At 39.9% G+C, this 106,124-nt stretch overlaps 1 protein-coding gene and 1 long non-coding RNA gene across 2 annotated transcripts; both read right to left on the reverse strand.

Moving 5' to 3' along the window:
• Window positions 1-999: 999 nt before the first annotated feature.
• HOMER1 (homer scaffold protein 1) lies at window positions 1,000-101,208 on the reverse strand. Its single transcript, XM_020783716.3, has 9 exons — window positions 100,928-101,208; window positions 69,783-69,939; window positions 62,975-63,106; window positions 60,416-60,508; window positions 55,081-55,220; window positions 24,561-24,717; window positions 13,949-14,059; window positions 7,849-7,929; window positions 1,000-4,097 (listed from the first exon to the last, which is right to left on the reverse strand). Exons 1-9 carry the CDS (start codon window positions 100,930-100,932, stop codon window positions 3,909-3,911), a joined length of 1,065 nt encoding a protein of 354 aa, XP_020639375.1. The 5' UTR covers window positions 100,933-101,208; the 3' UTR covers window positions 1,000-3,908.
• Window positions 84,502-89,392, reverse strand: LOC144586381 (uncharacterized). The gene is made up of 2 exons (XR_013541174.1): window positions 85,514-89,392; window positions 84,502-85,034 (listed from the first exon to the last, which is right to left on the reverse strand). It is a non-coding gene; the product is annotated as an uncharacterized LOC144586381 (long non-coding RNA).
• Window positions 101,209-106,124: the final 4,916 nt, after the last annotated feature.

A 106,124-nucleotide genomic window follows, 5' to 3' on the forward strand; every position in this document is an offset into this window, starting at 1 on the left:
CTATGTAATGCATGCTTACTTGGAAATAATTTCCCCAAAGTTCTGGAGCTATATAATAGTAAGCCTCAACAAAGAATAGTTTTCTTGTATTTCTTGTATTTTTGTATTTTCTTTGTATAAGAAGCTTTAAAACATGATTGGCTGGGATCCAGAGTTTCCGTTAAGTCAAACTCCACTCATGGATGTTCCCAATGGAAGTTAGGGAGCTATTTTCACTGATTCATCTTTCCTCCTGCAACTCCTCTTAGAATGTGCTATTCTGGATCCTCTGGAATAGTGTGGGAAATACAGAAGCCACAGAAGAAAGGCCAAGTAGCAAATTCAACTCCCTCTTTCTCCTTCAGTCGGCGCACCCACTGGACTGCAGTTATTTCTGCAAAACAAAGGAACTTTTCTCTTGATAGAAGGGCAACTGTGAACACTTGTGAAATGGCCAAGTGACAGAGATACAGGCAGAAAAATGGAACTACTATACAGATTTTAAATTATTTTTGTGGGGGAGTCCAGCCCAACTATTTTTAAATTCTTCCTTGCTAATGAACACTGCAGTTCTAAACCTACCTGTTAGGGAGCAATCTTCAGCTGGCACAGTGTGTTGGGCTAGGGCTTCAGCACCAACCGGGCACAACTTCCTTCTTTGCACTCTACAACCCTTGGAATTGCTTAGCAGCAGGGCGAAAGAGTGTCTCTGTCTGACAAGGCAGGTTTTTCAAAAGAACAGAGAGCTGCAGTGGGAAGGATAAATCACCCCCTACCATTTCTTTTGGATTCCACTAACTTGCCAGCAGGAGAGTAGCATAAGGTCATGCCCATTGTGGCTTCATTGAACATAAACATGGATGGGGTTGAGCTACAGTTGAAGATTTACTGCCTAGTCATTTAAACTTGTTGAATTTTGTGTTTTGGGAGCAAGTAATTTATCTGCTAGATCTTCAGGGAATAAAGTTGTTGGAACATTCTGGAGCAGAGAAGCTTCAATAAGCAGCTTCCAGACAGGGATATACTTAGAAAACCTTTTTATGTCAAAGTCAGAATTTCACAACATGACATTGATTGAAAATCCAGTAGCACCGGAAGGATTAAGGTAAATGCTGAAATCTATTGAACAGTTTGTAATATTTAAAAAGAGTTCAAGAAAAAAAGGAGTAAAATACATTATCCAGAACAGCAATTGTATTTCAAAATAAAAATTATATTTTGTTGGGTTTTAAAAGGTGTTTTTTTTTAAACAAGTCTCCATTATCATCATATAACAAGTTATACATAATGTGATTGTTTTCCTATGTAAGTTCTTGCTTACTTTTTGTTTTGCTTTATGTTTATGATACCCAACATTCTTTTCTGGCATATATAACCCACAGTTTCTCTTTAAGATAGATACAACATGTAATACCTGCCTCTGGAAACCCCTTCCCCCCCATATGCCAATTTTTATGAATACAGAGGTTTTCAAGGTTACAGTAGGTATGTCCACCTAATCAGAAATTTCAGCGTACAGTTTCCAACATAACAGTTTCTAAAAACCCACCTTCTGCAAATGAACATTAAAATATTCTTAACGATAGGATTTTATTTATATGTGCACTTAAATCTACCTTATCCCATAAACACATCAGATGACTTTTGGGGAATTCAATGGTACAGCCCTCATAGATTTTATTTTTACAAACAAAAGAACCCAAAAGTCAAGCTTCTTAATATACATGAGAAAAAAAATTCTCAAATATTGATTTCCAATTTTAAATTTAATTTCAATAGGAAAATATTAAAAATGTGCACATTTAAATTTTTCCACATACTGTATATATACATATGTGTGTGTACTTATACAAAGAAATTTTTGTACCACACATATACACTGCATTTAAGTGGAAATATTTTGTAAACTATTTTCCCACATGTAAATGTCATTGTATTAAAAATTTGATCTCATTAAAAATAATATTACATTTTTTGCCAACAGATTTCTTTTCTAACTTGTTATTATTTAAGAACACCCAGCATGAACATACTTCATTCTCTCACAATTACACCAATTTTATACTTTGCTGAAGATGTTTCCAGTTGACACTCATAAAGCAAGAGAATCAGGTACAAACGTCTCCAGGTAAATTAAAACCAGGTAATCACTACTCTCCTGGACCTGATAAAGTTACACATCATCAACATCTAGCTATTAAGTTAAAAGAAAAACTCACCATAGAAAGATTTTATCTATGAATCCAATGAGTGAATATTTTCCCAAATAATAAATAAGTGACAAAATACTGTAAAATATGGATTAAACTTAAACAATGTGTACAGTACATACAGTATAATACATGATAATTTAGTGTTGTGTTAAACAGTAATCCTGACATTTCAGGAGACACCTGTTAAATTACAGATAAAGAAAATGGTTTTTTTTATAAATTAAATCATGTATTTTCTCTCACTTCAAATACAAATTAGAATGTGTGTATTATACAGTATATACATACAGTACACACATAAAAAACCCGACTTATATTACCTAGTTTTGAATAGCAGTCCTTAAATGGAAAAAAAGTCTACTGAGTTTAGGGTTGGATTTTGCGTTAGATATTTAAATTAATTTGGGTATAAATAGAAGGTCAGTGCATCTTTGTGGCTGATTCTTTTTCGTTCATATTTTAAAATCCTCTTCAATATTAGACAATTTACAGACTGTCCCACAATGCAGTTTCCACTCAGTAAGCAGACATGTAACACTTGGCTTACTTTTCATTTTTTTTCTTTAAAATAAAAAAATATTATATAAAGAAATACATGTTTGGCAAAAGTCTTTTGTAAATTACATCAAAACAATTTTAAAACATGTTCACTGAGGACAACTGAATTCAATTCCTGTTTTGAAGTTCAGAATATTGCCTGGTGTGGTTTTTGATCAGATGTGATGTGAAAATTCAACATACATAAATTTTAAAAAAAACCCTAAATTTCAATTTTCTATCTTTAAACTATGTCTTAGGGGGGAAAACTGAAAGGAGAAGGTTAACATAATGAGAATGCCCTGGCTATTATTTTCAGAATATGAGGTTTCTTGCTAAATAAACTATTGGAACATATTTAGTAACAGCAAACTGATATTTAATAAGACTAGATTGCCCCCCCCCATATTTTTCTGTATAAAGCAAATTTCAATATATTTTGAGGGACTCATCTGTCTTAATATAAGGGCTTCAAAATGTGTAACAAAATGGAATACAGAATTTCTACATACATGGACAAATAGGGAAAAGTAAACCATACACTGGACAATATTATAGAACACCAGAGTGAACTTAATAAATAAATACAGTATCTTCCAGTATAAAAAAGGGAAGAACTCTATACAAGCAGTTATTCACTAGGTTTTAATTAAAGATGCAACTCTCTCTCACTCCTGGCAAGAATTAATTGGTAATGCATTGCTACTCAGCAGTGCAAAATATCCTGAGAAATTATTAAGATTATAACAAAAGACAGGGCTGTCATCATAAAGTTCTTGCACAAAACACAGCAGTTAGGTTCCTTAACCAATAAAGTAAAATAAAACAGGTAATCTATATTGTGTCTGACACTAGAATGGATGTCATCTGGGGCATTTTGCATTATTTAACTGGCTAATATTTAGAAAAGGATTGCATTCAATTACTGTTAATATCTTTCGAGTTATCTATGGCCAATTATATACAAGGAGGTAATTTGTAGTTCAAGTTATTTTTCCCCAACTACCTACAAGCTGAATTCTAACATTTTACACTCAAATATACTGTTGAAAATTTAAAACAGGCCCTCCTGGAGGAGCACTTTCCTAATTTTGTGCAACTTTGATGCAGAGCCCAACAAAGTCCTGTGAAGAGAGACAGTGCATCTTTAAGAAGGTTGGCACTGAGATCCCATTTCCTTTAGCTGCACTCTATGAGCTTGGCCAGGTTATCTCGTAGTTCTGTTAGTTCAAAGATTTTGCCATCAAGAATTTCTAAAAGTGTTTTCAAGTTATTGCGAAAAGCTTCTTGTTCACTCTGACTTTTCTCCAGACGCTGCTCTAGATCAGACAGTTGTCCTTCTAGGTCTTTGTTTCGAATTTCCACTTCCTTTAAGGAAAAAAAAATTACAGTATGTTGTTAATGTGGTGTTCAAGTAATCATTATGCAAAGTATGCTGCAGGGTGGTACCAAAACAGAGGTTTCTTGACACGGCCCTCTAACTACTATTGGGCTGTATCTCTCATTATCTATCACAATGGGCTGTGCCAGCCAGGGCTATTGGTAGTTGTGCCTCAACAGTATCTGGAGGGCTGTGTGCTCTACCCCTCTAGCTGAGGATGGTCTAGTCTCAAAATTAGGAGCAAAATCTAACATTTGAAGAAAGCCACATTTTGAATGAAGTTTTTCTACCAAAAAAAAAAAAGTTCAAGGCATCTTACAGAAAATATGTATATATGAACGTTTCAAACAATAAACACAAATTGAAGAGAAAACCCATTAAATACCAGGCAGTAGAGAAATATTTCACTTTTCACCTAGCCCCCAAAAGGCAATAATGTTGGGGCCACACAGGTCTCCTGGGCATGTCACTCCACAGGCCTTGGACCAAAACCGAAAAGGCCTTCTTGTCACCACCTGTTGAGCTGCTGTTGTATGGAGGCCTTAAATTGTAGTAGGGAAGGGTTCAGGCGGGAGACACATTCTATAAAGTACTGGAGTCTTGGACTTGATTACATTAAAATTTGCACTTTGCACTGGGCACCCACTCGAGGACCTATCCCAGAAAAGAGGACATTTGCCAGTGGCCTGAAGTTATTAAGATTACTCTGGGAGGGAACGGTCTTACCACCACTTCCTAAAGGCAACTAGAAGTTGCCAGTCTTGAAAGGAGGAATTAATCACTTCCTTGGCCCAGCTGGATTTTTCCTCCCTCCTGATTTTAATGAGCCACAAGGAGCAAGATGTTGCACACATGTGAAAAAACACCTAGTCCATGACCTAGGACCTCACCAACAAAAATTAATTCAACAAAACTGGGCAGGACAGCATAGGAAGAGTCATGAATGTTATATTGTGGCTAGTATAACTAGAGGTGTACCTTTGTCACCATTTCTAATATATTTAAGAAAGCTAGAGGTGTTCTGGGCATCCTACGTGATAGGAGTAGCATGCATTTTAATGATTCTAAAATTATTCTGTTTCAGAAGCAAGACTGCTTTGGGCAGGAATTGGATTCTGGTCATGTTTAAGTCAAATTTTAGCATACTGAACGGTACTCCACTTAATAGCATTGGTTTTTTAAATTAAAAATGTCTCACTACATTAAATAGTTTTGTAAAGGATTATTCAGTTTCACTTATTTATGAATCTGTTCTATGAGTTCCCCAAGGGTGTATGTCACACTGAATGGTATCACATGTCAAGAGTAAACGCATGCTACAGCACCTTGCTAAGAATAGACATCATTCGTACACGACCACAAATACAGCACCAAGTAACTTTACCAGGCAACTGTAAACACTCAGCTGTGAGTGTCTAAGGTCAATAAAGCTCACACTCATGTTCCTTTGGAAAGATAAAGAGCATACATTCCTACAACAATTTGCTAAATAATGCAGTCAGAAAGCTATGAACATCTAATCTCTTGCCACATGTTTCAACAGATATGTATAAGACAGGGACTGTTCACATGATGTTTGTATTTCAGCAAGAATTAATCCTAACCACCTGTTTCAATCTGGTTTCCTATCATGGAGGAAAAATCCAAAATTAAATCCAGAGGTTGGGGTAATAATTTCATCACTCTGGCAGTTCTCAAGCCATGAACTTCAGCCGACTCTGAGCATGCTAGCACAGGTGGTTTCTCAATGCTCTTCTGCCTCACTCCTGACTGGAGTGCTATTGTTTTGTGTTATACTCAATCAGCACTGGCTGGAATATGTCTGGGTTTTGTTTGGTTCAGATGGGATTCATATAAAGTTTTCTTTAAAATACATTGTCTCACAGTCCTTTTTCCATGCTACTGCAGTAACCAGAGGCCAGAATCTATTCCCATGTGGGTACTGATGCCTGCCCAAGGAAGTGTCATTGTTGAGTCTTGATCATTCCCCCCCCTCCCATGCATGCACAAGTGCACCTGGTTGTCTCCTCTCTGCCCCCCTCTTCCTCACACATGGACAAGTTATTCAAATTGCCAGTAGTCTGCCCTTAAGTGCGAGACAAGGCAGATGAGGCGAAATCTCCATGCTGACTGGGAGATTCTGGGAATTGTTATCCTCCAAAGTAATGCTTCCAAGCCCCGGAGAAAGTCAGAGTCATCTGGAGCCTGGACTGGTAAGCCCCAAAGAAAGAATGGCAAGCCCTAATCAGCTGAGCTGTCCACACAAGGGTGGCCTTGGCTTCTGTTGATGGGTTGCAGCCCAAGATCTGTAATTTTCTCCTTGTCTCCGGGCAAATGGCACGTTCGACATTTTTGCACAATCAGTTTATTTTTCAGGACGCACAATAATAGTTTTGCATTTTTTCCATAGAATCACAGAACTGTAGAGCTAGAAGGGACCCATGGACTCACTGAATCCAACCCAATGCCAAAGCAGGTGGTAATCTAACTTCCATTTTGAGAAGCTCCAAAGAAGGAGAGGTCACCTGTCTCTGAGGCACTCCACTCCATTGTCTAGAAAGTTTTCCTAATGTTCAGGCAAAAATCTCCCTTTTTTGTGTGGTCAAACACCCTGCACAATGTTTTCTGTTGCACTATCATCAGTAGCTATTTTGGTTTTTCAAGGTTTTCAAAACCTTCAAGAGGTATTTGATAATAACCCCAAACCTATCTTAAGAAGTGTAACTAGTACACCTATGACAGGGATGGCCTGTTGTGTAGTGCCTATGGCATCACTGATAGAAGGATACCATTTTCTACCAGCAGTCCTTCCCTTATTATAATTTCAGAACTTATTTTAAGGTAGTTTTTTAACAACTGAAACAGGACCAAAGTAGATGAAATATAATTCAGATAATTAACAAATTTGGTTCACTCTGTTTTTTCAAAATGGCAATAGCTACCATGGGAGCCTGATACAGGCCAGTAGCCTGTCAGGAGGGCTGGGGTCTAAATCTCTCACCCCATGCTGTGATCCCAGTCTGCAACCACCACCAAACCCAGTATGTGCATTGGAAGAAAATCTTCCACTAATGTGAATGGGGTCTTCTAATACAAGCAAAAGGTTTCTGTGTGTATGTGGGGGTGGTGGGGGTGTTGCAATCTGAATGGAGATCAGGCACCCTTCCTACCCCCCAGCCAGTCTCTCTGCACCTGATGTTAACATGATTGAAGCTATTTTACATGATTGCTGATTGTACAAATTGTGTTTCAGCTAGTCTTGCTGTCAGTTTGGTGCAGACTGAGTACTTACCTGTTTGGCTCTGGAATAACCCACATTGTCTTTTAAGAATAGAATAACACTTTATTGTCATTGCATGTGCAACGAAATCACCAGAGTGCTATCCAGACAGCACATCACTCATTCAGCTAAAACTCCATGTAATATGAAGAAATAAGGATCCAGGGCCATTCCCCCTCCCAACCGGTGCCCTATCAGTGCTGAACCTTTTTCAGGGATTGGTACTTGTCCTTTATCTTAAAACATTAAGAGGCTTTCTCTTGCACTAGGATGAAGCTTCCCTCCTCCTTCACAACATCAAGATACAACGACCACACTGCTGCTGCAGGAAAAAAAGAGCTGGTACCATCAAAGCTATCAGATAGCACCCCAAGAGGCTGTCTTCACAGTTCTTCACCTTTCTTCTGTTTTCAGGTGTATGTACAAAGAGCCCCTCCCTGACCAGTTACAGTACTTACTTGTAGCTTCTGGGTCAAGGAGTCCCTCTGCGCCTGAAGCTCTCTAGCATTGTCGATTTCTTCTCTCAATTTTTCTATTTCCTAAGGGGAATAAGAAAGTGCATTACCCAAATTGACCTTAACTTGTTTATGGATTTTCACCCTGAACAAACCAACGTTATTGTATCTGAACCAACAATGAATGGCTTAGATTCACCTGTCAACCATGAGCGGTACATGTTGCACAGCTCAACTTCAGCAGTGAATTTACATCATTGTCTGTGATGCTGCATAAATGCAAGAGAGGAATGTCCTTGTGGCTTTAGTTTCATTATACTCAAACATACCAGATTTGATGATTACCTTGAAGAAATATTCTTCCCATGTAAGAGCATAATCCTATGGCAGCACACACAAGCTACAGCCTGGCAATGCTAATGCTGCAGCAAGTACATATGTAGTATGAGAGGGAGGTAGCTGCAGGCCAGATTGCAGCAGTCTTTTTTCAAACATCATCCTGGGAGCTACCATCACCCTAAGGGCCACCTGAGCTGTCTGATGGTCTTAAATTCCAGTAGACAAACACGCTTGCACTCACACACATAGTTCTCAGTAGGGAGCGTGCTCCAGGACCATAGGTATACAGTATGTGTGGGATTTGCTATTGATTTTGCAGCAACATCAGGAAGAACTGATTCATAAGAGTTTAGATGTCAGAGAGCTAGTTCTTCTGTTAGTGATTAAGAGACCTGGGAAGGAAAGATGCTAAGGACAAAGCCTGATTCCGGATTGCCAGGGATAGGGAACGTCTGTTTCCCAGAAGAGATTTTTTTAAAAATTGGACTACAAATCTCAGAATCCTCCAGCTAACAGGGCCAATGGCTATACTAGCTGCCAATGCTATGCTAGGTGAAAGATTCCGAGACTTGTCATTTGTGGGGGGGAAAGCAATATTAACATATTCCGGTCTATTTTATGACATGAGCAAGCCCTGGGGGAGCATACACTGTTGTGGGCATTTTTTTTACAAGGTTGTTCGATTCTAAAAAACAAACAAACAAAAAACACAACAACAACAAAAAACACAACAACAACATAGCAGCCTTTATCAGCTGACTGGTTCTTCTCTTGCATACCTAATTTCATCTCCATCTTTTCTAACATGAGAAATGTTGTGTATTTGTAGTTTCCACCTTGAAATTTTAACTGCAGATCCTGAAGCCTCAACATCTAGGCAGGATGGCTTTCAGACCTGACTCTTTCTCATATTCTCATGTTCTCCCCCACCAAAGTTTTGGTGCCCCATATGAAGAATAGTTCTGTAGAACTCAAACATCTACCTATTTTGACATTTTAGTGGTCTGATAAAAGTACTGCCCACCCCTGGATTTTGTATAAAGACCACACTAGGTTTTTCCTTCATATTTTTTGTTTTACCGTTGGCTAGGCAGTCTAACAACATCTATGGTGTCTAAAACAATGGCAAAAATCACTTAATTATGCACAACATTGATAATATTGTGCTTTTTATATTGCTTAGTGTTCATCTAATTTCTTTCTTACATTCCTGGGATGTGAGGTTTAAAATGAACGGCAGTAGTATGAGATACTTCTAAAGAATTACCAGGTAGCAGAAAATTAGAGTATTTTTATATACTCATATTAATATTATAATTAATAATATTATATAATATTATAATTAATAATATTAGAACATTAATACAAAGCTCTCAAGATATAATAATATGGACTGTAACAATGAAAGAACATGTTAATAGCACTTCTTAGGGCCGCACATGCCTACCAGTAAGATAACAAGGAAGATGTTTCCCTGAAAGTAAGTTATTTCAGAACTGCAGTGAGATATCTTGAACTTGTCTGTGAAACATCTGGTGCCAATTACTGTCGGAAAAAGAACTGTGTGGTTCTGGGACTATAGATAGGATACAAAAGGCAATCCCTACCTATTATCCACTCTTTGGGGAAGTACTGTGTTTCACTAGAGGCTGCAAAGATGCTTTGTGAACTTCCCATCAATGCATGGCCCCATACTGTAAGGTCATACAGTCACTCATCATTTCTAGAGAAAGTGCCTTTTAATTCAAATACAGCAGGGTTTTCAGACACTTATAACCAGTCTCTAAAAGCCATTTTATGAAAAATGGGTTAAGGTCTATCCATTTGTCAGCACGCTTTTACACTTCTAAAACCATACTGGCCTTTTGAAACAAAAGTGTACTCTAATGCTTATCTATAATTATATTTATTCATTTCCCCTTTTCCTCATAAAATAAGAATAAAGGAAAAGAACAAATATTTACAACATTTATTTATTTATTTAACAATTTGTTTTTCTGAAACATTAAGAATAAAGCCAGTTTTAATAAATACATAATTCCAACCTCCTTCATACATGCACATATAAATAATGTGTCAGTTTTGACCATGGATGAGCATCCCATTAGCTGTGGAGCTTGTGCTTTTAAAGACTGGGCCAGAATCAATTAGATATTCTAGATGCAATGAAATTTAACCAAAATAGAGCAACTGAGAAGCAGAAAAGCGTTATCACCTACTTCACAGAAGCCTAGGATTTTTGGAAGTGACCCTTCTCCAACACACTCAAGTTCACAAGCTGATATGGGGAACTGAGTCTCCAGCACAAAGAGGCAGATTCCTTTGATGGAGCAGGTTCAGAAGACATGGATTCCAGAGGCCCCAATTCAAGTACAGAAGGACCCCCATAATCACTGGGGATTGGTTCCAAGCCCTTCCCCGTGGATACTGACAACCGCAGATAAGGGTGAATGTTCTATATATAGCATGGCAAAAGGGAATGTGATCGTTCATGTCATTCATATTCATGAGCTGATTTGCATGAACCTATGAGAAGACTGGAGAGGCAGAGTCAGCAGCTGCATGAGGTTTGGCGGGAGAAGGAGGAGTCAGATAGGGCTGGTTAGTCAGAAAGAGAGGGAACAGATACTGAGAGCTAGAGCTGATTAGAAAATAGGTAGAGTTGGTGGTAATGATATAGCAAGAGAAAAGAAGTATATAGTGAGATAACTGTTGATGATTTGCTTGTGTATAATGTTCACCTGATAAATCTCGGTTATTATTCAATCTGCTTCACTTCAATAAATAAATTCTATTTCGGTTCACAAGTCAAGTATTCAGACAAATATAATTTATATTGTGGATTGAGGTAATCTACTCGTGGCAGCGAGAGGAAAATGCGACGTGGGCCTTTGTGAGGGAAAGACAAGCAGAGGCCACAAGGGCGAATGCCACGGGGGGGGGGGGAAGGTTTTCACAGCACAGTCTCTGGCTGCCTCTAGTGCCTGGCTCTGGTAATACATGTGAAAATATTTTTTCTGTTTTTTTTTCCTTTTAGTATCTTTAATATTTTCAGGCCATGGATAAGTTAAACCGGTGATCCTGATCCTGTGAATATGAAGGTCCTACTGTACCTCTGACTCAAGGTTCTCTAACCTGTTGGGATCAGGCTTGGTGATGATAACAAGGTGTGGGATGGTTTCCATCATCTCTGCCTCCTGGTCTGACAGATATGCTTGCTTTCCACACAGGACTAAATTAAGAGCCCCAGCTGCTGATCAGGGTGGAGATACTGACCTTGTGAGGTAGTCCTGAGCCCATCATGTTTTTGTTTTGTTAAGAGGAATGTCTAAAAATATGTTCCACCTATATAAGTCTATTTTCCCTTCGCTGTCTTTGCTGCTGGTTGTGCATAAGATCAACGAAAGAAAAGAAGAGGTGAACATCTTTGAAGCTGAAAAATAAGAGCTTGGAAAAGTAAATTTCTGGACCACGATTCCCAGAATCTCTAGCTGGGCAGATTCTAGACATTGTGTCCAAAACGTGTACCTTTTCCAAATTCTGTTTTATAGAATTCTGTCCAGATGAATCCATAGTTTTTTGGTAGCATAAATATTTGACTGCTCTCAAAGACAAATCCACTCAATACAATTAACAGTTACCAAGAGGACACAACTCCCTTGTTACAGCAATTTCACTGGCTGCTGGTCTGTTTCCAGCCTAATTTACGTTGCTGGTTATTATGACCTATAAATGCTTATACAGTTTGGGTGCAGGCAATCTGAAGAACTGCATCTCCCCATATCAGCCTTCTTGGTTCCTATATTTTCAGAAAAGGCCTTTCCATGTTCCAGGACTCTCTCTGGCACATTTCATGGGAGCATGAGAGTGGGTTTTCTTGGTGGCTTATCCTAAGCTGTAGAACGCTCTTCCCTCAGAAGGTTAGGTTAGCCCCCTGTCTCTTGTCCTTCCAGCTCCAAAGACATTTCTTTTTAAACAGACTTCATAATTACATTACACACTTAAGCAGGAGTCTTCTGTGATTTTAAGTATGGCATTTAAAAGTATATCTTGGAAGCTTTTTCATAATTTTATATGATTATTTTTATACTATTCCTCGTTTAACTGGTTTTTAAATTGAATGATTTATTATATTTCTTTAACATTATGTGTATTTTAATTATTGTGAATTGCCTTGTGACCCTTTATGACAGAAACATAACAGAATTTTTAAAAAATCAGATTCCAAAATACTGAATAAATATAGCAATATCAATTAGTTGTTAATACATAGTTTTTCTCTGAACGCCTGATTAACAGTAGGCAGGAGCTTATAGTGGTACAGTATAGTGGTACTGAATCAGTTTGTATGTGAGAATAAGCAAATATTGTTGCTTTGGAATAAAAGCAGAAGCTTAAAATTTCTCAACAATTGGGTTTATCCTGGCATGAGTCTATGAAAAAAAAAAATTAAAAAAAACCCTAAGAAGCCACCTTTTCTTTTTCTTCATTTTGCCATGGCAGTGTTCTTTTTGTCCTCCGCTTTTTTAATTTCCTGAATGCTCGGAATCCCAAATACATTATGTTCTTGTTGGCCATTTTCCCACTCAGGGGAAACATATAGTAGTGTGATCCAATAACTAAAAATTTCACCCTTTACATATTACGTGGTAGTTTTTTTAATACACCACTTACTTGCAGACTTTCCTCATACAATTAACATCATGTGCATTTAATTAAATGAACTTTCTATAAAATCTTTGATAACATTTTATTTAAATTATTTGTGAACATAACTGTTCAGATGTTATTTGCCGGTTCAAGGGTGATACAAACCAATACAATGAGTGAGAAGTAAGGTCCCGTGGCATGGCATGCTAACAAGAAAAGGTGTCTAAGAACTACATTCAAGAGTATTGAAGGAACTGGTTGAAAAACTCAAAACCACTGTCTATTATTTTCTTGAAAATGTGGAAAGTGGGTGAAGTTCCAGATGGTTGGAGCAGGGCTAATGTTGTCTCTGTCTTCAAAAAGGGCAATAAAGGAAGAACCTGGGAACTACAGGTTCATCCTAACTTCCTAACTGACAGAACAATAAAACAATGGAATCAATTACCTCAGGAGGTGCTGAGCTATCCAACATTGGACAGAAAGTCAGACAACCATGTGTCAGCTATACTTTAACTTAAGATTCCTGCATTGAGCAGAGAGTTAGGCTTGATGGCCTTATAGTATATGCCCCTTCGAACTCCATTATTCTATGATTATTCTATATGTGTTAAATTTTAGAAAAATCTTTCTCCTGTGTATAAGAAGACAGCATAATATTGTTTTAACTTCCTTGTCGTAACCAGCAATTTTTTAATTAAGTATCCATCATACCTAACATCTTAATCAAAAGAACAATTTAGAGATGGAAAACACACACACACACACACACAAACACACAAACACACACACACACATGGGCAGAGGGAGGCTTTGCGTGGCTTGTGTTGGGGAACTACCAGGGAAATTTATTTAGAGCTCCAAATCATCAGTAGGCAGTGCCACATCCAGGACTGCCTCTCAATCTCTCCCTCTCCCACTTTCACCAGTCCACACCCATTCACACTCTTATCCATTTCTTCATTATCATTTGCTTTATCATCAGTCTCAGGGTGAAATACTTTATAATCTTTATTACCCATAAATGAACCTAAGCGATTTTAAAATTTAATGAACTGTGTAAATGACATATTTTCTGGGCTACTTCCTGAGTCAAGAAACAAAAGCAGACAAATACCTCTTCTTTTTTCTTCAGCGTTGCTTCTAATTCTTGTATTGTCTGATTTAACTCTGTTTTATGAGTGTGGACTGCATTTGCTTGACTACTCACACACTCCAGCTCAGTAACCTATAAAAGAAAAATAAATACAGATAGTAAATATACAATTAAAGGCACGAATGAAAAGAGTCTGCTTTTGTGAACATTTGTATGAAAACATCATTGCCTACTGAAATGCATTGAATTAGCTTTGCATGGTATTCTGATAAGACATGGTGAAACACTGTTTAATTAATGTAGCTGAATTTGACATTTCTAAACCTAGAAAGATTTGGTTCCACTAGGTGGAGGGAATGAATTAGAATGATGTGGGAGTCCTACAAAAGAAGACTGAGTAGATACTGCAAGGCAATGGCTTCTTTTAAACTGCCATAGGAAATTACTGTATTTGTTGTTTTTCGGTACCACCTTAAAATCAAAACACTTGGTTAACTATTGGTCTCTGGAGAATCATTCCTTATGATTGCTTATGGTGAAAAAATTTAGGAAATATCACCAAACAAGCAATCCCAATGGAAAGTAATCAATCAATTATGACTGCAGCTTGTTCTTTGGTATCATCTCTAAATGTACAAAGGGTTAAAGGGACTCCCCAAAAGCCCTAGAAAAAAATGTAAGGGACAGTGGAGAAATTAATTTAATTTGCATTTTTAAATGATTTTACCTACTTACACTTTATGAATCAATACATGAACCAAAAGCCATTAATTATATTTCAATACTTACACTCTTACATGTTTTGCACTTCAGGCAAAATCCAAAGGAAAAAAAAGAACAACAACAACAAAAAAGGACAAAAAACCATGTGTCACCTAAAAGACTATTATATTTTAATGTGAGCTTTTATGGATCAAGTCCATTTCTTCGGATCAATTGAATAAAATGAAACAGAGAATGAAATACAGAATCCACAATACCCCTAGAAGGCATATAATTATCAGAATAATTGCACATATGTGTAATGATACAGAAACATAGTGAAACAAATTGAGGTGTGTAAAAAAATTATAAATTAAATAATGAACTGAAAACCCCACCACTACTACCAAGGTCCATCTTTCCTGTCACTTATCTGCTTATGGACAGTGTTCCTCCTCAACAGCTCATAAGGAATGGCCAATCCTTATGAATCATCCTAGTTAACAACGGTCCTTCCAAATGTTCATAGGCATGCCCAGCAGTTCCACATTCCTCAGGTGGACCCCAACTATGTTCAGCGCCAAACAAGTGCAGTAATGGTGCCTTCATTACTTCTTGTGCCATTCCTGGAATGGCCTGCCTCTCTATAAGATAGCAGGAATCAACTCTCCTTCATAATAGCTGTAGGAAGGCATTAAACTGAGAACTTTTGCCACCAAGGAAACCACAGTGTTAATACTGCACTCAGAGACAGCAAGGAAGAATCTGCTATTTTGCATAAGGAACTGCTGGGCTATGATCTCTTTCCAATGCAATCCTATAAGAAAGCTTTCAGAAGGGAAAGTCATTCTAACTGAGGGATCATGTAATAGAAGATAGAGCAGAGAAGAGTTGATAGTGGGAATGTTAGGCTGTCAGCTTGAAACAAGCCCTCCCCCAGCAACGAATGACTTCTTAGGATGAGGGAACAGACCATCTCGAGTAGCTAACATTTTATAATAAGTACAACAGAGGAGTATTGTGTCCCATAGTGGAAAGAAATCTCTCCCCCCACCTTCATATTATACAAGGTTGTTTCAAGAGGAAGGAAAGGGGAAAATATACCTTATCCATTTCATTGAATCATAGAAAAGTGAAGTTGGAAGGGGCTTGCAAGGCCATCAAATCCAACCCCCTGCTCAATGCTGGAATACAATCAAAGCATATCTGCCAGGTGATGATCTTAAGTTTTTCCTGAACGCCTCCAGTGTTGGAGCATTCACCAACTCCCGAGGTAACTGGTTCCACTGTCATACTGCTTCTAACAGTTAGGACGTTTTTCCTGATATTCAACTAAAATCTGGCTTCCTTGAACTTGAGCCCATTGTTGCGTGTCCAGCACTCTGGGATGATCAAAAACAGATATTGCCCCTCCTCTGTATGACAGCCTTTTAAATATTTGCCTCAGTCTTCTTTTTTCTCAAGGCTAATCATGCCCAGTTCTTTCAGCCTTTCCTCATAAGGCCTGGTTTCCAGCTCCCTGATCATCCTTGTCGCCCTCCTCTGAACTTCTTTCAATATGTTAGCACTTCCTTCTTGAAGTGTGGTGTCCAGAACTGGACACAAGACTCAAGATGAGGCCTAACCAGAGCTGAACAGAGGAGGACTAGCACCTTGCGGGATTTGGAAACTACACGTCGATTAATGCAGTCTAAAATAGCATTTGCCTTTTTTGTAGCTACCTCACACTGTTGGTTCATATTTGGCTTGTGATCTACGACAATTCCAAGATCCTCCTTGCTCGTAGTTTTGCTGAGCCAAGTATCCCCCATCTGTGAAATTGGTTTCTTTTTACAAGGTGCAGTACTTTGCACTTTGTCGTCTAGTTGTTTAGTCGTGTCCGACTCTTCGTGACCCCATGGACCAGAGCACGCCAGGCCTTCCTATCTTCCACTGCCTCCCGTAGTTGTGTTAATTTCATGTTGGTTGCTTCGCAGACACTGTCCAGCCATCTCATCCTCTGTCGTCCCCTTCTCCTCTTGCCTTCACACTTTCCTAACATCAAGGTCTTTTCCAGGGAGTCTTCTCTTCTCATGAAATGGCCAAAGTATTGGAGCCTCAGCTTCAGGATCTGCCTCAGCTTCAGGATCTGAGCCTCAGCTTCAGGATCTGACTTTGCAGTTATCCCTATTGAATTTCATTCTGTTGCTTTCAGCCCAGTGTTCCATCCTATCAAGGTCATTTTGAATTTTGTTTCTGTTTTTGGGGGTATTACTGTAGCTATTTTGCCCAATTTGGTATCATCTGCAAATTTGACAAGCATTCCCTGTACTCCCTTATCCAAGTCATTAATAAAAAATATTGAAGAGCACTGGGCGCAGGATTAAGCCTTGGGGTACCCCACTAGTTACTTCCTCCCAGTTAGAGAAGGACCCATTAATCATCACCATCTGGGTATGATTCTGTAGCCAATTGTGTATCCACCTGACACTTGATCTGTCCAGCCCACACTTAGTTAGCTTGCTAATCAGGATATCACGGGGCACTTTGTCAAAAGCTTTGCTGAAGTTAAGATATACTACATCTACAGCATTCCCTCTGTCTATCTGGGAGGTGACCTGATCAAAAAACAAGATCAAATTAGTTTGGCAGGATTTGTTCTTGACAAATCCATGTTGACTTCTAGTTATGACTGTGTTGTTTGACTGCTTTATGATCTGTTCCAGAATTTTGCCTGGGATTGATGTCAGGCTGACTAGCCTGTAGTTCCCAGGTCCCCCCCCCCTTTTTTTTGCCCTTTCTGAAGATAGGGACAACACTGGCCCTCCTCCAATCCTCTGGCACCTTCCCCGTTTCCCATGATTTCAAGAAAACAATGGATAGCAGTTCTGAGAGTTCCTCAGCCAGTTCTTTCAGTACACTCGGATGCAGTTCATCCAGCCCTGGAGATTTGAACTTATTCAAAGTGGTGAGGTATTCCTTGACTACAGTATTTGTTTATCTATCTCCAGCTACAATCCTGTTGCCCTGGTTTAATGAACGAAAAGGAGTGCACAAATCAGTGGCTAAGGAGATAGAAAGAACACTTACCTGACAGTTAGCTAAGAATACATGGTGAGTGAGAGCAAAACTGATGGGTATGTGGGAGGCAGGGAGCATCAGAAATAACTTTTGCAGCTCATGTAAAACTGGGCAGTTTTTCTAGCATTTTCTAAAGCTAGCAAAGCAAGATACAAGCTCTGAAGAAGCAAAGCTTTGTTGATGAAAAATACAGATCCTCTCTGGAGATAACCCTAGGGTCACCCCATGCCAGGCACTGGCTATATCCAGCACTGCACTAGCAGTTGCACACAAGCCCAAGAGCAGTTTCCCTTGCTCTGCAGGCCTCCACCTCCCACTGAAAACCTGCTCTAGAAGGCAACTCAGGTTTTGAGGATGTACATGGAAGGCTGCACTAAGGCAAGGGGTTGCTCCCGCCTTCTGGTTCCATTGACAGAGGCCGTTCTGAAAGGGAAGGTCTTTGGATCCTACCCATCATATGTCAAAACTGTAATCCTATCTTCTGACATTTCTGTTTTAGTTTAAAGCAGCTGTGAGTGAGGAGAAGGGGCACCAGTTGGGATTAGACTGACACCAGGTAAAGAAGAACAATATTACCCTCCCAGATAATATTTTTAATGTGGTGAAAATATGGTGATATTTGTCCTTTTTTCCCCTCTGTGACAGAACAAACAACAGTTTTTGTGATTATGGTAATGACAATTATACAACTTGGGAAAAGGCCCCCCTCCACTTGCCACAGGCCAGTTCTTGAGTCAAAATGGACTTCACTGAAGTGGCTTTCTTTCTTTCTTTTTAATTAATAAAAAGGAAAGCTACAAATAACAAAACTAAACTAAAATACAAACTCAGTAGTGACTACATGGAATACACATTAAACATTTCCCACCTGTGCCACCTTCACTATTTGGACTAGTTAATCAATAATATCAATTTGTACCCCTTTTCACCCCATTCCTCTCCAAAAATACATTGATGCTTCTGCTGGCCTATAGCCTTTCCCCTTCTAAAATACATATTCCAAGTATCAATTCCATACATCTTTGAAATCATTAGACTTTACCATTCCTCTTCTTACTTTAATTTCACATGTTAACTTATCATTAATTGCTAAACTCCACATTTCTTTATACCAATCTTCAATATTAATTTGTTTGTTACTTTTCCAATTCTTTGCAAATATTAATCTTGTTACCATAACCATTATAACAGCTAACCCTTTCTGATCTTTTTTCCAATGATCATTCTTAATTATGTTCAGGAGGGCAATAGGTGATGATGACTGAAGTTGCTTTCCATAAAAACTAGAAACACAATAACAATTAACCACAGATAATTTTTCATGTAGTGTGACATTTAAGCTGACGGAATTTTTATCCTCCTTATAAAAGTACAACATAGTATGCTGCCATGCCACACTCAAGCTCAAAAAGAACAGCAATGTCTCTGGTAGACACCAAAACTTGGAAATGTGGACTACAACTTGCAGATCCCATCCATCAAGAGCAATGCCCAAGGAAATTCTAGGGGATTCTAGGAGCTGTTATCAGAAACGGAATGTTTTAGTAGAGATATATCTGAATGCCTAGCAGCCTTGTATCTCTAGTGCCTGTTTTCATATGTGCACATTTCTTCTACTCAGTCAAGCAGAGCTTTATTTTATTTTTGAAATAGATTCGTTTCAGGATGTCAAGTGCACTTGAGCAGATGGGGAAGCTTCTATAGCACTCTTTTAGAATGCCACTTTTAAGGTACAGACCCAGTTTCTAATGTAAAAGTATGTAAATATTTCAGACTCAGGTTTGAAGCAGAAATAAGATTTCTCATCACTAACAATGGCAGCAAAATCACACATTTAACAAATTCTGACATTAGTAGATTGAAATGCAAACAAAGAAATCCATACAGAAGCAAGCACATACAACTTAAGATGTGTTTTCTCTCCTTTTGTGTTACCATACCCTCAGCTGAAACTGCACACCGACATTTTCTAGCTGGAAGAAAAATCGGCAGAGAAGCACGTTTTATTGTAAGATAGGGCAGTAAGTTGGCAGGGAGGTTAAGTATTGATCTCCCACTCAATTTCTCATTTCTGCCACCTGCCCACAACAACACATTGCCGTGGAGAAATGACTGGGCTTTGGAAACAGCACTGATTGGTATGCATCATAAGGGTGACAAACATTTGAGCAGGAAATTGAAGGAGCTGGAGGCACAATTACTGTTTTTATCACTCCTTCCTGTCAAAGGTCAGGGGACAGAAAGAAAAATATTGAAAGTGAACCGCTGGTTACATAGATTGTGCCATTGAGGAAGGCTTGATTTCATGGATCATGGATATTTACGGTATATGTAGGACTTCTTGATCTATATGAGATGTACCTATTGGGAACTGGGGATGATATTTTTGGTAGGAAACCTGATCAAGTGGGCTTTGAACTAACTCCTGTGGAGATAGAGTAGTAAAAGGTTAGAATTATCAACTGAGCCGGGTATTATTTACAGTATTTGTTTATTATATTTTTTACCACCCTTTTCAAGGTTTTCTAGGTAGAGAGCACTCAAAAGTGTTTTACCTTTCCCTTCTTCTGGTGGCATTGTGGGACTGTACAGAAAACAAATGGTGGAAACATGAAGGAAGCAAAAGCTGTACCCACCTTTTTATAGGAGCAAGCACATTGACTGCTCAGCTTTATCCTTATTTGCTCCTCCTCTGCAGCCATCAACGTGATTGCAAGCTGACGCTCATTTGTTTTTTGGACTGAAAAAGTGCCACAGGTTCCCTTAAGAGACTTGGATTTATTTGTTTATCGAGGTCTGTCAACTATGCTACTAATTCCTAGAAAAGGCAGCACACTGCAGGAGCTTTCACCATGCCAATTTATGGCCACATTCATGGAAAAAGTCTCACTATAATGTGCATTCAACTTCATCTCTAACCCTCTATGATTATAATAACTTATGTCAAGAATTTCACAGAATAGAGAGTGCATAAAGCTAGGGTACCAGGTAACCAAGTACAGAAATGTTGAAGAAAACAACGAGGACAGAAGGCATCACCTGCAGATTCAGCTTTTCCAAAATGAGGATTTGATTTTATTTTTTTTAAAAATAGAAGTATTACTTATAAGTGCACAGGTGTGTTTAAATACCTTTATATGACAAGCTACAGTACACAGACTATTCAACATGTTGATGTTACAGTTGATGCCAGGTGTGGTTGTACTATTTTAAAAATGCTTAGATGGGAATTGTCATCATGTTAAGAGTACTCAAACCCTACCAGTGATCAGTAGGAACATCGGAGAGCAGAGAGGTAGGATGGGAACTCACAGTGTGGGGACAACAAATGATGTTGTAAGCATTTAAAAACATAATGGAAAGACCTGAAATCAGTTGTCAGAAAGATATCATTTTCAGCACCATTCCCGCAGCAGCGATAATGGACAAACTAGCTGTGATTTGTAAAAGGGAGGAGTAATTTTTTAAATTCATACGATTCTGAGATGACCGCCCATACCACTAAAAAAATGAGAGTTGAGAGTCAGGGGTATGTGTTTAGACCCTGCCCCCGCCCACAGTAGGATTTTCTGAGTTATCAGCCATCAGCACTCAGACCTGCACCCATCAGTCCTCACTAGCATCGGGAGACAATGTGCCCCTGAAACTTTGGGGTGAAGTCCCCTCTTTTACCCTCTAATGACCAATCACAAAACAAAGCATGCTAAATGCAGGATACAGTTCTAGGCAAGCTAGATCACATGCTACATCAGATGTCCTTCAATGCTTGCGGGGGAGCATCTGTATAAAACCTGGAATAAACATATAGTGTGACCATGGGATGATACAGTGTGCTGCCTTTCCTGGTGTTTCTTCACTCTCTCCTTCCTCAAACATGGCCAAGTGGCCAACCATTAAATTTTCAGGTTGTCTTTTGACAGGACAATTGCTATCAGAATATTCACTCTTGCTTAATTACAGAGCAAACCCAAATCTGTAAAGGAGGACAGGATATCAGTTGTCATCTAACATTCAGTACTTTAACCCTTCTTGTTATTTAAGATTCTGATGCTATCCACACAACTTAATATAATTTTTATTTCTGCATGGTTGCTAGGGACTCCTCTGAGTGATTATCAAGGCTTATGAAAGGCAAATTTATTTTAACAGTTGATTGGTCCGTAGTACTTATTCCTATTTCTGTTGCAACTCTTGCCTCGGAGCTTGAGATCTGTATGTGCAGCAGCACAGCAATTCACTGCAATTCTTGAGAAGCAAGTATCAGCCCCACAACTTGATAGTACAACTTCTTGGATGAGCACTGGACAGCCAAATGTAAATAAGACCACAGTCTCTTAGTAACCATCTCAGTGCTTTCAAGCAAGCATGTGTAATACAGCCTTTCTGGCTACATATTCGGAAAGAGAAGCAGGGTGGGAAAGGGCCATTGTGAACAGAGAGCAGATTTGTAAGGGAAAGGTATGCATTTTTTTCTCTCCAAGCAACACCCTCCCTTTCCAGCTCATGCCCCCAACTTTTCTCCACCTTCCCTCCCTCCCACCATGGGAGTTCTAAGGAGGTGTTTGCAGGCATATGGAATGGAAGGTGTGGGAGGGGAGGGAGGGTCACTGAGAGTATCTCAGGGAAAAGCTTCAACCCTTTTCTGCCCCCCCCATCACCATTTCCCCACTTATAATGGGTCTTTTCCAAAGCCACCTTTCTTCATAAAAACAGCTGTCAGGGTTTATCATATACAGTATATTTGCATAGGATGCACAGCTTGCCCCTTAGACACCTTCAGCAAGGTTCTTATCTTTATGCCCTGCTGTGATAAATATTTTGCAGTGTTTCTCCCTGGGGAATAGGATATGTATAAAAATTTTTTTTCCATCTACTGATGTTGGGTTTTAAGACATTTACATAAAAATGTATCTCCTTGTTTTGATATTACCACTACTCACCCCAAATACTTTTAAGTAGTCTGGAACTTTGTAACAAAACAGCACCAAGATTACTGTATGTAGAATGCAGACTGAGTTAATGTGTCAGAAATTGATGGGGAAACGGCCATAACAATTTTCTCTACCTGCAGTTTCATAGATGACAGACATGAATTGTGAATTGCGCCCATGTTCAGCAAACATTCTTGCCCTTCCTCACCATACTTTCTCCCATGCATACCATTCATTTTGCAATTCATAATTTTAGAAACAACCTTACTTTTTTAAAAAAACAAAAAAACAAAGAGGAGGGCAAAACTGCTATAAGAAGGAAAGACAGGGAGAGAGTGAAAGAAAGAGAGAGGTTCTCATGCAAACAGGAAACGTCCAGCATGCCCTATTTATTATTCATATAGTTCTTTTATCAGAACCCAAGTTCTGGTAAGGAATAGATATGCTCACAGTAAAAGAGACATGGGTGTTTCCAGAGAATATGGTATGTGTACCTTTTTTACCCTTGCAGCAACTGATTCTTGCAAGTATTAATCATGACCTAGTAAATTATTCTATTGATAAGCCTAAAGAAAGAAGATCCTTTAGGCCAGGTTGAGAGGACAACTGAAACTATGGGAGATGAAACAGGCAGATCATCTGCATTTCATATGGACAAAATTAACGCTGAGTTGAAGGTGATCCAATGTCACATCAAAAGTGGAAGAGTTCTGCTTGTTACAATACAAACATGTGCTGATAAAATTTCTTTTTAAACATCTGTTTGATTCTATCTTGGTGACTGTCACTTGAGTCTGCACTGAGATGCTTTATTGTTATCCCTTCCTCTGTGTTTTTCCATCCTGTCAGGAAACCCTCCTGCATTTCATAAATGAACAAAATTGAACTTGGAAACATTACTTCTTTGGGCTTCTAGTTATACACCATCAAGTCATCGCCAACTCCTGGTGACCCTATGAACAAGTGATTCCCCCCCCCCCAAATGGCATATCTTTAACAACCCTGCTCACCTCTTGCAAGTGGAAGTCAGTGGCCTCCTTGTCAGTGCATGTCTCCCTAAGAGCTTCTACCTGCTCAATATCTAGCTGACCAGATCAAATTAATATTGTGCAAAACAGTGCTCTAGATCAGGGGTCCCCAACACCGCCTGGGACCGGGCCATGGACACATATCTCCTGCCCCCCGTGAGCACCACCACATGCATGCACGCTAGCGTGCTCTGGCCCCTGCGAGCGCCACCACATGCATGTGCGCAAGTGCACTACACCCCTCTGCAGGCGCACTGCACCATTGTGGGCGTGCCACCTGCCTGCCAAGCGTGCCATGCCCCCCCACCAGTCTGTGGTTGGGAAAAGGTTGGGGACCATTGCTCTAGATGTCTGTTGCAATCAAACTTGATGGTACCCTTAGCAAGTGAGCAGAAGCAATGCTCTCCCAAATGATAAAAAAATGCTCGTATGTTGTAACATATGCTTTCTTCCACTCCTGTATCTTTTATTTGGCTGTACTTTGCTTGTGATTGATCACAGGAAAGTTAATACAAACTTACCTTGCAAGAATGACTACTAAGGCATGCATCTCACAGAAAATTCTATTGCTGAAACTAAAACACGTTAATGCAATGAATATGTATTTCTCTTTGATCTCTACATTGATCCTCAGTAATACATACTAAAATGCTGGAATTATTCTCTAAATAAAACCCAATGTATACGTAATAACAACACAGAAGACATTTCTCATCAAAGTAAGAGGCAGAAAAGCAGAATAATTAGAGACGTTCACATATGAGAACTTTGTATTTCATTTCTATAACTGGAAACTGGCTTGCATGGAAGTTGTGAGATGAACAAAAAAATAGCTTGTTAAAACAAAACTTTATTACTCTCCGAGCTCGTAACAGCATTTACTAACCTCATATTCAAATGCTTTACACTCACCCGCTTATGTAGACGTTCTGCTTCCTCCTGATATGCAGCAAGCTGTTGTTTCCATTGTTTCACATTGGCAGTGGACTCAAGCAGAGCTGCTGTAAGCTTGGCATTGTTACCCTTGAGAGTAGCAAGTTCTGCCTCCCAGTGCTTGCTGATTGCTGAGCTATGGACAAAAAAGTGTTGTCACAATCTTGGAGACCACAAACTCAAACGGGTTGTTTTTGCTTTCTGGCTCACACTATACAGTTGCTTTCAAAACTTAACAGAACTACCTTTCAAAAAAAAAATAATAATAAACACAAATACAACAGTTTAATAATCTGATGCTAAAATACTTTAGCTTTGCATACCAAAGGGCTCAGGTCGAAACCCTGACACTTTCTTCAGTAAAAATAGTCTTATATTACAGGACTGCAACAAGACGGTTGCAAAGGCGCATGCCGGATCACACTGGGAACAGTTGCTTTAATGGGAGCAATCTCCCTTAAAGCAACCCTTCTGTCTGTTCAGCATTGTTCCAGCCTGGCCCCCAAAAGTAAAAACCCTACAGCTGGACCAAAAAAGTCCATCTTTGAACGGATTAAAGTCAGGCTGGAACTCATTTTCCTGTACATGGTGTAATAATCAAGAAATAGATCTCTCCAGAACGATCCACAAGTAGTCCACATCATTCTCTGTTTCCCTGTGTGATCACACCCTCACAATCCAGGACTACCTGAGCCACTGGGGAGCCATTGCTAGATGGTGTTGGATGAGTAGACTTGATTGTATTCGCGAAGACTTGATTGATCAATGGTTTGATTCAGCATAAGCTAGTTTTGTATATTCAAAACCATTAATAAACTGATTGCATAAAATAAATATCTTCTTGTGGATATACGTATGCTGTATATTATATTTCAGCTTGTAACAGATAATGGTAATAGTCAGATGTAAAACTAAGCTGACGATAGACAATCTGGTACTTTCCCATTTCTAGAACTAAAGTGTCCATATTTCCTGACCAGGGGTTACAGGGGTTTTATCATAAATTAGCAGTAGGTATATGACCAGATGGAAGGCTCTGCAATGCACTGGTCATGCACATTCCCTCTCCTCTGAGACTGGGAAGTAGAGTAAGCCAGATTTCATTTTTGTAGGTTCCCCGATTTATGATATCTTGGAGGTGTTAAACAAGCCAGCATAGAATTACAAGTTTCAGCCACCAACAGAATTATTTTAATCCAGGGGTCTCAAACATGCGGCCCGGGGGCCATTTGCGGCCGCCCAGATGATAGTTTGTGGCCCTCGCCTTGCCTGCCCCCCAAAGCGCCCACACATCTTCTGCTGTCAAGAGTAAAAAAAAAGCCTTGCCTCGCTCGCTGGCTCTCTCCCAAGACAGCACCTCTCGCACCCTCCATCCAGAACTGCAGCCTGCCAGCCAGCCCACCTGTCTGTTGGCTAAGGAAACTCCTGGGTGGCTTCCTTGGGCTCTTGCTCCGCTTGGCGGAAAATCTGATGCAGCCCAGCCTCACCGAGACTCTGCTTCTAGCAGCCCTCAGGCAAATTGAGTTTAAAACCCCTGGTTTAATCCATGTTAATTTCATTAACATGTAATGGCAAACCACAAGTTGCTGATGTGAAATGGAATTCTAATGTATTATTCTTTATGACTTCATAGAAGAAGTCCAAGGTGTCAAGAGATCTAATTTCTGTTGTATATGCAGTGTAATATGTAATTCTAAAATGTAGCACAGTTTAGGATTACATATGATTGCTCCTACAATCTAATGGGAAATCTATCTAATTACATGGGGAAAGTAACTATGAGTTGTAAATTACTTTCCCTGGTTTAACCTAGTTTAATAGCAGGACAGCAAAAGCCATATTCTTAGTCTTGCTCTATTAGTCACCATAATGCTTAATTAGTTCCTAACTGTCTTCACCATAAACAGGAACATCATGGCTATATAAATGAAGAATTTTAAATAGATTATCTTAAAGTAGTAGTGACAAAGGAAATAACACTCTGTAACCCATAAGCAAGTTCCTTGCAGTTTTCTTATAGATGGGAAATTGTTTCCTTGTCTGCTTATTTGATTGAGTTACTTTAGTAATACAATTCTGTTCTGCTCATTCCTACAGATAAAGAGTAGTGTACAGGTATAATTAACTATCATGCACTAGAATGGGATATTTTAGCTCCTCAGGGTCACATTCTCTTGCTGAAATGACACAGAACTAGACCAAAGATGTTACCAGACCTACAGCACTGTCACCTTTATAGTTAAAACTTTCTCCCTAAATTTCAGCCATTCACCAATATTTTTGTTTAAAAAAAGAAAACAGCTGTGGCAAAAATGTCAAACAATGCATTTCACATGGTTTTTTTTTTGTCCTACTCGATGAAATGTACTGGAGCAACAACAACAAAAGCCTGACTTCAATCAGTATGCAGTGAAACAGAAATAAAGTACTATGGTTGTCATTCTGAGTAGGTTCAAGAAGCACAAGACTGATTGATTGGCTGATCGATTGATTTGATTGACTGAGCGATTGATCAGTTCATCAATATACCGTTCCATTAGTACAAAGCATTATTCTGGAAGGTTTACAACATGGCAAAGTAAAATAAACCACAAACGAACAACAATGAAATCATGAAGTGAAACAAACAGAAGAAATTAACTCAACCATCCAGCCAAGATGGCTTAATGTTTCTATATAGGATGTATTCGTTTAATGTAAATATCTAACCCTAATGCCACTGTTAACCATTTTAATACACTGAAATTCTCATACTATGTAAGTTTTATTTGTAAGGGGCAAAAAAATCATTGTATCAAGGTTAAAAGAATTTTAAAAATGACAAAAGGACTCCAATGTGCAGTGAGACAAGCAAAAGTAATAAAACGGTTTATATACGTTCTTATCACAGTCATACACACTGATTTCTGTTAGAAAAGTTCTTCTGATTTTAGGCTTCTCCAAGCTATATTGGGGAGCTATAAAAATGAATTATGAAGTATCTACTGCAATTCAATCCTGTGCGTGTTTATTCTGAAATGACTCCCATGCATTAGGATCCAATGAACAGCTCCATTAGTTCTGCATGCCCAAGGGGACTTCTGCCTCAAACAGCTGCCTCCCCTGCTGCATAATAAACACTCCTGAATCTGAAAGGCCTTCCAGAAGCACTTTGCAATCATGTACCAAGGCTGGGTTGGTGGACTGCTGTTCAAGGAAATAAAAAGGTCAAGAATCACACTAAAGATATCCAGTTACCCTAAATCTCAGCCACAGTACTCAACTAGCCTTACTCTCAAGTAAATGCACAAGAAGCACAGACAAACAGTTCCAACACAGACCATCTCTCAAAAAAAGAAAAGAAAAAGAAAGATAAAGAAGAAGGGGAAAAAAGAAATATAAACACTTATTGTAGTCACAGTGTACAGTACTTGTTAAAAACTATTCTGGAGGTAAATGCAAGAGGAGAGGAAATAAAGAGAAGCAAAGTAGGAATTCATGACCCTCTAGCTTGCTTGGGCTTCATTCTGAAGTGTTAAACTGTGGATTAGCTTACATCTAAATCATGAGGCACATTTATGGTCATTACTAGACAGCTACATGTTTCAAATAAAAAAAAACCCCCAAAATATGTCATTTAAAGTATTTGTACTAAGTATGTGCACCAACTCCAATATTCACTTTTGATGTTCTGGAAAAAATAAAATAAATAAAAGGACCCATTTTGGCTGGGACCAATTTGGAGTCAGCTTGCTTTGCTTTGCTTTGAGTCCTCAACTCAAGCTGAGATTCAGAAATCTAAAAGTTCATATCTCCCACTAATGATCACTGGAGAACACAACCAGAACTACACAAAATCTGCAGGCATGGCAAATCCTTAGGGTCTAGCACATCTCAACAATGTTGAGTAAGTGCAGAGACCTTCTGCTACACACCTTTAATGTTCGACTTACTGGAACTGCCAGTAATTTCTTTATTTCTTGGCAGAATTGAGAGAAAATCTGTGGGCACAGTTGTCTCTTTGGGGGAAAAACTGGTGTCAAGTTTCAGATTAAAGGGTGCAGGGGTTTGTTTTGTTTTGCATGGCTTGGTTTCTGGCAAGTGGAGCCTTCACATTTAGAGGGCATCCAAACAATGATGTATGAACCACCCTGAGTTCCTTATGTTCATTTTTCTGGAAATGACAAGACAACACAGAGGTGGCCCTAAGGAGACAAATGGAAGCATTTCAGGACAGGGAATCTTTTCCCCAATGGATCCTCACAGGTTTTGGAGGGGAAACAGTGATTTGCTTCTCCTTCTCTCCCTCTTGTGTTTTCTGGGAAGAATGGATTCAGTACTTAATTTTTATAGTAGACAGTGAACAAGAACACACAGAAACACGCAATATCTTAGTTTCAAATAAATACTTTCTTTTTCTAAGCAAAGGAAGGAAGAATGCATTCATTGCTTAAATTCTAGAGTACACACACATCACAAGCAGAGGTGAAAAAAATGAAAATGCAGCAAAGATATGGGTCTGATTATGAATAAAAACAGGACTTCCCGCTGCAGGCAGAAGTGAAAATGATTTAAAATATTGCATTATAAGAAAGGAATTATATTTGATAAACAGAGGTGAGAGAAAACAACTGTAAACAAATAGATCTTGAACTTAGCCCGTGCCAGAACACTGACTTATCTCTTGCTGTCTACAGAATAATTTGGTGAGTAGAGGGATAAAGGAAGAAATGGTTATGTTTAGAGATGGACACAAACTGGAAAAATGACGAATCGGGCAGGTTCATGGTTCAATAAGCGGTCTGAGAGGCGGGCAGAGGTGCAGAGGCCGCAGGCCAGCTCCAGAAAGGGAGGCTAAGCCTGCTGCCTGTGAGGAGGGTGGCACCGGCAGTTAGGGAGGTGACAGGAGGAGTGGGAAGGGGGCTGGTTAACATTTCCTTTTGTCAAACAAAATAAGAAATCTGAAGGGAAAGAAGTCCGGCACTTCATTTCGCTTGGGCAAAATGGAATCCCCAAGCGGGTTAGCGAACTGAACCACAAACCAGCCCAATGTGTCAGTTTTTCTGGCTCTCGGTTTGGTTCATGGCCATCTCTAGTTACGCTCATGTATTTCACAACTTCTCTCCCAAAGCAGAGTGAATAGGCAGCCGCTGGTAAAATGTCTTGCTGGATTAGGAGGCAGACTGTATTAGTCACTCAGCCCTCCTCCTTCTTCCCCAACTTGTGCAAAACCTGAAAGACTCGTATGTCTCAGCACGGCTGCTTTTCTAAATTCCGAGATTTAGAATGCACTGTCTGGGCCCTGCTTCCATTCTGGTTGCCCCCCAAGAGAAGCTAACTTTGCCTAAGAAAAGCATCAGAATTTGTTGAAATTTGGCTCTATAGTCAAGACTTCTCTGAATCTTATATACAATCTTCATTGGTACAGCTTCCCATCTCTTTCTATACGTATCTATGTACTAGAAAGAATATGCACTCCATCAAACTGGAACATCAAGCTAACACATCTGAGCTGAGTCATGGCGACTGGGCATCTTTCTTGTTAGGTTGAAATGTTTCACTACTCATCCAAGTAGCTTCTTCAGTCTGACTAACAAGAGAGAAGTCCAGTTGCCATGACTCAACTTCCAGATATAGGGAATATACATTCCTTTAAAAGTCTCATTTGACCCCTTTAAGAGCTGGGAATGTTCAGTCACATAGGGTTTGAGCTGATATAGGTGTGCACCTTCATCCCAAGCAACTATCTCTGGGTCCTCACATTGAGGAATATAGAATGCAAACTTCTCCACTCCATAAAGCTGCCAGAACATACCGTGGTGATGATGATAAGAAGAGTGGATTCCTTATACCTATGAAATTTGAATTGAATGGTTAGAAGATAAATAATTCTAGCATGTGAGGAAGGTAGGGTGATTGCCATGTTGGTTAAGCGTGGGTCACATGAGAATGGTATATGCAGAGAAAGGATGGAATGGAACGGGCATAAATGTCTAGGACTAAGTACAGTATGTGAAAGCCATATTGGTTTTCTGCTGAGCCCATCTGTAATATATACATACTTGATGCCAGTGCTCAACCACATATGATCTCAAAAAATATGGCCCAGGATTTTTAATCCCTATGGTATCTGCAGTATGGTGCTGACTAGCTTGACTCAGATAACAGTGTCCTAATGTCTTACAACATCCCCTGGGAAGAAAGTCATCCAAGCTGAAACCCATATTGAGACTAATTATTACAGGTTATATTAGTTAAGTCAGTAAAAAAATGCATCAGATACATATGGACAGCTTGAGTGATGGGAAAAAAAAATTTGTGACTCAAATTAAATTGCAATCTTTGGCCTGAGAGGCATATTTGTGGTATCATGACACAAACCTTACTATTTGGGCAGCCATGTGCATTGAGGTTTTAACTGATGCTTCTGTTTTTTCTAGTGGACCTGTCAAACTCATGCATAAGCACTGGATGGTCCAGCTACATATTTCATTATCAAGCAATCAGACCTGGTTAATGCAATAATAGAGATGAACCAAATGTGGGGCATGATTTTCATCAATACCTGTTTCAGCAGTAACCTTACTGCTCCTTTTTTTCAGGAATTTCTAAGAATGATAGAGTTCACCTGTTCAAGAAGTACTGTCCCACAAAATTTTCATTTACTCTCATGTTCCCAGTCAGCAATGACTGGGATTTGGATTAATTCAGAAAACAATTCCCTGACTTTAAATCAGCTTTGTTTTTTCTCAGTGATACAATCAGCACAATCACATTCCATACACAATCCCTGAATAGTTAGGATCACTTTCCTAATCACAGAAAATGGAGCAGAAATAATAGCAAGCTGTATCAGTGACTTAGAGCAGAAACATATATGATGCACAGCCAACGATTAGTGTTGAAAGCACACTCGTTTTCAAGAGATGGGATTAGATAGGCTTTCGTGTTTGAGAAATTAGATTTCAAGGGAATTGTGCAAGACATGTAATATAACTTGCCTTTAGACATCTTCGGCAATTAAGAAATTCCCTCTTCTAATCATGTTGTTGTTGTTGTTGTTTAGTCGTTTAGTCATGTCCGACTCTTCGTGACCCCATGGACCAGAGCACGCCAGGCCCTCCTGTCTTCCACTGCCTTACGCAGTTGGGTCAAATTCATGTTGGTAGCTTCGATGACACTGTCCAACCATCTCGTCCTCTGTCATCCCCTTCTCCTCCTGCCTTCACACTTTCCTAACATCAGCGTCTTTTCTAGGGAGTCTTCTCTCATGAGATGGCCAGAGTATTGGGGCTTCAGCTTCAGATTCTGTCCTTCCAGTGAGCACTCAGGGATGATTTCCTTTAGAATGGATAATAACTATCTCTGTTCTCAAAAATAGTGCTTCAGTGGTTCTGAACCTCTGGTCCTCTAGATGTTTTGTTCTTGAACTCCCTTGGCCATGCCTACTGAGGCTTCAGAGGACCGAGGTGTATCTATATATATACAGTATGTCTGTGTATGTATTATTGTATTCACATAAAATTCTCCCACAGCTTCCATCTTCCAATATTTGTGATTATTTAGATACCTAAGGCCTAAAAATCAAAGAGCTGGATCTAAAGTTGCATGCAAGTACAGAAAAGCCTGTATAAAGAGATTTTTCCTCCCCTTCTTCCCTGAAGCAATGTTCTGTGGCTCTCTAAAAAGCCTCTCTAGAGGGCTGGGGGAACCCCTTCTAAACAGTGTGGGTTACTGGTATGGAGACTGTAGGATTCGTGTGGTGTTGCCAGTGATCATGTGGAGGTACCATCACACACCATGCTTCTGGTTAATTCTGGCAAAACTCTCTCTTCGCAGTCTCCCAGCTCTGCAATTCACTCAGCTCAGGTGATTGCTCCAACACTTTGGAGAAGCTGTTCAGGGTGTATAGGGGCATCAGCAGGAAGAAGACATAGGAAGGCCCCATTGCAGGAGTCCCATTCTACTAATGTGTGGACTTGCGTCATTCTCTGTTACACACACACACTTTTTTTTCATCACCACTACATTGGCACTGTTACTGCATAATTCGCCATGGTCCTGTTCCTTATTTGCTCCACCATATATGAAGCTCCTTTATAAGAAGGAAAATTTTCTCCTCTTTGCAGATGGTGAAATGCATGAACACTGCATTGCTAAGTTTATAATGCCTAATTATAGATGCTCATTAATATTTCTACAGATCACTGTAGTTCGGACAATGCCATAAGAAGCAGGGATCACATTTTCAGCCTAATATATATTTGGTTCTGTAAGAAGGAGGGAGGGAGAGAGACCCCTCTCTCGGGAGTGCTGTCCCTCCCGCCAACCGCTGAGAAAGAGAGCCAGACCGCACCAGTTCCCCCATCCCGGAAGACGAGATCTCCTGAACAGGACCAGGGGAATTTGGAGGGAGATTTGAAAGGACTTATGATTGCGGAACCCGGGACTACCTAGGCGGGCATGGGAGAATCAAGGTGGGAGATAGTGGAGGTGGGGTTAGGGGATATAAAGAGGAGGGAAGGAGAATTGGCAGTAGGTTGGGAGTGGATCTGGGTAGAAGATCCATGGACTGGAAAGACAGAGAAACTGTGTGTCCCCAAGGAAGAGGCTAATGCTCGGAGGAGGCGTGAGCTGAGCCCTAAACCATCATATTGGGTGAACGGGAAACTAAGGAGTGGAGGAGGAAGTTGAGAGAGGAAAGAGAGAAAGTGGAAAGAGAACGAAGGGAGAGGTTAGAATGGAGAATTTGGGAGACCCAACAGAGGGGACTGCTGGAGTCCCATGGGAGATGGGGGAACCCCCCAGGGAGTGTAACTGGGTGGACAATCAAGAGGAAGACACCATTCCCCTACTGGAAAGAAAGGAGGGATTACTATTGAACACTGACACCCCACCGGAATGGTCTGGACCCTGGAACCGTCCGGATTCAAACCCTTTCAAAGTAGACAACTGGAACCACCCTTCAGATCTGTTGTCGAAGGGGGAGAATGTCTGGGATGCTTTTGTTGACACTGGACTGTTGTTGAATACCCCAATAAATGTTACCCCATTTGTAAATCAAAAGGAGTGGGAGTGTTATTTGACAAAGTATTGGAGGAAACTAATGAACCCTCACAGGTTCTATGAAAAAAACATTCCTAGATATATATAAGCCATCATTGGCACTATAGAGTAATACAAGGTTTCTTCCCCCCCCCCCCTTACTGACAGTGACTTGATGCTTATTTTCCACTGGATTTATTATTATTATATTTTATTTTTAGACAGGATGCATTCCTTGGCATCTTAAAACAACCACATAGTTCTACTTACTCACAACACCCCAGAGATACAGAGAACTAACATGTAAACTAACATCTTCCAATGAACATAATAATAAGCCCTTCTCATTCAATCTATCCACTTTAATAAACTGGATGGATCATTTGGTTAAGGACCTCAACCATGCATCACTGACTCTTAAAGCCAGCACGTTTTATTTGTGAACTCTGTATTTTACTCCATAGGTCTGAAGAAGTGGACTTGTCCATCAAAGCTCACATTACAATATAGCAGTTTGTCTTCAAGGTACCACAAGGTTATTGTCTTTTTAAATGTTTTCTTGGATTTTGCCTGATATGCTTGTGCAGACTAACATGGTTACCTCTTCTAAAACTAAATGTCCAGAAGGTTAGTCATGATGAAAGACTGATTGATATAAGTATGACTGCAAGATACTTGGGTTGAATCTGTAGAATTAGTGTATTTACACTATGCAGTTCTAATTGCATGTTGGCGAATTGATTCTGACTTATGGCCATTCGTAAGTAAATTTCTAAGTAAAGAGTATTCAGAAAATAATTTATCATTCCCTTCTTTTGGGGGCATTCTGGGACTATGCAACTTGCTCAAGGCCACATAGACTCACTCTTCTGGGGTGCACAGTGGGGAACTGAACTTCTAGCCTCTGGTTCTACTCACTGAGCTATCGAGCTAACATGCAGTTCTAGCACTCTGATATCACTTTGTCATGATTCACTCTTACAGTATCTTGGGATTTGTGGCTTGGTGACTCTGGCACCTAGAATCCTCTACTGGAGAGAGACCCAGTACAGTAATTCAGCAGATGTTGAGTGCATCACCAAATTATAAATTCTAGCATGCCTTAGCATTGAGCTATGACATTAAAATAGTGTCAAAATCATTGTAACTTTGTAGTATAGATTCAATCCATGTCATCTTTAAGTCAAACTTTAGACATGACTACCTTAACTGAAAACAATAGAATATACATCTTACTGCTCACTCTACACGTTGCATGCCTAGGACTGGGAGCTAGAGAGTAAGGACAAGAATCTTCTCCACAACACTTAAAGAGTCTACATACCAGGGTTTAGTGTGAACACTTCAACAAAATTTTAATTAATTTGCAGAGTTTCAACAGAACACTACTTGGGGGCGGGGTTCATTTTCATCATTCTGAATATGCAATAAATCATTTTTAAGCCTGTGCTGAGTTTTATATTTGATTAGACAAGGAACAGAGAAAGCCATTTCTGAATGTCTTTATTTATGGGATATAGACAGGAATAATCATCCTTCTGTCATCTAAATGCAAAGTTGAAGAACACCTTTATTTATAGTATAGGTATGGTGATAATCATCTTTCTACCAATTAAATATACAATTGAAATTATTTCAAATGGCTCAGTCCCCTACATTCAGTGCAGATAAAATGGTACAGTACTTCTCTTGATATGCCAAAATGTTTCTACATATTCAGTGTGGGAAGTATCAGGTTTCCACCAAATACTGTATAAGATTAATCACATCACTAGGGAGATAGGAAAGCATAGCCTCTGTTATGTGCTATTATTCTGCATGCTATGGAATCTAGAAAAATTAAAGGGAAACTGGTCTAGAACTTTAGGTTCCTCCTTCACTCAAGAGTTGTGTCTTAATTAAGGATGTTATGCATACTCTCACATTTTCTCACTGTCAGTTGAAACACCCAATTGAAAATATCTACCGCAGTGAGATTTTTGCTCTTTCATGAGAACAAAAAGGCCAGGACTCATTTTCCCCATTAGCAGCAGATTAAGCCAAAAATCCCATTCATTGAATGAATAGCTTTTTTTCAAAAATAAAAATTCTGGGAGACAAATGAGGCTTTTGGGCCAACCTCATTTCTATGAATGTTTTTGTGTAGTCTAAAAATTAAAAAAAAAAAACAAAGAAAAAAAGCACACAAATGTTAAAAGCTATACTATATGAAATGTTTTGCTGTCACATGTAAGAAATAAATAAGCAAAAAATTATATCCCTAGTCCTAATATCACAGTTGGTGACCAAATGTGTCAAATGTATGTGCACCCTCCTCCTACATGAGACAAACATGTTTACAATAATTGTTTACATGTAGATATCTATCGAGGACTTTTAACATGTTTATTTTCTTGTCATCGAACCTTCTTAATTTGCAGTTCTTAAATATTAACATGCTTAATTTGCAGTTCTTAAATATTAACATGCTGTTAATATTTAAGCTCTGTGCTGTATGTTCATATCTTTGCATTCTACATATACATCTTCTTAAAAAGCAGAGGAGGTTCAGAACCGGTAGGTTATGAAGTAATGGGACAGCAACATCTTGTTCTTCTTTCATGTAACAGAAATAATAGGAGTTAAGATGATATAGGATTGTGTAAAGTAAGTGATTCAAGAGACTAGATAGTTTCCACTCAGCTTGGAAAAAGGATGTATGGCCTTCTTATCCCTTTTTTTATGACCCCCAATGTCCCATTTTTCTACATGTTTGACAGCTTTACTATGGTCTGGATGAGTCTGCACCATTGTCTTTGTGGCTACTTAGCTTATAGTGATAGAGATCTATATGGGTAACTCTGGAGAGACAAAGTAATATACTGTAAAGTAACACCATGAGTTATTCTGCCAGCCTTTAGACTCCTTACTGGAGTGAGAAAATACCAACATATCTCTCCTACTCTGGCCATGCTGCACTGGCTGCCCATCCGTTTCCGCATTGACTTCAAAGTGTTAATGCTTACATATAAAGCCCTAAACCAGGGGTGTCCAACGTTTCACCTTCCCTGGGCCACATTAGAAGATGAAAATTTGGTTTGGGCCGCACCTACATTTGGTTTGGGCCGCATGGGGGGGGGGGGCAGCCCTAGCCGTCCTCCGCAGCCTTGCTCCAAGCGCGCTTACCGGCAGCTGCGATCTCAGACAGCAGAGGCTGCCAGCTTCAACTCCGGTGGCTTTATGGGGCCGGGAGGGGGTCCACCTATTGACGGGGACAGCGCAATGCAGTCATGCAGCCCCCCTCTCCCCTCCCCTCCCGCTCCTTCCTTCCCTCTCTCCCCCCCCCACCGTTGTGACGTGCCCCAGCCGCATTCCGGCTACAAGCGCCAGCAGTGTAACTTGAAACTTTGGAATTTCTTTAAAAATAAAAAATTGCACTGGGCCGCATTATGAGCTGACCTGGGCCGCATGCGGCCCTCGGGCCGCAGGTTGGACAAGCCTGCCCTAAACGGTTTAGGACCTCGATACTTGGTGGAACGCTTACTCACAACTAGTTCTACCCGTGTCACCCGCGCGAGCCAGGGGGTGAGGCTGAGGAGCCTGACGCTGAGGGAGGCCCGGAAAGAAAGAACTAGAAACCAGGCTTTCTCGGCGGTGGCTCCTCGTCTCTGGAATAACCTACCTCCGGAGATTCGCGCTGCACCCTCGCTGGGTACTTTTAAGAACCAACTAAAAACATGGATGTATAGGCAGGCCTTCCCTTCCAGTTAATTCCTGTCCTCTTTCCTTTTTTTTCTCTTTATTTGATTTATTTTTATTTTCCCCATCTTATAGAATCATTTAATTAATTAATTGTTATAATTTTTTTTAGAACTTGTTATTCTTATGTTGTAAGCTGCCTAGAGTGGTCGAAATGACTAGATAGGCGGGGTATAAATGCAATAAATAAATAAATAAATAAATAAATAAAATAAATTAGACATTCACCAAGTATTTAAGTTCCCTCTGCAGCTTGCTTTCAGACAAGCCGAGTCATTTTAATATTTCCTTTTTATTTTCCCCTCACTGTTAATACAAACAAACATCAGAGAAAGGTAATGTTTCTTCTTTTGGCCCCAAATCTACAGTTTTTCCTCTTTAATTGCTCCTGTGGTTAAGAGCTGCATTACATTAACAGAAGTTTACTGCCTTATCTACATGTCCAAGACCTTCACCTTTTCCTCTCCTTTCCTTTTTTAAAAAAAGAAAAATTTAATGGAAACTTGGTTTTAAACTTTTATTTTTCCTGTAGCTCCTAATTTAAACAATCTCAAATAGGACAGTTGCAATTCAGTTGCAATTTATTTGCAACCCAGGAGTCTGTATAGACGATATAAAACAGTAAGTTGTTTGGAGCAATATGATCTTCTCTCAGCTGCTGAAAACATGACATTTGCAAACAGGCCACTGATATACTACTATGAAAGAGCATGGTTGCAATTTGATGCCAGCTTTGTTTGTTCAGTTGTTTAGTCGTGTCCGACTCTTCGTGACCCCATGGACCAGAGCACGCCAGGCCCTCCTATCTTCCACCGCCTCCCGGAGTTGTGTCAAATTCATGTTGGTTGCTTCGATGACACTGTCCAACCATCTCATCCTCGGTCGTCCCCTTCTCCTCTTGCCTTCACACTTTCCCAACATCAAAGTCTTTTCCAAGGAGTCTTCTCTTCTCATGAGATGGCCAAAGTACTGGAGCCTCAGCTTCAGGATCTGTCCTTCCAATGAGCACTCGGGGTTGATTTCCTTTAGAATTGATAGGTTTGTTCTCTTTGCAGTCCAGGGAACTCTCAAGAGTCTCCTCCAGCACCACAATTCAAAGGCATCAATTCTTCGGCGGTCAGCTTTCTTTATGGTCCAGCTCTCACTTCCATACAACACTACAGGAAAAACCATTGCTTTGACTATTTGGACTTTTGTTGGCAAGGTGATGTCTCTGCTTTTTAAGATGCTGTCAAGGTTTGTCATTGCTTTCCTCCCAAGAAGCAGGCGTCTTTTAATTTCGGGGCTGCTGTCTCCATCTGCAGTGATCATGGAGCCCAAGAAAGTAAAATCTGTCACTGCCTCCATATCTTCCCCTTCTATTTCCCAGGAGGTGATGCCAGCTACCTCAATCCTATCAAGAACTCAGCCTAGATTGTGGCATACTTAAATATAACTCTGTGAAGCACATACACATATACACACAAAGCAAAAGCAAAGCGTGCTGCTTATATACTGCCCCATAGTGCTCCAAGCACTCTCTAGGTGGTTTACAAGTTAATTATGCAGGCTACACATTGCCTCCCCAGCAAACTGGGTACTCATTTTGCCGACCTCAGAAGGGTAAAAGGCTGAGTCAACCTTGAGCCGGCTACCTGGATTGAACCCCAGGTTGTGAGCACAGTTTTGGCTGCAGTACAGCAGTTTAACCACTGCGCCATGAGGCTCAGACACCCTTGAACCTACCCCAGCCCCACACAGTATGTGGTTACCCACGACAGAAGACATTCCAGGATGTTTAAGCATCCCAGTATATGGGGAGGCATTGTGAATCATCTGCACTAAGTACACAAAAATTGTTACAGGTGACTTATTTTTTTTCCTTCTCAAGGCAAAATATATTTGTATGGCTGTTCCTATCTGTTAAACAATAACCTGATATCACCAGAAAAAAGCAGGTGAAGCGAATGTGGTCTTATCAGTTTTCATCTATATAACCTATGGAACAGCAATAGGCCAGGTACAAATAATGGTGGCCATCCTAGAAGCTGACATGTCTATTGCTATTATTAGCACTATACTGAATGTGAGTGTACAAGAGTCACTTACACCTGTTGACTACAGCCTCTCTGAGACTGGTGCAGAGAGAAGTCTGTCCTAGTCAGTAAGATTATGCAGAATACTAAGGAAGTTATTTATGCACTTCATCTTTGCAGTTACATTACCACTGCTCCCCTACTGTAAAGATTGGCTCAAATACCTTTTCCTTATTTCTCAACATACCAGTTCTTGGCTTTCATTTTTACTTTCCCTTTTGAACAGCTTAGGGAGGAGGAAGTGGGTTTTAAAAGACTTGCAAAGTATTATGAAAAGCTGGTTTAAAAAGAGAGAGAGGAGACATTAATGCGATGCCCCCTTCTTTACAATTAGAAGTAGGAAATGTCCCTTTCTCTGCTCAAGCCCTCTTTCAACCAGAAGAGAGAAAGGGAAGGCTGTCTCCTTCCGAGCAATGCATCATGCTGTTTTTGTGGCAGCGGCTATTAGCAATTTATCGATATCTCCTTTTAATGTTTTTTAAAAGGGCACAAGCACAATGGGCATGAAATGGCCCCAGCACCCAAAACCCTGACCTCTTTGCAAAGGAAATAAATCACCAGCAAGTTCACACATACTGAAATGATAAGGAATGAAGTGATATATGATTGGTACATTTTAAAACAACTCTCCTGGCAAGGAGGAAATAAACTGATTGCTGGGGTAAATGAATTGATGTTAGCCATGTGTTGTGTGAACAGAAAATTTTGAAACAGTCAAAATAATGGCAAAAATTGTGTAACTGGAGTTCTTTTGGAAAGTGTGACTGAGCTCTTATTCTGACACCTAGAACAGACGAATCTCACAAGCACCTCTTCTTTGTTAGTAGAAAAAATAATCATAATAAATAACTAAACAATGAGCTAGTAACAAACAATTTGGTGCTCTTTCATGAGACCCTAAATTCTGCTTGTAGGCCCAGCCAGCCCTACTTAATGTTTTAATCTTCAATCTATTTGGAGGATTTAAGTAAACATTTAGCTAAGCACTAAAGCAGAAAACCTCTTCTCTTCTATTGTGATTTTTTGAATTGTATCTTATTTCTCTTAAGACCTCTGAAGTGCACATATTATTTGACTCTTTTTGGAACATTAATGTTTCTTCCCAGAGAATAGAAGTGATTTGTTTCTGTAATAATAATTTTCTATAATGATTCTCTTATTTTGACATTGGGCAGAGAGATGTGTCGTTGGTTTTTGACAAGAGTACATCATTGGTTTCTCATTCTCATGACTCATTCTGGGGACATGGGAAGTACCAGTAAGGTAAAGGTAAAGGTTCCCCTTGACAATTTTTGTCCAGTCGTGTTCGACTCTAGGGCGCGGTGCTCATCCCCGTTTCCAAGCCATAGAGCCAGCGTTTTGTCCGAAGACAATCTTCCGTTCACATGGCCAGTGCGACTTAGACACGGAACGCTGTTATCTTCCCACCGAGGTGGTCCCTATTAATCTACTCGCATTTGCATGCTTTCGAACTGCTAGGTTGGCGGGAGCTGGGACAAGTGACGGGCGCTCACTCCGTCACGTGGATTCGATCTTACGACTGCTTGGTCTTCTGACCCTGCAGCACAGGCTTCTGCGGTTTTAGCCTGCAGCGCCACCATGTCCCTGCTTATGTTACAAACTGGATGGAGATTGGGTTCTTCCTTTGGTCCTGGACCATAAAATAGCACAGGAAACTCTTGCTTTATTTCCCTCCACAGCAACCCATTAGCATCCTCCTAATGTTCAGCTCCTCCTTAGCACTTCATGTGCTGGGCTACGTCACAGAAAAGAACAAGTTCCTTCTTTGAAAGTTTAAAAACCAAACAGGAAACAAGAACAAATGGGGCTTCTCATAAGGCAAGCATTGATCTCCACTTCCTACCCCCCAAAAAAGTAACACAGTACTGGCAAGTGATCCAACACACCGGCTGGAATCCGACTGGTTTCTGTGCAAAATTGGCACAACTTGCCAAAGCAAATTGTTGGCTCACTGATGAGGTGCCAGGGTGCATCTCAGTGGTACACTTCCACCCAACTGCCCAAGTGAGGGGTGCCCTGCCACCTTGTCAATTAGTTGCATTTGAACTCAACATGTCAAACCTGATGCAAATATCAATAGGATTCAGGCAATTTTCTCACAACCTTCACCAACAAGGAATGCCAATGATAGGAGGATGGGTGAGAAGAATGCAGCTGAAAAAGGCTACTGGGTAGAGGCAATAATTCCAAGTTCTTTTTCTCCTATTATGGGAAGAAAACTCAGTGTTCTTGTGAATAGCACAAGCTATTACACATGGCTATATAGTGTATACAGTATGCTCTTTGCAGTTTTATCTATATATAGGGGACTGAAACAAAATGCTGCAGTGTTCTATTCATCTTTTCAGATTCCCTATTCATAGACCATTTATTTATTTATTTATTTATTTATTTATTTATTTATTTATTTATTTATTTATTTATTTATTTCCCGCCCATCTGGTATATTCTACCACTCTGGGCAGGTTACACCATAACATAAATAAATTAAAATGGCACAAAAGCATTACAATAGAAACAATAAGATACCTAATAAAACATAGCAAATAATAAATAGCAAGAAGGAGTCAAGTGTTGACAGGAGAGAAGGCCTGGATGTGCAACCATGATTTTAATTGGCTTTTAAAAGTACCCAGCGTAGGGGCCTCGCGAATCTCCGGAGGGAGGCGATTCCAAAGGCGAGGAGCCACCACCGAGAAGGCCCGGTTTCACATTTTTTCCCTCCGGGCCTCCCTCAGCGTCAGGCTCCTCAGCCTCACCTCCTGACTCGCATGGGTGATTCGAGTAGATCTTGGTGGGAGCAGGCGTTCCGCTAAATATCGAGGTCCTAAACCGTTTAGGGACTTATAGGTAAGCATTAGAACTTTGAAGTCGATGAGGAAACGGATGGGCAGCCAGTGCAGCATGGCCAGAGTAGGAGAAATGTGTTGGTGTTTTCTCACTCCAGTAAGGAGTCTGGCTGCTGCATTCTGCACCACTTGAAGTTTCTGCATCAGCCTCAAAGGCAGCCCCATGTAGAGCGCATTACAGTGGTCTAATCTTGAGATTACAACCGCATGTACCAAGGTAGTGAGTGCCCCTGTATCAAGATAGGGTCGCAGCCGAGCAATCCGCCAAAGATGGAAGAAGGCGGTACGGACTACCGACACCACCTGAGTTTCCATGGTGAGTGTCGGGTCCAGATGTACCCCCAAGCTGCGAACCCCACTCTTGGCAACCAGGGTCACCCCCCAAATGTGAGTCACCCAGGCCACCAACCCCAGGGGCACCCACCCTCAGCACTTCTTGTCTGGGTTCAGCTTCAGCCCATTTTCCTGCATCCACTGCAATACGGCCCCCCAGGCAACGCTGGAGGGACAGGATGGCATCACCTGCAGTTGGTGAAAAGGAGATATAGAGCTGGGTGTCATCAGCATATTGATGACACGGTGCTCCACACCCCCTGATAACCCCACCCAGCGGCCTCATATAGATGTTGAACAGCATTGGGGAGATAATTGACCATGATTTCTTAATGGATTAACTCTAGATTGAGCATCCTCAGAGATTCTGGATTTAGGTACAACATACTGAGGATGCCCAGCTTTATTTCTCCTTGTCAACAGGAAGATGAAGGCATACAGATGCTGAACTGGCATCTGGAGTCAGTAATAAGTTGGATAAGGATCAATCAAGTGAAGTTGCATTTGAACAAAATGAACACTCTAATTGTACCTGCTTTAGAAGGAGCTGCTTTACTGCTGAAATAACTAGGGTGTGCTTTGGAGGCACTTCCTGATGTTGCATTATCATTTGAGGCTTAGCTGGCCTTCATAGCTAGAAGTGCCTGGTAGAAACATTCCTGGAGATGGACAGTCCAGCCACACCGGCTCATGCTCTCTCATACCTTCTCAACCTGCTTATTGCAATATGTTATACTGTATATGGAAGTGACTAAGAGGTGACTAGGATGCTTCAGTTAACACAGAATACTTTGGCCAGAATTGTAAGTGGTGCAAAACACATGGATTCCGCAAAAGCTGCACTCATTGCGTATTTGCTTCTGAACAAGTCTACAACTAGCATCTCCCCTTAAACCAGAATAGACATTACATAAATTAAGCAGGGAATAGCGTCTTCATATATGCTGGGCACATTACACATCAACATGGGAGATAGCTTCTTTTAGTTGTGGCGACCATGCAGAAAATCTTCCCCATGAAGATGAAAGTAACCATAATACTGCAGTTGCTTTGTCAATGTTTATGCATACATGTTAATTAGCTGATCATTCTGCTTTATGGTATTGACCACAAGTACCATAGACCACATCTCCCTCTATGAGCCTGCCAGCCATTAAGATACGGTAATCAGGAGAGGCTTTTCTCAGTCCCAGCATATTCACAGGTGTGCTTGTTGGGGACATGGGAGAGGGCCTTCTCTGCTGCTGCTCCCAGACTCTGAAACTCCCTTCCATGGGAAGCTAGGCTGGCCCCATCATTGCTGTCCTTCCGCAGGCAGGCAAAGACCCTTCTCTTCAGTTAGGCTTTTCCTTAATGACTGGTGGTCTGAGAGGGGTTTTAAATGGACTGTTGTGCTCTGCTGTTTTAAATGTGTTTTAATATTGATCTTAGTTACTATTTTAATACAATAGTTGTTTAATTCTTTTAAAATATTTGTATACTTACTATTTTAGCTTTTAAATACTCTTTTAGTATTATGTTGGCCCAGAAGCAAATCTCATACAATTCAGAATTTGCTTTATAATAAGTGTACAAGGAGTAAAAGATTGAGAAAGTCTGGTATCTATATATTTACAGTAGTGAGATTCAAGCAAACACAAGTTTGCTTGAAATAAAATATTTGGGTATAAACTATACATAGGGACTAGTTGATGAATGCAGCAAAAATGATAACTGCTATCCCTGACTTTCCATAGCACTGTTGTTGTAATGTGCCATCAAGTCAGAACCGGCTTATAGAGATTCTAATAGGGCTTTCAAGGTAAGTGACATATATAAGGAGTGTTTTTGCCAGTTCCACACCCCCAGTGAGTTTCCATGGCTGAACAAGGATTCCAGCCTTGGCCTCCTGAGTCCTAATCCCTCACTCTATCCACTATACCACACTGGGCATCCTCCTCCCACTGCACTAACAGTAAATACATTCTACAGTATAAGTTATTGGGGAAAATCTTGTTGCATAACTATATGCCAAGCATAACCTGGATTTGAGCTCCAGACACATTTTATTTACACTAATTAAAAGCTTCCTATCCTGCTCTCTTAGGTTCCCACTGTTGCCCTGGGAAAGTCTTTGGAAGCCTTGGGATAGCAGGGGGAGCTTTTAAAAAAGTCAAAAATTGCCACCCAATTGCCATTTGTGGGACTGCTGTTGCCAATCTGATAATAATTTTTGACTTTTAAATGCTCCTCCCCAATTCCAAGGTTCCCCAAAGTTTCCTCAGGACAGAAAGGGAAACCAAAGGAGCTTAAAATGGAGCAGGTGCTAGGAAGCTTTTAACTAAAGAAACTTAAATGTTTCCAGTGCCTGATCCAGGTTATGCTGGGCGCAAAGCATTTTGCTCAGAATGTTGCAAATTGATTAAATGAAGTTACCAAGATTCTGGCATACATGTTCATATGCATAATTTGCATATGGTTATAGCTGATTTCAATATTGATTTGATACAATGTTTACTGTGAAGATCAGTTAAAGTTCTTTAATTGATTAGGAATATTAATATACAATAGTGATAATCAAAGTCTTTCAAATGCAAGAACTAAGGCTATTAACAAGTCGCAGGATACTGCTAAGAGGTTAGTATTTGAGAGCCCATAAGATCTAAATTACAATAAAATCAATAGGTAGGAGAATTATTGCCTTAGGCTGCAGTCCTAAAGATGTGGTGGACAGAAGAAGCAAGGTTGACAAGATAGAGCTGAAAAGAGATAGATAGATAGATAGATAGATAGATAGATAGATAGATAGATAGATAGATAGATAGATAGATAGATAGATAGATAGATAGATAGATAGATAGATAGATAGATAGATAGATAGATAGATAGATAGATTGATTGATTGATTGATTGATTGATTGATTGATTGATTGATATCCTGCCCATCTGTGTATACTCTGATCCGCTTACAATAAAATATCATAAAGACAGTTAAAACAACAATTTAAATCAATAATATTAGTATTCATTCAACATGGGGAAAGTATAGAGCGAAATCAAAATAGAAAAACGAAAATCAAATATTTACAGGAGGGAAGGCCTGCCTAAAGAGCCAGTTCTTTAGTTGGCTCTTAAAAACACCCAGTGAGGGAGCCAGGCAGATCTCTGATGGAAGACTGCTCCAAAGTTGAGGGGCCACTGCTGAGAAGGCCCGGTTTCTTGGTCTTTCTTTCTGGGCCTCCCTCAGCGTTAGGCCCCTCAGCTGTCTTTTCCTGGCTATAGTGAGTGATTCGGGTAGATCTAGGTGTGAGAAGGTGTTCTGCTAGGTATCAAGGTCCTAAACCATTTAGGGCTTTATATGTCATCATTAACACTTTGAAATCAATGCAGAAACGAATGGGCAGCCAATGCAAGGCAGACAGAGTGGGAGAAATAGGCTGGTGTTTTCTCGTCCCTCTAAGGAGTCTGGCCGCCGCATTCTTCCGCATCAATCTCAAAGGTAGTCCCACGTAGAGCGTGTTGCAATGGTTTAATCTGGAGATTACAAGCGCATGGAGCAGAGTGGTGAGGGCCCCAACATCAAGATATGGACGCAGCTGGGCAATCTGTCACATATGGAAATAAGTGGAGCGGACCACTGATGCCACCTTGGTTTCCATGGTGAGCGCCAGATCCAGATGGACTCCCAAGCTGCGAACCTCACTCTTCGCGGTGAGAATCACCCCCCCCAAAAGAAAGGGAGTTTCCCAAACAACCAAAGAAGGGGCCACCCATCCTCAGGACCTCCATCTTGTCCGGGTTCATCCTCAACCCATTCTCCTGCATCCACTGCAGCCTCCAGACAGCGCTGAAGGGACAGAATGGCATCCACTGAGGTAGGTGAAAAGGAGATGTAGAGCTGAGTGTCTTCAGCGTACTGATGGCACGAAGCCTTACACCCCCTGATGACCCTGCCCAGAGGCCTCAAATAGATACTAAACAGCACTGGGGAGATAATCGAGCCCTGTGGAACCCCACAGTTGAGACTCCATGGGGCCGAAATACTCTCCTCAAGCTGTATTCTCTGAGGGTGGTCCTCCAAGAAGGATCGGAGCCAGGCAAGGTCATGTATGCATGCACATGCTTCCCCTTTACACAGAACAAAAATTACATAAAGCCAAATCTTTTGCCCGAATCTGAGGAGGGGATGTTAGGCAAAAAAGTAAAATTTTCACTGCTTGCAAGGCAAAGCACTAGTCAATAGAAACAGCAGGAGCAATGAATGGAGAATAAGAGGTTGACACAATAATATGTGGCAGATGAATTAACATAGGGTTGGGGTTATTGCTCCCCCCCCAGCATTGCTCTCATATCTTTAAAATGTCTCAGTGCTTCATATAAATGAAGATGCATTTATATTTGAATTGATGCTGTTTGTGTATGACCTAGTTTAATTTAATGACTGTGTTAAAACTTGCATGTAGAAAACCTTGTTGTGATGTAGATTCATGAATACAGAAGAACCAATGTTGCACAATAAAATGGAAGTCAGTCTTCAAAAGGTAATTTCTACACTCTTTAATGATAGCAGCAAACTTGTCATTACAGTAATGTATATACACGCAGTATTATCAAATAGTATGCTATACAGAGAAGAAAAATGAAAATGGGACCATCATTTGAAAGAACCTTCTCATTAAGGCAATAAATCCATTTTTTATGCCAAAACTCTGTACAGAAAAAAATTACTTCATAGGCAAGCAATTACATTACTATAAAGGTCTGTTAATCTACAATGTATTTCCCAAAAACACTGTGTTAGGCCTAGAATTTTACTTTGCTGGTGAGAATATCCACAAGAGAACATTTGCTCTGAATGACGGAGACAGAAAGAGAACGAATTTTCCAGATTTCCTTCTTTCTCTGCACTTGATAAAACTAGAGTACAAAAGGAGACAAAAATGAATATCAGCACCACGGGTGCCTCGAAAAACAGGACCCTGCCCCCAAGAACTGGCCAGTCCACTTACTGTGCACCATGCATGGCTGATATCGTTCCCATTGCACTGATCATAGCTGGTGCTTCCCCACCTCCCTGTGCTGCTAAACACTTCGATGAGGAGGCAGGCTGATGAGTCTCCCCGCTTAGCTGTTGAGTGGTTGGGTGTGGAAGGGAGGTGTGGAAGCATAGGCTAGACTACTTCTGCAATCGGCGCAATGGGAAATATGCTCTGCGCATGTTGCACTGTAAGTGGTAGGTGGACCATCCGCCTCTGGGGTAAGGGTCTGGTTTCACCAGGAACCTGTGGTGCTAGTATTCGTACCCATGTCTATTCTAGAGACTTCTTCAAACCTCTGGAGCGGCGTTTCAGGACATATACAGGGAGAGGCAGAACAGGCAAAGACTGCCTCCTTTCATATATATCGAAGCAGAAGAACCCAACTGAATCAAAAGCCTTCTGCTCACAGAAGTCTTTCTCCTTGTGGAAGGATCTGCTGGATGCAACCCACTGTGTATTAAGAGAGTCAAACAAACAAACAAACAAAACTGACAGAGGTTTTTGGTACTAAAAGGTCTTTTCAAGTCACTGATGAGAAGCAAATTCAGAAGGTGATTCCGAATCTCCAAGAAGTCATCTTCCATCTAGTTACTAATCTCCAGTTATTAAAAGGGCACTGAGTGATTGATGCTGTTTATTTTCAACCTGTGTGGTCATTTTTCTCAAAAAAAGAGAACAAAGTTGATTTTGGAAGCATCCAAAATCAGATTCATTTTTTTTTCACTCTTACTGCAATTCCTTTAAAAAAAATTCACAGCTCTGTGCTTTCTACATATCTGTGCCATCAGCCATTTTAGAAGGAAAAATATGATAACATCCCATTTCACCAAAGACTCTGTATTTCTGGATCAGGGGCAGTCGAGATGTTTTTCATTATTTATTAAGTTGCCATTTATATGAGCACTCCAGAAGTCGATTTCCTGCTGGTTCTCTTAAATCTTTGTATGACAGCCCGACCCCTCTTGGCTTAGTTGCGTATGCTGCTTGTTGGTTGTGATGTAACCACTACCTATCAAGTAGGAAAATTTGCTTTGGAAGCGAAGAAGATACATTCCAAGGATCAAAAATCTTACAAAAAGAGGGAGGTTATGTCATTTTATGCAACCATGATTGCATTTATATATAAATATGTGATGTCAGTGCTATATTGTGTATGTTTTGTTGTTGATGATGATATATTGTGATGATCTATGGGTTTTTTAACCAATAAAGCTTGTTCCAATATTCAAAGATTTATTTTATAAATGTTGTAAGTTTCCTTGCAAAATCACATGAACATAATAAAATGCAATACATTAAAAATATTTAAACATTTAAGGTGTTACATCCCCACTACTATGGCCATTTTCAAACACTTGTCTCCATATCCACAAGCTAATAAGACATTTTTGCCACAGTTTTATTATCAGGAGAACACCAACCAAACTTAGGATGTCAGTAATTTTAAAGAAATATGAAAGAGCCATAAGCAAATACATTAAAATAAACACTCATGCCAAATGATGATCTCAAGGTAAGATTTCCAGGTGACAGAAAATCATAAATCTTGAGCTAAGCCCGTTTTACATGATGTTGCAAAACTAAATTTCAGCAATAACATGCTACAAGGTCTGTTTCAGGAAAGGAGAACACAAGAGCTGATGAAATCCTTCTGTGATACTTAAACAAATCCAATTTTTCAAAGTCTTTTTACAAGCCTTTTGTACACTTCAACAAAATTTAGTGTTTGCTGCATTCTGTGTCACCACTTCTTTTTACGTTATCTTTCCCTATTCTTTTCCTAATTGAAAATACACATGAAAATAGACTGGAAACAGAGGTGAAGCAATATATTTCATTTCTACCCTTACCATGAAACCCTTCTCCACTAAGCAATGACTGGTAACCTACTGAGCTTCTGCTAAACATGAAGACCCGCCAGCATACAAATGCAGGATTATGCCACATATGCAAACATTGACACTGTGCAAGTGGAGGGTGAGTTTTTAATGGAGATTATGATCTCTTGCACCATGGCAAAGCTATCAGAAACTCTGTGATCCTGCCTTACTTAGTTCACGACAGTTTTTGCTCAGGAGAAACTGAACAGCACACTGGTCTTAAGTCACAAGCAAGCTACAGGGAATAAGCAGTGAGTGGGAGCAGCATTTAATTCTTTGCTTCATTTGAGCACTGAGCCTTTCTGCTCCTCTACAGACATAATTCCATGCCTGTATTTTCTAGCAGACACAAGAATTTGGAACCATTGCTGGAGGAAGGGTGACTGCTAGCTAGCAGTAGCCTCATGGGAATGCAACACAAACACAATCTTCATGAAATACACATGCCGCTGTTATTTTCTGCCCACTTTTCTACACAATTTCTGAAGACATGTATTTCCTACAGAATCAATGAAACATTGATTAACTATTTCAGAGTAGCCGAGTAGTCTGAAATACTATAGCTCTCATTTTGTTGGTAAATGTTCACTTGAACTGTTCTTCATGATTTAGAACGTTTAAGTTGCTATTCAGGGAAATACAACCTAGAAAGCAACTCTGCAATAGCTATATATAGCCAAACTGTATGATATGCAGAAGAACGATGAATGAATCATCCAACATGCTTTAAAGGGCAAAACACAGCTGCAAGCCTCCTCCTCACTGACCAGAGTTGGAAGAAGTAGTTAAATGTTTCCCTTCAACATCTTCCTAGTGAGACTGTTAGGCTTAGGTTAGGGTAGGATTAACTGCTTGGAGATTGTGTAGAGACTGTATGGGAAATGTTGCATGTGGACATATGACATGGCTGTGCAAAGTGTGACCCATGAATTTCAGGCAGTCCCCTTTTCTTCCACTGTTCTCCCAATCAAAAAGTGTTTTCTCCAGCAAAAACAGTTGGATTGTGAATAATCTTTTCAATAGGTCATAGGTCTGTACCATTTAGGGGGGGGGGGAGGAATTACACATTTTTGAAACCAGAAGTTGGCTTCTGGCCACTTCCAGATTTGTTTCAGATCTTCTCTTCTTTTCCTTGGTGCCATTTTTGGTGGCACTGGGAGATTCTGGAGGCGCAGAACTGGCCCCTGGATCTACTCTACTTGTCCAATACTGACGTGAAAGCTAGGTAGCTCTAAGGTCGTCCAGGAATTATGCCCCAATTATATTGGTGTGTGTGTTACACTTGCTTAAAAGCTTTAAAAAAGGAGACAGTAATTTATTTCTTGTATAATGTACAGCTTGGGCCTTCTTAATTCAAAACCACAACCCTTGTCCAGGTTTTAAATGTCTGTTACGTAGCTATATTTGAAAGACGGAAGACAGCATGAATCTCAGTAATACTACCAAGAAGTATTTATTTAGCTTTATAGCATATTCTGGGGAAAATAACAACAGCAACCTCTAAAATAATAAGAAAAAACAAGAATTCACAAATATCTTTGAGTCTTGTTCACCTACACAAAACGTATCTTCCTCAATACTATAAAGGTTTTAGACTTTATAAGGGTCATCGCTTGGTGGCACAGCCACTATCAGGCATGTTTAAGGAACTAGACTTGGTCTTTTATTAAGAGTAGGTACCCTCTTCAAGAATAAGCATCAAACTACATGTTACCTTGTATAACTTGGTGTTAAATAATTATTTTAAATATCAGCTAAGGGTATAAGGTGAGCACTCATGATAGGGACCAAAGAGGGGACTGGAGTAAATTCTTCAACCCCACATATCATAGTTCCACTAAAAACTGGTGCATGAAAAAGCTATATTCTCAGAACTGGAAGGAAACTTTTAGGCATGGGATTTGCAGATGTTTTCATTGTAACTAGCAGAATTCAGCAGCAATCCCTCCAGCTTGAAATTTAGCAGTAGCACAATTTAGCCAACCCCCCCCCCCAAGTTCTCTGATGAGATTCAGGATCTCTCTTGTCCCTTACCAAAGTTCTTTCTGTAGAAATGGCCACTAAGCATAGAGAAGGCTTTTGAAGCCCTATGGCATTAGGAGATTATAGTATCTGTGTTTCTTGGGCTCTGTAGAAGGGGTCTCTCAAAATGCTACTAGTCTTCTAAAGTTTTCCCCTTGCCATAGAGATTAGAAAGCTCCACCCATACCTAGAAACTTTCCCATCTGTGCAAACTGAAGCTCCAGAGGAGATTTTCATTAGCCTGCAGCATAGATGAAAAGGATTATAAAAGCCATCCCCACCTAAGGGAGATGTTGATCAGATCTCCCTTGACTGCTATTTAAAGTTTTAAAAAATGAAGTATATAATTCCAAACTACACATTTAACAAAGCAGGCAGGTCGACTGTAAGAGAGTTAATGTTAGAACAGACAGACCATTGATCTATCTCTTGTCATGACAATTCTTTATGTCAGGTTGTATAAAACAGTATCCCAGATGACGCTCTTACTTCAAAGAACCAATCCAGGGAAGTAGGATGCTCTTCCCAGAAGAGATAAATGGGTGATAGGTGACAACAGACTGAAAAACACATGTAATTTACAATGCCTCTGCTGACCTTGAAGCAGCAATCCCAGTTTATGAACAGCACCACTCAGTGGACTTATCTTTTCAATCTTTCTCAGGTTTACACCTATAAACCTCACTTCCAGAAACCAGAAACTAGGTGTGCAATTACAGTCATGAATCTCTCTCACTGTTTCCACCATGTTTCAGCAGTGTTCATTTACTGCAAATGTGTTTAAAGCTAAAAACTGACACAAATTTCTGGTCACAGTCAAGTTCTTTGACCAGTATTCTTGGACAACAACTCCCAGAAATCTTGGCAAGCACAGCTAGCGGTGAAGGCTTCTGAATGTTTTCATACAAGAACATATGGGGACCCAAGGTCTCAGACTAAGTTTAGAGTTAATTTTATTTAGGTTGGCAATGTATGCTGAAATATAGCAGAGGGAAAGGGAGTATATATCAGGTAGCAGGAAAGAGACACACAGTCCCTAACCATACTCTGCATTAATGAAAAGGATTCTGCAGTTTCTACACTGCTTCTCTTGACCTAAAGGGGGGAAAAATCACTGCACTGTATAAAATCATGAGGATTCTCTGCAACTCACAAAAGGTTAATAGGAGAGGCAAGTTCCGATGGAGGCTGCTTCCATATAAACTACATTCCATCCCTATCCTGCATCTTAACGTCCTGGTTCAGGTCTATACCAACAAAATCAAAGCCATGAGGAAGGCAGAAAGCCGAAGAATCAGGCCATGTTCAATGTTTTTTGTTCAATTTATGATCTTATTCACAAGGTACGAAGGCAATCCATTTCATGCATTTCATTATAATGCAAAATTCATCACAGAAAACAAATTGTTTGTAAAGAACAGTATCTAAATGTTTAAATCCAAAAAAATAGCAAAAACATTGGCATTGATCTTGACTGAAACATAGCATTCATATGAAACATTTTAAATGTCTATGAAAATCTATTAATTGTCTTCAATTGACCCCTCCCAGTAAAAGGTTCACTCCTGGAAGATCAACTGAAAACTACATATTCAAAGAGCACATGTTTGACTGCTCAGGCAATTGATGGATTGGGGTAGGTGGGTGAGAGACCCCTCCCTTTTTTGCTTGCAAAGAAGGGAGGAACTGCCAGTTGATATCTCTGTTATATCTATATGTGGAATGCAACCACATGAGACAAATAAAACCACCTTGGCATAATGAACCAAGGATGTTAGTTCAACAACTGGGCCAGACATATCTGCCATACTTCCAAGGTTTATACCACTGAAGAATTCTAGTCAACTCAAAAGTACATCTTATTTTTAACTTTTTAGCGACCCAATAAAGGTACTTCTCAACCTCATTGCTAATTTTGTAAATGATTTCCCCCTACAGCCAAATAGAAATGCATAGTAAGCAGACTTGAACTCATTCAAGCTACTACCTACACGAAAATTCACAAATTTAAGTGACACACAAAATTACTTATGTACAGAAAAATATAAATTACCTGCTATTCAATTATCCAACTCCTAAATCATAAAAAAGACCAACCCATCCATCCCCCACCACAATTTACATTTATATACATAGGAGAGGTAATTTTGCATTAGTCAGTAACTGATTTTGTTTACAGCCTACGAAAACCACTGCATCCATACTTGCAAATGAGAGTTAAAAGCATATACTGTACATTTCAGATTATCTACCTAACAACCAAAGAAGTAGTTAATACAAAATGGATGCTATTCACTTATACTGTGACCAAGCACCAAGTTTGCATGCACAGTTCTCACCCCTGGAAGGCCAATGCATATCAATCAACTCTGCAAAAGTGGGAAAAGTGACACTAAATTCTGGCCCGCTTTCCCCATCTCACAGGCAACTGATGCTACCTAAAATGTATGCAAGCAAGCACCTTTGTGGATGGCATTCTCACTAAAAACACATTTTTGTTCTCAAGGATGTTTAGACAGGAGACCTAACATTTCTTATAAGTGAATGTCATTCCCCATTTTGGAACTACAGAAGCACATAACCTTTCTTTGGAATCACTGTGCTTTAATGCAATATATTTATATATAAAAATACATATGAAAAGTTCAGCCCCTCTCTGCAAAGCATTATATAGCCTAACATACTTAATTGAAAGATATTTTTCTTAATTTCTTTTCCTGCTCTTAATAATTTCCTCTGCTATTTAAGACCTCTGAAACTACTATCACTGTCACTCCACCATCCAAATATAAAAGAACAGCACCAGCAGCTTTTAAGACCCAAAAGGGTTACAGAGTTAAAAAATATTTAGGAAAATAAAACCCGAAACAGTTCGAGGAAGATTGAACATGCTCTGTGGGCACAAAATGCAGAGTGCCCATTGGAGTATTAGGGAGTAAAATAAAACAAAGGGGAGGCGAGGAAGAAAATGGAACCATCTCTCCTGAAATAAAACATAGTTGGTTTTCTGCTACCCTGAGAAGCTCATTTTTTTACACGTACTATTTTTTTACATGTGCTATATTTTTTTAAAAAAATCCAAGAAGTAATCAAAGTATTAAAAGCCCTTTAATAAAGCTGCTAATTTTGTTAGAAGTCCCAGGCTGTTAAGTATTGCTTCCCCTGCATGGAACTGTAATGAAGCTGAGGCATTTTGCTTCTTACTCCTGTATAACAAAAGGCTAAGACTGTGATGCACAATTAGAGCATGTACACAGAAGAGAAAAACATCCACACCAGTGGGGCTAAACTGGTATTACTGCAGTAGCTCCCCTTACCAAGGAGGCAAGGCTTCTTAAACTGAACAGTGGCTTCATAATGCAAGGTCAGTTGCTTGTATGGCACCTTCGCTACTCTTCCCCTTCTTCGTTCATACAGGCACATGTCACCAGAATTATGTCTTTTAACATTTAAAACCCAACAAATGGAAAAAAAGAGACTCTCTTAACAAGGAAGTACATGTATATTACTGAATAAGGATGCGTGAATGGAATTGGTACCTATGCACAAATGGCAATGCATTCTGGGTTGGTTCAGCCCTTGGTTCTGAGTTTTGTGTCACTTCTGGAGTAGTTCTTTCATCATCAGTCCCATTAATGCTCTCAGGGGTAAGAGGAGATTGGATATCACCTGCAGATTCCTTTAAAAAAAAGAAATTTATGATCACACATTTAATTTTCGAGACAATGTATTCTCAAAATAAAGAACAAAAAAATTGATCACAGCTATCAGACCCATTACAACTACTGTACTGTATATAAAAAAGTAGTAATATATTCCAACTGGCTGTTAACATGCTTAAGTTAGAAAATCAAAAGATACTTTGAGGTCTACAGCCACTCTTCCCCATCTAGTTAGTCTATCAATGGCATAACACTTTCTCTTCTTTATATATCTTCTTTTCACACATCACTCTGTCCCAGTTTGTGGTGGTAATGCTGAAGTGTAATGAACAGTGGAGGGTTTCCTTAATGTTTATTTTTATTATTATTATCATAATTATTATTTTAAAAACTAGAACTGCTAGCTGTCCATCTGGACTATGCTTGCTCCCAGAGTCTAAAAAATTATCATACAAGGAACTGGTAAAAAAAATGTATCCTAACTGCTAAGAAGAGAACAACAAACATTCATTCATTCTCACCTGTAGCATCAGTCTTACCTTAATATGTGAACAATTATGCTACTTTTGTAAGTGTCTATCCTCAATTAATCTCCATTTTCTTTGTGGTATATTACCAAAAAATGCTCAGTGTAAAAGATTAACGAATGTACGTGTTTCATTTCTACAAGAAGTTGGACCAAAAAGCTTTCCTGGTTTTATTCCTCTACAGAGATTGTTCCTCTTTGTTTTATGCTTGAGAGCTAGGTTCCACATCTTCCATTGTAAGACCAAATTTAAAACAGTTTCAGCTTTGGCTTAAAAAAACCGTAAGCCTAGGGTGACATACTGAATTTCATTACTTTAACTGATAATGGAGTACAGTGGTGCCTCGCAAGACAAATGCCTTGCAGGACAAAAAACTCGCAAGACAAATGGTTTTGGCAATGGGGTTGATGTCTCACAAGACGAATGTTCCTATGGCTGTGCTTCGCAAGACAAATGTTTTCCAATTTTTCTGCCTCATGTTTGCTGATTTTTAAATGTTTTTCTATAATGTTAAAAAAGTTAAAGTTTTTTTACTTAAATTTCTGAAATCGTCTGCACAATATTTATGGCTTTAAAGAGCACTTAATAAACCCTTTGTAAACCAAAATTGACTTTTTTCTGACTTTTTGCCCATAGGAACGCATTAACTAGATTTCAATGCATTCCTATGGGAAAAAGCTTTTCGCAAGACACATTTTTCACAAGACAACATTAACCATGGAATGAATTAAATTCATCTTCTGAGACACCACTGTACCTTAATATTGCAGTAAAAGTGATGCCCCCTCATTCTTTGAAGGAAAGAGATATAGACGTCCAACATTCAATCTGTCCTAGTTAACAAGGTGTCTTGGACTACATCTGTTACAAATGTCTGTTTCCTGGTTGGTTTAGGAAGTATTTTGAAGTAAACTAAAGCTTCTCTGTTTTGGAGGAAAAAAAGATGCACAGGAGCACCTTGTACAGAATAGGCTCTAGAAATTAAGGCTACATATACGTTTGTATTGTGTGGAAACACCTTAGCAGCTCCAGTACACTCATGTATAATGCATGTGTGAGAGTATCGAATGTCCTTTATGTAAGGCTGCACATTTTGCAGATTAAAATGCAGTAGTTTTAACATCTGCTGCTTCTTAAGACCATATCAAGTAATGTAATAGGCATTGATTTAAACCATTCTTCCTGTATGACCTGGAAGAGCAGTTTTAATGTCAGCCAAAAAAAAAAAAAGCAGTATAAGTGTACTAGAATTCAATATATATGACTGTAAGGAATCTATGTTGAGACCCATATATTTGCATAATGCATGGAGCACATTTAACTTAAGGTCTTTATATGTCAGCTTGTCACAGCATACATTTCACCAAGAGAAGGGGAAAAACCTCTGTCACACATGAATTAAAATCATATTAACTGGAAAAAATGTTACCATTCAGTTGCAGCATATTTAATATACCTTATCTACTTCTAAGGCAAGGTTTGAATCAAATGGAAGTTCTACTTTAAAAGTGCACAGATACCTGAAAATCAATGATATATTCAGTGGTTCATTAGTTTAGGGTGCTACAGGCTGAACAACAACAAAAATCCATATGAGCATTTCTGTTACTAACTGAAAGATTTTTATGGAATGGAAATGCAGACCCAAATAAACAGGCAGGCTGAAATCCTCTTGGTGGATCTGCACAGTCATAAATGTTGATGATGTCAATAACTACAGATGTTAATATTTAATTAACCTCTTCGGGTTTTGAGGATCCCTAGGGATTCCTTTCAAACTGGGAAAGGCTTGGGGCTTTTTGGATGGTGGGCAGAAACCTTTAATACCTGAAAATCGCCACTGACAGTCTTGATCCCAGGACTGGTTTGAAAAGATCAATGCAATTTGCAGGAGGAAATAATGTGCTTCTTCCTCAGCAATTCATGCTGAAGTATAAGGGAAATCTTTCCCTCACATTGAACAAAACACTTGGAAAAGAACCCTAGGGCCATAGCTCCTGATGGAAAAAGAAATGCTTATGTAAAAATGAATAAAATTGCTGTCAACCAAAGAAAACAAATAACATAATCAGTAAGTAATATAAACTAATATTTAAAAGGAAAAAAATGTATTTTTCTCCTGTTTTTAATCTCTTTTAATTTTTTAAAATTAGTCAGTTTTTAAAACACTATTTAGGTTTAATCTCAATTTATTGTGATTTTTACATATATGCCTTTTTAGTTATTGTTCACTGTCTTGACTCTCCTCACCAGGATAAAAGTGAGATACTGTATAAATAAAGCAAGCAAACAAGCAAGCAAGCAAACAAATAATAAATAGTGGAGGAAGTGCTATTACTTAAACATATTCTCTTCATTTAGAATAGAGGTTCCCAACAATGGGGTCACAACATATTCATGGACTACAACTCCCAGAAGTCATGGTCAGCACAGCTAATGGTGAAGACATCTGGTAGTTCTAGTCCAAGAACAAGGGGGAACCCAAGTTTGGGAACCACTGATCTAGAAAGTTTTCAAGCGGTGACTCTGTGCAGGTACAAACTCCATGGTGTGAATGTAGACCACAATAAAGAACCAGATTTCCCGACATGGTTAGCCTCAAATGATTATAAGGGTAGGAATGTCAAATATTTCTATGCATTTAAAAAAATCACATTCTATGAATATTCTAAGCATTTAAGACATTCAGGTTAACAAGAATTTCTCCGTAACAAGAACAATTGGAAAATTCTCACTGAAAGCCCATAGCTGTCTCTCAAAGAATCCCACAACAAAGAAAAGCAGGACTGTCTATTTTAACATAAGGGTACATAATTTCTAGAAGGCAATTTCAGAACAGATTGAATGAAGTACTGTACTCTTCTGAAGTACTTAGAAGTAAATGAGAAAACTAATTGGGGCAACCATTTTTAATACTCACTGTCCATATTTGAATAGCTTCAGAAACAATTATTCTTAATTTGGTTGTGCCAAGAAACCTCTAGGTTAATAATGGTAAGGGACTAAACAAAACTGACAGATATAAGAACATAATAGGCCATTTCAAGTGGCTATTTAAATTAACAGACCAGGTAAAATACAAAGATCAACAGCACCAAGGACCTAACAATCTTCTTCAACAATGATAGCAGGGAATGTTCTGTGGTTGAATTCAAGTACAGTACATGTATACAAACCAATATTCCATCAGTCATCAGTCCATTTTGTCTGGATTCTGACAGATAAAATGACTGAGATGTTATGCTTTCCACAAATAAGAAATAAGGTCAGGGTAAGGTGGAAATACTAAATTCCATCCATGATGAATCCATTCATATTTATAAGCAAACTACTGCACCTACTAAAAGAGGTGAGATGCAGCACATAATCAATGTGTTAATACTGGAACTTTGTTCCTTGTTTTCCTACACGTGTATAGCATTTTTCTTTTAACCGAAGCACTTCTGTATAGATTTTCCTCATTAGAATTTATTGGTTCAGTATGGTAAAATGTCTATCACCCCGTAGTGAAGGGGGGAAAGTTTTCTCCTTGTTGCTTGTAAATTTTGGATTTGCCTTCTTCCATGCTTCAAGTTTAGCCTCCTGTGGATCAGCTAGGACAACTCTTCATGTCTAAATGTCTCAAACACTGGTCTCTTAATATGATATCTGTTAACAGATTTCAAAAGTGGTCTCCCACCCAGAATCTCTAAGGGTGGGCATGGGGAAGAACCTGCAAAAGAGTTCCACTGAAAGACAACTGGAAATACCATGAGTAGCTGTGCTTTGTGACAAACACTAGAGCAGTGGTTCCCAACCTTTTTCAAGCTGCAACCTCCCTTTTATAATAGCCAAGTAATCTGCAATACCGCCCCACCATGTTTGCATAAAAGGGCATTTTTAATGGGGTAAAGTCATCCGTTGTCAAAAAGTAGAGGCTTCCTTCTCTCCGAAATGACCTTTTCCTCATAGATACACATATATGTGATCTTTAATATCTGGCTCCAAAAGGACAAGGAAGAAATTATTTGACAAGGGCTGTGGCACAGAGACACACACACACACCCCGCAAGAAAACAGTTGATGGCCACCAGGTTAGGAAACACTGAGCTAGAGCAAATAAGTCAGGGAAACTCCAAAACAGATGCAAGAATACTCAGAATTCCAGACATTTCACAAATTACATGAGGCAATTAAAATGCTTGTGGCTAATTTATTTATTTATTTATTTATTTACACCCTGCCTTTCTCTTTAAGAGGACCCAGGGTGGCTTAAAATATTAAAATAAGAATCGACCAAACTAGATATATAAGATATGTAAGTTAAACACAGCAATTGACAGCAGTGCAAGACAGAAAGGGAGTACATTTAGAAACACCTAGGGAATTGTGCTGTCTTGTGACAGGAAGGAACATTTATCTATCTTTCCATTTCCATCTTCAGTTTATGGACTTGTAAAATTTAATGGCTTCCTTCCATAATCATTGTTGGTCTATGGCTGACTACTACTCAGGCTAGATACACACTTCAACATCAGACTCACAGAACCGAGTATTTGCGAATGTATAATGGAAAGAGTGAAGCAGTCATGCAGGCACCGGACTTCAGAATTCCCATACAGATGAATGGACCAAACTCATTTTTAAAAAAACCCCAGTTCATAGCAACCAGAATGCAATCTGAACAGGATTGAGAAGAAACGCACCTGTGAGGGTGTACTTGTTAACTCCATCTTTTCCTGGGATTTTTCCTTAGCTAGTCGTGCAGCTTCCTTAAATTCCTGAAATTTTTCTGCAAACTGAAGGCAAAAACCATATAATTATACACTATACAAAACAGAATTTGTCTAAACAAAACGTCCTCCATATGATACCTTGGCTAGAGAAAAACACTTTAATCTTCGGTAGAACTTTATAGAAAACATAAGGAATTGTCTGGGATCAGTCTGGAAAGACCATCTATGGCATTAGTGGTACCAAAAGTTTTTTGTTTGTTTGTTTAATCTGTCTTCCATTGTCTACAGCATGCAATGTGGCAAAGCTTTTCTTGAGTTGCAGTTATTCTTGAAGTGTGTGCACAGCAACATTTGACACAAAAAGAGGGGGGAGACCTATTTGCATGGTTCTGTGTTTGGTATAACAGTTATACTGAGTCAGTGCCCAAGATCTCAGAGAAGCAATCTTTTCTGGCCTTTCTGGGATTGAGTGAAAAGCTCCCTGGCTCTGCTAGACAAAAGCTTCTTCTGAAAGAGGAAGAATGAAGGGTATGCAGGGTTTGAATAAGACCTATCTGAATCTAACTACTATACATATTAAGTTTAGGGTATATTCTGCAAGCGTACTAAGTCTGACATTTGCTTCTCTATTGCTCCTGTTTATGTCTTGGCTTGCAGTTATTGATTCCCAAACATTTGTCACAAATGGGGTTGTGAAGCAGAACAGCAGTGGGTTCCTAAGGTTTGGTAGAGAAAGCTGAAGGAGAAAGCAGAATTCTCCCTTTTCTCTTTGGTTCTTTCTTTTATATACACTTTTGGCTTAGTTGCCTCTATTCCTTAGTTCTCCTGTAATTTGCCAGAGACAAATTTCCCATTTCACTTCCCAGTCCAACTCCTGGCTTATACCTACTTTTCCATTTAATCATACTTCCAATACCTGTGTGGCTCTACAGAACAATCTATTATGATGATTCAGATCACATGTCCAAATACTAATATACCTTCAAAAGTCAAATTTCATACCCAGATGCAGATGTACCCACTCATATATCTTTCTCTGTCCTCTAACAATGTACAAGCAACAAAAAGCAAAAGCAAAACGTGCTGCTTATATACCGCCCCATAGTGCTTCAAGCACTCTCTGGGCAGTTTACAAGTTAATTATGCAGGCTACACACAAGCAACTACTTACTAGGCTACATCTCCACTATTCAGAGATGCGCCCATGTGTAATTTTGTGCTCAACATAATCTGCTATTTTTCCTTTGGGTTGCATTTAGTTGCAAACCTAGCTTTATATAAACATGAGCATTATTTCCAATCAATTGTCTTTTAAGGATCTTGTGCCCAAATCTAATTCCTAGTGCAGCTTTATGAAGGATAAAAACTTGCCTGCCTCAGCAATGGCTATAAAGGCATGTAGTCTTCCACATTCAGGATAGCCAGATTCTCACCTCTGCTACTGTGGCCAGTGTAGGATTCAGTTTTCTTTTACATCAGGAAGTGAGAGTATATAATGTGGGGTCCTAGCACATATGCACTGGATTGGGCCGGTATATATTTTACTAGTGGGTCTTCTATTTAGGATCCAATTTTGGAAGATGCTAAGTAGCCCAATGAGCAAGATTATACAATTTGCTGCAGGGAGGTAACAGCTGTGTCCAGGTTAACAATGAAATGATTCCTGCATCTTCATTCGGCATTCGGTTTCGTTTTTGTTTTGCCAGGCTATGACTGATGATTTGATAAAAGTGGGTCAAGTGAAGGAGAATCCAGACAAGAATCAAGCAATTATAGTCCTCAGGTTCACCGACATGGTGAAAGAGGAAGTCATTGGCCTAGGAAGCCCAACATGCAAAAAACCCCCTTCTCTATCTTTTTCTGTCATGTTAACAAGAATGAAAATGAGACACCTTCAGGTCAAAACAACTACAGCATATAGTGAAGTACAGTATAGCCAATGTTTGTCCTTTAATTCTAGAACATCTTCCACCGCAAGGACTCACAGTCCAAACATGAACAAGTTAGTGATAGGGAAATGAACATGTGGTTCTCCAGATATCCTCAGACAACAATTCTCATCATTCACCATCATTGGCTTTGCTAGCTAGGGCTATTGAGAATTGCAGACCATCATCCTCTGAAGATTTACACATTGCTCTAGTGTACTTTAGCAACTGTAAATTGTGACTGGAGTTTGGATCAGCTAGGTTCATCTGGTACCTTGCTGGTAGTTTAAGCAGTTTAAATTAATAATTAAACTAACTTTACAACCAAACTTTGACTTAAATTGAGTTCACATTTAAAAGAGAATGCTATTTAAAATGTGAAAAAGAATGGAATGCAGAGTTAAATCCTTGTGTGTAGCCATCCTTCTCAGACTCACGTTAGTCTGCTTTTAGGCTTATGAACTGGAGAGAAAGAGTAGCAGCTACAAAGTCCATTTGGAGCTTTTTGCCCTCAATAAATTACTTCCTCAGGTACACACACCACTATATTCCATGGCCATGTTAATCAAAAGCAGTCAAATAGTTCCATAGCTGTACTTACTTTTGAGAGGTGATGTTCAGAAGAAAATCCTAAACCATAAACAGTATTTGCTCTGCTGTCTGCCCATTGACCAAACTTCTGTGATGTTTTTGTGAATGTCATGTTGGGAGTGATGGTACTATTTATTATTGCCTGCACAAAAAGAAATTGTGGAATTAATTAAATAAAAAAGCACAATCATAAAGCTACCCTTGACTTTTATATTAAGTGTTTGGCTATTAAGGAGCAGGTGTACAAATTTTTGGAAATGCAAAGTTCATTTCACTAAAAAGCATAACCCGAGCACTCATGCACACATTAGTAACCATGTCAAAATGTGTAACTTGTTCATTAAAATGGAATAGGACCCAGTAATTTATAAAAACTGTAAGTAGCAGGAAGTTGTATCACAGACTGCTCTCAGTTGAATATTGATGTTACATCAGCATACATGTTCCTTAAATATTATTATTGTGTGACTAGTAAAAAGCAAAAATTGCCAATCCCACTTTGTCATTGCATGGAGAGAAAGTGGGCCTACATCTCATTTCCAGGCGAAATTCTAGAACAGATCGTAAAATAGTCAATGTGCAAGCACTTAGAAAACAATGCAGTCATAACTAGAAGTCAACACAGATTTGTCAAGAACAAATCCTGCCAAACTAATATGATCTCGTTTTTTGATCAGGTCACCTCCCTGATAGAGGGAATGCTGTAGATGTACAGTGGTGCCTCAACTTACAAACGTCCATACTTACGAACATTTTGACTTATGAACAGCTCTGATCGCAACATTTTGCTTCGACTTGCGAAGGGAGCTTCCACTTACGAACAGAAAAAAGGCAGGGAAAAAAGGCGAGCAATTTGGATTTCTAACTACAGTGGTGCCCCGCATAGCGAGATTAATCCGTTCTGGATTAATCGTCGCTATCCGGAAACATCGTAAAACGAAATGGAAAATCCCATAGGAACGCATTAAACTCCATTTAATGCATTCCTATTGGGGGAAAACTCACTGTTGAGCGAAGATTCCCCATCTGGCCGCCATTTTCGCGCCCTCGGTAAGCGAGGGCAGGGAGTGAAAACGCTGCGGGCAGCCATTTTAGGCACCCGGCGGCCATTCTGGAACCACCGATCAGCTGTTTAAAAAAACATCGCAATGCGAAGATCGGTAAGCAAAACGCTTACCGATCATCACAATGCGATGTTTTGGCACTTAAAACATCGCAATGCGATTGCATTAGCGATCCCAAAAAATGGATCACTATGCGGATTCATCGTTAAATGGTGCGCTTGTTATGCGAGGCACCACTGTATAGGTTGTGACAAGGCTGCTTTGAACTGTAGCTCTTTCACTTTCCGCAGTTAGAGTGTGTTGTGGTCGTCGGAGGCTTGAGAGAGCCTCCTTCTGCTTCGGAGTGAGTGCGTATGTGTGTGTGTGCAGGGAGGTAAGCTGCTGTTTTCTCCTTTTAAAAAACTGTTCTGGGTGGGTTTTGCCTGGGGGCGGGTATGTTTCTGTGCTGTGTTGTTGGTGGCTTTGATGTTTATTTCTGGAGGATTTTTTTCTTCTTAAACCTCAGCAATGGAGGTGGCTTTAGTGTTTGTTTTTGGAGTTTTTTCTTCTTCTTAAATCTCACCAACGGAGCGCCTTCCGACCAGGCTTGCTGTGTTCTTTCAAAATTTTTGGTGATTTTTTTCCGGCTGGAACGGATTAATCAGTTTTCAATGCATTCCTATGGGAAATAGTGCTTTGACTTACGAACATTTCGACTTATGAACACTATGAGGAAAGGCTGAAAGAATTGGGCATGTTTAGCCTCGAGAAAAGAAGACGGGTGATATGATAGCATTTTTCAAAAATCTGAAAGGCTGTCATACAGAGGAGGGGCAAGTTCTGTTCTCAATCATCCCAGAGTACAGGACATGCAACAATGGGCTCAAGTTAAAGGAAGCCAGATGAATATCAGAAAAAAATCTTAATTCTTAGAGCAGTATGACAGTGGAACCAATTACCTCAGGAACTGGTGAGTGCTCCAACACTGGATGCATTCAAGAAAAACTCACACAATCACCATGCTTTGATTGTATTCCTGCATTGAATAGGCAGTTGGACTTAACAGCCTTGTAGGCCCTTTCCAACTTCACTTTTCTATGATTCTATGAAAGTACTGAGGTCTGGGTGATGAGGATGAGAGGCCATGAATGAACAGCAAACTTTTCTGTTGCAGACAATCCCCCACATGCAAACAAAAATGTGCAACACTGAATATAAAGTTCATTAGACATGGTATTCCTCTCTTTTCTTTCTATATAATTAATTATAACTGCATGGTGAACAACTCAGTAGAGCTACCCATAGTTTCTAGGAGAAGTGATGAATCTTGGAGATTTCGGATTACTATAATACCTTTGAAAATTGTTTAAGAACTTCAGCCACACTTGTATTGGCACCTGGAATCAGATATTCAGACTTATCTTGTCAGTCTTGAAACAGCTCCTCTGTTTTAATTCAGTTCATGGCACAATTCAAGTCCTAAACAACTTAGCACTGGCATGCCTCAAGGACTTTTCACTTCCACAAGAATCAAACCAGATATTTAGATCCCTTTTAGGGACATTTTGCAGGTCCCTCTGTCATCTGTGGCTGAGGTGAATGATAACCTAATTTGGTTTTTCCAGGGGTGACAAGAATGCCCCCCAAAAGGTTCACCTGCCACCAACCTTTCAGAGACTGAAGCCTTTTTTAGGCCTTTTTATTGCAATGTGGTTTGACTGTTTTGTTAGTGACTTTAGCTATGTGTGGTTATAAAGTTCTTTTAATTTTCTGCTGTCACATCTTATCCATGATGCTTTAAATATTAGCTGCTCTTCAGGGATGAAGAATAAGATACAATAAAATAAATATAAGACTGTTTTCCGTCCATGGCTTACTGCTTGAACACAGAAAAATATCTAAAAATGAAGTATAATTTCCTGCTAGGATGATATTTCTTCTCTATTAGAGCAACTAAATATTACTTGTTGGCTTAATTTAGGTACTGCAATAATATAAATTTTCTCCTTTGTTTGCTGGTCTGCATCTGTGTTCTCAATAATCTGCTGCCAATTTGTCAGAAAATACTTAATTAGAGCACCTGACAGAAGTACTATGTGAGCCTATTATTTCATTACTTATTCATGCAATGCCAAAATGGCAAGTACCAAAAGGAATTCCTCTAATGTAGCCAGCGATGTTGAAGTAAATTGGGAAAAACAGATTCCCACTTGGACAGTCACTAACGTCAGCCTCCCTGGTAAGGAGAGCCTAGTAAGTACAGGAAGCTGGATCACTCCACAGCAACAAAGGAGGGTCTTCTATAAACTTAATGGTGCTTAATTGATGATTTAAGCTTTCACCATCCTCAAATACTTGAAAACAATCCAACTGTTTGTACTCCTGTGAGGATTCCAGTAAGATGCTGAAGGAACACGAAGTACTGGGAGATGCCACCGTCTCGGCTAATTAGAAAACTGGGTGGGTGTGGCCTTGACTGCCTCATACCACTGATTTGTAACAATATAATTAAACTTTAAAAGGCTTGCCATACTCTTGACTATAATCAATATTAAGTTACCTGAAACTTCTGAAGGATTTTCCTTGGGGAAAAAAAACTCACCAAAATTCTTCCTCTCAAGAGAAAATGAAACTCGGTGGAAACAAATTTGGTTTATAACTGCCTGATTCTATACACACCTACTTAGAAATCAATTTAATTAATTTCAATTTCACAGCAAACAGGGATTGGCAGCAACCTAAACCTGTTCCCCTTAACAGATCAACCAAATAATCAGAGCTCCCTCCCGTAGATTTCAATTATTTATGGAAGATGCAACACCAAAGTAACATGTGCAACAGTGGAGAAAGGTAGGAACTGTTTTTAGAAAGACCAGTATCATCCACCTTTGTGCAGCATCCCTATGAAGGGCTTTCACATTTGCTGCATCAGTGGGAAGAAATACTAGTTACAAAGCAGGTGATAAGCTATACTTCATGTGAAGATTCTGAAGCTAATAATTGCTTTTCGTTTTAAAGTGTTGAAAGGAAAGTTCCACCTGTTATTAAAGCTAGGGCACCATGGTGCACTTGGAGGCTAACTTTGTGCTCCAAATATCTACCGTGAGCTGGAAAGGATCCTGAAATGATAGAAAAATCGAATCCACATCAAACCAAATTTTTAAAAAATAAATAAATCTAAAGTAATTGAAGTCCACCTCCAGTTTTAATTTTGTGTGTTTTGGTGCAGCGGTGGTTGTTAAGAGTTCAGGGCAAAAACTTCTACTTACATAGGTCTCTAGAACGCCCCTTCTCAACATTAAAAATTATATCAGGGCCCAGCACAAACATCCTTAGAGCCATATGCAGGCCAAAGATTGTACTTTGCCTGAGTTAAATCCACAGGACATGGGGAAATAGGATTTTCAGCATATTGCCATTTAGTGGGAAAATACAGCAAACCAAGACTGAGTGATTCCCTTACATTAGGTCATTGGACTTGGAATATTTCTGCAGTTGCATTAAAGTGAAAAAGTATTCTGCAATCCTGTGTCACATACCTTGTACAGTGTACTTTATAAGACAAACTTTTATAAGCGTAGTCCAATGAAACTTTGCTTTTAAACTGCCTGAGCAAGCAAGAGTACATTTTTTCAAAATTCTTCCTATAGCTATGCTCAAAAAACAAGTACAGTACAATGATTCATGTTGAGCCTATTCCAGAATTCTCACCAAACAAAGCCTATTTAATTAGTAGGCCTATTTCATAAACAACATTCTGTGCTTTATCCAGGTACTTGTAAAAATGCAGTTTGTATATTCTGTAATGCTTTACTTGTGTGAACTGTAGTCAGAGACAGGAGAAGGCTATTTTTAAACCAATAATTACCTCTGAATTTAGATCAGGGAAGTCTTACACTTATAGACAGATCAGTTCCTGCATCCAAAGGTCATCTTCCCAGGGATCAGAAACTGAGACTGTCTACTGAAGCCTGAGATCTGCTATTCAGCAAAATTGGAGAAAGAAATAGTTGTTCAAAGCTAGGTAGGTACTAATGGTAGTTCTAAAGCTGCAGCTTGTTGTGAGGAATAAGTTTTCAAAGAGGACAAGAGGCACTGCAGCCTTTGAAATTCAAATTCAAATATCTAGGTCAGATGGATAGTTGTAGTGGCTACCTACTGCCCCCTGATGAAGAGTTGCTATCATTTAACTGTCAAAAAAAGGAAGCAAGGATTCTAGCTTTCTACATTTAAGTCATCCAGTTGGTGGTGCTAGATAATAGTGTAAACTATAAACCAATTCTTGCATGAAACTGTGCCTGTTTTTTTTCTTGATGTTTGCAAGAACATGAATGAATTCGGATGATAGGACTAATATCCTTAAAAGACTTTTTTTTTGTGCCATACCAAAGCACTTTATTGAAGAAAGTGTTTGATCTTTTAGTGTTTGAATTAAATCATACATTATCAGCATCTTCTCTGCATAACACTCTCGATTAGCCCTTTCATGAATTAAGAGTCTGATATACTGCAAAAATACAAATTACCTATAATAATAACAAGCTGATTGGTTTTCAAAGCACCAGAACAAGATACTATTACAAGGCATCTCAACCTCAAAGATGATTCTCCACTGCAGGCCAATTAATTAAATGGGTAATTTTTTTAAAAAACCAAAGATTTATATTCATCATAGTGCACACATTGCAGGTGCTTTAACTTCTCCCTCAAATGTCTGTTCTGGTATTGGGGATACCACATTCCACAATTTCAGTCCCACTACTGTTGCTTATGCTTCTCATGTTTTTTTCTTCCACAGTCAAAAAAGTAGACTAAGTTGTGAGGAAATTGTGAAGACTTCTGTTTTGGCTTATACGTATTATACAAAATATTATGATGCTTTACTATTCATCATTAAGTTTCTCCTCCCTAGTCAGAAATTATTTATTTTGGAAAATGTTTTAAAAGAGGAACAAACTTACTTGCATACGTGTTGAATACAATTTATTTATTTGAACCATAAGCTGAGTTTTTAAAAGATGCTTTGGAGGGAAAGAAGATGTGCTAGGAAAAGAATAAATCAAGTAATGAATCTTTTCCCCACAAACATATAGTACCTGCAAACCTCCTCCTTTTTCCTCCAATCTCAAAACACCAGTTTGTTCTAGGCCAAACTGATAACATGCCTATACAACAATATCTGAAGCAGTCAAGCTCTTAATTTCTAGATAGTAGTTTAAATGTGAAGATTTCAAATGTACTTATGGTTACCATATGACACATGAATGGACTGTCACGTGGACAGTTCAATAAACATGTTTTAGAATATTCCTCCATTGTTTAGTCTTACAGAAAATGCTATTGTTCTGTAAAGAGTAATGGAAAATTACATTTGATTTACACCATGGAGTCTGATGTCAGTGACCCCAGTCAAATCTAATTCAAATTAATTGAAAGTTTCCTATCCCCACCTTTCATTTCAGATTCTGAGGCTCTGTAGACTCCTTTTTGGGGAAGCCTTCTGGAGCCTCAGAGTGGGGGTGGGTGGAGCACCACCAGATCACTTCAACCAAGACTGGGACCACCGGTGGTGAGGTGATGGCAATTTTTGGCTATTAAAAGCTTTGATTAAATATCTGTTACATATAAGAAATTTTAAGAACTGATGTCTTACTCTATTTCAATCAAATATCTTGATTTCTGCTAAAAGAGAATAGTATGGAAAAAAAGCATTTATACTTAAAAGTCAGTGCATTTCTAGAAGTTTACCTGAGATCAGCCAGTCAAAGAGCTTACCTTTGAGCCATCCAAGCTGATTATCCTATAGACATTTCTTGTGCTGTCATAGAAGTACGACACAGTAACAGCATGCTTGCTGGTGGGAACCCAGTTCTTCTTCGTATTAGGGTCAATCTGGAAGACATGAGCTCGGGTGCTGTAGATGGGTTGTTCCCTGAAGGGCAGAAAGTAAAAGTGATGAATCTGATTTGGACGCAATATGGTTGTGCACAAGTCATTTTGACAGTCCATCCATTGGCCCCTCTGGATTTCACTCTGCATGAATAATGTACTTGCCCCCCACGGACTTGTGTATATGAAGTGGGATATAGCTGTAGAGCACATGGAAAATACTCACGGGAAAGGGAAGCACAAGTCTTTTAAAATAAACTCCCTGACCAGCTGTACAGTCAGATAAAAGAGACATATCTAAATATAGAAACTCTACTGATCCACCACCTTTCCCCCCTCCATCTTCCATCTGTTAACCTCTTTAACAGTAGCTGTCAATAAAAGAAGCCTAATGTTCTTCTGTTCAGAGATATTTAGCTACACTGCTTTCACCACTTTTAAAGCCTCTCAAACACACCAGATGATCCATATAAATCATAGCTCACATGTGCAGAAATTGATCCCTCATATATTTTACTGTTAAATATCTGAGATGGCAACAGAAGACTATAGATGGTGATTTTTCCCTTTATGTAGACAAGTTCAGTCTTTATTGTATGGTCACAGACCCAACAATTTTATATAGTCATATTTCACACTGCAGTCTTACAGAGCATATGTACCTACATCTGTCTAGAAATATAAAAATGAGTAATGTGAACACGAATGTTTTGACTACTGTCCTGTTAAAACTATCATATGCAAAAAGGAAATAATGGAAGTGTCTGCAGTTATGTGGTTCAGTCCAGTCTCATGCCTGGTTGAGTAAATGGACCAAACCACATGGTCAAAGCCAGTTCTCTGATTAACCCTGCATGTGCAATACATTTTGGGTAAAATAAGGTACTAACAGTTAAAAGTCTGATAACACTGTTACTGTTGCAAATAATGTAGCATCAGTTTTTAGCCTCCATGTCCTCCTTCTTGATACAGCTTTCACACTGAATTTGAACACCCACTTGCACTCTTGATTGTCAAAGTTTTTTTAAAAAAGATTCCAATCAGCTAGAACTAGTTATTTCCAACAACCACTGCTGGCACTTTTATTAATACTCCTTCTATATATCTAGAAGGCATTTGCTCTGTTTTCATAGCCTAGCACACTGCAGTAGAAATCAGAGATGTGGAGTCACCAGGCTAGTCCTACTGTCTGAAGCGATGATATGAGCCACTGAAAAATAAATTGTCCCACAGTTTTTAGAAAACCAGCTATTCACTCAAACACAACACTTGTCCATGAAAATCTGTGAGACAGTATGGGTGATAATCTGATTTGCAGAATAGTCAGGCAATGAGATTAAGTATCCAGTGAAGGGCTGTGTGTGTGTGAACCAATCTCTCAGCTCAAATTGCTGCTCAGCCGCAAAGTCTGCAGGGAGACCTAATATAAGTTGCAGACTGATCACAGAGTTATTCACAGCCACTACAATATTACTGGTCATCTTTTTAACCTCTTCTGTCCTTTAGAAGGTGGAAAGACAAAGAGTCACATGACTGGTAATACTAGATACCAGCGTTCTTTATTCTGGTATTCAAATGAGAGCATACCTAATCACTAGGGGATTTATTGTTCCTATCCATCTGTGTATGTAGGAGAGAAATCAGCTGGTTACATCTGTGAGTTTTTGCATTAACCTGGGGGGGAAAGTGTTTCACTCCAACTGCTGCATTGTCTGGAAGTTGATTTCAGTGATTAGTGACACTATTTTTTTTAGCAGCTCAGCAATTTCACATATCAACAAATTTTGAGAAGTCCCAGATAAATTCCACTTGATCCCAGTAATATCATTTTTTTTACTTTCTCAGTTCTAATATTTTGTAGCCTCTTACAGTATAATGTCAACTGTTGCAACAGAATCATGCTTTCAAGTTAGTGCAGATTAAACAAAGCTAAGAGATGTGTTTTCTTTGACAGAAGCCTTCAGCAACATTGAAATCATGTCATCCAAGTATAAGTAATACTGTTTAGAGACGCCTTCTGCACCTTTACCCAACCCTCTCCTTCAAGTACTGAAAATATTCTACCCCCCCCATCAATAGAATATAAAATATAGTCAGCATAAAAAAAAGCCCAGATCCTATTCAACCTGTGCTTAATGTAAATACCCTTAACCAAAATTGTGCTGGGTTATACCATTGTCCAAATGAACGTATACCAGGAATCCCAAATAAGTAATCTGTGGCACAATGACTTAGACATCCATCAGGGGATGCATGTATGCAATCACAATGGTTCACACTAATGTGAGGAGCCAGGTTTATTTCTGGGACTGGGAGGTTTGATTATCTCTCCCCAATCCTAGCTTCTCTGCACTGGCTTTCTGTTAGATTCTGTGTCAAATTTAAGGTGTTAAGTTTGACTTACAAAATGCTGAATGGTTTGGGACCTTGTTATTTGTTGGAGCACCTCTCTCCAAAAATATCTACCCTGTTAACCTGATCCTCTCAGGCCTCATTATTGATGATACTGATCCTGAGGGAGGTAAAGAAAACTTACATTAGGAATTGGACATTTCCAGTAGCAAGACCTTCCTTGTGGAACAAGCTCCCTATAGGAACCAGACAATCCTTCCCACTACAAACGTTTAAAAGACTACTGAAAATGGAACTCTTTTGGGAGGCCTTTGAAAATATTTTATATTATTTTTTTCATGACCCATATTTCATATTTTGTTTTTGTTATTCTATTGGATTCTGTTATATTTCTAACATATTTTGTTTTATTTTTTATGGTTCACTGAAATTTCATGGACCATACCTTTTCTGTTAATAGTTGGATTTATTAAGGATAATAAATAACATTTTACTTTGGATTATTTTTAGTTTGGTTTGTATAGTTTGTTTCATATTATGTAAACTGCCCAAAATAGCAATTTCACTAAACCAGACAGCATATAAATTAAAAAAATTAATACATGGATGGATGGATGGATGGATGGATGGATGGATGGATGGATGGATGGATGGATGGATGGATGGATGGATGGATGGATGGATGGATGGATGGATGGATGGATGGATGGATGGATGGATGGATGGATGCCAACCAACTGGATTTAGGACACTGCCTTTCCATGCTTGCCAAAAAAGTGAATTCGTTTGTGTAACTGAGTTGTGCATGTTTAATGTCTTATAATCCTGGTGAAAAACACTAATTAATATATGCAGACAGAAAGGCCCAAAAGTCCTTGGGAAAAGAGGGCTCGAAGATGTATAAGACAGAGCAGGCCTCTTCTGGGAGAGAATTCCACAGGCTGTATGCAGGACTCTAGTATGAATCACATGAATTCTGTGTTGCTACAAAAACAGGTTTAGATACACAGTTGCTGAACTCCAGCAGTAAGCTGCAACTAGAGTAGGCCCACTGATTCATTGGGTCTAATGCAGGGGTCTCAAACATGCGGCCCGGGGGCCATTTATGGCCCGCCGAAAGATAGTTTGCGGCCCCCGCCTTGCCTCCCCCCATAGCGCCCACGCATCCCCTGCTGTCAAGAGTCAAAAAAAGCCTAGCCTCACTCGCCGGTTCTCTCCCAAGACAGCGCCTCTGGCACCCTCCAACCGGAACTGCAGCCTGCCAGCCAGCCCAGATGGAGGATGCAAGAGGCGCTGTCTTGGGGGAGAGCCGGCGAGCGAGGCGCGCTGCCAGCCCTTTTCCCTGAGTGCCTGAGCCGCTGCCAAGTGATGCCTGAGAGCGGAGCTCACTCCCAGCCTGTACTCAAAGAGCGCCTCCAACAGCACCGCCAACAGCAGTCGCCGCCGCCGCCACCTCTTCCAGGGAAGCGGCTCTCTGGCTCTCTCTCTCGGCACCCCCAGCACCAGCTTGGCCAGTGGCCGCCTCAGCACCCAGTGGTGCTTCCTCCTCCTCCTCCTCCTCCTCCTCGGAGCCTCACCCGGGCTAAGGAAACTCCTGGGTGGCTTCCTTGGGCTCTTGCTCCACTTGGCAGAAAATCTGATGCAGCCCAGCCTCACCCAGACTCTGCCTCCAGCGGCCCCCAGGTAAACTGAGTTTGAGACCCCTGGTCTAATGTGACTCATTAATGGATTTTCAGCCATTATCTGTATAGTGTATACAGTGTGCTACATTCCCACTGCATCCACTTAACCAACTCAGTTGTACTTTTTAAATCTAGCCTCAGATAAGAGAATGCAATTGAACTGACAGGAGTCCAGTCCCTGAGAAGCTTCACTGCCTATCAGCAAAGCATCCCATGGTCCACTGTTAGAAGAATGGTTTCTTCCTTTTAGCTAAAATCCAATTTATTCTCCAACACAACATACTCTTTGAGTAGAGGAATGTCAAAGGTTACAATCCATTAACTGGCAACAAGTAGTATAACACAACAAAGAGCCTTTGACGAAGCAAGCGGTTATTCTAGTTCTGTAGTTTCTATTGTTGGAATACTACAGTTGTGTGGTTACACTTAAAAGGAAATTTTAGAAAGAAAATTCCACCATCAGACCCCTACCAGCAACAACAGGGATCTACTATCACCATCTATATGCCTCTTTTATTCTACCACCAGGAAAGGTGGGTGGCTATGTTCATTTTTCTGATTTCTACTTGCACTTCAAGAGCCATTCAGCTGCCTAGGAAAAAGAAAAAGCTGTATCATTCTTGGACATAATTTGAAAGCACGAGTTAGCGGTACTTTTATTAGACCACAAAAATCTCACAACAGAACCTAGATTTCCAGTCCTATCATCAGGATGGCTTTTACTGAGCTGGGGAGGTACAGAAGAAATACAGAAGTTTCAAAAATCATGGCTAAATATATGGGCCAGGCTATCTACAGTCATGTTAAGAGACGCGTCAAATACTCCGCTCTATTTAACATTAATAAAGCTGAAGTAATATGTCCATTCTGGGTTAAGTTCTCTTTGAGATGAATGGTTGATATACTGGAGACATTATCTATAAAGAGAGACAGAATGGAAAAGGTTTGGAAAACAGAGGAAACAGGAGCAGAGAAGATGTAACAGTAAAACTAAATCAATAATTAGTAACTTAGTTGTCCACAGGTTTAAATTTACTAGGTTGCATTGAAATGCGAAGAGTTCTCTAAAAAGTAAGACTGCTATAAATAAGTACAGTAAATGCCACCAAATCCCAACTTTTGACTACCTTCCCAGGGTTTTCTATGAATACAGTACTCAGAAATGTTCACCATTTCCTTCTTCTAAGAGCACGCTGGGACTGTGCAGTGTCCCCAGGGCCAAACAAACTGACTTTTCTTACAAGAGGCTCGGTGGGAACCAAGCTCACACTCTCTGACTCTGTCTAGCCAGCTAAGACTGCTACAAAGATGAAGATAATTTCTTTCATTGCATAGAGTAAACAAAGTTACTATTGTTACCACTGACCTCCCAGTTCCTTTTAGGTACGTTCGCAGCACTAAATAGCTGAGAGTTTTTAATGGAAGTTAGTTGTTAGAAGACTGCTCCATGATCCAGAAATGGGTCACGTTTGGTATGACAGGATACAGCCTCTCCAGTTAACGATGTGCCCATGCACATGTGGCTGTAGGAAAAGCATTTGGGGCAATTTGGCAACAGGAATAGCAGAAGAGAAAGAAGACCGAGGGGGCAACCACATTAACAAAAAGAAAGTGGGAAATGCTCTGAGACTGTGATGGCTGAGTCACATATTTTCCCCTTGACCTCATGATGCAAAAGGAAATGCAAATCAGCCCAGAGCCCCCCCCCCCCCAATTTTTGCCATCACTGCTGGGGCTACTACTTTTTCTGAAAGATGGATATGTTAGCATCAGTTCAGATGTGTGATCACTTGAACTGACACAGAAATGTTGCCGCGCCAGCACACACTAATAGGAAAGGAGAATAAAGCTTCAATTCATGAGCAAGAACAAGACTCTTCTCTTTTTTTTACAGCTTCTCCTCCCTCTGTCAGCAGGTTTTCTTTATTTTTAAAAAGATAATAAAATGACAAAATAAGGAAGTTGTTTACAGTTTATTAGGTAGTTCCTTTGCAACTGTGTGACCTGCAGGGCTATAAATACAGTTTCAAGCAAAGCTCTCATCCTTTCTGCCTATGTGGCCATATAAAACAGAGACCCAGGGAAATCCCAGTTCCCTTATAAAACCTCACACTCAGTGTGAATGGGAATGAATTTGCATTTCTCTCACTGTGCAGCTACACTCTCTGGGTTGTCTGAAAGCATTGTGCAGTGGACGATCTCGAACAGATGTAAGGAAACGAATCTGCTGCCTTCCTGTATGCGTTACTTGCACATTTGTAGAGAAATAAAATATTACAGAACTTCTACAAATCTCCAGTATGCTTCTCTTCCAAAAAGAGATCCAAATCCAGCTGTGGTGTCCACTGAAATTCTCACAGCCCAACGAAAGAGAAACATACAACAATATACTAATGAAAGTGCATGCTATACATGTAGTGCTCTATTGTCCACTATCAGACACCTATCGCGAAATACTCCTTAACCCTATTTTACAAAACCACTCTAGTAATTCTGAACAAGAAAAACTCAAGATTCTACTTTCCAACAGAGACAGATCTGTCACTTTCCGAATGGCACGCTTTATCTCTACATTGATAAAAATGAAACCCGTATCCCCCGCTTCTACCAATTAAGTCAATACTTAAGTAACTACATATTTGAAGTTATTCCCCCTGTGATAGGTGCTTGCTGCTGGCATTGGTTAATGTTTTCCATCTGTCTTTGTCCTCTCCTTAGATGTCAAAGTTTTGTGCTGTAATAGAAATCAACCTGATTTTCTAAATGGCTTTTAATATTTTATTGTACTGTATTTTAATGGAGTATATTATATAGTTTCTAGTGTTTTATATTGTTTTATCCAATGTATGTTGCAATGGCCTGTGTGCCACACAATAAACTTATTTTGCTTGCTTGCGTGCTATACAGTAATAGCTTAATTTAAAAAACAATAACAAAAACCAATAGGTGGTTGAGATAGTAGTACATAAGGACATAAGAAGAGCCCTGCTGGATCAGGCCAAGGGCCCATCTTGTCCAGCTTCCTATATCTCACAGTGGTATAGTGTTGCTATCAGTGTCCGTATGTTCTCCCTCTCCCATCTTTCAAACTGAAGAAAGTGGAAAAAAATCAGAATAGGTAAAAAATAAACATTTGCAGGGTTGTGGTGAAGGCAACTTAGCAAATGTTTAAAAAACTGCCACCATCTTGGTCATAACATACATTTCACCTACAAGGGAAGGCAGAGGCAGGAGGCAAAGAGGGGAAACCTGTTTGCTTCAGCAACTTTGCTACAGAAATTGGTTATATCATTGACTCACTAGCAACAGCAATGTTGCCAAAAGAGCATCAGCAGAGGAAATATTTAGAATAAAGCATGAATTCATACCTGGGGGAACAAGCATGTAGAGCTTAAGAAACGAAGTTCATGGTGGACTTGAGAAGAGGGACAAGACTGACATCTTAGGTTCATTGGGATGTATAGCCAGCCAAATTCAAACTAACAAGCCAAGAAAAGGTCCCCTTTCTGTGCTCTTCAAAAGGAGCAAATTTGTTCCTTTTTTCTTTTAGAAAATTCAACTTAATGCAAGAGACTGAGGGTGTAGTAGCCCTTATGGCATTCAACAATGATATCACTATTAGCTGGGAAATTATGTGGAGAGTATAAACAGTAGCACCTGTACTTGGAAGCAGAAGCGTTTTTCACATATCTCAGTCTATTACAGTTTGCTATGCCAATAAAAGGAATTTTGCTACAGCCAAACACAACAAAGCAGTCCCACATAACTCTACCCTAGAGAACAGGCTAGAGAGCAATCTAGACAGGAAGCTCCGCAGTTGCTAAGGTCATTGTGACCTAGACTGATGCATCATGTCCTTGTTTTCTCCTCTTGTTGTGTTATTTTCTTACACCATATAGAACATGCCAAGACATTCAGCAAGGCAGTTTCAAAAGCATTATTTGGTATTAAGTAGACATCAGTGCTCCATATTTATATCCAGGGTACAAATATGAAGCACAGCATCACAGGTGCGACAGTGGTCCATCTCTGCCTCCCAGAACCAGGCAGGTCCACTCACCAGGCTCCTCGTGGAACGCATGCCCATCAGCATTGTCATCACACCAATCGCGGATATCATCTGGCCACATTTCCCTGCCTTTCCCCAAAGCTGACCACTCACAGCAGCTGAGCAGGGAGACTCATCTTCTTGCTTCCGTTGGAGTGGTCAGCTGTGGGGAGGTGGCTGGACTACTTCCACAATTGGCATGACAACAATGCTGACAGATGCACACATTCAGTAGAGCCCAGTGAATAAGCCAGGCTGGTTCTGGGGGGGGGGGTAGTGGTAGTGGTGGTGGTGGAGATGGACCACCATGGCATCTGTGATGCCATGCTTTGTATTCATATCCCTTGAATGAATATGAAGTGCCCATGTCTAGCATTAAGGCATAAATGGATGACCAGGAGCAATAGTAAGGTATACCAGCAAATAACATGGACAAATCAAAGTGAAAGCTCCTTACAAGACTGCAGTTCAATTTCAAGTGTACTTTTTTATCAATTTCATACCAAATGCAGTACTCTCCCATAAAGAATTTGGATAAATATCTCAAAGTATGGTAGTTGGATATATCTTTTGGGTTCTTGCTTCTTAGATCGGTAGAGTATAGTATATAATGCTCTCTTGCTTAACTTGAAAATAACTGCAATCAACATACCAATCACTAACCATGAACAACTCCATCTGTTTGAACTGCTCTATAATCTATCCAGCATTACAAGTCAAATTCCTAAGAAAGAAAAATAAGACCCTGATTTTACAGTGTTTTCAGGCAAATTACCATTGTCTTGCTTTATTATGGAGTTTAAGAGCTGGAAGGTAGAATTTCTTGCCTATTTATTGAATTGACTTATACAAGAAACAGGCAACTATGACCTTTGAGATGATTTTTACTGCAATTATCACAATCCCTTACCTTTGGCTACATGGGCTAAGCTTGACGGTGGCTACAGGCAAAATTTATGAGGGCATCAAGTGCTTATTCCTGTTTACTTGATTGTAATTCCTTTTCCTTAATGCTTAGGATAGGTAGCTCACTTTATTGGTCAACCCACACCTAACTCCCCTGATTTCAAAAATATGTGCTCTTTGATCTGGAAAATTACAACACACATGGAAACCAATTCTTCAGAATGATTTCTGACAGTTATGGGTCTGTGTAGATGAAATTCAGGAAGCACGACACAACATAGACATTACTTGTTTTTAAACTATCACTGCGAATGATGCCCCAGCTTCTGAAGGTATTATATTAGTTCAGTCATTTTCACACACTTAGATCATTACTGTAGAAGGCACAGACTCCTGCCCCTTCTTTGCTCCTGTTGGAGTGACAGACACATCACGGACATTGTGTTCAGACTCAGAATTAACTGAAGTTCAGAAGAGTCTGATTGGGTTGTATGTATTGCATCTGAGAACCACTATTTAATTTCATTCACAGAAGAATGCTGGGTATAACCCAATTACCTTTTTGTTTCATTAATATATGTTTTGAATTTAGATAGTCTTCAGCTAATAAATGCAATCTACTGCTCAACTGCTCAGTGTTAGATTACATGATTATTAGATCTATACAAAAAATGGTACTTGAAACTGCTTCAGACTGCCAGCTTTGAGTATATATAGATTCTATGGTCAACTTATAGTATTTCTAATCCATGAGTACATTGATAAACATTTTTTTACTTTATAGAGAAAGAATTAAGACTAGAAAGATTGCCTCAAACAACCTAACTACACTGAGCACTTCTTTAACAATTAGCTACTACGACACCTACTATTCAGCCAACATTAGACAGATGACTAGTACAGTTTTTTGGCTCAGTACCACCATTCTTCAAGTCAAAATATGCTCAACTGGAACAAAGAATGTCACTCCCCTTTTAAATGTAGTCACATCTTGCAGAACTCAAATGTCCAAGCACCTGTGAGGTAGATTGATCCAATCTAATTGGTTTCACTTTCTCCTTGCCAGTGCACGAAAGCTCTTTCAACAGTTTTAACCTGTCACTGCTCAGAGACTGAACAGCTGGTGGTACTGAAATCCTTTACTCACGTGAGCTGTGGAAGTATGTAGTTGTAGGGGAAGAGCTAATGAGTAACTGAATGGCAACAACTGCAGTGAGAAAATAGTTGATATATTACACTGCTAGTGTCAAACACAGAGCAAACCGTTCTGTTTGCTTTACATACCCCAGCTTTCCTTCAAAGACCTCAAGGCAGCAAACATACATCGTCCACCCCCCGCCCCCGCCCCATTTTATCCTCCTAACAATCCTGGGAGGCAAAATGGGTTAAGAAAAGGCCAAAGGGCATACAGCAGTGCTACTGACTGCTATTTCAGGTCCACAGCAGATAAAAAATATTTTAAAACAAGATTAGTTTAAATTTAAAACTTATTTTTAAAAGTCACTGCTGTTTCTAAAAACCCTATTTGATAAAAGATTTAAGTATGAAATATGGCATAATTCACTGTAATCATTGTGAAATGCGGATTGTAAATTCTAATTCAATGTTATAAAAAAGCATGTTTTTTAAAAAAAGCTTTATAACCAAGATCCAATGTTTATTGAATTGCGGCCTCAATTTTATCGGGTTCCATAGGTTTTTACAAAGTTTAGTTTAGCCAATCTTTCCTTTTCACCAACTGCCCAGTCTAAAATCACCTTCTTAAAAATGTGTAGTATGGGCCTTCTAAATATAAAACCGGTATCCCCAAGGAATTGAAAACATGTATTGAAATCACAGTAAGCAAGAAAGCATTTGGGGCTGAGATCACGACTGAATCAAGTCTTTCTATTAATTTAAATCATGATATAAATCAATTTGATTTTTAATCAAATGAACACTGCTTTAGTTGTTATTGTTAAGCTATATGCACAATTACCCCTGGGGGAGAATGATATGCAAAACACTTCACACATGCTAGCAGTAGTAAGATTGAAAATGGATTTCCCCATTTCATTATCAACTTGCATAATTAACTAAGTGGGAGACACCCATACTGCAGTTTGTTCTTCACAAGCATTATCTGCAAGTTCTACTTCAGACACTCTGTCATATATTTTTCTGTTAATCTGTTTATACAGAATACTTGCACTGGATGCCTGTTCCTAAGCCATATTGACAGAACAGTGCCCTACAAACATATGCAAAGGCAAAAAACAAAAACAAAAGGCAGCAAAGAGAAGCAATAGGAAACGTACAATCCTCCAGATGCTATTGGACTACAATCCCCATCAGGCACAAGCAGCAATAGCATAACCACTGGAGATGGCTAATGGGAACTCCAGTCCAGCCACATATGAGGGACCACATGTTTCCTACTGCTAAAAAAGCAAATGCTAGGTACACTTTAGGAACTGAAATGATTGTGTTTCAGCTACCAGTTAAGCACTTAAACTGCACAGAGCCCCACTACATTTCTAAATTTACGCAAAATGTTTATTAAACTCTGACAATTCCTTCTAGGCTAGAAAGCTATTTAGCACTGTCAGGCTAAAAAATTCACAAATCATTTGCCATGCATTTTCTGCTATCATAAGGAGCCTGGAGCGCACCTGGTGTCCTCCAGGCATAAAGGTAAAGGTTCCCCTTGACAAATGTCCAGTCATGTCCAACTCTAGGGGGCGGTGCTCATCCCTTTTTCCAAGCTGTAGAGCCAGCTTTTGTCCTGAGACAATTTCCATGGTCACGTGGCCAGTGTGACTAGACCCAGAACGCTGTTACCTTCCCACCGTGGTGGTACCTATTTATATACTTGCATTTGCATGCTTTCAAACTGCTAGGTTGGCGTGAGCTGGGACAAGTGAGGGGAGCTCACTCCATCGTGGGGATTTGATCTTACGATGGCTGGTCTTCTGACCTTGCAGCACAGAGGCTTCTGCGGTTTAACCTGCATTAGAATTTATATCACCCTGACCCTGTAGGGTGAATAGCTGCACTGGGCATGCTGCCAGCTGCACTCTAACGTAGCTAAGAGGCACCAGTTTGAAGAAGGCTGGCTTAGAGCTACTGCACCTAAAGTCGCTTCCCCAACTTGGTGGCCTTCAGATGTGTTGAACTCTGACTTCCAGTCCAGGCTTGCTTTGGGAAATCACTTCCTTTTGTGCTTAGGTAATATGTGAAAAAGGGAACAGTCAAGTAAAACATGTGAATATAGCCAAGTTAGAGACAGACCAGGCCTTCCCCTCAAGCACTCATTTAAGGAAAAGCGAAAACATCTGTATGGCAATGACAAACACATTCCTGGAAAGCTGCCCACACCTGGAGGAGGCAAGGAACATGCTCTGAATTGCAGCATGGAATGCCCCACCTGGAAGGGGTTAGAAATAAAGCTCAGAATCTGTGCCAGGTCTCTCTTCACTTCAAACTTTTATAAGTCCCCATGCACCAACGTGCCCAGCCTGGTATGTGGCATGCTGGAAGCCAAAGATGATGTTGATAATGAGAAAGAGAGTGAACAGCTGATTTTGTGTTTCAGGAGCAACAAAATGATCTCTTCCAACAGACTAGTGACTGGTATGAGCAAATTTGATCACATCACCCCAGTTCTGGCTCATCTTCACTGGTTACCCATTGTTTCCTGGATCAGGTTCAAGATTCTGACACTCTCATATAAAGCCCTCCATGGTTTGGGACCATGTTACTTGTTGGAGTGTCTCTTCCCAATGCTATCTGCTCAGCCCACCAAATCTTCCCAGACTAGGTTCTCCCATAGAGCCACCCCGAGAGAGGCCTGGAAGTCTTCTACAAGAGGCAAGGCCTTCTCCACAGTGGCTCCAACCTTATAGAACCAGTACACGGAAGAGCTATGCCTGGCTGCCTCCCTGGTGTCATTTCTTTTCAGGAAGGCTTTTCATTTCAACCCTGGTTGATGGATTGCTTGTTGTTGTTGTTGTTTAGTCGTTAAGTCATGTCTGACTCCTCGTGAGGCCATGAGCATGCCAGGCCCTCCTGTCTTCTACTGCCTCCCAGAGTTGGGTCAAATTCATGTTGGTAGCATCAATGATGCTGTCCAACCATCTCATCCTCTGTTGTCCCCTTCTCCTCCTGCCTTCACACTTTCCTAACATCAAGGTCTTTTCCAGGGAATCTTCTCTTCTCATGAGATGGCCAAAGTATTGGAGCCTCAGCTTCAGGATCTGTCCTTCCAGTGAGCACTCAGGGTTGATTTCCATCAAAATGGAAAGGTTTGTTCTCTTTGCAGTCCAGGGGACTCTTAAGAGTCTCCTCCAGCACCACAATTCAAAAGCATCAATTCTTCAGCAGTCAGCCTTCTTTATGGTCCAGCTCTCACTTCCATACATTGCTACAGGAAAAACCATAGTTTTGACTATGCTGACCTTTGTCAGCAAGGTGATGTCTCTGCTTTTTAAAATACTGTCTAGATTTGTCATCGCTTTCCTCCCAAGAAGCAGGCATCTTTTAATTTCGTGACGGCTGTCACCATCTGCAGTGATCATGGAGCCCAAGAAAGTAAAATACAGTGGTGCTTTGCTTGATGACGTTAATTCGTTCCAGCAAAATCGCTGTAGAGCGAAATGCCGTCAAGCGAAATTTTAAAAAACCCAATTGAAACGCATTGAAAACCGTTCAATACATTCCAATGGGTGAAATACTGCCTTCCCCTTCTATTTCCCAGGAGGTGATGGGACCAGTGGCCATGATCTTAGTTTTTTTTTATGTTGAGCTTCAGCCCATTTTTTGCGCTCTCCTCTTTCACTCTCACTAAGAGGTTTTTTAATTCATTCTCACTTTCTGACTTCACAGTGGTATCATCTGCATATCGGGGGTTGTTGATATTTCTTCCAGCAATCTTAATTCTGGTTTGGGATTCATCCAGTCCTGCCTTTCGCACGATGTATTCTACATATACAGTGGTGCCTCGCTTAACGAGCGCACCGTTTAACGACGAATCCGCATAGTGACGCGTTTTTTGCGATCGCTAATGCGATCGTATTGCAATGTTTTAATAGGCAAAACATCGCATTGGGAACAGCTCATCGGCAGTTCCAAAATGGCCGCCGGGTCAACAAAATGGCTGCCAAAATGGCAGCATTTTCGCACCCTGCCCTCGCTTACCAGGCGCCGAAAATGGCGGCCGGATGGATGATTCCCTGCATAGCGGTGAGTTTTTCCCCTATAGGAGTTTAATGCGTTCCTATGGGGTTCCCCCCCCTGCATAGCGATGAATCCGGATAGCGACGTTAATCCTGGAACAGATTAACGTCGCTATGCGGGGCACCACTGTAAGTTAAATAAGCAGGGCGACAATATACAATCTTGTCATACTCCTTTCCCAATTTTGAGCCAATCAGTTGCTCCATATCCAGTTCTAACTGCTGCTTCCTGTCCCAAATATAGATTTCTCAGGAGATAGGTAAGGTGGTCAGGCACTGCCATTTCTTTAAGGACTTGCCATCTTCTGTTGTGGTCCACACAGCCAAAGGCTTTTGCATAGTCAATGAAGCAGAAGTAGATGTTTTTCTGGAACTCTCTGGCTTTCTCCATAATCCAGCGCATGTGAGCAATTTGATCTCTAGTTCTCTGCCCCTTCGAAATCCAGCTTGTACTTCTGGAAGTTTTCAGTCCACATACTGCTGAAGTCCACCTGCTTCTGATGTCTCCTGCTTCTGTGAGGTTCCTTCCATTTTTGTCCTTTATCATGTCCATCTTTGCACAAAAGGTTCCTTTAACATCTCCAATTTTCTTGAACAGATATCTGGTTTTCCCCCTTTCTATTACTTTTCTCTTATCTTTGCAGTGTTCATTTAAGAAGGCCCTCTTGTCTCTCCTTGCTATTCTTTGGAAGTTTGCATTCAATTTTCTGTAACTTTCCCTATCTCCCTTGCATTTTGATTCCCTTCTGTTCTCTGCTATTTGTATGGTCTCGTTGGACAGCCACTTTGCTTTCTTGCATATCCTTTTCTTTGAGATGGTTTTTGTTGCTGCCTCCTGTACAGTGTTATGAGCCTCCATCCATAGTTCTTCAGGCACTTTGTCCACCAAATCTAGTTCCTTAAATCTGTTCTTCAACGGATTTGGTTTAGATTACACCTTGCCAACAAAAGTCCGAATAGTCAAAGCTATGGTTTTTCCTGTCGTGATGTATGGAAGTGAGAGCTGGACCATAAAGAAAGCAGACCGCCGAAGAATTGATGCCTTTGAATTGTGGTGCTGGAGGAGGCTCTTGAGAATCCCCTGGACTGCAAGGAGAACAAACCTATCAGTTCTAAAGGAAATCAACCCTGAATGCTCACTTGAAGGACAGATCCTGAAGCTGAGGCTCCAGTACTTTGGCCATCTCATGAGAAGAAAAGAGTCCTTGGAAAAAACCTTGATGTTAGGAAGGTGTGATGGCAAGAGGAGAAGGGGACGACCAAGGATGAGATGGCTGGACAGTGTCTGCGAAGCAACCAACATGAACCTGACACAACTCCGGGAGGCAGTAGAAGACAGGAGGGCCTGGCGTGCTCTGGTCCATGGGGTCACGAAGAGTCGGACACGACTAAACGACTAAACACACACACACATACCTGACTAGCACAGTGGTTTTTCCTGTTTTCTTCAGTTTAAGCTTAAATTTTGCTATAAGAAGCTGATGATCAGAACCACAATCAGCTCCAGGTCTTGTTTTTGCTGACTGTATAGAGCTTTGGCTGCAGAGAACATAATCAATCTGATTTCGGTATTGCCCATCTGGTGATGTCCATGTGTACAGCCACCTCTTGTGTTGTTTGAAAAGAGTGTTTGTGATGACCAGCTTGTTCTCTTGAAAAAACTCTATGAGCCTTTGCCCTGCTTCATTTTGAACTCCAAGGCCAAACTTACCTGTTGTTCCTTTTATCTCTTGACTCCCTGCTTTAGCATTCCAGTCCCCTATAATAAAAAAAGAACATCTTTCTTTGGTGCCTGTTCTAGAAGGTGTTGTAATTCTTCATAGAATTGGTCAATTTCAGCCTCTTCAGGATTGGGGGTTGGTGTATAAACTTCAATGACTGTGATGTTGAAAGGTCTGCCTTGGATTCATATTGAAATCATTCTATCATTTTAAAGACTGTATCCCAGTACAGCTTTTCCCACTCTTTTGTTGACTATGAGGGCTACGAACTCTATTTCTTCTACAGGATTCTTGCCCACAATAGTACTGTAGACATGATAATCGTCTGAACTGAATTCACCAATTCCCGTCCATTTTAGTTCACTGACACCCAGGATGTCAATGTTTATTCTTGCCATCTCCTGTTTGACCACATCCAGTTTACCAAGGTTCATAGATCTTATATTCCTGGTTCCTATGCAGTATTTTTTTTTTTGCAGCATAAGACTTTCCTTTCACTTCCAGGCACGTCCACAGCTGAGTGTCCTTTCGGCTTTGGACCAACCACTTCATTAGCTCTGGAGCTACTTGTCCTTGTCCTCCGCTCTTCCTCAGTAGCATGTTGGACGCCTTCTGACCTGAGGGGCTTATCTTCCAGCATCATATGTTTTAGCCTTTTATTTCTGTCCATGGAGTTTTCTTGGCAAAGATGCTGAAATGGCTCATCAGTTCCTGCTCCAGGTGGATTGTGTTTAGTCAGAACTCTCCACTATGACCTGTTCATCTTGGGTGTCCCTGCACGGCATAGCCCATAGCTTCTCTGAATTACTCATCAAGCCCGTTCTTCGTGACAAGGCAGCAATCCATGAAGGGGGATGGATTGCATAACTCTTGCCATCACCGGGAAAATGTTTATGTTACCATTGTATGCTGTTATGTCTTTTTATCTTACTGTTTATTATTTATTTAATATATGTTTTAATCTACTGTTAAACCACCTAGAATAGTGCCCTCTGCACCAATGGGGTTATTAAACAAACAAACAAACAAACAAACAAACAAACAAATATTCTCTAAGGCTTTCATGGCCAGGATCTGATGGTTGCTGTGGGTTATTCGGGCTAGTTAGTTAGTTAGTTAGTTAGTTAGTTAGTTAGTTAGTTAGTTAGTTAGTTAGACAGACAGACAGACAGACAGACAGACAGACAGACAGACAGACAGACAGACAGACAGACAATCCAGTCCCAAGAATAAACAGCCCTTTCAGTATAAATAATTAACCCTGAATTCCAGGTGCCTTCTGCCATGTTCAGTGTGTTAACTCTCCATGCTTCTGAAGTCAGGAAGAGCCTCTGCTCCCTTAGCTTCTGTGCCCAGCTGCAATACTGGAAATTAAGAATGCAAGGGCACTTTGGATCAGACCAAAGGAAGCCCACAACCAGGGCATATGTGCAATAACATCTCCTGCTCTTAACTGGCATATGGGTGCACCAATCCTGGAATAATATAAACTCTTCATAGATAGCTGCCAGCTCACTGAACTTGTTTACTTCCCAGATAAGGCTGTGTAACTCTGGCCATAATGTCTGAATACACCCCAAGAAAATTATTTTCACATGCATTACCAGAGCTGGCCATTAGAGGGCACAGGAGACCATGCTATGTATAATTCGCTAACAAGTATTCATAGTACAGTTTCTGCCTCCCTTTAGTGGCTCGTTCTGGTAATATACGTGAAAATAGTTTTTCTGGATCTTTTTTTTTCTTGCAATATTTTTAATATTTTCAAGACCATGAAGATTGAGAAGAGATACTGCTCCTCCTCTGTATGACAGCCTTTCAAGTATTCGAAATTTACTATAATATTTCCCCTTAGTCTTCTTTCCTCAAGGCTAAACATGTCCAATTCTTCAAGTCTTTCCTCAAAGGGCTTGGTTTCTAGCCCCTTGACCATCCTTGTTGCCCTCCTCTGAACTTGTTCCAGTTTGTCTTGAAGTGCAGTGTCCACAACTGGATATAGTACTCTAGATAAGACCTAATTCATACTGACTAGAGGGGAAATAGCACTTCTCAGGATTAGGACTCTGTGCTTTTAATGCAGCTTAAATAGCATTTGCCTTTCTTGCACCCACATTCAGTTTGGGATCTTCAACAATTCCAAGATTTTTCCTGCTCATAGTATTACTGAGCCAAATATCCCCCATCTTGTAACTGTCTTCCCTTCTAGGTGCAGAACTTTCCACTTATTCCTGTTAAATTTCATTCTATTGTTTTCAGCCCACTACTCCTGCCTATCATTTTGGACTTTCTTTCTTTCTTCCAGGGTACTAGCTATTCCACTCAAGTTTGTGTCATCTCCAGATTGAATAAGCCTTCCCTGCACCTTCTCATCCACATCATTAACGCCAATGTTGAAGAGCACTGGCTTCAGCATTGAACCCTGTGGTGCTTCGCTTGTCACCTCTTCCTAGTTTTGAGAAGGAGTCATTGATAAGCACTCTCCAAGTAAATCAGTACATTGCTTTCTTTTATATTTGATATCTAAATTGTAATATTCTGTACCACTCAAAAGCCAAAAACTTATTCCCAAAGATAAAACAGAGGATAACAAATCCAACTGTATTTCTTTTTTAATAAGAATTGGGATACTGTGTAATTCTTAACATTTCTTTTGGAACCGATTTGATAGTAGCTGAGTCTTTCTAGAATACAAGAAGGAAAGTTCTGTTCAGTTCTGAGTTTGGGATATTTTGAATGGAATAATGATCAACATAAAGGCAGTTTCCCAAGCAAAGTTATTCTGGCATTATGCATTCTTTTGTTACAGCCTTTTAAGATACTGGAAGATTTTTAAAACAAGAAGCACCAGTTTCCTGAAGGGGAGACTCAATAAATTTTCTATAACACATTTTTATCAGCTTGAGGACATGTTTCCTTATAGGTCGTCAGCTTTGGAAAAATGACAAACCTGGAAGAAAACAAAATTCTGACCTTTAATCTTTACTACATAATATTTCATTGTCAACCAGCATTTGTTGGGAGGCAGCTGTAGAGTTTAGTGTGTTTAGAATTTTAATGAAGATGAAATTTATCATTCTTCTCCTAAACAGAAGAGACATATACATCTGGTTTAGTTACATATTTCTGTTAGAACAAAACAGTGCAATAGAAATTTCGGTAGTTGATAGTGCTTTGCTTTAAGGAGCTACTGGGCCTAGTGGATTAATCAGCTTTAGAAGAGTCCAGTATTGCTCTGCTTATTGTTTTCATAGCATTTATTTAGATTTTCCAAGTGCTTATCTAAAGCCTTAATTTCTCAAAAATGTGCCTGGCATTACAGCTCTTAAAAGGTCAGGTTCAGAATTCTTACACAGAACAGGATGACTATAGTTTGCTTGTCCCACTTAACTTGCAATCTGTTGGTTTTTCAGTATTTCCACCCCTTAAAAGAGCTAAATATTCAGTTTTTAAACCTTTTGGTGGAAGGCTCAGCTCACTCAGTCATAGCCCCAACTCACTTAGATCAACACAATTCCAAATTGTCAAGAGATAGCACATACACACCATCATGTTTACCACAAAAAAAATAAATAAATCATTATTCCTTAGTGGGAATCACATAATGGGCAACAACCAAATGTATCCTGCTACAGAAAGTAGTATTATGCATTTGTAAATCATAGTCTACCTTAAGTGAATGAAGTCAGTAGCATGTATCTATATGCAAATTCTGATCTGAGACTCATTTTTAAGAAGATGATATATGGTACCAATACCTCTAAGTACCAAAGGAAAAATAAGACTTTCATAAAATGTATCAAGTTTTGGGGCTTGTCTATTAACAGAGTCAGCATTCCTAAAATTGCTCTATACTCTGTTTTCTCGAGATTAGTTCTCTACATGCTGTTTTCCATGGTTCAGTTTCTAAATAAAACAATCTAAGAGACAAATTACAAGACCAATTTTTTAAAAACAAAAAAAAGTCATCAAGAGAAGATGAGCAGCTGCTGAAATCTTCCCTTTTTGCAGCTTGCCTGTTAAAAAAGAAACCCATTACACATTGCTCCCCGCTTAGAACTTGAGATAGCAGGTGAGGACTCACAAAACTTAATGATCAACCACAAACATGCACACAGAAATGCAGGTGAGAAGGATACTATGATATACATCACTCAAGCTGGAAAGGGGTTAGCTAAGGTTTACAAAAAGAACAGCCATTGCTTCCCCTCAGTCAAACACACCAACACCCCTCCTCACTATTTGGAGAATGGAACTTAACCAGCAACACTCATCAAGTGGTGCAATGGTTAAACTGCAGTACTGCAGTTAAGTCTCTGCTCACAACCTGTGCTTGACCCCAACAGGTTCAGGTAGCAGGCTCATGGTTGATTCAGCCTTCCAAGGTTGGTAAAATGAGTACCCATCTTGGGGGTGGGGTGGGGAGTGTTCCTTGAATAACTATGTTGTAAACTGCTTGGAGAGTACTCTAGTTCTATGGGGGCAGTAGGCAAACTGAAGCAATCATAATCATCTTCTAGTCATTGCTCCTGAAGAAGTCAAAAGGATATCTCTTTTTTTCAGCCCAAGCCTCTTAGTACTTTGTTATTTCACGTACCTTTGGTAGAACAGAAGGATAAGCTGTTTTGTGAAAGGCTGGGAAACAATCCCCGTTGTTTCCATGTGTCAGGAAGATTGCCCACACTCGTCTCTATGCCCTCTACTAAGCACAGCAGATTCACACGGATTTCAATTTAGCCTAAATTCAAATTCAAGAAACTGACTTTAACTGCAGTTGTTAGCCTTCAAGCAAGTGTTTCCACTGCAGTTTATTTAAAGGGTCACAAAAAACATGTGTCTTGAGGTAAATTTAGCAATGACCATTACACAATTGTTTATGAATGCTACTGTTGTTTAATCAGAATTGACAGAGGAGGACTGGATTATATTCATGCCTCCCAAATGGACTGTTTTGATACACTATGGGACACTGTTGGAGGAAAGTCATGCTAGTGGGAAAAATATAACCACAGTATTTTTCTATCACATGCCATTTTCTATCACTTCCACTAGGAAGTAGAGATAATATCATAGCCAGGCTTGAAGTATAATAAATTTGTGTAGCATTTGTTGCAAACACCTATGTTTCTGATTTCCAGATTCTGTTTCAAACAAATTCAATGAGAAGTGTTGTGCTATATTAAAAGACTAACAAGTTATTTTGGGGTAAGCTTTTTGTGAAGCAGAAGAAGCAGAAGAAGAGTGTGCCGCCCAGTTGATTCCAACTTATGGTGACCGTTTTCAGGGTTTTCTAGGTAGAGAACATGCAGAAGTGGTTTACCATTCCCTTCTTCTGAGGGCATCCCGAGACTGTGCAGTTTGCCCAAGGCCATGCAGTTTGGCTCTTCTCCCTGGAGAAACAGTGGGGAATCAAACTCCCAACCATACCTAAACCACTGAGCTATCCAGCCAGTTTTTGTGAACTATAGACCACTTCATAATATGCAACTCATCAGCCAAAACTTATGCATAATACATTTAAGGATACTTCTGTTGTTTTTCCTCTTCTAATGTTGTCTCTTCCCTCCACTAAAGAGATGTATAATATTATTCATATACGATCGCTGCTCCTTGAGAAGTTTGAAGTGAGGGCCACATGCTGTGCCTTCAACAATGTATGGTATTGATGCACTGATACCAGTTCCTTCAAGATTTATGCTTAGCTTGTATTAGACTCTTGTCAATATTCAGTTGCTCATATTCCTGGACAAACAGAGTGGGGAGACTAAAAGACTGCCTAAAGTCTATTTTTTATATGCTTGTTTTTGTCAATATTTTAGGTGCACCACCAGCACTGCAGCAGGTTACAAGCTCAACCTATATTGCCCTTCCATTTTGTTTTTGCATTCCACAAGTTCAATGCCGATAGCTACAAATGAATTATGATCATTTCTATAGTATGAAAAAATCTGGCACAATATTTAAAAGGGGAATATTGCCTGAGAAACAGAAAACAATTTGACTTGGGACCAGTTCGCATGACAAGAACTGCCACACTGAAAATAAACAATTCTATGTGATTATGTTTATCACAAAAAGCTGAGCAGTTGGGTACTTTAGGGTTTGAACTCCACCTATGCCATCACACCAAAAACTCATCAAGAGATGGGACAGCACTGCAGAATCAGATGCATATTAGGACATGGTAGGAAAAAAACAAAAACAGAAACACATTCATAACAAGATGTATTCAAAACAGATCAACATTTATTATTCATTAATTAATTACATTTATATCCCTCCCATCTAGTGGCAAGCCACTACTCTGGGCAGCTAACAACATATAAACGCACAAATCACCCACAGAAAACATCCAGATCATTAAAATGACTAGAAATGAGACACCTCCCCCCAAGACAACTGCAAATGAAATTCAAATATAATCACACAGGACAGCGAGATAATAGGGAGAGGATGTTTCTGAAGGCCTCTGTAAACAGCTTTGATTTCATGGTTTCCTGAAGACTGAGGGAGTCTAGTGTATATGCACAGGCAATGTGTTCCACAATGTTGCGGCCACCACAGAAAAGGTTCAGTTCCTAGAGGTAGATTTCCAGGTCTCTCTTGGGATGACTACCCATAACCATGAAGTCTAAGAAGACTGGGTAGTTTGGGTAGATAATCTTAGGGAAAGCCACTCCAACAGGGAGCAAGGTCCCAATTCGTTAAGAGCTTTATGAGTTAATACTAGTACTTTGACTTTGGCACATGTCAGTTTAGTTATGTAAACTGACACTTCATATAAATATGTTGTTAAAAGCAATTCATTCTCAGTTAATACATATCTCTGTGCAGGAGGGCTAGACATTTGACATTCTTGCTACTGAACATAAAAGTCTTTCCTTGCTTCTGCATTATGATCTATGTTAGCAACTCCAAGACATGCAACATGGTAGACGGAAAGCATCACTGGCCCGTTTTGTACATCATAATGATATAAATGTAAGGCAGGTTTTGTTCTTGGTTTATAATTACAGACTCTCAGCATGGCATGGAGTCCGAGATCTGATTTGGATCAATACTAAACAGACCATAGACAGAGATTCTGTAATTTGTTCAGCTTTTCCTACTGGCAGGAGCCAAAAAGGAGAAATCAGGCACCACATACCACTACACTTGCTCATTCATGGTAACCTGCTACATCTGTACTGACCTGCTGTCTGGAACCCCTGGAGCCTCCTTCAATTGCATAATAATTGCTAGAAGCATGCAGTTAATAAAGATGTGTTCAGAAATTACCCAGCAGACAACATATATTTGGGAATCTTTAAAAAGCTTTCAACAGAGCACTTCTCCAAAGTCTCTTGAGCAAACATAGGAGTCAAAAAGTAAAGCTAAAGATCTACTTTATAGAATAGGAAAGTTCACCTAGTACCGAACATTTGTAGTCCATCCATGCTACAACTGTGCACTTCTTTGCTAGCTACTATCAAAGACAAAGTGCTGCAACTTAGGTAGGCCACTCCACTTACGCCACTCCATCTTACGTTTATGTATAAATTACAAAGTATTGGTTTGTGAGGTTAAGTATGACAAAAATCTGCTCCGAAACTGAAGTCTTATAACAGACTCTGACCAAATTTAATACCTTAGTTCCTTTTTGCAACTGAATCCCATGCACAATTTTAATTAGCTGTTGAAAAGAACCAGTAATATGTGTCCAGAATTGATAAGTACAATACTTTTGAAGGTTTAAGAATGCCAGCAAATAACGTAATTCTCTTTGATTATTGGGGGGGGGGAATAAAATACAATAAAAATAATACCTATGTGTATCTTGGATGTCTAACAACGCTAAACAGGCATCCCAATATTCAAAAATCTACACTAGGTTCTTTATCTTCAACTCACACTGTTGCCCTCCCTTTATAATTATCTTGGACTGTCCTCCAAATTTATTTCCCCCACATGTCCCTGTTTCTTTTCCTTTTCTGTACACATCTCATTAACCTCAAATACCTTGAGCAGATTCACACATATAACAATAAGTCAGAATTCCTAGTGGACGCAGACCCTACACTAACAAATTTCCTTTGTTTGGGAACTATAAGCCAAGATCCTGGGCCTGGGCATAACAATAGGTTATCCTGATTAGTTTTACCTTGTTATATGCAGAAAAGAACTAAGCAGGAATGAACATTCTGCAAGACTTATGTGAGACTATGGCCACTGTATGTAAAATTAAAAAAAATCCCAAATGAAGAGAGCAACTGTTGGGAAATACCCATAATAGGATAGACATATTCTGCCTGGCAATGACAAACCGCCATAGATGCTGGGAGTAACTATCAGTCTCCAAAAGACCCTATTGTGTATATTTCCCTTGAGAATCCACCAAGCTGGCAAAAGCATCTTCTGACTCCTACTCCTTAACCCATCTTTGCTTTATTTCTGAATTATGAATGTTTATGATTCCCTAACAGGTGCAGGAATCTGAGTAGAGAGCTTGTTAACCTGATTCTGTGCAGTTCCTCTTATCTTTTGGGTTGTATGATTTCAGTAAACAGAGGTTATGAAATAAAAATGTTAGATATAATGTGTGCAGTATGTATCACCTTCTAGTTAAGTTCTACTGTAACAGGACAAAAAAGATGAGCTACAAATTATGTATTGTATATGTCATTTTCTATATTAAACTAAGAATCTTGCAAATTAAATGCTTTTTTCTAAGTGGTAGTATATAAAGACTACCAAGTGTGTTATATCAAGCTATTATCCCTCAACATAAATGTTCGCTATGTGAAGCATACAGAATAGGAACCCCAATTTTAAAACCTACTTTAATATTATTAGTGAGGAGCAAGTATTTCAACATGGTTCTTCCCAGTGAACTCCAACACTAACCACTACGTCATACTGACCATTGGGTTCTTGTACATAGAACATCTATGACATCTCCTCTTCTTTAAATCTCTCGTCAAAACCACTTCACTTAAGGTTTAATTTTCAGTTTCCACCCTAAGCTACAAGGATCTAAGCCCACATCACGCGTTGCTCTACATTCACTCTCTTTACTTTAGTCTGTTAACCTTCTCCTTCTTTCTCTTCTTCTCTCTGCTAAATTTTACTCTGTACGCTCCAATGGACCAGGTAACAAAAATTGTTGGCAAGAAGGTGTATTACTACAGACCTGGCAAAACAGATTGACAAAGAACAAGACAGACATCTGAAGTAAGAGTAAGGTCAGTTAAATTGGAGTGCTATTTGCAAAAGTGGTTGTGTATAGACAGTGGTCTTTAAAAGAAATCTAGTCCCTTTTTGTACAAATGTCAGTATTTAATTGTAACCATCAGACATAGGTCTAGAAATAAGTATTTGCCTGTCTTCTAGAAAGAGAGAAAATGTAAAGTTCGTGGACAGCAATTTTCCTATTACCTTTCTTTTCTTCTTCATTTTCTACAATACACAGTTGCCTTATTTGCTGCTATATCTGTGATGCTAAGCACATGTCAATGGATATACTTCCAAATTACATACTTCCAAGTAATTAGCTAGCAGTTGGGGGAATACATTAATAAACCATAGTTCAGACTGTCTAGACTATCATTTGTCACACCAATTAGCTCAGTATGGATGAAGAGATGGGACACACAACACTGCCACAAACGTATGCAGGCCAGGCATTCTCCTAGCTGTTCATCTTACTACTACCTTATAAGACATGGTCAGATTAGGTATGTCAGTGGTACTTCCTTGCATTTAAATACAGAGCTGTCCAAACTCCACAGAAAAGTGGAGGTCATGTTAAGACTGAAAAAGGACCACTTAGGGGTACCAAAACTTCAGACCAAATAATTTAATTAAATAAAAATATATCACATTTGGGACAGAGAACCAGGGGGGAAAGGCTATGGTGCTAAAGATTAAGTGGACTATGCATGAAATTTTTAGCTCAAGACAGATTTACATCAAAGCCTCACAAAATTCCTTTATTCTTATGTGACTGGAATAATTGTTCTAGTCACAAAGAACAGCCAACAGAATGTGTAAATTGGTCTTTCTAATAACATGTGTTAAAGCTTTGATAATCATACTCTGTACAAACATGAAATATTAGCCAACTGCTGGGTCAGTAACAGCTGGCTATCATGTGCACCTGAGTCAAAATTAGAGTAACCCAATGACTGATGGGAATCCAGCCAGGTGCCACAAAGTGCTCAGCACAAGGTTAGAACACACTTGTTGTGAATGTATACTCCATTTGTATTGGATTATAACATACATACATAGTCAATAAAAGGTTTTCTAAACAACATATATCAGCAGATGATGCAACATGATCATTACAAAATTTCATACCACAAGCAGTAGCAGCTGCAATAATAAATATTACTACTTTAACAGTGGATGACAGTTATTTTATCTTATGGTACCAATATAATTTTAAAAACTCATCCTAGCATCACAGTGAAAGCCTACCGACACCCCACATATCTAAACTTATTAAGGGCTGCCATTCAATGCCAGTTCTGCCTAGTAACATGTGGGACTTGTTCATCACAATTAACTTGGGTACTACTGATTTTATGAACCTATATTACTCTCAGAGTAACATTAAAGGAAATTGCAAACAGAAGTACAGAAAGAAATACTTATTTCAGCATTCCATGCACTGTATCATCACTTCACAAAATAATATAGAATTGTTAGTCCACTTCGCCAGTCAATAAGACCATTTGTACCATATTAACAGTCTCAACAAAAACAAACAAATACTGTGGGTGTCATGAAAGGTCAGCAAATCTTATAATAATAAGAATTTAAATAGTTTTTTTAACCTTAAAAATTCACTTGTGGGATTTCAGCTGCAAGTGCTAAAAGTTATTTTGATCAGACTTGAATATACTCAATTTACTCTAGATGTTCGGCACTACTTCCTGTTCTGTCTTCAATAACAAAATATATTTTGCCAGCACCTGGTTCCAACTCTGGAGTTCTAGGTTTGCAAACCACTGATCTAGCAGATGGTCCCAGAGCCACATCCACAACATGCCCATAGGGTGAACATACATGACCCACCCTGAGGGGTCAATCGCACATGCCAAAAGAACCTCAGTTATACTGATTCTTTAAATCTCTCTCTTGTATTAATAATTTTTTCCAGTGGTTACATGGTGTGTGTATATGTGTGTGTGTGTGTATTTGAACTGCTATAGCAAACTATACTGCTGTTTAATTTTTTGTATCCATTCATTTTCTCTACTGTTTCTTGGGGCATTCAGGCCCTCCACTGTCCTTTTTTTAAAGTACAAAAGTGATATGTCAATAAAGCCATATAAGCCTTCTTTCCCCTCTTTTACTCACTTGTCCCCCTTTTCCTTATTTCCTTGCATATCTCTCCTCTCAGTTTTTGGCTTTCATTTTTCTTTTCCCTTGTGAAAGAACTGGGAGGAGGAAGCAGGTTTTAAAAGACTTGAAAAGTATTGTGAAGAGCAGGGTTTAAAAAGAGATATAAGATGCTAATCTCATATCTCTTTTCTTTAGAGTTCAAAGCAGAAAATGTCCCTTTCTCTGCTGAAGTCCTTTTTCACCTGTAAGGGAATGTGGAAGGATGCATCCTTCTGAGCAATGTATTCAAGTTGTTTTTGTGGTGGGGACAGTGGCTGCTAATATCTCTTTTAAAAAAATAAGGTAAAAGCACAGTGGCCATCAAGTGGCCACAGCGTCCAAAAACCCAACTCCTTTGCAAAGGAAATAAATCGACAGCAATATTCACACATCCTGATATAATATGGAATGAAGAAATATATGATTGGTACATTTTAAAACAGAGAGGAGGAAATAAACTGATTGCCAAGGCAAATGAATCAGCTGTGTGTCACGTGAATGAAAATTTTTGAAACAACAGCAAAAATGGTATAACTGGTTCTTTCAGCAGGTGTGATCGAGCCCTTAATCTTCTTCACAAAATTCCATCCTGCTTGCAACTATTTTACTGCCTAGTATCCAGGGAAGATTTCCACCCAATGCAAGTAGCTGCTTCAGAGGAGCAACTTGTAGGAGAACAGCAAGAAATTAAAGCATCAAATGTCCTTAAGAATCAGCCCAATAAGAACTGAGCCTCAGCAGCAGCCACAATACTCTGAATATCTGTTGCAAACGAAAGAAATGTAAAGGTGATGGGAGAAACTGGAATATACTAGGAAATGGCATAGCTGGCTGGCATCCTGACAAACACCTGTTTTGTTTATAGTACTTAAGTACATCATTGAGTGTTCTAGTAATTGTTACATAGCTCAGTAGTTCAGGTATCTGGGTGTGGAGCCAGAGGTTTGATTCCCCACTGTTTCTCCTTGACAGGGGCTGGACTCAATGATTCATAGGGTCCCTTCCAGCTGTGTAGTTATAAGGTTAAGATTATAGATAGCCAGATTCAAATAAGGTAAGCAAGGCTTCAACTTTGGGCATGAATTTCCTACAAGTGGAAGCAAATATTTGCTTCTGGGTGTATCTGTTCCCAAAAGAAACAACTTACTAAAGAATATATACCATCCAAATCTCACCACTGCATTTTATTTCACAGTTCTGGGTATCTGTTTTTCTTCCACATGTAACAATTATAATAACAGATGACTAACAAATCAGCCATACTGCTTGTGGAGTGGATGGTTAGACCTCAGTTGGCGGATACAAACAGAAAAAGAAACCACGCTGGTTTAATCACTATACTTGGCATGAGGTTTCTGAATCAAGTTATGCCAAAAATGGCAACTCTTTTTGTAATTGTGTAACTTTGTTTGTACTCCAGACTCACTACCTGAATGTTTATTTCTTGTGTGTGCTTCTATATGTATATGTATGGAAAGGATCTTTATAGCTATATGGTATATGGTATATGGGGGAAAAAATCTTAAGATTTTCAGCAGGCACTGCCAGCATTGATTGATCATGGTGGTTGCAGCTGCAGAACCCATTTTGACTTACTTTCCATATTACACTAATTTTTAAAAAATAATAATGGAAAAGCTTCACAGTAAGCAATAAAATAAATGTGACATGCAAGTGACTGTTAATTCAGAAAGTATTGTCAGGGCTAATACACCTTGGCACACACACACTATATTTAAGTCTTTTGATTTGGGATAAATAGACTTTTATCACAGTGGTATTATTCAAGACCAGAAACCAGTTTTCTAAAGAAAAGTAAAGCAAGTGGCAACCACCTAAGCTCATATATGCATAATATATAAAAGCTCATATATATATTAAAAACCCAACATGAAAAGCCACAAAGTCTCATAAATGGAAAAAAAAACCAACCCCAAGGAAATCTATTGGTGATAGTTGCTCTAATGAATAAATTGTAAACAAAAATGTTATATCTTTATGATGCTTTGCAGACTGGAATAGTTGGTGCCTTACTATTTATCTCAATCATGGTACAGTAGATCTCAAACTTACCCATGAAACAGAGTTCTACAATTCTTTCTTCTGCCTTTTTTTTCAATGAAATGCTGAGAGTATGAATCTGAATAGGTAGGGAATAGCTATTTGTCCTTTCCTCTGTTCTTTCCAAGTCAAAATTACCTTTCCTACATTATTTCCTATTGGTGTATCCTGTCTGTATCTCCTTCCTTCATAGAAGAAAAAGCAGTCTGAGTAGGGAAATTGTGAGCTTAAAAAACAGCCATTTTTTGCCATGCTCCTTCCATTCAGATTCCTCCTCCCCACACACACTGGTAAGGGAGGAAGAATACACAACTCCATCTTACACAGTCTGAGCTTCAGAGGGAACAGAAAAAACACATTCTTCCCTACTAACGTGGCTGGCACCCTAGTGAGGCCTGCCTCCTGTTTAGGGCACTGTGAATTAAGGATGCAGACTAAAATTCACATGGACACATGTAAAACAGGTTTGTATTTTCCTTCACACAGACCTGTACACAGAAAAATTACATACAGGTTGCTGCTTCTGTTGAATTCTATCACTTTAGCCTGGCATAACTGGGTATTACAAGTTTACAATGTATACCTGAGCACACAACTCAAATCAGTAATTAGGGATTCCAGGCCAAAACCATATACCCCAAATCACCATCTGATTTTCCTAAAGCCCAGGCTGCAGAACTGCTTCTTTAAGTTGTATTTGTGATGGCAGAACTTCACAAAGTTAAAGATGCTGGCCTCTCCATTTTGCATAGGCTTCTTCAAGTGTCTCTCCAAGAGAAGTAGACTAGAAGACCTTATTAACAAAGCTCAAAACACAGCATTTATCTTGCCCATTATTAGTTAAATATACCATGCATTTTGTAAAGAAACCTGATCACATATGTATCTTCTTGATCCATAGGAACAGAAAGGCCTCTATTAGTATTTTGCAAAGAATCCTAAAATCATTTTTAAAAACAGAAAGCAGAAAAGCCCTGTTTTAAAACTTATTTTAAAATAATACTAGACAATTTAGAATCTATACTCTAACCATGGGAAATGAAGAAAAAAACATTAAGAGACATTTGGCTGTATTATTCGTCACCTCGAACCTAAGGACAATAAAAACTTTTAAAGATCTATTCAACAAAACCTAAAAATTGTTAAGGAGCCATTTTCCTCACTTCTGAGAGCAACCAGCAGGGCTAAAAAGAAACAGCAATTTTAAAACATGTTTGCCCACAAAGATGTTCTCTGAGGATTTATTTACAGAGAAGAAGGATAAGGACACTCTTCCCACACCAATAGCTAAAGAAAGCAGTAGCACCAATCAGGGCATGTCAGACACTTCTATTTGAAAAAAAAAAAGAGAGCAACAAATGTTTCCTGCCTTGTGGCTGAAACTCCTCAATAACGTTTTTAATGATATCGATGTCCACACCAGAATAGATCACTTGATTCTTGGCCCCTCTGATAGTTCTCTGCACTGTGGTATCAAGTAAGCTATCTATTGGGCCATGAGGGAACAGATTCTGAAGTTAAGCTGTAGATTGCAGCATATTCATCAGTTACCACGACCCTTTCCAGGTAATGGGGAATGATCTGGCCTGCCTTTTAAAGACAAACACGCCACGGGAATCAGACCTGTCAATCCCCCCCCCTTTTCCCTCTTTTACAACTCCTTGATCCAGTATGAAATCCTTACCCCATGATGATCAATGAGACGTGCACTGTGAGTTGTTTAGCTGACCAAGTCCTTAAGGAATCTTTTTTTTTCACCCTTCTACAACGGTGGAAGTGTCCCCCAGCCAGTCAGCAATGCTGACACTCCTCTCCGTCTGAATTTTCAGCCTTCTGCCGCTGTAGATCCCAGGTGTTCCCACGAAAACCAGGTGGCCCTCCGTTCTTTACTCAGCAGGATCTTAAACCCTACAGTCTATCTACAGGCATGTGGGAGCGCGGCCAGAACGCGCGCGGGAGGGTGCGGGGGGGGGAGGAAAGCGGGGAGGGAAGGATGCGATTACAACCCTTATGAGGAAGAAGGGAACCTGCTTAGAGAGTCAGCCCAAGAGGACTCGCCTCCATAGCCTTCCGGATCCCGTCTTCTCCGCACCCCCTTGCACCGCGGGCTCCAGGGGCAGCTCCAGCTCCCTGCCAGGGCAAGGAGGAGGTAGTAGCAGAGGCGGCAGCGGCAGCGGCGGCAGTAGCACCGAGCCAACCCTCCTTCCGCAGGGAGAAAGGGAGGCACTCGCCCGCCTCGAGCAGAGAGGATTAGAAAACCCACAGAGGCAGCGGTGGCGGCGCTTACGCCTCCGGCAGTTAATTTAAATGTCCTGGAGCAGCCCGGGCTCCGGATCGTCCTCAGTCCGTTTCAGGTGCAGAGCGGGATTCGGGGGTTTGCAGTGTGCGCAGCGCTCCGCGCCGCCCTTCCTTCTAACACTCCCGCCGGCGGCGGCAGCAGCAGGATGGGGGGTGTCGCTTCATTTTCCCAGGCAGCAGCAACAGCAGGAGCAGCAGCAGCAGCAGGCGGAGGGAGCCGCTTCGCCGGCGCTGACATCGGGCTCCGGTAGAACGGCGGCTGAGGCAGGGCACCGGCCGCGCATCCCCCTACGCAAGGACGGGATGGGGAAAGGGGGTGGCGGCGGCGGCGTCGGCGGGGTGGGCTAGGAGGAAGAGGCAGCAGGAGATGCAAGAACGCGGGCGGAAGAAGAGGGGGGGCGCCGCCGCAGCTCCTGATCCGGGTGAGGATGGGCTAGTCCCCTTCATTCACGCCCGTTTCTGCAGCGAGAGCGATTCTGTCCATCGGCTCTGGGCTGGCAGATCAATCACTCACAGTAGGAGCAGGAGCAGCAGGGAGGGAGGCAGGGAGGGAGGAAGAGAGGCGGCGTCGGCGCTGATAAGCAGCAGAATCTCTCTCTCGCCCCTCTCTGCAGCAGCAGCAGCAGCAGCGCCACAAGGCGGGCTGCTGCACCGGCCACCACAGCAGCAGGAGGAGGAGGAAGGCGGCAGCGGCAGCTCCTGCCACCCAACAGCGACAGGCACCGTCGGAGGCGAGACGCGGCGCTTTCCAATCCCAGGCCGCCCCCCCTCCCCGATCCGTGCTCGGTCTCTCTCAAGCGCCTCTTCTCCAAATGCCACTCAGCGCTGCAGGTTCACCGACTCCTCGCCTTCCTTCCTCCCTCCTTGCCTCCCGCCCGCGCACACGCCTCTGCTTCAGTCAGGCTCCCTTTCCACTCTTGACGGTTTCCCGCGCAGGCGAGGCACGGTGGAAGAGCGCCTCTCCCGCAGTACCACTCCGGCTCCGAGAGAGGAAACGACGGGAGGAGGCGGGCCCCGCTCGGTGTGTTCGCTCTGGCCCTCCCGCCGGTGCCCTCAGCCACCCCCTCCGAAAAGGGAGGAAAAAAGTGTGTTGCGTGGGGTGAGGAAAAGGGAGAGAACGGGCGACAAGGCGGCGGCGGCGGCGGCGTGTGAACAACCCGAACCAGGCGCTCTCTACCCGCCGCTCCACACAGGCCCAGCTTTTCCTGAGGGGAGGCGCGGCGCAGTCTCCCCTCAACTACTCCGCAGCCACTACTCCTTCCCAAGAACTCGACAGCAGCACCTGCTTAATTCTCTCGCCATCCTCCACAAGAGGACCTTTAAATAGGAGACGTCATCACGTTCCCCTACGCACTAGCGTCACACACCGCTCCCGGCGCTGACGTCACCGGGTGCGGGGGATGATGTCAGAATTCTCCAAGCCGCCGGAAGCGCTTCTATAATAGGGAATGGAACGGAGGGGCGCGTGTGTGAAAATAGAAGAGGGATAGGCCCGGATTCTAAGTGCAAGCCCGCCTCCAGTAACTGCTTTTTCCCTTGGTCATTCGACCACCCCCGTTATTATCCTCAAAAATATATGTCAAAAATATAGGAGTTTCTTCTGGGATTTTCACCTAAAGTTCCAAAAATGAAAACCTACCGTGAAAACAAGAAGTATGTCTCCTGCAGCAAGACAAATCCAGATTTCGGGTGCTAGAAACCAGCGTTGCAATCAGAATTAAGAGCTAGGCAACACCTTTAGTCTCACTTTCAGATTTTTTTCCACAACTCTTCAAATTAGTAGTGGGATCCTAGTTCTGGAACCACCTCAAATAATGATGTGGGGTTTTTTTAACTGTATGAAAGGCTTTTACTAGAAAAAGCAACTGGTAAAAATGCATTTAAAAACTAAGTATGATTCACTCCTAAATCTAAGTTGGGAAAAAACACAGTAAAAGCATTTTTAGGTGAATCCCAATAAATGTGTTTAAAGATAGCTCATATGAAATTGGAAAATAGGTTGGCCAAGTGGCCAATGTTTGGAAAAGACAGAATTTCTTTTACATCTTGGATTGGTCACTATGAAGAACTCGTTTTCTGATTATTTTTTGAGTTTTGTTTTCCAAACTGTGTTAATGCTATAGATATTTCCAAGTTCCTTAAGGTTATTTCTCTCGTAAGATTATGAAGGCTGTAGCTGTGGAAATGCTAAGAATCAAGTTCTGTCTTTGAGACACCAAAGGCTAAAAATGCACATTTTGCTCAACAATAATTTATTAGCAGCTGTTCCACAAGATTGAAGCTGATAAAAAGGTAGGAACTAAACAGCCCAACCATCTCTGACTGGGATAGACTGGCAGTTGACTCCCCTCCTGGAGCTTCAGCTGTCATCAGCTTCTTCCTGGGTATAAGCTAATGCAACCCTTTCATCTCTGACACATTGTTGTGTCTGTTGAAGAATCCTCTTGCCGTAAGAAGAGGTTAGAAGACCAAGAAATAATTGGGTGAACTGGAAATATAAAAGAGATTTTGGGAGGAGAGGGATTTTTTTTTTTATTTTTATTTTTTTGGTTTAATATGATTCAAATAGAAAGCTGGACAAGGGCATGGAATAGTAAGGAAGGGAAAAGTAGAAAAATGACAAAATTTGAAGAGATTATTGAAAAAAGATTGAAATTAGAGGAAAAGACAGAAAGAAAGGGAACCGTAAATCAAATATATAAATTATTAATTCGGGCCGAACAGGATACACAAGGATTAAAAACAATGGCAATATGATTTGGATAAAGAATAGGAGAAGAATGGGATAGAATGCGGGATCAAAGAATTATGAAGAACATGTCTGTAAGGATAAAAGAAAATTGTTATAAGGCAATATGGAGGTGGTATTTAACATCAGTAAAACAAATACAATAAACAAAAATGTATCATCACTATGCTGGAGGTGTAAACAAAGAGAAGGGGACATATATACATATGTGGTGGTCCTGTGAAATAAGAAAGCAAGAATGGAAGCAAATCTTTAAAGAAATGTGGAAAATGAGGGTTTTAAGATTTATGTCACTGAGAATAAGAGAAAAAAGATTAAATTGGGCTAAAGATGGTATTTGACAAAATTAAATAAAATTAATGCTAGTTATCTGAATGTCTGTTGGAAATGTGAGAAGGAAACTGGTACATACTTTCATATATGGTGGGAATATGAAAAAGTACAAAGATTTTGGAAACTAATCTTTAAAGAACTAAATGACATGTGAAAAAGATATAGAATTTAATTCTGAGATAGCTCTTTATTAATATTTGAGAATGTGGAATATGATAAGATGACTAAAGAATTGATTACCAATTTGTTAACAGCAGCTAGGTTAATAATAGCCAGGCAATGGAAATCAAAATCTGAACTTTTGAATGGATGATTAGTATAATGAAATATGGAATATAGCTATAAATGATAAGCTAACTTGTAATTTAAAGGTTAAGAAAGGAGTCTTGAAAAAGAATAATTTTTATGATATATGGGGCAGATTTTTGGAATATGTGTTAGCAAGAGGAAAAGGGAAAGCTCCAAATCAAGAATCAATGCAGTTCTGGAGAAGAGGACAATAATAGAAGAAGAATATAGATGGAGGAAGAAGAAGATTATTGCAAGAGGTCTCGTATGGTGGTGAGGAACACAGTTAATTTGTATTTTGGTGTATGTATTTTATGTTTATAATTATGTTATAGTTAAATGAAAATTTAATAAAAATACTTTTTAAAAAAGTATTCAGTATTAATCTATTTTATATACTCCTGACAACAATAATTAAATCCTATTTATTTCAACAGATCTAACCATAACTATATCTAGATCCAACCTACATATCTCCTCAGAAGAAATAAAAGATGGAGATTAATGTTTCAGTTCTTTCTACCAGTGACCAGTTTCATTTCAGCTTAAAATATCCCTTCCTCTCCTTGTCGTGTCTTTGTCTCTTGTTTGCATTTCTCTTTTGCCTCAGCCATTCGTGGGTCATATTTACCCTTCTTTGGTATATCTGATTCATATGTTTCTGTCTATTCTCTTAATGTTCTGATACTGACATTACACATTCTTCAGAACTCTCAACAACCTAATAGATCTCAATTGCCATCCCCATGGAAACCTCTAGAACCTTCTAATTCCAGAAGCATAGAGTAGGAACATAGTTTACAACAGCACCTTCTTTATTAACAACAACATTTCGATAAGGCAAAAAAAAAGGGGGGGGGGTCTGAATTGTCTTGATAGATGCCTTCAGCAAGCATGGGCAGAAGTAGATTTCCCCACATCTCTAAGTCATTAGTTAAGTCTAATCTACTCAAGTTCTGATTAGGTAATGAAACCAAAATGTCTCACAGGAAACATTCACACCACTATTTATAGAGCTGCTTTTCCCAAAAGTGTTCTAAAGAGTATAAAAAAAAGCTTAACGAAGAAAATAAGATGGGAAAGCAGTTTTCAAGCTTAAGCACAATTTGAATGAACTGCATTTCAATTACATTATATGTGCTCTTTTACTTGCTCGTGCATCCATTCAAAGTTTCAACATGTCTAAACCTTAACTACATGACCAAAAATCATG

The sequence above is a fragment of the Pogona vitticeps genome, chromosome 2 (assembly GCF_051106095.1).
Source record: "Pogona vitticeps strain Pit_001003342236 chromosome 2, PviZW2.1, whole genome shotgun sequence".
NCBI lineage: Eukaryota > Metazoa > Chordata > Lepidosauria > Squamata > Agamidae > Pogona > Pogona vitticeps.

Excerpts from the sequence above, each read along its gene's own strand:
- HOMER1 (XM_020783716.3), bottom strand. Across the intron at positions 55,221-60,415 it reads TAACAAGTACACCCTCACAG|GAATCTGCAGGTGATATCCA; the intron begins GTGCGTTTCTTC and ends TTTTTTTTAAAG. Across the intron at positions 14,060-24,560 it reads CAGAACGTCTACATAAGCGG|GTTACTGAGCTGGAGTGTGT; the intron begins GTGAGTGTAAAG and ends TTTCTTTTATAG.